The 121,896-nt window shown below is 44.0% G+C and overlaps 5 protein-coding genes and 4 long non-coding RNA genes across 22 annotated transcripts in view; 6 read left to right on the forward strand and 3 right to left on the reverse strand.

Moving 5' to 3' along the window:
* The window catches only part of PIK3R5 (phosphoinositide-3-kinase regulatory subunit 5), a 54,563-nt gene extending 48,739 nt beyond the window's left edge, over positions 1-5,824 (forward strand). For all 4 annotated transcript variants that reach the window (XM_080993683.1, XM_080993686.1, XM_080993684.1 and 1 more), the window contains exons 15-19: positions 171-247; positions 530-623; positions 3,087-3,169; positions 3,314-3,426; positions 5,059-5,824. In XM_080993683.1, coding sequence (XP_080849809.1) covers positions 171-247; positions 530-623; positions 3,087-3,169; positions 3,314-3,426; positions 5,059-5,206 — 515 coding nt within the window. In that variant the 3' untranslated portion in view covers positions 5,207-5,824. The remainder of the gene's footprint in view (positions 1-170; positions 248-529; positions 624-3,086; positions 3,170-3,313; positions 3,427-5,058) is intronic.
* Positions 5,825-13,101: 7,277 nt separating this feature from the next.
* Positions 13,102-58,233, forward strand: PIK3R6 (phosphoinositide-3-kinase regulatory subunit 6). The gene is made up of 22 exons (XM_080995443.1): positions 13,102-13,781; positions 25,715-25,790; positions 26,635-26,811; positions 27,631-27,760; positions 28,589-28,672; positions 29,250-29,341; positions 30,131-30,199; positions 31,389-31,521; positions 32,395-32,464; positions 32,578-32,761; positions 34,463-34,610; positions 35,990-36,082; positions 36,860-37,319; positions 38,569-38,668; positions 38,783-38,905; positions 39,583-39,693; positions 39,829-39,919; positions 40,314-40,384; positions 41,375-41,465; positions 43,056-43,126; positions 52,151-52,263; positions 55,825-58,233. The coding sequence occupies exons 4-22, from the start codon at positions 27,748-27,750 to the stop codon at positions 55,979-55,981; spliced, it is 2,274 nt and encodes a 757-aa protein (XP_080851569.1). The 5' UTR covers positions 13,102-13,781; positions 25,715-25,790; positions 26,635-26,811; positions 27,631-27,747; the 3' UTR covers positions 55,982-58,233.
* LOC308471462 lies at positions 27,981-30,227 on the reverse strand. The gene is made up of 3 exons (XR_013982975.1): positions 30,090-30,227; positions 29,730-29,818; positions 27,981-29,434 (listed from the first exon to the last, which is right to left on the reverse strand). It is a non-coding gene; the product is annotated as an uncharacterized lncRNA (long non-coding RNA).
* Positions 44,632-52,143, reverse strand: LOC308471463. The gene is made up of 2 exons (XR_013982976.1): positions 51,951-52,143; positions 44,632-45,148 (listed from the first exon to the last, which is right to left on the reverse strand). It is a non-coding gene; the product is annotated as an uncharacterized lncRNA (long non-coding RNA).
* A 594-nt stretch (positions 58,234-58,827) lies between the features above and the next one.
* Positions 58,828-71,237, forward strand: MFSD6L (major facilitator superfamily domain containing 6 like). 8 transcript variants are annotated; one of them, XM_080995447.1, is made up of 3 exons: positions 61,265-61,331; positions 61,927-62,012; positions 64,116-68,961. In XM_080995447.1, exon 3 carries the CDS (start codon positions 64,150-64,152, stop codon positions 66,094-66,096), a length of 1,947 nt encoding a protein of 648 aa, XP_080851573.1. In that variant the 5' UTR covers positions 61,265-61,331; positions 61,927-62,012; positions 64,116-64,149; the 3' UTR covers positions 66,097-68,961. The 8 variants fall into 8 exon arrangements, with proteins under 8 accessions (XP_080851575.1, XP_080851570.1, XP_080851573.1 ...); XM_080995448.1 differs by lacking the exon at positions 61,265-61,331 and adding an exon at positions 61,448-61,521; XM_080995446.1 differs by lacking the exon at positions 61,265-61,331 and adding an exon at positions 62,411-62,432 and having other exon boundaries at positions 61,826-61,969.
* Positions 71,238-74,899: 3,662 nt separating this feature from the next.
* LOC308471461 (bMERB domain-containing protein 1-like) lies at positions 74,900-100,366 on the forward strand. 3 transcript variants are annotated; one of them, XM_080995454.1, is made up of 7 exons: positions 74,915-74,985; positions 75,057-75,265; positions 79,886-80,006; positions 91,967-92,040; positions 94,048-94,162; positions 94,972-95,045; positions 96,212-100,366. In XM_080995454.1, exons 2-7 carry the CDS (start codon positions 75,187-75,189, stop codon positions 96,328-96,330), a joined length of 582 nt encoding a protein of 193 aa, XP_080851580.1. In that variant the 5' UTR covers positions 74,915-74,985; positions 75,057-75,186; the 3' UTR covers positions 96,331-100,366. The 3 variants fall into 3 exon arrangements, with proteins under 3 accessions (XP_080851581.1, XP_080851579.1, XP_080851580.1); XM_080995455.1 differs by lacking the exon at positions 75,057-75,265 and having other exon boundaries at positions 74,900-74,985; XM_080995453.1 differs by having other exon boundaries at positions 74,910-75,265.
* A 1,192-nt stretch (positions 100,367-101,558) lies between these two features.
* On the forward strand, positions 101,559-102,479 carry LOC308470821. The gene is made up of 2 exons (XR_013982669.1): positions 101,559-101,710; positions 102,228-102,479. It is a non-coding gene; the product is annotated as an uncharacterized lncRNA (long non-coding RNA).
* Positions 102,040-111,952, reverse strand: LOC308470820. 2 transcript variants are annotated; one of them, XR_013982667.1, is made up of 5 exons: positions 111,512-111,952; positions 111,071-111,178; positions 108,884-108,954; positions 107,350-107,534; positions 102,040-106,731 (listed from the first exon to the last, which is right to left on the reverse strand). It is a non-coding gene; the product is annotated as an uncharacterized lncRNA (long non-coding RNA). The 2 variants fall into 2 exon arrangements; XR_013982668.1 differs by having other exon boundaries at positions 111,071-111,952.
* Positions 111,953-112,011: 59 nt separating this feature from the next.
* On the forward strand, positions 112,012-120,155 carry CCDC42 (coiled-coil domain containing 42). The gene is made up of 7 exons (XM_080994016.1): positions 112,012-112,228; positions 113,748-113,853; positions 114,287-114,391; positions 115,402-115,599; positions 116,770-116,991; positions 118,281-118,439; positions 119,858-120,155. The coding sequence occupies exons 1-7, from the start codon at positions 112,152-112,154 to the stop codon at positions 119,948-119,950; spliced, it is 960 nt and encodes a 319-aa protein (XP_080850142.1). The 5' UTR covers positions 112,012-112,151; the 3' UTR covers positions 119,951-120,155.
* Positions 120,156-121,896: the final 1,741 nt, after the last annotated feature.

Genomic DNA, 121,896 nt, shown 5'->3' on the forward strand with positions numbered 1-121,896 from the left:
CGAGCCTGGGACATGCAGCCTGCCTTAAGAGGCAATGCTGATGACTGGGGCAGCTTTTCAGTTTTTTGATTTGCGCATCTTTTGGTTCTGTTGTGAAGAGACTCTGCACTACATAGCCCTTGTCTGTAACAAGATACTACCTCCTCTCTTTCCCCCTTTTTTTGGTGCAGGTCCAGGTTGCAAGCGGCTGGGCATAGATGGAGATAGAGAAGCAATCCCACTAACACTACAGATCGCCTACAGCAAGGTAATTCAGAGGTAGCTGCTGCTTCTTGCTCCTATTGCTGATGTTTGCCTCTAATATTCAAGCCTAGTCCTTTAGCTGGGCTGGAAAGGAGAGGACCAGCAGCAGAGAGGCAAAATACAGGGAATGAAGAGGCCACATGTAAGTGAAATACTTGCACTCTGGAAGCACTTTTGGAGAATGTTTTAATTAGATGGGGCTGGGGCTGTGAGCAGCAGTTGCCCCCCCTTTCTTGCATGCTTCCACAGACTAGAGAATAACTGGGGTGCTGTGTGATCCCTCCAGAGAGCAGTCAGTGGACGGAGCCGCTGGAATGACATTCAGAAAGTCTGCACGACCATCAATCTCAGCAAGACCTGTAAGAAACAAGAAGAGCTTGGTGAGTCTTTATGCTAGGGTGAACATGACTTTTTGCTACCTTCTCCCAGCACTTAGGTGGAGAATGGGCCAGGTGATTTAGAGAAGCCCTGTGCAACCTGCATCCTGATGTAGATGAGCATGCTCTTCTCAGTGTGTGTGTGTGTGTGTGTGTGTGTGTGAGAGAGAGAGAGAGAGAGAGAGAGAGAGAGAGTTGTGTGCAAGCTGTTTTGTCATGTGTGTGTATTTATATATAAATATATATATATGCTGTCGTCTTGTTCTGATGGTTCCTTGTTTTGCTGAAGCATATTGAAGAGAAGCTGCAGACATGCACATTTAGAATGGAGTTATGCCAATTCTGCCAGGCAAGGAAAATGCTACTGCACACAAAATCCACACAATCTGGCTCTGTTGCATGTGTAGTTAGCCCCTTGGGGATTTCAAAACCTCTTACAGATAGTGGGACAGTTGGCATAGGAATGTAGGCCAGACCCCAAACCTCCACCCACCTGGATGACTACTTCTGCCTGTTGCATTTCTGTTGACCAAATGCTGCAACTTCCTTTTTCATCTCTCCCCTTTTGCTTTTTAAAAACAGCTTGACAGCTAGCTTCAGAACTAATCTGCCAGAGTCATGCAGTAATACACTTGGCCACAAGGTGCCACAAACTTTCTGGCTTATGCTGCAAGGACTCTGGCTCACCTTTTGCATGAAACTCATGGTTGACTCTGGTCCAGCTCTTTTAAAGAAATTCTGTTTTTAGCCCACTAAAGCAACTGGCTTTCGATTCGAAATACTTTTAATTGCTTGCATAGACTGAGTGGGGTTTTCTCACTGAAATACATTTTTAGGAACCATCTAGCACAACATCGGACATGGGTGGCGCTGTGGGTTAAACCACAGAGCCTAGGACTTGTCGATCAGAAGGTCGGCGGTTCGATTCCCTGTGATGGGGTGAGCTCCCGTTGCTCAGTCCCTGCTCCTGCCAACCTAGCAGTTCGGAAGCACGTCAAAGTGCAAGTAGATAAACAGGTACCACTCCAGTGGGGAAGGTAAACGGCGTTTCCGTGTGCTGCTCTGGTTCGCCAGAAGCGGCTTAGTCATGCTGGCCACATGACCCGGAAGCTGTACGCCGGCTCCCTCAGCCAATAAAGCAAGATGAGCACCGTAACCCCAGAGTCGGTCACGACTGGACCTAATGGTCCAGGGGTCCCTTTACCTTTACCTAGCACAACATCGCAGATTGGTTCATGGATTTTGTAAGGTGTGAAATGGGGAGGCACTGCAGAAAAGTGCGGGGAAGTGTCTGCTGCATGCAGCCTTGCCCCCAAATTATGTGCCAGGGAAAGGGATTGAGGTTAAGATAACTAACACAATGGTATTTGATACTATGGTGGTGGTGGTGGTGGAGGAGGAGGAGGAGGAGGGATGGAAGATGAAAGTGTGATGAGTTTTGGAGTCAAGGGAATGAGGAGAGGGGTGTATCGAGGTGCTGCAGAAACTGTAGCCTCTGGACTGCACCTTTCATAGACTTCTTCCTGAAGCTTCAGAACTTTTGCAGAGCAGCCCTGCTGTCCATAAAATGTAACTGTGTGTGGCTTCTTTTATAACCAGCTCTTAAGGGTCCCTCCAGACTGGTGCTTTTTTGAGGGTGCATTCTGCAATGTGTCACTAGTGCAGTAATAGTGCATTAATGGCAGGTTGATGCTGGACCATCCACACATCATTCAACTCTACTAGTTGTTATTTCCCAGTGTTACTGCATCACAGTGTTCAAAACTCCCATTTTGTGACAAGAAATTTCATTAGCACAATGAAATTTCTGAGCTCTGGGCACACTACCATGCCTGAGATTTCAGATTAAAACTGCAGAGTGGAAGGAAAGGAGGACCTTTTTCTACCTCCCCATTTCCAGCTACTCTCTGAAGACTGGAGAAGAGACCATCTTAAGAATATTAGGGGGGTGGGCGGGCAGGGGAAGGACTAGACCATGTGAAAAATGAACATAATATTTTAGCTGCAGTTCATTCATTTTCAGCTTTGTATTCTTGTTATACAAAAGACATTCCATTGTTGTGCCCATAACCTAGGTTTAGGGTGCCATTTAGCTCTTAGCTTTCATATCTCAGTTTCTCACACTGCTGCATTATTGACGTCTGGAGGGGCACTCTTGTACAAAGTGCAACAAAAGTGAGACATCACCCACCTCCAGGACATGTGTGGTATGAAAAGTGGCAGGCTTTCAGTAGGTAGCTATGGAACATGCACAGGTTGGAAGCATGTCTGCTCTGAAACCTTTGCAGGCACAGGGAGTATTGAAAGCAGGATCGTGTATAACCATCCTGATACAATCAGAACACAAATAATCATGAATGCACAATAAAAAGGATGTCTGGAGGGACCATAATTGCCTCTACCGTGACGAAGGTGTTGTTCTCAAAGTTCCATATACTAGTATAGCTCCTTTCCTGTTTCTTCCAGATTCAAAAACCGAATGCTTAACTCTCACTGCAACAGAGGTAATCAAGAGGCAGAGTTCCAAGTCCAAGAAGAGTTTCAATCAGGTAGCCTGACCTGTGGGTCTTAACCCTTTGTGGATTTATTTTCATCTCATGGTGTTGTTGGGTGGGCAAGAATGCTTTTAGCCTTGGTGAATGTCCCTTCTGCTGCAACCACCACCAATAATTTGACTGATTTTTCTTCTGCAGCAAATCAGTGTGTCTCAGATGAAAGTGGACAAGGTCCAGATTATTGGGGTGAACTGTTCCTTTGCTGTGTGCCTAGACCAGGATGAGAAGAAGATTCTGCAGAGTGTCACCAGGTAGGGAAAACATGGGGGGATGGGACATTTCCCCGTAGTTGTAATTGGGCTCTGTGATGGGGGTGGGTGGATAGGGAAACTGCATTTCCCTCCTTGGTCCATCCTGATTTAAAGGTAAGCCACTCTAGTTCCAAAGCCTCGGGACCAAAGATGGATGCTGGACCTTCACATTAGGGTATATCTAATTTAAGAATTAAACCTAAAGATACTTGGGGTTCTAGGTCTGGCAGCAGCCTGGTGTTCTGAAGTGTTGCCTCCACCAGCTCCTACCTGCATGTCACCTGAGCTCTGCTGGCTCCACCCTTGGCTAGGTCTGATGAAAAGGGTAAAAGGTAAAGGTACCCCTGGCCGTTAGGTCCAGTCGCGGACGACTCTGGGGTTGCGTGTTCATCTAGCTCTATAGGCTGAGGGAGCCAGCATTTGTCCAAAGACAGCTTCCGGATTATGTGGCCAGCATGACTAAGCCACTTCTGCCGAACCAGAGCAGTGCACGGAAACGCCATTTACCTTCCCACCTGAGCAGTACCTATTTATCTACTTGCACTTTGACGTGCTTTCGAACTGCTAGGTGGGCAGGAGCTGGCACCGAACAACGGGAGCTCACCCCATCGTGGGGATTCGAACCGCCGACCTTCTGATCGGCAAGCCCTAGGCTTTGTGGTTTAGACCACAGCACCACCTGTGTCCTTGCGGTGAAAAGGGTTTTGGAGCAAATTCTTCATTCCCACCAAGTTCCAGCAGATCCTGTAAGAAGGTTTAGTTAGTTTTGGGAACATATTCTCTAATCCTCAGCTGCTTAGATTGTTCAGGGTGACCCAAGTAGCCCTTTACGGTCATTTGGTTTGGGGGCAGCCTGTCAGTCGTCTCTCTCTAGATTAAGTCCATTAAAAAGTATGTAGTGTTGAATATTCTTTGTGGATGCCTTAAGCTTGGTCTGCTTTATCCAACAGTGACCCTTCACTCCTGATTATGCAGCTTAGTCCACAATTGAAAACTTTCTCACAGGAGACCTCTGCAGTGATCTTCAGAATCCAAGCTGGGTGCCATTCACTTTGTGTACTTGAGCAGGCCAAAAATATGGGTTGCAGTGGGGATCAGGACTTCTGATCTAGGATAAAATCCATCCAGATATACTCCTTGTGTATGGTGAAGCTGTGGCTTCTGAGTCTAAGTTTTCCAAGCAGAGTCCACCTCACTGCATAGTCAATCTAGAGGCACAGTGGTACCTCGGGTTACATACGCTTCAGGTTACAGACGCTTCAGGTTACAGACTCCACTAACCCAGAAATAGTACCTCGGGTTAAGAACTTTGCTTCAGGATGAGAACAGAAATCGTGCTCCGGCAGCAGCAGGAGGCCCCATTAGCTAAAGTGGTGCTTCAGGTTAAGAACAGTTTCAGGTTAAGAACAGACCTCGAGAACAAATTAAGTACTTAACCTGAGGTACCACTGTACAGGAGCCAAGGAAAAATGGCCCTATGTATTTCTGCTAGGCAGCTGAACCTGTACGCCCACCTATTGACGGAACAATGTGTTGCAACTTTGCTCAGAGTTAATAATGCACTTAAATGTGTCTGTGTCTCCTCAATAAATCAACTTCTGCTTCAATCTTAATATCCTGCTGTATTCACAGGTGTGAAGTCTCTGCATGCTACAAGCCCAAGATCAGTGAGCCCTGCATTGAGGAGAACCCCTGTTCACTTCTCCCTACCCAGAATTCCTCTGACTTCTGCTCTCTTCTCTGCTTACCCATTGCCACCTTCAGTGGGGCACTGCCCTAGGGAGTCCGAAAGGATGGAGTGAGTGAACTGCTTCCAGCTCCCAGTGCTGATCAAAGGTGCTACCAGGCATCCAATGGAGATGGACCTCCACTGAAAGAGGAAAACCCATGGCATGCGTCTTCCTGCCCATGCTGGATAGCTTGGCTTCAGCAGAAGCAGGGCATGGTAGTCCTCCCAGAACTGGGAAACAAGCACTTGACACCCCTGGAATATGAAAGGGTTTGGTGTCTTTTAGGGGAAAGAATATCTACCATCTGTGGTTTCCCCAGGAGTGCAGGAGAGACAGAGAGAGAGAGAGAGAGAGAGAGAGAGAGAGAGAGAGAGAGAGAGAGAGATTGCAGATGACATGGCATGAATGTGATGGGGGCACATCTGAAATACAGAGAAGTTGGAGGGTTTGACTGGCCAGTTTCTGCTAAACCACTGAAAAACTTCATTGAGAGTGAGAGAATTGCAGCTGTCTGCTCCCCCTTTTAAACAGGGCATTGTTGATGTGACTGGCCCAGGGCGGGGCCTGACAGGCCTATAAGAACTGCTGCTGCGGCTACCACCCAGGGGGACTCCCCTGCTCAGCGCCTGAGGACCCCAGTCCTGCCCAGGGCGGGGCCTGATGGGCCCTATAAAGGACTGCTGCTGCTGGGCAGAGAGGGCTCTGTTTTTTGGGGGGGGGGGTTGTTGTTTTTTTTATCTATGTCATTTTAAACTCTGATATGAATGGTGTATTCTTAGTTTTAGATTTTGATTTCTGTGGAAATTGTTTCCCATTTGGTTGTGTATTTTTTTGATGTGGTTTATTTATTGTTTATGACTTTTGTAATTATGTAAATCTTGTTATGCTGTAAGCCGCCTTGAGCATTGTTTTTTTAACTGTGGAAAGGCGGCATACAAATAAAAAATGATGATGATGATGGTACTTACTGCCCTACAAACGAGTCCATAACAACAGAGGTGGGGTATTTTTTTACAGCTGGAGCTGAATGCAGCTTTTGTGCTCATGCTTTGCTGCCATTCACAAATTGCAGGGATTGCAGTATGTTGCACCTTGGGTTTTTCTTTGTTGAAATTGCCTGATGCTCAGTCTGTTAAGAGGCACCAGGAACTGGAATTTGGAATTTGGTGGCCAGCAGGGGGTGGGCAGTGGCAGGAAGCGAGCAAAATGAATGAACATGCACTGAATGAAACTGAAGGGCAGATTGGAGCAGGGTGTGCTCTCAAATGGAACAGAACGGTTTGATGACAAATGTTAGATGAACCAGAGTGCTTCTCTGTAAAAATAAGATCGGAGAAGAAAACACTAATAGCCATCTATGGTTGTCAGTGGATGCCCTAAGTCTCTGCAGGAGAGCCTTTGAAGCAAAACTGTTCTATTTGCCTAACTTCCTACAGAATTGGATGGCTTTGAGGTGTTCTTGGCCACCAATGCGTTTATTCCAGGCACAGGAAGCCCATGTTCCTCCAGGTGGTGCTGGACTCTACCTGCCACCATCTTCAGCTGGGTATGGCCAATAGTCAAGGATGATGGGAGTTGGGAGTTCAACAACATGCAGATGGGTACTGTTTCCCCATTCCTGGTATCAAGGAATGCAGGGCGTTACATGCTCTTGTGTTGCTCCAGATTTGCGACACCCAGGTGGAATCGTTTCAGGAGGCACAACTGCAGAATTTATGAATGGGTGGTTGCTGTAGCAAAGAGGCAAAGAAGCCTCATAACAGAACTGGAAAAGAACTATCGTGGTTTCTCTTGCTCTGTAGCAGGGATGGTCCTCTAGATGATGATGAACTCCCACCTTCCCTCGTCATTGCCCATGCTGGCTGGGGCTTGATGGGTGCTGGAGTCCAACAATATATGGAGGGCCTCAAGTTCTCCATCCTTGGTATAGAGTGGGACTCCTTTCCCCCCTGAAGATGGAAACAAAATGTTAACCTGAGAAATGTAGGTAGCACTGAGGTCCATTTTAATCGCCTTCTTACTTGAATTAAGCCATTTTTACATGAAAGTTATAATAATAATACATGCTGTTTACTTGCTTGCTTTTGAGAGGAGAATGCAAATAGGTGAAACTGATTGTTGATAGTGGGAGGTGGTGACTAAAGGGGCATTTTGAACTCCCAGTTGCAGGGAGTGTCTGTGTGTGTGTGTTAGTGTCAGCAGAATGTGGAAAGGAAAAATCCAGGTGAACAGGGTCCTCCTACCTTCTCATTCCACTTTTTATTCTTATTGAACACACACACACATTTTGCATGGGTAATAGTTGCATATTCTTTTCTCAGGGAGGGGAACAACCTGGGGTTAGGTGCAATGCAGATCAAGAAATTGCTGGGTGAAGAATTGAGGACAAGGATGTCAAGTCTCAAATTCTTCCCTAGAAAACTTCCAGAAAGGTGCACACACAGAAGCCATGGGATGCCACAAAGTGGTGCTTTTAACAGCTTTTGTATGCCCTGTTTTTTGTTTTTAAAGCACTGATTTTGTTCCTTAAAATGAGCTGTTTGCCCTTGGTTTCAAGTTGCAATCTTAACACCTTACCCTCTCAAGACCACTGCCACATACCTGCCTGTAAAAGCAATTTGTGGCAATAAAGGCAGCGTGATGCACTGTGGTTTTCAGTAGCTGTTTGTAAGAAGCTTTTGGAAGGGAGGGAGGAAGGAAGTGTGTGCATTATAAATGCAAAATTTTCTACTGAAATTGAGTACCTTTTGTCTGTTGGAGCATTTCCTTAATAGATGCAAGAGTTGCTTGCTTTTGTACATAAACCCACTGTGTAAATTTTATATTGTGACCTAATTTTATAAAATATTGTTGAGATATTTTATTGTAAATTTATTTGAAATAAAGCCACATTTTCATAAATCAAGACTACATGTTTTTAAAACAGCTGTGTTGTTTTTAATATGTTTTCTCATTTGCTTCATTCTAATATTCAGGCTGCTTTTTAGCCAAGGGAAAGCTGTTGCATAGTTGAACCACTGGATGGCACCAAAGAATCCTACACAATTAGCATCAGTAAAGCCTTGTCCATAAGCAAAAAAGCGATTATTTGATCCTCCTGCACCTGCTCTGTGTGTCCTCTACGAAGTTCAATACAAAACCAAGGAGTGACGCAGGTTCAAATTCCCACTCAGACATGAATTTCACTGGCTAACCTACCTCACAGGGTTGTTGTGTGAATGAAATGGAAGGGGAACATCATATAGCAGGAGGGATGGGGTATGTCAGGTCTGCCGCTAATTGTTTGACTCCAGCTTCTGTTATTTCTGACCATTGGCCACAGTGGCTGGGGCTGAAGGGAGGCAGAATCGAACAACATTCCTGCTATACACACTGCCTTGATCTGTCTGGAAGAAAGTTGGAAAATAAATACAATAAATAAATATTTATCGGAACAGTACAATGCACATTTCAAAGCAGAAAAGGGCATATGATTGATAACCTATTACACGCAAAGAACAGACCGTGTTTCTTTGTACAAAACTATGATGAATTTTGATCACAACTGCAGAATTGTACAGTGTATATTTGCTTCATCCAGTAATTATAAGAGAGAGCTTATGAATTAAAGTGCTTTCATCAGGTAAGTTTTAAGACTTAATGAAACTAACGGATTGAATTTAGCCATGTTCATTTTTTAGTGAATCTATTGTGAGCAAAACCTCATTGAATGTCACCCATCATGCCACAGAGTCTCCAATAATTGGACAGTGCTATTTGACTTTGTCATGTGAGTTCACTTCCAACCTGAAAGTAGTAGTAGTAGTAGTAGTAGTAGGAAATTGTGCAGAAAGGAGATTGCTCAAAGGTTCAGGGTGAGTAGCATTATCTTACACCAGTTGCAAAGTTATCTCTTACCTTATTTCGACAACTCTAGATGGTTAAAATGCAATTTCAAAAAGCAATAAAGTAGACTGTTCAATAAAACCTGAGGTTAAAAGAACTCCTTTGTATCTCTTGAGCCTAGTCAGCGTACAGTACACTAAAACTAAAATATAATACAAAACCACAAATTTGCAGACTTGGGCACCAAATTGGCTTAGACCCCAGCCAGGACCATCTTGCAGGTACCTGCAGTAACCAGCTGCACTTATTTCCAATAGCTTCACTTCATGTGTTTAAGGTTGTTTTTTCCAAACATATGAAAAAACAATCTGTAGTAATCTAAATTGCTTCTGGCACTCATGTTTTCCTGTGCCCGAGCTATCATTATATGTCCCTCTTTTCTCCCCCGGCATGCAAAAAAAGTTGCTTGTTTAATGCTTAAAAAATCCTCCCTGCTCTTAGCATTCTCAAATGAAGAGTGAAAATTAAAATCCAGAGTCCTTTTGTGTGTTTGTGGGCATGCAAACATCATCCAAACTATCCCCTGCTGGGCACATAGTGAATTCCTTTTTAAAGACTACACCTTTCACCCAGGAAACCCTTTAAGTCTGAAGCTGTTGCCTCGTGAGGAACCTTGCAGCTATTGAAAAGAAATGTTCACGTATTATTTGGTCGTTGGGGGAAGCTTTGGCCTTATATGGGGGTCAAAAGTTTCATTTGTGAACTATTGGCTGTCAACAGGAATTCAGATGAGAAACTTCTGAGATGGTTGTTGACAATTCAGGATTTTCACTTTCTTACATTAAGGGAAGCGATAATGTCATTGCGTTTGTCACATTTATCACATCCCTATCCAGCTGATGAGTAAAATTAGCTTGTTTTGATCTGATTGCACCCTCATCTGACCACTGGTATGTTGTACAGATTGTGCTGATTTTTGTACTTGCCTTTATGATTTGCACCACTGGGTGCCTTATTGTACTCTTTTAACTGTACAACTTAAGTGTTTCAGCCTTTTAATCACTGCTAAACCTTAGGATGGTGGTTAAAGTAAAAGGCTATAGCCTATACTCCTCCAGAGCATACAGTATACATTTGCTGCCCCTGCTGCTTTATATATAATATATATATATATAATTTTTATTAATTTTCCAATATAAAATTATACAAAACAAAACCTCCAATTTATCACCAACATCCTCTTTTTGGACTTCCATCAGCATGTCTGATAATTCTCCGTTTTACTCACTACTTCCACATTTCTCAGTTTAATATTGCACTATATTAATATCTTATTTTACCTTTTTTTTTAAACAATATTTCTACTATACATTCTCACAGAACTTCCTGAAACCCCTGCTGCTTTTTAAACTCACATGAGTTTAAAAATAAAGTTTGTCATGAGATCACCTTTAAGAGAAATGAAGTCAATGATTTGGATCAGCAAAATGGTGAGGGAATGGTTAAGACACTGTTAAAGGTAAAGGTAAAGGGACCCCTGACCATTAGGTCCAGTCGTGACCAACTCTGGGGTTGCGGCGCTCATCTCGCTTTATTGGCCGAGGGAGCCAGCGTACAGCTTCCGGGTCATGTGGCCAGCATGACTAAGCCGCTTCTGGCGAACCAGAGCAGCGCATGGAAACGCCATTTACCGGTACCTTCCCGCCGGAGTGGTACCTATTTATCTACTTGCACTTTGACGTGCTTTTGAACTGCTAAGTTGGCCGGAGCAGGGACTGAGCAACGGGAGCTCACCCCGTCACGGGGATTCGAACCGCTGACCTTCTGATCAGCAAGTCCTAACCCACAGCGCCATCCGCAAGACACTGTTACCCCACTATTATTAACCTAATCCAATTCTCTCCTCACCCTGCTCCCCAAAATCTAATAAACGAATATACTCAACATTTCATCTAGTTTCCTGCTTAAGGATGGGTTGTGTGCAGTGTGGAGGCAACAGATGTGAGACAGCCAGCAAGCAGTTGGTCTCCCTGCCTTCTGCCCTACCAGCTCCATGGACACCTGCCACCACTGGATGATAATTTTCTGCAGAAATGGGAGTGAGATTGTGTAGTGTGTGTGCCCACCCATGTAGTGAAATTCATTGTCCTCATCTGTATGAATTATTTCTTGCCTTTTAAACCAGTCTTCAATGATCTGCTGGATATTTATTTCTTTAAAGCATTCCCCCCCCCCCCATACCCTTCAGCCAAAGCAGAAACACTGAGGTCCAGGGCTGAGGGCCTTCTGGTGGTTCCCTCACTGCAAGAAGCCAAGTTACAGGGAACCAGGCAGAGGGCCTTCTCGGTAGTGGCACCTGCCCTGTGGAACGCCCTCCCACCAGATGTCAAAGAGAACAACAACTACCAGACTTTTAGAAGACGTCTGAAGACAGCCCTGTTTAGGGAAGCTTTTAATGTTTGATGCATTACTGTATTTTAATATTTTGGTGGAAGCCACCCAGAGTGGCTGGGGAAGCCCAGCCAAATGGGTGGGGTATAAATAAATTAATAATAATAATAATTAATAATAATAATAATTATAATTTATTAAGCCCTCTCCCAGATCAGCTTATAAATGTCTGATGATCTGCCCTGAGGTTTCCAGCGCAAAAGGCACAGCACAAAAGGAAAAGGGATTGGGAAGGAGGAAGGGGAATAAATCAAGCTCCCTGCATGAGTTCTTAGTTGCAGAGTTTGTTTAACTTTTAGAAATCAGATACTGCAAGTACTCTCTTGAAAGGCTTCCTGCTTTGCATCTGCAGGAAAGTGCCTCTGGTAAACATTTAAACCCATGGGGGTTCAGATCTTCCCATATAAGGATCCTGTTGTCCTGCACTTTTGCCATGTGCTTGCAACATACTCTGTTAAATCAGGATGATTCTGTGATAGACCCCTGAACATATGATCTGGAATAAGGCTGCACATCTAAGAAGAGATGACCCTGAAGCCTCACTTGGACCTGAGCCTGGAGTGAACTGAGCCTCTGAGGAGCTGAGGAGCAGCTGTGCACAAAGGTCCTTGAGAGGGAGGTTGGATCACTAAACCCAGGCTTCATACACACTATACTTTCAAAGCCTATTCAAAGGGCATTCTTTCTCAAAGAATTGTGGGCACTGTCATTTACCCCTCAATTCCCCAAAACCCTTATCACACCAATTATTGGGAAGAGGGGGGTGTTTTCTAATGTGCTTTAAAGGTACTGTGTGTTCGCAGTCTCAAAGATGGTGGAATTTGGAAACTGGAGCAGCTTCAGAGGTTGGAGAATCATTCTCTACTCCATGATCATGACCTTTGTTGAATGTCTTTGTTGAATGTTATTACATTTTAAAAAATCCCACTCCTCTTCAAAACAGTTCAGATGCCCCTCTTCAGAACAGAGTACTCTGTTCCCCTTTTAGATTCACAACAACCTTGTGAGGTAGGTGAGGCTGAGAGGTGCCCTATGTCCCTACTACACCCTACGCCTACTACACTTGCGTTCTTCAACCTTGAGTCGCCAAGTGTTGTTGGACTACAACTCCCATCATGCCCAGCCAGCTTAGCCAATGGGAATTGTAGTCCGAAACTTTCTGGTAGGGTGCCAACTTGAATAAAATATTGGGGTGCAGGTAAGCCCTGCCCCACATAATTGATCACATGACGTGGCACACACACACACCCCATTTGAATGACAAGGCCGATTAACTTGGGGGGCAGCCCCCTCAAATATTTTATTGGGAACCAAAGGGATCTAGGTTCCTAGCAGTTGGCTCCTATGCTCTGGGAACCTTAGCTGAAAGAACACTGCAACTCCCCTGCCCAAGTTTATTGTATGAATTGTCCATTGAGTGGTGGGCTTTTAGAATGAAGATTTGTTGCACACTGCCCATCTTTGGTTTCTAGCTTGAGTTGCTCGGAAGTGGTGTCAAAACAGAACTTTGGGGTTCAGCTGTGCGCCCCACAAAACAAGGATGTGCGTCTGTGGTTGTTGGTTAGTACATACAACTTCTTCTGTCTTTCTTTTTTAAAAAGTTTTTTTTTAAGTTTACCATTTCAGAAGGAGGAAACTGATGAACAGGAAACACGCAGAAATGCTGAAAGGGGGCCTGGGAACGAGTGATTGAGTGGGGCCGCCATGCGCTGTGCCCACAAGATCGAGATCTTTTTCTGCTGCCAAGAGATCTTGGGAGGCCGGCTCAGCTGCTCCCGCTGCCGGGAAGCCCTCGGAGCGGGGCAGCACCTGCCCGCTTTCCTCGTAGCAACCTTGTTTGTGTCCGTCTCTTTATTTAGCCCAGGCCTCTTCCTGTTGGAGGTGCCAGGGCAGAGGTGCCCAGCGCAGCCACCTCTCCTCGGACAGAGGCACCCACGCGCACATCTCCCGGACTGGGCAGGGCGCAGCGCGCCGGGCGAGTGAGTCAGGCGCTCCTTAGTGTAGCTGTTGGCAGCGGCTGCATCCGCCGCCGCCGTCCCCACTTGACTTCTGGAGCTGGAGAGGTGGCGGCGAAGGCCAGTGAAAGGTTGCAGCTCTGCGATTCCTCGGCGCCGAGAAAAAAACCAAGCAGCAGACGCCGCGGAGGCGATCGGCGCGGTCGCCTTGCGGTTGGGCGAGAAAAGGAAGCTTCTTTTTCGTCCTATAGTAGGACGCGCCGTCGAGTTTTGCTGCGCGCTCTGCTGAGCGAGCGAGCGCCCGGCGACTTCCTGAGCAGCCCGAGCCAAGGCGGCGAGCGGCGAGGAACCAGACGCCGCTAGACCTCCGGAAAGGAGCGAGCGGGCTCCGGAGGTAAGCTGAGCTTGTCTTGAGACGGCGGTTGCCGCTACTACCACCGGCACCTCTGCGCTTCGGCTTTCGATTCCTGTCTCTTTTCGGGTTTGTTTTCTTTTGATGTGCCTTAAGGAGATCTTTGAGCAATACGAGCCGAAAAGGAAAGAGGTCCCGGGACTTAAATAGCGTTCTTTGAAGGTTTGCAAGGAGATGTTGGCGGAACGTTTTAGGAAACGTGGCTTTCAAAAACGCGCCCTCCAAGAAGCCCTGCTCTAGAGTCCGGGATCGGGGCAACCCTTTCCAAAATCTTTCCGGAGAGGGCCCTTGCGAAATTGCAGGAAAAGACCCTGGTGGCGTATGGGGCTAGCAAGGGACAAATTAGTACATACTGTATTATGATGAGCAAGGAGAGGTGTGTGTGTGTGTGTGTGTGTGTGTGTGTGTGAGAGAGAGAGAGAGAGAGAGAGAGAGAGAGAGAGTTCTATTTCTGCCAAGCAACAACTTAGGAAGGAAGCTACTCCAACAGGATATCGATGCTTCCTTTTCCTAAGTCAATTTCATTTGCAAGGGAGATGGTGATTATTCTGGGAAGGGTGGGCCGAAGAAGTGCATCCGTGCAGAATGGATCCCATCAAAACAACTGCAGAGGAAGCGTTTAAGCCCAGATGCTATTCAACAGGTGTTCCCAAAAAGTTTCAGTGTGTCGACGCAGAGAGTCGTCTGGCCCCCTTCTGGCTCCCAAGGGCAAGGAAGAGCTGTTTATTCTCTTGATCTGCCCTCTTATATTGCTGGTAAAGACTTTACAGGCTTCGTCGTGGGAGAGGCACAATCTGGAAGAGAGGCGTGGGGAAGTTCGCAGATGCCTTTTGGGAACAAGCACTCCTCAAATACTTGCGCAAACTCTGTCTTGTGTTACAAGGAGGTTTTTTCCCCCTCTAAGCACATTTTGTTGGAATGTTGCCCTCTTGCAGCCATGCCCAGATTGGCAGCTGCTTGTCCTCCTGGCTCAGTGCTATTTATAATATATTATGGGCCTGTTTGCAAATGCACATCCATCACTTGGTTGGGCAGCCCTTTATTCTTTGCAGGTGAATGTGTGAATAGAGTCCTTCCAACAGCCTGGTGTTGGAAGCGGTATAACAAAAATCTGTCTCTGGTACTTGATCTGTGATGGCTGATTCACATGTGCATATTTAAGGCACACCCACACAATCCTGGGAACTGTAGTTTGTTAAGGGTGCTAGCAATTGTAGCTCTGTGAGGGGTAAGCTACAGTTCCCAGGGTTCTGTGGTAGGAAACCATGTACATTAAATGTGCTTGATGTGGTTGTGATTATCGTTGGCTCCACAGCCTTCCACATGATCTAGAGCAGGGGTGCCCAAACTTTTTTCAAAGAGGGCCAGATTTGAAGAAGAGAACGTGCGTGTGGGACAGCCCTGGTTGTTGAGCTTTTTTTACAATCTTAGAATCTTGCCCCAAACTTGTTGAGGTTTTTAGGATTGAAGCTTTTAGGCTTGAAGTTGCTGAGCTTTTTTAAAAGGATTTTACCCCAGGACACGGGTGGCGCTGTAGGTTAAACCACAGAGCCTAGGACTTGCCGATCAGAAGGTCGGCGGTTCGAATCCCCACAACAGGGTGAGCTCCTGTTGCTTGGTCCCTGCTCCTGCCAACCTAGCAGTTCAAAAGCACATCAAAGTGCAAGTAGATAAATAGGTACTGCTCCGGCGGGAAGGTAAACAGCATTTCCGTGCGCTGCTCTGGTTTGCCAGAAGTGGCTTAGTCATGCTGGCCACATGACCCGGAAGCTGTACGCCGGCTCCCTCGGCCAATAAAGCGAGATGAGCACCGCAACCCCAGAGTCGGTTATGACTGGACCTAATAGTCAGGGGTCCCTTTACCTTTACCTTACCCCAGGACATATACTGCCACGGGGGCCAGATTAAATTGACCGACGGGCCGGATTAGGCCCCCAAAACAGACTTTGGACATGCCTGATCTAGAGGAAGGGCAGTAGTGCAGGATAAATGGGAGTATCCTAAAGCCCTTTCTGTTAGGATCCGATTCAGCGCATGAGAGCAGCCAGGCTCCAAGATGTACTGATGTACAAGGTATGCTTTCCACACGGATAATTTCAGTGCAGAAAGGGCTCTGGGAGACCAACACATGATATCTAGCAACTGCAGGTTCCTTACACAGGACAACGGGACTGAACGAGAGCTGTCTATAGCATGTGGTGAGAGATGGAGTGTGTGGCTTGGCTCCTTTATCATATTTTTTCATGTGCTGTCTCACTTAGTGTCTGCTTTTTCGATGAACAAATTTGGCAACAAGTGTAGGAATTTCCCGCCCCCGCCCCACCTCACCCCCAGGTTGTTTTTCTGAAACCACCGGTGGAAATGGGAGGGGAGATGCTGAAGTTTAACAGGCTGTTGCTTCCTGAGGGCCATTTTCTTTTTCCAAAAAGTAATTAAATATGACGTGCTGGAGGAACTCTCCAAAGAATCATTAACATCCAGGAACTGGTCTGCACATCCTCCTTCGGCTATAAGAAAGAGTCCTTGAAAAGCCTGTTTTGCAGACAGAGAGCTGGCCTTACATCTCTTTGAAAGTTCCACGAAGAAGGAAATTTCTTAAAATGCCAGTGCTTCTAGTATTAGAACTTGCTGCTCCCTTGATGCCTCCTCACCCACCTGGCAATGGATCTGCTGCTTCCTGCCAGCTCCCAGTGGGACCTCTTTCATCTCTTATTTAAAGGTTCATAGGTTCCGGCTGACAGTCAGCTGCAGATTGAGCAGCTTCAGGGCCCAATAGGCTGTTTACTGGTTCTGTTCAGATACTGCCTCACTCCCTGCCACCCCCCACCCCCGCACCCCACCCTAGCTTCACAGCATGTCTTATGTCACTCTAGTTTGCCTGCTTAGCACAAGAAAGCGAGGGAGGAACTGGCAGCAGACTGACACTAGCTTTTGGCAGTCCTACAATGAACCATTGTGCTTCAAATGTGGCATGTGGTCCTAAGGCAGGGCCCTGCATTGGGGGAAAGATTCCTGCATTGCAGGGGGTTGGACTAAATTACCCTCGTGGTCCCTTCCAACTATATGATTCTATTATCTATTATGATGTCCTCCATATGCTTTGGACTGCAGCTCTCTCGCCATCCCTGACCAAACTGGCTGATGGGAGTTGTAGTCCACCACCCCTGGAGGAGGAGACCTAGGGCAGGGTTTCCCAGACTTGGATGCAGTGCTGTCTTTAGCATATGTGCCGCAGGGGTGCAAAGATCCACCCAGTGCCCCCAAAATTAGCCCCCAAATTAACTTTTATTATGCTTATGTCAGCCACCACGCTTACGTCTTATCTCTTGTTTATGAAAGAAGGGAGCGAAAAGAAACAAACCTTTTTATTTGCTCATTTATTTACAATATACTTATACTTAAGTATACAGCACCACACGTAATATAATATTTTGATGTAAGAGTTAATTTTGAGTGCACGGTGCCGTTGTGAATGACAAGCGCTGTCATTGAGTCTGACAAAGCGCTGCCATTGTGAATGACAATCACCACCGCTGGTGGACCGGGTTCACGTCTCCGCTCCTCCACATGCAGCTGCTGGGTGACCTTGGGCTAGTCACACTTCACTGAAGTCTCTCAGCCCCACTCACATCACAGAGTGTTTGTTGTAGGGGAGGAAGGGAAAGAAGAATGTTAGCGGCTTTGAGACTCCTTTGGGTAGTGATAAAGCGGGATATCAAATCCAAACTCTTCTTCTTCTTCTCTTCTTCGTTGGCTCCTGGCATGGAAATTGGCTTTGGGCTACAAGAAACAGATAGCACAAGCATGTAAGACTTGTCCTTATTAATGTAATCACAGGAAAGAGAAAGCACAAGGCAGAATTAGTAGTGTACTGATTTTGCTTCTTTTCCTACAGCCAGGAATTATGCTTTGTTCTGGTTTCCTAATAAATCTTATGTCAGCCGTTATAACCCGTTCTGCCACTGGATTTTGAACCATATAAGGTTCACCTCCTCTGGTATTTTAGATTACTGTTACATGTACTATTGTTGCAGGGAACTGGGTCCTGGGAACAAGGGAAAATTACCTGAGAAACAAACTCCCTTACAGCCTGGAGGGTTTTAATGTTGCTAGTTGGGCGGCTTTCATCGTGATTAGAGTGAGCTTTTAGATAAAAGTATTTTTTTGTATCCAGTTACAGATGTACTTTGGAACTTTTGATCTTGTACAGCCAGAGTGTACCTTTTTAAAAGATTGGTTAAAGAACAACAACTCTCCTTTTGCCTCTTGTTTGTAACAGTTGTTGTGTTGGATATACTTTGATATTATAAAATATGTGTATGTCGCAACAATGAAACAGGGACTGGCGACACTTGTCTCCTGATGCATTTAGCACCATCTGCAAGAGTTCATCCAATTGCAGAGTCCCTTAGCTGAGCATTGTAAAATCAGTTAAGTTTAACCCAAATTTATTTTTAAAAATGTAGTCTTCAAAAATGAAATAAAAGCAACTCAATACATTACATTGGATGTGGGGAGCACTATTTCTGACATTAAACATCTCTTGTGCACATAAATATGCGCAGATCTAGTTTATGTGCACTGGGTAAGTTAGGTTTCCTAAACACGTGTTCCCAGACATATTAATGTCTAAAGATACACAAAAACCACAGTAACACTTGTGGCACATTGACAAATTCATTATCACACGAGCATTCACATAGTGCGATCCATTCAATCAGATGAAATGTCCTAGGTTACTGCTGTGTGTGTGCGTTACCCACTTGGGGTTGTAAACAGCGAGGTCAGAGAGAAATGAACTGCATAAAATACAGAGACAGCAATAATTACATAATTAACAGTGGTAATTCACAAAACACATGTTGATAACGTAGACATTAGGCCATTGGTAAGCCAATTAACATATGTAGTATAATAAAAATCCAATTCAATCCACAAGTGATAGCACTGACCCTCTTGATGATGTCACATTACGGTCTTTCTTTAAAGTTCCTTTGTTCAAGTACAGCCACTTACAGACTGTCCTGAGAGTCTGAGGGGTCCTCCCCCCCCCCCCCGCTGATTTTTTGAATATTACCATTTGTCAGTTGCTTATGATGTTCACGCATTGCAAGAGGGCTGCCGGAAACTCAGTGCTTACCGTACGTTTCTTTCAGCAGCTGTAATGGGTAGTGCTGTTCTAAGATGGTGAGTAAAGAGCCGATCCCCTCCTTAGTTCAGAGATGGGAAACCTGTGGCTCTTCAGATGTTGTAGGAGCACACTTCCCATCATCCCTGACCATGGGCCATGCTGAATGAGGTTCAGCCACCCCTCAACATCATCCCTGCCACTGAAGTTCATTCTGGTTTGGCAATATAGCCATTTAACTATTGATTGATTGATTTTTTTAAACCCCTCTAACCATCACAGTAAGTGGTAAGAAATATGAACTCGAAATGTACCTTTCATGAATTCCAAATGCACCAAAGAGCTCTATGGGCAGTGATGACTTGCATAACTGTCGCTGAGCAGAGCCATCTGAATGTATTACCATAGAAATGTTAAGATGGCAATTAGAATGTATTAAAAGAAGAGTAGTTTAGATGGTTCCTATTGGTCTTTAGGCAGTCTACAGAGAGTGTCCTGAAGTGGCCTAACAGAAGAACATTGCACTTGCGAGGAGCAACTGAAATGCACTGGCGTAAATTGCAAAATTGTACCATCACCTGTTGCTTATTCATCCACATAAAAATCAGCTAAGTTTTACAAATGACCATTGAAATGAGCTAGAAATGAGCTGGGATCTGGCACCCTCATCCACAGGCCTCAGAATAAAGCTTTTTCAAGAGACTTGCCATTCCGAATGACAGTGAGGGGGTGCCTTGAGAAGATTGCAGTATTCCTGAGGAATTGCCTACAAAATTTGCTGCCTGCTGCATCAACTGAATTCCCAAATGACCATCAAAATGCTGGGAGACTGCTTGGATCTTTCAAAATAGCCTGCAGGTTTTGCTGCCCGCCATGCCCATGAGCTGAGCTGCTGAATACACTGAAATGGCTGGGAGAGTCTCAGCAACGCTTTGCATTGAATGTCAGGAACCCCAGTGGGTGTTGCAGATGCACATAGGCAGCCCCACCCATGCCCAAGACTTTCCTGTCACTGTTTTGGTACTACTTAGAATACCTTATTCAAACAGATCGTACAACAAGCCTGTGAGGCAGGCTGCATAGTTGCCTATTAGAAATATCAGTAGCTCTCCAAGGAGTCACCTTCAGAATGAGAATAGGAACCCCACTGCCACCCAGTAAAGCATGGGTAGGCAAACTAAGGCCCAGGGTCCGGATCCAGCCCAATCACCTTCTAAATCTGGCCCGCAGACGGTCTGGGAATCAGCGTGTTTTTAGATAAGAAGAATGTGTCCTTTTATTTAAAATGCAACTCTGGGTTATTTGTGGGGCCTGCCTGGTGTTTTTACATGAGTATCCTGTGTCCTTTTATTTAAAGTACATCTCTGGGTTATTTGTGGGGCATAGGAATTTGTTCATTCCCCCCCCCAAAAAAAAATATAGTCTGGCCCCACACAAGGTCTGAGGGACAGTGGACCGGCCCCCTGCTGAAAAAGTTTGCTGACCCATGCTAAAGGGATGCCTACTTTCATTTCTCTCTCTCAGTCAATCTTTAATAATTAGTTTGAACCTCCAGAATTTTGTGCTATTCTGGTCCAGACATAGATAAAAATGCTTCACCATGGAGTGTGAAGCCACATCTGCTCATTGCATGTGCAAACTGCAATAATAATGAGTGAACATAAGAAACATGAGAATGCCCCCCCATGTATTTTCTGCATCTGTTTCTGGAGGCAGGATAACATAATTGAAGCCACACATTTGCACTTTCCTAGAACCTCATCTTTCCAACACACATTACATTAAGATACACATTCTAACAGAAAATGCACATTTCTGCACTGAATATTGGAACAAACCATGAGCCGCTCCCTCAGGACAAAGGAAATTTTGCAAGTATACATCAGCACAGCAAAGGTTGCTAAAAGTTCCTGGCTGCACAGTGAAGGCCTACATGGTGCTGGTAATATAGTCATAGCAAGCCATTCTGTGGCCAGCCTGTCTTGGTTTCATGGATGATAGAGACCACATCCTCTTCCACACCGGGATATATGTCATGACAGGTTAGTTGACAAAGGCTAAGCTCCCACAATTATCTGTCAAAACAATTATCACTTTATTTGGGGGCAACTGTCGCAGAGTTTCCTACACTGTCTTCATGACTCTATATCATAATGTATTCCGTTGGGCACTTGGAAGGACATGTATTTGCCTGGATTTATTCTGAAGTTGTAATTCTGGCCTTCCTCACAGGGTTGTTGTGAAGCCTATTCAAACAACGTATGCCAAGCAGCATCAAAATGGTGGTGTGGAGAGTGGAGTTGTATGCACCTTTGGGTTGGATATGTCTTTTGTGTGCACGGCGATGTTCCTGACATTTCATATCAGTCGCTGGCCAGCCTCCCATAGCCACCTCAATGCATTTCTACAATCAGCCCCAATCCAGTTCATCAGCAGTAAAACCTGCTAGCGATGTAGCAGGATCCAACCTTTCAACAATAGCATCTCTATGGTCTTTTAAGAAAACCAGTTGATTAGCACAGCAAGACAGCAAAGCCTTCAGACAATTTAGCAGGGACAAAGGTATCTCAGTACAAAGATACAACAGTAACTTTCTGTCATATGGAATGGCAGGGGGCTTTATTATGAGGGCTGCAGCTCTAGGTACAAGCATGAAATCCAGAGCAAATGTTGTGCTAGCAGAAGCTGGTTGTACAACAGAAAGTATCAGGGCTACAGAGATCTGTTGAGCAACCAGCCATGAGAACCAGGCTGGATTCATGCGCCTTTTCTTGCACAAGCCATTTCACTAGCGTAGCTAGTACAGTGCTAAGGGAGTTCAACTTAGCATTACATTGGATTCCTCCCTGTGTGTGTGCATGCACAGATGCACAGACATATCCGTCTAAAGGATATTCCTTATTGGAGGCAATCAGCTATAATATGGTCATAGGTAGAAGCAAAAAGGGAATTGTTAAGTTTGCTTATTCATTAACACTCCCACCCCATTCATACGTTGATTATGGAACGACAGGCCCCTAGAGCTGTCTCCCCTCATTCCAAATTAAAACACAATCCAGAGATTTCTGATTTCCCAATCCCTCCTATTCATTTTTAAATGACAAATTTTACAGGACCAAGTTTCTTTTTCTCAGAATGTTTGGAAGATAGTTTGAACTTAGGTATCTCTCATTTTTTTTTGCCCTCCCATAATCTATTTCTGTGAAATATGCTGAGCTTTAGGGAAAGAGCTGGGAATCAGTTCCTGTTGCCTTATGCTTTCATGAGCACACATCCTATTTTTGTTTTGTTGAAGTTCTTTATTCTTCTATTATTATTAGGAATAAATATGCCTAACTTAGGGGTTTGTTTAACCGTAGTGAAGCTCTACATTTCCCTCCACCCCTTTGTTTTGTAATGAATGTGTACTGTAGCAGATAGGCTTGTCACCCGATGCTTATTTCAAGGAATGGTCCCTTACTTATGAGCCTTGTTTGTTTGTGAGATGCACCTTAACTGCAAAAAGCAACTTCAGTCTCATCTTACAAAGACAGTATATTCCAATGAAGTTCTGTTCTGACCCACAAAATGGATCACTTTCCTACGGTCTCACAATGCGTTCCTTATCTTTGAATTCTTCAGGTGGCAAAGTTCAGGTGCAGACTGTGGCAAATAGAAATGTCTGCTTTTCAGTGGGCTGTTCTTCCTTTAAAAGAATTGTGCGAGAGCTAATTGTGGCTGAAATTGTCAGCTAGCTGTGTGCTATGCTGATGTATTCATGCCACTAAAATGGCTTCTCTGTGCCTCCTGAAAAGAATGGCTTGAGCCCTTTTCTTTTTACTCTGACAGTGGTGCATCACAGATGTTTGTCTCGAAAAAGCAGGTCAATTGTAGTAAGTAGTGTAATGGGCAGGGCTGGATTAAGACATGCTGAGGCCATAAGCAAAGTGGAGTTGAAGAAACCCCACAGCATTACCCCAAAATGTGTATTATTCTAAGCGAAAGAACAATGAAAACATAAATAAGAAGCTTTTATATTTGCATATATTCCCGTACGTGGGCAAGCATACAACTGACAATCTAATAGAAACATATATCTTGCAATAAGACAATTTGTATATGAAATACCTTTACATTAAAATACATTGTGATTTCTTAGCGTATATAAAAACTATATTGTAGTTCATGCTGCACAGATTTATAAACAAAGGGCAACAAATAATTGTGTGGCCGTTAAGTACATTTTTGTCATACCCGAATGATAAAATCTGCTTTAGAGTCTACATCCCATTTCATTTATTTTTGATCAGTTATGTAAAACTTTAAATTGGTGTATTTAGAGGCCCCCCCCCCCCCCCAGATCTGAGGCCCTAAACTGTAGTTTACTTAACTTGTGTAGAAATCTGGCACTGGGGATGAAGAACCTGATTATTGTTGGACTGCTGTTCCCATCAGCTCTAGCCAACCAAATGGTTGGGGAAGCTGGGTGTTGCAGTCCAACATCTAGAGGCCCACAGGGACTTCTATAACATTCTTCATTATCAGAGGTACATAGGTATGTGTATATATATATATATATATATATATATATGTAAAGGGACCCCTGACCATTAGGTCCAGTCGTGGCCGACTCTGGGGTTGCAGCGCACATCTTGCTTTACTGGCCGAGGGAGCCGGCGTACAGTTTCCGGGTCATGTGGCCAGCATGACTAAGCCGCTTCTGGCGAACCAGAGCAGCGCATGGAAATGCCGTTTACCTTCCCGCCGGAGCGGTACCTATTTATCTACCTGCACTTTGACGTGCTTCCGAACTGCTAGGTTGGCAGGAGCAGGGACCGAGCAATAGGAGTTCACCCCGTCACGGGGATTCGAACCGCCAGCCTTCTGATTGGCAAGTCCTAGACTCTGCGGTTTAACCCACAGTGCCACCCACATCATATATATATATATATATATATATATATATATCCCAAAATGTAGTATTTTCTATGAACTGAATGGCTTAGCTAAGAATAGGGTCCTATATGGCTTCCCTCACAACACATATAGTTCCCACTGAATGCTGGGAAATGCTCTCCTCATTGCTTCATTGCTTGCTCTTTGACAGCACTATTCAGGCCTGATGGAGAATATGAAAAATCTGAGGCAGGTTAGCGTGACTCTTTGTTGTGACAGCATGAGAGCCTTGTGGGTTGGGGTTCTTGTAAGCTCAGCCATCACTGTAGGGAAGGTGTGAAGAGGAAGCTAGGCTGTCTGTAATCACTTCTGCCTGAACGGGGTCTTAAAAATAGAACAGCGGAAATGGCAAAGTGGCATAGGCCCCTTGGGGCTGCTTCTATGAATGACTGTGTCACTCTACAGTAATGACTGATGCTGACCATCTCTGATGAGAGGCAAAGCTTCAGGCTAGTAGGTGTTGACAGTACAAATAGGGGAGAACTGCTTTGAACATACATCAATGGTCAAAAGTGATCAGCCCATTCTGCAAACAGGTTTTATTTTTCAAACCTATTCAGTATTATGCACAAGTAGTCCCGTAATAATTTTAATGCACTGAATTCCTAAATGGAATCGGATAATTGAATGGAAAATGGGGGTGGGCAGGCTGTGGATTAGTGGACATGAAATGATTAACATGGAAAAAGTCCCAGGTTCAATCCCTTGTGTGGAAATACTCCTGTCTGAAACCCTGGAGGGCCACTTTCAGTTAGTATTGACCGTACTGGGCTTGATGGATCCATGGTTTGTCTGATATAATTCCAAAAGAATACTATTTTCTATTGGTTCAGAAATTCCAATTTAACAACTTGGTGTTGCTTGTATAATTGCAGGTGGGGTTAAAGGGTTTAATTATCTGGTGGAGCACTTCAAAGAGCTGTTTTTCTAAATCTGGATAAGAAAAGTTTGGGTTTGTGAGTGAGTTGTGATGCAACTTTATCTCCTGGTGGGCAGCTTTTTGGTGGCATGTTACCCCAACAGCCTATCTATGTCTTCATACATCTGATGAAGATCCATCTAATGTCACAATAAATCTGTTAGTCTTTGAGGTGACCCAAGACACTCTGTTAAAGGGACACGGGTGGCGCTGTGGGTTAAACCACAAAGCCTAGGACTTGCTGATCAGAAGGTCGGCGGTTTGAATCCCTGCCACAGGGTAAGCTCCCGTTGCTCGGTCCCTGCTCCTGCCAACCTAGCAGTTCAAAAGCACGTCAAAGTGAAAGTAGATAAATAGGTACTGCTCCGACGGGAAGGTAAACGGCGTTTCCGTGCGCTGCTCTGGTTCGCCAGAAGCAGCTTAGTCATGCTGGCCACATGACCCGGAAGCTGTATGCCGGCTCCCTTGGCCAATAAAGCGAGATGAGCGCCGCAACCCCAGAGTTGGTCACAACTGGACCTAATGGTCAGGGGTCCCTTTAAGACACTCTGTTGTTTTTGCTGCAACAGACTAACATGAGCAACCACTCTAGAACAAGAGGAGCCAAAGTGGTGAGACCTCCAAATGTTGTTGGACTCCAGTTCCCATCAGCTCCAGACAGAGTGGCCAATAGTCAGGGATAATGGATGTGGGCTGTTGTCTATCATCATATGGAGAGCATCACATCATCCCCATGCTCTAGAAGTTGTTACTCCTATGCTTGTTCCTGAAGTGAGTCATTCCTATGTGTACTTGGATGCAAGAGGGGGCAGGGGCTAGCATAACAACTACTGGTGTGACTCTACTCATGTTTCAAAGGCTGCAAAGATTACACTTCTGGTTCTGCTACTGAGGAGGAGAAACTAATGTCGCGTCTCTGGTTTTGCTCCTCAGGTTCCCTTTGAAGTGAGTCCTGGAGCACAACTGCTGGAATATCTGCAGGGCAGCCTAGCCCATGTGCTCAGAGAAGGTGAGCATCATTTACTGCAGGGATAGACAAACTTCCAGCTTTTTGGAGCTAGTCTGTTGTTATTTTTTTACTAGAATCCCACAACGTACTAACTTGAGCCAGGAGCAAAGGACAAAAAGATTAGAATTTCAAAAAGCAGGGTGCCTCTGAGCACATTCTAGTTAGTTAGCTAGTTCCAGGACCAAAATGAGCTCACAGTTCTTTTGTGGGGGGTGGGGGAGCCCATTCCTGGTTTACTCAACCTTTCATAATTTCAGCAGTCTTAATTTAAGAGGGGAAAGAAGGCACCTTTTTGCTGCTGCCATTGTTAAATAATTGGGAGTCAGAAATCTTTGCCAGTCTACTGCAGATGACCCAGACACCCCAGTCAACTGTCTACCCACCTCAAAATAGTGCTGTGCAATGACCAAGCAATAAAGGCATTTTATTATCTCGGCTTTGCAGTAAACAGCATGGGCCAGTGGTCCTGGGATATCACCAGGAATCTCGGCAGAATATACAGGGGAGCTGGAACACAGAGGAAACGGAAGGCAGGTGAACCAATAACATTGTGCCAGCCCACCTGAGCAGGATGCCTGTGGCTGCTGCTGAAGAATGTGTTATAACTGGCAGAGAGTACAATCAGAGAAAAGAGTTTCCTTTTAAGCCTTAGGAAATCACTTTGAAGAGAATAATGTTATCAGGGCAACTGTAAATACTAACAGAACTGTCCTCGTTCCCCTGGCTTTATCTGCAGCAAGTGAAACAAACGTGGTCATAGGCGATGGGGAACTATGGACAAAGAGGAGCCCACACATTCCTTTTTCTGATTTTTTTTCCCTCTCTCTCTCTCAAATATTTGCAGGTATTGGCTGGTACTGGTGAGGCAGGTAAAGCAAGTTTGTCTTGGGCGTGTTCCCACTTGACGGAGATTGGCAGCTTCCAAAGAAATCCGACAGCATCCCAGCAGGAGAGCCTGGGTGTGGTTGTAGAAATTGCTGTCTTGCCGCTGCCTGATGCCAAGGACATTGTAGTATTCTGGGTAAGTGGACCTTCTTTATTTCTAGCAGAGTCATTGACATTCTGACCAAGCCCTTGTCCTGGGCATGTTTCCTGATGCTAATCATCTAGAAATTGATTTCCTATGTTGCCTTGGGGGGTGGGGGTGAAGATGAGATATAAATGTTACAAATATGTTGATCTGAGGATATATGTCCTTCTGGAAAGAGTTTGGCCAACTTCCTTAACAACCACACATGCCCTTCATCCAGCATGCACAATACCAGTAATTTATGGCAGTGGTTTCTCCAAGTTCTATGCCAGTACTGGGGAACCTGTGACATGCCAGATGTTGTTGACTACAACTCCCATCAGCCCCAGCTAAGATAGGTAATGGTCAGGGCTGATGGGAGTTGTAGTCAAACAAAAAATCTTGAGGGCCACAGCTTCCCCACCCATACTCTGTGCCATTGTGAATTATAACACTCATCTTCTAGATCCCTTTTCCCCACACCATCCAGTGGGGGCATGCTATAGTGTAGCTTGTTGCTTCTTGAACAAGAGGTGCACACTGAATGTTGGAACTACAGTGTGAAAACCACACTGTCTCCTTCCCTCTTTTTTCATGGAGCCTTGTGCACCTTGCACCAACAAATTTTGGGGTAAAATAAGCTTAGTGTGAAATAAGTGGGGCGTAATCTACAAAAGTGGATACAATAGCAAAACGCATTAAGGTGCCATAAGTCTCTTTTTTGTTTTTGCCGCAACAAACTAACATGGCTACTTATCATTTCAGTGTCAGGTCCCTGGTATTAAACAGGGATTTCAAGCACACTCAACCGCCATCTTGTTTTTTTTGCAGAAGTGCTAGAGGATACTAGGTCATGCTCAGTGAAACTGGACCCTCTGGCCACCCAGTTCTCCCAGAAGTGCTGGAAAAGATAACCTCACGACCACCTGCTGTGACTTCCACCCAACCATGGATAACCCAGGTTACTGTTGTTATTGTTATGATCATTAGTCTCATCTTCAGAGAAGCATCTCAAAGTGCCGTATCGGCTTCTGCTTGCTCTCTGAGCATGAGGTGTTTAGGTGAAAAGAGTGGATTGTCTCCAGTTCCCCCACTGCACAGTTGAGAGAAAGAGATAAATAAAATTTGGAGGGGCAGCTATGTTAGTCTGATTCAGCAAACACACAAAAAGAGGCTCTTGATTGCTTTAAGTTGCACAGATTTATTGTAGTATGAGCCCATTTCATTAGATGGAATGTTAGACCTAGTAGGAACTTCAGTAGCTCATGGGTAAGGCAAGCTGTATTATTTATTATTCCAACAGGCAGACATAGACCTGATTAGCTTGTGCAGCCCTACCATTGCCAGAATCCCACCTTCAGTAGGAGTATAACAACAATTACACCCCCCCCTTCATCAGTTGTGTAAGCATTTACTGAGAGGTAATGGATGGGAATTATATATTATGGAAGCAAGGTTTTTCACTGGTAATAACCAAAGGCAATGCCTATCTACACTCTCTTGTTTGGGAGAGTTAACATCAAAGCTGTTATAATACCAGTGATAACTGGTTGTATACAAGGAGGCAGGGGTGCGTGCACCTTTCGATCCATGAAAAGCTCATCCCTTATCTGCTGGCCATTATTCCTGTGCTACTTTATCATGTATTTGCTCAAAAAGGAGCTTGCAGCATTGATGGCAAACCACTAGCATTACCCTTTTGTTGGTAGGATTTGGTTTGTTAAGTACAAATAACAAGAAGACACTGAGTTATCTTGTTCTTCACACCCTGTTTTTCTCCTTTGTCAAGAGGTTGAGTCCGACTTCCTCCGAAGTGTGCATGCCCTCCTTCGTGAACTTGATGGCCACCACCCAGCCTTCCAGAGCGAGAGAGGTAAGAGCCAGTGACCCGTGTGCCCCAGCTCATCACTGAGCACTGAAGAGTTTTGCAGTGTGTCTGAGAACACCTCTCCCACAGCTAGAGAGAGCAAAAGGAAATGACTTTTTATGTTTGGCCAGCTGTGTTGGCATTTCCTGGGTTTTCTGGTCTTGTTGAGATACCTACCCATATGGATGCATATGACTGGGTGTGGGTACCTGGTTGATTCCAGACAAAATAATGTCACCAGTAAAACTCTTCCTTACTGGCAACAATTGTAGAGAGAAGGAGCCATAGCTTGGTGATAAAGAATATGTTTTCCAAGTACAAACTGCTGTAACCTGCCCTGGGACCTTAGGGCAAGTAAGAAATCAAATGAATGACCTAATAAATAATTAAATAAAATAATATGTGGAAACCTTGAGGGAAGAGCTGTTTTTGTTTATGGTTCGGTTCTGTCCGCTCCTCTTCTTCTATAAGTGCAACTCACTTTCCTTCTTTGCAATATTCTGCTCTTGTCTCTTGCTGATTCCTGACCCAGTGAAACATTGATAGTTGTTTTAACTTTGGTTCTCTTCCCACCTTCTTCCAGGGATGCTGAGATGGACTTTGCACAAGAAGATTGACAGGAATCCCAGCAATGGAGCCCTCTTGATCAAAATTCTGGTGAAAGAACTGGAAAGGGTAAGAATGTCCACAGAAGGAAGCAATGGGCTGGGAGTTGTCTTCACAGTCCACATGTAGCCTTTCTCATGAATACGAATCTATGGTTTATTGCTGTGGAAAAATGTGATTAAATTAATATACTGCTCTTCAAATTGAAGACACTTCCAAACATCAGATCCTCTATCAAGGCTCATTGGCTCAGTCATAAATTCAGGGTAGCCAATGCAGCCTGCTTCTGACATCACTCACAATCTCTCTAGTGTTTGTAGGGAACCAGCTGCCCCGGTGTTCCTTATTGTTTATCCTGCACCTTCCTGCCACTTCTGGTCCTTCTTACTCTCTCATTAGAAGCCATTCTTCCTGCAGAAAAACTGATCTTTAGGTTGGCTGAAGATAGTATACTTACAGAGCATTGGGAGGTCCATGATGTGTATGCTCATTCCACTATTTTTTACCCTAAGCAGATGTTGCAGGATTTTGTAGTGTTCCAAAAACCTGCAAAATGCACATGACCAAAGATGTCACAGCTGCTTCAAGCTTTCCTCCTAGGCTTTATATTCATAGATTCCCCCCTCCCCCTCAAATCTCTCCTAAGCATGTCAAGGGTAAGTCTTTAACTGAACGCACAGTCCAGCTGAGGTCTGGCTGGTACCATGGCAATGTTCCACCTAGAGTTGTCTCTGCTATCAAATGCTCTGTTGTTCTAGCTGCCAGCCCTCCTCCCTCATGTGTTTTGTGACAGCAGAGGATCCAAAATCAGCCTCACATTGTTGGAAAATCTTCAGCGTAACCGTTTGCTTTCTCTAGGCAGAAAGATGCAACTATCGGCAGTACATCATCCCTTTGCTTCACACGCTGATGTATACATTGATAAAGGTGAGAACTATAAATTCATGCGGCTGTGATAGCACAGGAATTCCATGCTGGGAGTTGATGTGAGGTGTCAGCTTGCACTATGGCCAACAGCTCTTAGGTTTCCATGGATACCACTCGAGATTCTATTTTGAATTCTAGGGATGTGTGAAATGTGCAAGAGAGGGTGCCTCTAAGCATGTGCAGCGTGTTTTTCCCTCCCTGCTGGGAAGACACAGACACTTTGATACTTCTGGGGCTTAGGAGCAGAGTGTTTAAGCGAAAATGGTCTGACTTCTAGTTAGATTTGAGCCCTAGCACCTCTCCCCTGTAGGAATGGGTAAGCACTGGATATTGTCAGAGTGTCAGACAACAGTCTGAAATGCATTTATGGATGGCCACGTTTTCTTGTGCTGCTCCATTCATAGTTTAAAAAGAAGTGACTCATTAAAATCAATGGTAAGAGGGGGAAAACGCGACTCAACAACATCTCTGTGGTGGAATGCAGGTGATTAATGGTCTGTTTATAACCAGAGGTTCTCCAACTTTACCATATGCTGTCTGCATGCATAAAAGATGCATAATTCATGTGAATTGTGAAGCACATACATTAGCAGTGATGCTGTCCCTGCTTGCAGACACCTTGGGAGAATTACATTTGCTCCCTGTGGAAAAATGGTGAAATACTAGCATAAAATCAGCTTAGCGAAAATTCTGGAGCAGAAAACACCCACAGTTTTATTGAAAATGGAAGTCTGTAATAAGGAAATAGCGACAGTGAAAGACATTTTTATTTGAAGAAATGTTTAGTAGCTGTGGGCGTCTCAGGATAGCTGCATTTTCATACCCTGGAGAGTAAAACGACAGGGAAACATATGGTTATCTTAGACTTAGACACTGCTTTCTCCCCCCTCCCGCCTCCTTGTAATCATTCAAGATTCCCTGAGGTCACCAAATAAAGCAAATAAAGTAACAGAAGCATTTATTCTTGTACAGCTACTCTGCAAAAGGAAACATATGAATCTTGATGAACCATCTTCTCAGTATAGTTGGAGTTCTCAGTCCAGATTCCACCAAACAGCAGATGCGAATAGGCCTGATTCCACTGATACCAGGGGTGAATTGGGCTGGTGATTGTCAGCCAATGCTACAGGGTACTTCTCATATTTAAATAATTTTTACACCGAAGTTTGTTCTCCCATTGCTGCTCCAGGCACCTTGCATCCCTGATGATTTGTATGAGAGAGTGTACGATTTCTGCAAGAAGTTACTAACTCTGCCCAAACCGTACTGCACCATTGGCCTGGATTATGCTCGGCAGCTAAAACTGGAACGGACAATACCAGGTGTGCAATATTCCACACTCTTTTTGCTTTCTTTTGGTTGGTTTGTTGAGGACCATTGGGGAGGTGGGGGGAAATTGGTCAAGCAGAAGAAAAGCACTCATAATTGGGGTGGCAGGATGTGTTCATCCATCTGTCAGTTGGGTCCTGCTGCTGGTTCATTTCAGCAGGAAACCAATCAAAGTGGGATGCTCTTATCATGGTTCACACTTTCCTTGACACTGATAAGCTAACACTGGGCCAGAAACATTGCTTAGATTCCCCTGTTAGTGTGCTACCAAAACAGCTGTTCTTTCTGAAAGGCAACCTGCATTTCTTTTAACACACATTGCTTGAAGGCTGTGTTAAAACGCCCTGGCATGCTTCTTTGTGAAAAGGCTTATGTTCAGATACTGCAACCAACTTATTAATGAACAACTTTAATTGCTCAATAATGGATGACTACAGCTCACTTATCAGGTACCTACTTCATGAAGTAGAATGCTCCAAAGCTTTTTCGTAGCCAGGAGCCCATAGCAAAAAGCCACTTCAAATGTTCCAAATTTCCAGTTACTTTTGTAACACTTCCATGCAGGAAATTATATTATATTATATGTAGACTATTGCAAGAGATCTATTCATTGCATGTAAAAACTTTGGAAACTGCAGACAGAAGAAAAAGAAGCATTTGCCTTTCCACCTTTCTGTTGGGACTTCCTTGAAGATTTCTCTCCCCCCCCCCCCCCATTCATGCAGTTTGTAGTCTCACTTTTGGACTTGATTCCATTTCAAACCAATGTTATGACATCATTATCAATGGTGTGGTTAGTTATACCAAAACCAAACCACTGACCTTTAAACTTTGACTGATATTTAGATGCTTATTTTATTCATTAGGAGCATTATACCAAAGAATGGTTTCTGCAGAGCAAAGTCTCAAGAACGACTCATTCCCCTATCAGGAAAAGTAAGTATAGGGCCTCTCACCTGTCTTAAAGTGACATATTTATCACACACACACAAAATAAATCTGCACTAATGTGTGGCTGTCTCTATATATGTTAACTCTTCATTCCCCAGGGTTTTCATGTTTGTAGATCCAGAACTGCTGTCTGAAGCTGTATGCCGGGCACTCATTGATGAAATCAAGGCTGCTCAGATGTCCCAGTGTATGAAGTCCTGCATGCTCTGTGTGATAGAACGTGCCTTCCAAACGGTGCTGAAGGAACACGGTCACGTTAAGAACGTGCACAGCATTCTTCAGGTACCGTAAAGATTTCATTGAAATAAATGAAATTCCATAAGCAGAAATACCAGACATTCCCAGTCACTTGCCTCCCATCTGGAGGGCTGCCATTATACAGTTACTCCATAGACTATTATTCTCATACTGGGGATGGATGTGTGAGCAAAAGTTACTCAGTGTTGCTTCAGATGAAAACTGTAGAAGGTAGAGATTTAAACAAAACAACTTGTTGGCTTAAGAACACCACTCCATCCAGTACACTCTGGCATATATAGACAAAAAACAAACGGATCACCTTTCCCCCACTGTGTAAAAGGGTACGTTAACTGACGGAAAGAAAGCAAACGAATCTTATGGTAAGTGGCTGATTCTTGGGGTTTTGTTAGTCTTCTTGCAAAGTTATATGTCCAGACAGAGACTTTGTTAATGCTGAGCCACAGACCTGATTAGTTCCACCACCACCAAGACAGCCATCTCTAGAATTTCTAAAGTTACCTGGGAGTATGGCCAATTGAACTCATGGAAACATATAAAAAATAGGTTCCAAATTGTATAGAATGTTTCAAGTTTTTAATGAATGTTTCAGGCTCTGCATCCCCTCTGGCAACTGTCATGTTCTTGGTGACTTTGTCCATTAATAAGTGTTCCCAAAGCCTTTGAATTTGAACCCTAGCCTTGACAAATACACCAAACTTGACAGATACACCAAACATTTTCACTGATTGTAATTATTGCTCTTGCTGCTCCTGAGGAATGTAAAAATATTTTCTCATGTATTGTAGACTATCAGTCCTTTGGAAAACAGTATTTCAAGTACTTGGAGACTTAAGGGTATTTTGTTTTAGTTATGTTATTAATTTTGTTTAAGATATTTTCCCAAATTTTCCTCCACTAGAGGATATGACCACCACATGCAGGCAGATGTACCAGTTCCTTGACATCCTCTCCAACATTTATTTGAAGCTGTTTGACTATCTTTTGCTCCTTGACTGGGACTTTGTGCCAATGAGAAAGTACTTAGAGGCTGCAGTCCATCCATTTATGTTGGAGAAAGCCCCATTGAACTCATTGGGACTTATGTCTAAGTAGACACATAGAGGGATTGTTCTATGCAAGTCAGTTCTCTTGCCTTTGGCGCTTATTGCCTTCCTTGAGCCAGAAATAAAACACTTATCCCAAATTGAATTGTCTGTTGGCATTTTAACAAGATTTGTTGGACTACAGATGGGGGAGAAGGGAAGCTTAGGAAACAGAAGGAAGGAAATTACTCCCAAAGTCTTAAAAGGTCAACTTTTAATAAGAAATATTAGAAGCAAACAAAGTTTTAAGAATACTTTTAAGAAACCTGCTAGCTGTGCTGTCAGGTGCTGCATGTTTACCTATTTCCCCATGTGTTCATACATGTCAATGTGTCAATGACAAAATTGTTTTTGAGTTAGGAAGAGCTGAGTATTGTGAGTACCATACATGCGTAGTGTAATTTGCTATAAAGAAAAAAACCTTGAATAGGTGTTTGCAGTCTGTGAACTTCATTCCAGCCAGGACTCCCCCCCCCCCCCGAAAAATAGGTGCTAGTACTCACCATGAAGTTGTTACAGTAAGTGCCCAGCTTTTTAACAACAACAAAAAAAGGTGTTGGTACTGCGTACCCTTGAGTACCCCTTGAAAAAGAAAGCACTGATTCCAGCAATGATTCATTACTCCTTCCCCCTGTGGCAGGCAAAGCCCTTAGATGTGACTGAGCACTATTTTCAGCAAGTGATGGCTGCCATTGAACATGCAGGAAGAGACATGAGTGCAGAATACAATCAATATGTTGAAGAATTGGGGAAAATCTACAGCACATTGCTGAGCACTTCAGAGAAAGGTAAGTGTGGCCCTACGAGGCTGGGATGTGAAAAAGGACCCCAGTCCCTGCACTTCATCTGGAAATGAGCCCTGAGACTTTATTGTAGTTGCTTTTGTGGGCACTTCCCACAGCACCCACAACAGTGTGAAAGGCAAAATCATTGATTTAGGTACTGAAAGGATGGAAACTGATTTATGCAGCCAAAGGGGATTGTGTCTTGTAGCTCTGTGCTTTGTTCAGGATCACCCCCATGCAGTCCTCGGTACTAAAAAAGACCAACTTCACAGTGATTTCTGAGGAGAAGGAAATTTGTGTGTCTGTTCAGTAAGCGTGACCCTGTACTGGTCAGAGACAAGAAGGCTAAATGGGCAAAAGTGCCAAGTATAATTTGGGGGTCTGCTCAATGGTAAGAGGTGATATTACTGGTCACCCCAAATCAGCGAAGAGGGATATCATAAGCTTATTTATTATTGCATGTCTATGCCACCTTTCCTCCAAGGAGCTCAAGGTGGTACATTGTTCTCCCCTCCCCATTTTTCCTCACAACCACCCTGTGAGGTAGGTTAAGGTAAGAGAGAATGATTGGCCGAAGGTCGCCCAGTGAGCTTCATGGCTGAAGAGGGGTTTGAACCCTGGTCTCTCAACTCCTAGTCCAACACTCTAACCATTACACATTGCATGTGAAACATCATCGTTCACCTACATTGATGTCATTTGACACTTTTAAATGTTAGTTATCACCCAGCAGGCAACTACACTAAATAAAGCTTACATCTTTTCCCCACGACGTGAAATATAATGGATAAATGTGTATTTCTGGCAATCACAAGGCTTTTTCTGACTACAGTGGTACCTCGGGTTACATACGCTTCAGGTTACATATGCTTCAGGTTACAGACTCTGCTAACCCAGAAATAGTACCTTGGGTTAAGAACTTTGCTTCAGGATGATAACAGAAATCGTGCTGTGGCGGCACGGCGGCAGCTGGAGGCCCCATTAGCTAAAGTGAGCTAAAGTCAGGTTAAGAACAGCTTCAGGTTAAGAACGGACCTCCAGAACGAATTAAGTACTTAACCCGAGGTACCACTGTATCTGGAATTGGTGCTGTTCATTGCCCTGAAGAAACTGCTGTTTTGCCATGTATCAGCCTCTGGCTAGCTGCTTCACATTTTTCTACATTAGCTTAGTTATAAGAAGGCTCTTCATCAGCTAATGCAGGGCAAATGAGCCACAGTTTTGTTTTGTTTTTTTAAAAAGCCCATGGACTTCCACTTTCCCTTTACCGTATGTTTCCCTCGACCTCTAGTGTAGTTCCTAGTCTCTGCTTTTACTCGTCTGGCCTTCACTTTACTCCTTGAAATTGAAAGATTAACAAAAAAATTCTCTCTGTCCTACAGATGTGGAGAAGACAGCAGTAGAAAAAAGTTCAGGCATCCCTTTACCCAACCCTAACATCAGCTTCCACTTGTGGAGAGATGAAGACCAGCTTTGTGAGTGTCTGTTCTCATGGCCTGTATCTCACTTGGAAGCAGCTGTTGTTATCCTTTTTCACTCTGTGAGAGGGCAAGCAGGGCGGAGTCACTCCAGGGATGCAGTGTCCCTGTGGTCATTGCAAGCAATATGTCTTTGGCCCCTTCTGGTTTCCTTTTGGCTACCATTTATCCTTTGAGGTGTAGTTTGCTGCAGACAGTTCTTTTGGGGGGCAAATGGCAGTGAGGAGGGGCTGCTTCTCAGAAGAAAACCTGCATGAGGCCCTGATCCAGAGTAGAAGCATAGGGGCCCTATGCTCACAGGGCCCCTGTGATTTCCCCCCCTTTCTTTCAAAATAAAATTGACCAGTTTAAGCATGTCTCTTTAAAAATGTACTGCACATAACATGTGCTTATCCTTGCCATGCCTACTTTCTTTAAAATAAAGAAAGATAAGATAAATATCTTTCAACATGGGGGAAATATTCACCTGTATTCTGAAGTTGTAGAATCCCAGGAGGGAGGTAACATGTTTTTCCTCCTGAACATTTTGATTGGCTCTAACCATCTCAGGGGAAAGGATGGGAACCAATAAGGTAGTGTTTTCGTGTCAGGAGGCAGCCTACATTATATTAAAACATGTTGCGTATGTGCACATAGACTGAAGTAGTCTGGCCTATGAATGTGGGCAAGAAACTTTACTTTTGTAGTGTTGGGACAATGCCACACTGTGCCATGTGAAGATTCAAGAATTATGATGGCCTCCTAGGTATTTCACAAACCATCTCTTCATTTTAGGGAAGGAGTTGGTGCTATTCCTCCGTTCACCAAGTCAATCCTGTGAACAGGATTCCCTGAGTCCAGAACTGGATATCTTTGAGTTTCAGGATATGGGGCCAGACTTTGACTGCTGTGAGCAGACACGTTTCTCTGTGCTCTCCAACGACAGCGGGATTGAGCGAGACCTGCCCAATCTGGGCGATGAAAATCAGTCTTCTTACACTCCTGAGGCTGAGCACTCTCGGCTCCAGAGGAAAGGTTGCATGAAGAAGAAGGGGTCTCCTCTGGACAGCCTCGCTTTCCTACAGAGCGGCTCTAATGGGCAAGGAGCAAAGCCTGCTGGGAAGCTACATCGGAAATCTGGGGGTAGCGTCATGGAGCCGGTGGCTCAGCTGAAACGGCTGCACACAGCTCGTGTCTTGGTACTGGGTGATGACAGAATTCTGGGGCGCCTAGCCCAGGCCTATTACTCCCTGAGGTAAATGACTGTCACAATGACTTTGAGAAGAGGGAGAGTTTTGCTGTGTTTGGGACAGAGTTGCTGTTTCTGTGTGGTGGAGTTGCAGTATCTCCTTCTAGGCCAGGGGGGTCCAACTTCTCATACCAAGTGGGCCGCAAGAATACTTTGACATGGAACCCATGGGCCACACACTGCCCATACCCTCCAACATTTCTCTGAAGAAAATAGGGACATCCTATTCCATAATAATAATTTATACCCCACCCATCTGACTGGGTTTCCCCAGCCACTCTGGGTTGCTTCCAATATATATATATTGTGTGTACACACACACACACACACACACACACACACACACACACCAAAACATTAAATATGAAGAAAACTTCCCTATACAAGGCTGCCTTCAGATGGCTCAGGGGTTGGATAAATCCATACCCTCCAAGATTTTTCTGATTAAAATAGGGACATCCTAAGGAAACACTGGACATCCCAAGATCAAACCAGAAACTGGGGCAGCTTCTGTAAAACCTGGGTGCCTTCTGTAAAACCGGGACTGTCCCTGGAAAATAGGGACACTTGGAGGGTCTGACATTGCCTTGTCGTGTGTGTGTGTGTGTGTGTGTGTGTGTGTGGTGTGTGGTGGAAGCAAGCCCAAAATTTGATGCTGCCCTCCCCGCAGCCCTCACACTGCCTTCCCAAAGTGAGGCACCAGGCTTTGGGAAGGAGGCATGAAGCTCTGGCAGGGTCTTAGAGCGCTCCCACCTCCTTCCCAAGCACTAACTAGGCTTTGGGGAGGAGGCTGGAGGAAGGGTGGTGCAAGGGCTGGGCCTGCGGGGGTGTCAAATATTGCCAAGGGCTTCCAAAAAGGTATTGAGGGCCACATTATGCCCTGGGGCCATGTGTTGGACCACCCTGTTCTAGGCACTGCTGATGTGAAAGCATGGTCATGATTAGAACAAGGTGTTAGTATGAAAATGGCAAGGGCACAGGCAGGTCTCTTTAGGGTGCTCAGCATGACTTAATGGGAAGTTTTATGCTAGGCTAGGGGCAGCGGGGGGAGGGGGAGGAACATACCAAGGAGTTCCATGGGAAATAGTGGGAACCATATTCTTCCTGGCTAGAGAATGAAATGGATTCCTCCCCCTACATACCATTATTTGTGGCTATCAGAATACTATGTGCACAGGTCCACCTGTGTCCTCTCCACCACAAGAGATGAGATACTGGGATGACATAAGAACAATTTTCCCTTCCTCATTTCCAGGAAGCGGGAGAGCAGACGTGCCTTTCTTACACCAAGGCTAAAAGTGCAATTTTACTATGTGCCTGTTGTGGAGGAACAACCCACATCTTCCCCCACCGAGGTGAGCAGCTCAGGGCCATGCAGAGGACGACAGAGCTAAATTGTGGCCATCCTCTTCCTACCATGTTCTTATGCTCTTTGTGCTGGTGAGCTTATTCTTCTACTTCTCTTCCAGGAAGGTGCTCTGCCTGACCAGACAGAGCCTTGTGAGTTGGCTGCTTACCTTGGAAGAGCTGATCCATGGTACGAGAGCAACATTAACACCCTCTGTCACATGATTCCGAAGCTGGCCACCATGGTAGGAGAGGAGCCCTTCCTTCTGCTTGTATTCCTTAGAACAGGGATAGGAACCCAAGGACTCCAACTCCCATCAGCCCCAGCCAGCAGGAGCAAATGGTCAGGGACGGTGGGAGTTGTAGTCCAGCAACATTTGCAGGCCCACAAGTTCCCCACCTCTGCCTTAGAAACAACAATGGGAATTTTTGGAATGTTCTTCAGAGGGCAGAAGGAACTGTCACTGAGGCTGGTGCTCAGTCAGAGGCAAGGGCCAAGTACTTCCAGATCTTACGTATACCTGGGCCAAGGGTAACCCTGAGGCTCCCACCAGCCCTCAGCCAGGATGGTGAATCATCAGGAAATATACGCATTATAGTCCAACAGTTGGAGAACACCGTGTGGGCAACCCCTGATCTAGACTTACATCCATTAGCATGCTTGCTGGTGAAAGGCTAGTTCTTCCTCTCCAACTCATAATAGAGGTAGAATAGAATGGCCCAAATTTTTTTTTTAAAAAAAATTAGTATTTCACTTTCTTGGCTCTAGTGTTGTAGATACAACATGAGTTGTGTGTATCATCCCTTGGCTGCCTAATTCACCAAGCAGGTGAAATATCAGGAATGATCAGGAAGCTAACAGAAATAGCAGGTAACTTGGCAGTTGGTTTGGACTGATGCAGTCGTCTTTGATCCCACACAGCCCTCTTCTCCAAGCAAATCTACAGTCTCTGAGCTGTTCATCCTTGACGTGATTGCGTACTATGTGCGTCTGGGCTTGCAGCCAGTCTTCTTCCAGGTGTATGCAGTGAAGGTCAGTGCTCTCTTCTTGTTCTTTGAGCATTGTGAAGTTTACCACCAGGCTGTACAAAAATTATATTCATGACACTTGTAACAGTTCACCCACTTGGAAGGAACCATGCTTTGAGAGCCTCTTTCTGCCTTTCAGGTTTTCTTCAGTAATACAGATTTAGAGCCTGTTGAGGACATTTTCTTGATTGAACTGAGTCTAATGCTTGAAGACTTCAACCCTTCCAGAGGTCTGTATCTCATTCCAGGGCTCCCTAGATATCGCAGAGCTCCTTTCAGAGCTCCCTGATCTCTCCAGCTGGGGAAGTGTTCGCTGGTCTTCAGCCAGGCTGTGTCTCAAGAAAATAAAAAGTTAAGAAAGGAGGCAGAAGGGTAACTGGTCATTGGGGAAAAACACCAAGTTGTGTGTTCTTCTGTGATGCCATGAGTTGCAGAACTCATTGGCTCTTATTTTTCCTGTCACTTTTATTCACATACTATTCCCACTCCAGCTGTACTTATAGGTCCTTATAAGGGAAAGTATGCCCCAATATTCATCCTCTCCCCTCCCCCTGTAAACTTAAATGGGAAGATAGCTGTGTCAGTATCCCAGCTAATTGAAATCTGTGGCTGTTTCTTTTGCAGACACTCTACCAACGAAAAAGAAGCTAGCAGTAGAGGTTCCTGGTGCAGATCTTACACTCATGTATAAGAAGGTGAGAACATTTATAAATACCGTATTTTTCGCCCCATAAGGCGCACCGGCCCATAGGACGCACCTAGTTTTTTGGGGGGAGAAATAAAGAAAAAAAATCCCCCCCCCCAGGCACGGGGCTGGGGCGGGAAGCTGTCCCCCGAGCTTGTGGGGCTGGCGGCGGGGAGAAGCAGGCTCCTCCCCGCCGCCAGCCTTCAAACCAGGTCAGGGGACAGCGGGAAAGGCGCGCTGCGCCTCTCCCGCTGTCCCCCAAGCTTGCAGGGCTGGCAGCGGGGAGGAGCAAGCTTCTCCCTGCTGCCAGCCTCCAAACCAGGTCGGGGGACAGCGGGATGGCGGCGTTCCTCCTCGCCGCTCTCCCCCGAGCTTGTGGGGCTGGCGGTGGGGCTCTCCTGAAGCCTGGAGAGCGAGAGGGGTCGGTGCGCACCGACCCCTCTCGCTCTCCAGGCTTCAGCGAAAGCCTGCATTCGCCCCATAGGACGCACACACATTTCCCCTTCAGTTTTGGAGGGGAAAAAGTGCGTCCTATAGGGCGAAAAATACGATAGTAGGCAAGAAGGGACAGGTACAAAGTCCTGGCAATCATCATGGCATTCTAGGCAAAATATTTCACCCACATTAATTATTTGAGGCTATGAATGCTGAAAGAACCTGTAATTTGTTTTCATTGATGGTCCAGAAAATATGGATAGACTTCTAGAGAGAGAATTAATCTGTCCTGGCTTTTCTTCCTGCATATTTCATGCTTACCCAGAATGATAGGCTTCTTAGTTGCTGGATGGATGGGGCTAGTTCTCCACTGTTCTCTGTGCTGATTGCCCGACACATGAAAGGCATAGGACAATGGTCTACTAGAGTAAAAAGAAAAAAAGAGCACTGTTACAAAATATAGAAACAGCAATGGTTATACTGTATGGTTGAAATAATAACCCATTGTTTCCAATAAGGATTGATGCATTTTTTTCACTGGGAAACAATGGTGATTTCTGTCTAGGTTTTACTGAGTAACCGTGAGAAGGAGGAGACACTTTCACTGCGATCCACAGGCCTGGTTATTAAAGCCATTCCCTCAAATGAGACTGAAGGTAAAGGCATTGTATAGGTGGGGACAGCACACACTGGTTTTCTGGGGTTCCACTTTTCTGGATTCCTAGCTGGATTCCTGGGCGAGAGCTGGAGTTCTGCAGATGACATGCACTCTTGTTCCAAAGTGAAGGAGCAGTCTAAACTTGCTTCATGGTAGGTATACATTCTTTTTGCCAACTTGCTGCTGTCACAAAAAAATGGGGAGCGGTTAAGATGTCCACTTCATTTCTGAAGAGAGGGACAGCTCAGAGTTAATCTAATGTATATTTTAGAAAGCTGTTTGTTCACTATGCATTTGGACTCTTCTTACAATATTGTAACCAAAGTATGCATGATGGATCCTGAGATCAAACAGCAGGTTTTTGTCTATGTTTTGAAACAGTTGGATACCATTTTGCACCAAGATGGTGGGCTGAAACTTTCAAAACTCTACTGATATTTTGATTTCTTAGAATTCCTTAGCAACTCTAGGTATGAGGCTGCTAGTAATCAAATAAGAGAAACAAACAAGACCCACAGAATGCCAGCAAATTGGTTTGGGAGAGACACATTTAAGCAATCACATGGTGTCTGTCCCCCCCCCCAAAGAACCCAGCAGTTGTTTTCTTATGCTAAAAAATGTTCTGTGAAATGAGTGCCTTAAGATGTTGCAGATACCCTATCAGTCAGTGTTCTGCACAACTCCTTCTGCTTCAAATTGATGAAACTTGTTCCCCCCACCCCAGGCTCAGTCCTCAAAATGTTATGTAGGACAAACAATTAGTGAGGTTTCCAAAATTGTGTGACACCTACTTTTATGCATGCCTGTTTTTTCGTAGACACCCTGTTCCTGTGAGGGAGCAATCAGCTGCTAAATTACGGTTTTAAAAAAGAAATGATAAATGAATGGTGGGACTTGTGTTGGTTATCATCTGTGATGCTACATGCACCACCCAATAGGTGCCAATGAAACTCATACAACCACCTTCCATGTAGCAATGGAGGAGCTAAGCTGGGGAACAAATACACACATTTTCCCCAGCAATTTTGAACCTCAGGGAAATGTTTGTATCCCTTCAATATATCCTTCAAAGTCCTTCTTTAAGAAACACTTGGATCTTCCACAACAGGCATAGGCAAACTTGGCCCTCCAGATGTTTTGAGACAACAATTCCCATCATCCCTGACCACTGGTCCTGTTAGCTAGGGATGATGGGAGTTGTAGTCCCAAAACATGTGGAGGGCTGAGTTTGCCTATGCCTGTTGCACAAAAACAGAGTATGTTCATTGTAGCTGTATGTTCATTGTGTAGCCCCCCCACCCTGCTCCCACAGCCCCCCGTATATCTTAAAAGGTCCTAGGAAGGGAGGAGGAGGAGGAACTATAAAGTCTGAGTGAACTTCTCCATGCTGTTTCTCAGGGTAGGAGAAACAGTGTTCTGACTGTGTTCCAGAGCTCTCTTCTACTGCTGCATAGAACGATGTTAGTCATGGAGGAAATTTGGGCCAGTGCTAAACATGGCAGGGGATCATGCAAATGCTTCAGTCGAGGCAAAAAGAAGGGGGAAAGTCATGACTGATTCATCCATCTTTCTTCATTGTACTCTGCAGATCTGGTGTGCTTGAATGTGAATACTACTGAAGTTGTAAAAGTATCCAACCTCTCAGGACGATCATATTCTGTAAGTGACACTCTGATTCTTCAGAATTAGGAACCTAGTGGTGCTGCTTAGTATCTACAGGGGGGAAATGTAGGATTTTCCACCTATTCTACAATACAAAGTAGGAGAGAATAATAAAAAATGTTACCCTCAATGGAACTTTATGAATCCACCTAGTGTATAAGTTAAGTTTGCTCCAAATTTTTTCTGAAGCAAAAATCAGCAACCCTAGACCCATTAATGAATAATCATCATAGTTGAACATAAAAATTACAACCTCCTTTCCTCATTCTTCTGTTGACCATGTCTGCTGAGTCTCCATCGGCTTCTTTATTAACTACATCTTGCTAAAATCTCAAATTCCAACCAAAAAGACCCAGGTGTATGTTTTTTTTGGGACGGAAACTTTCACACACAGCAGTTCTATGTCACTATGTCAGGTGCCAAAGCCACTCTGATACTTGAATCAGGATCCCTTCAAACTGTTTACTTAGGTTATGGAACCTTGTGCTTTCCCAGTGAGGAATGCAAATCCTGCTTTCCCAGAAAAGAATGTTACATGAGTCCTTTGGGTTAGAAAGCAATCAGGCTTGCAAGGGTATGTGTGCACTTGGAATGGAAACTGTTAAGCTTCTTTGATGAGCCCCTTAGTAAATTGACTGCCTGATGCTGACCTACATCTCAGATCACAGGATATGTGCAACACAAAGTGGCTTTGCCACAGGACAAACAGCTCAACAAGCATTTCATAATTTCAATTGCATAGTCAGCCTTGGTGTGATGCTGTTGCACAGATATTTTCTTCCTCTTTTCATCGTGGCACTATTCTTCCAATATGTAGCTCTTTACAATTTCACATGGCTAAAATTGAAATGACAAAGAAATATCCATTGCCTTTCCAGAAGGATATATAAGTCACTAGGTTTGTAATCCAAAATGTTAGATTCTAAATTACATTTATTCCTCAAAGATTAATTTTATGCTGCACCTGTGAAAAAAAGGAAAAAGGGGTTCCATTTCAGGCTTATACATCGCATACGCTTGCTTTTCACTTCAGATTTCTCCCCCATTTAACCATCAATAATTCCTACTGAGCTGAAGATTTTTGAATAAAACAAACTTATATGCACAGTTGGAACAGCATTTCCATTGCAATTAGTATCAGTATCTGAAGTGAGAAATGAATTATCAATGATTTCTCCATTGCATAATTTATCAAATAGGCTGATTACACCAGCAGGGAATATTTAAGTTTCCACTCTTGTCAATGTCGGAACCAAGCCACTATCTTGTAACCACTCACTTTGCAGGTTTCTAAATGTTTATTGGCAATACATAATTATTTTTTTCATTGGTGAACCTAAGAGCAACAGTAAAATGCTCAACAGTCATGATTATAAACAGATTTTACCAAAATAATCTGTCACAGTACAGAGCTTGTGTAGTGAATTGCTTTGTGGAACCTGACACGGAAAATAAATGGCATTGCATTTTGGTTTGTTGAACGTGGTAATTAATGTTTTGTAAAAAAAATGCTTAGCTAAACTTGTAGAAGGACTGATATCAGTAATGCAACCTGAGGACTTCAGAAGACTTATGGGTTGTATCTAACAAAGTTGTCCTGTTGTGCAAGGACCTGTGCAGTAGAACTTCCTCTCCCTGTGCCCCCTGCCCAAAAATCTGCTCTGGAATGTTGGGGTAACCTCCAGAACAGATCTGGGTGGGGTGCAGGGGGCTCCAGGAGAGAAAAGAAAAGTAAGACCCACTGTGCAGCCAGAGCTCCTTGCGCTAATGGGATGACTTCATTGGATACAACTGCATGTTTTTTCCACCAAGTAGCAAATAGGAGCTTTGAGAGAGTGGTGGGAAAGAGCACAGGGATAAGGGTTAACCCATCCTTCCCTAGTGCCACGGCCCCACTCCAGTCTGCTCCCCTTGAGGCTGACATTGCTATTAAAGGCAGGAAATCCTATTCACAGATCTTCTGAATCATGTCTGGATGTGCCCTGAGAGACAGCTTTCTAGAGCAGGATTTGTTCTGTGCTTACTGTTGTAAATAAAAATATGCCCTTTTCCCTTATGGGGTATCCAAGAGCCCATATAGAGTCCTTACATAGGTTCCCTATTGGTAGGAGAAAATAACAGAGGCCAACCAGAGAATATTGAGAAGCAAAGCAGCTAGTAAGCTTGATCTTTATTGATCTGTTGCAACAGGGTACTCCCCTCACACGCAGGAGAGGAAGAGGACCCAGAACAATGGCCTGCAAGGCCTTATAAAGACTTTTGAAATTCCCATTCTCTAGATCAGGACCACCCCCAGAAACATTATGCATACATCACAGAAGGGGTGTAACCTAAGACCACCCCTCAGATACATCCCCCTACATCACAGAAATTTAAATATTGTTTTTCTCCTGTTGTTGTTTATCTCCTGTCTAGCAGGTTACTTGATTGGATTTCCTGGGGAGCCTGGCCATTCTTTTGTAGTGGTAAAATACTTATTTCCTGGGCCAGGTCACAGGCTCACACCTTATTCAAACAGACATATCCTTGAGACAGGATTTGTGAGGAAAGAGACAATGGGGAGGCTTTTCCAGGATTTGGTCAGTTTAGGAATCAAAATGGTTCCAGATTGGTCTTCCTGTGTTGATCTATGTACGTGTGGTTATGAACGTTGCCATATATCTAAAACCATAAAATTCCTATCACATTATTCCCCCCTTTGGGGCTAGAATTTTTCTTAAAAATTTTTGCCCCACAAATAATAACATCGTATGTTGTAAATGGATGCCTTTGTATGAATATATCATATAAAAATAACACATGTTGCGTTTTGCTACTAAATTACTTGTGGCATTCTAACACTTTGGGAGAGACCATTTACTCAATAGTGTTCTATGCTTTACACCTAGCAGGAAGGTCCACTAATGACTGAAAAATGCAGTTGGTGTTTTGTCCTTCGCCATTTTTGTGTGTTCTCAGGTGTCAAGCTAGCTCTTCTGTGGTCTCACACCGGCATAGTGCTACAGCAACACATCCTGTCTGTTGAATCCCCTCAGGGCTTTCATTTAACCATGTTGCCTGGCATTCACCATAGCTGGCACAGGTTTGGGCATCTCGTGAGGGAGATGCCTTGGCCTTGGCCTTTCTATGGGATTTTATTATAGGCTGTGGTCTTGCACTCATGGGAAGTTGCTCACTTGCACTTAAAGGACCAAAAAGCTAATTGCAGCCTGGATACACTTGCCCAATTCAAACTGAGTCCAATTTGAATTTATCTTGCCCCATGGTTCTCAACTTTTCAAACCAATCTGTTAAAAGAAAACCATTCTTAAAAGGGCACTTTGTCCAAATAAGTCAATTTAACTCTATAAGGGATCATTCCTGCTAAACCAAAGCATATGCACCTTCATGTACCTGGTGTTTTATGGATCCAGAAGCTTGTCCTTGGCAAAACGAGGTTTAACACATTTTAAAATGGATAGGGAAAGTTGGCAGAGTGCCAGGTGGAACAATGAAATGTGGTTATAAATTGAGCTAAACATTGGACTACACAATAGTGTGAGCTATTAGAAAGTATAAAATGCATGAGAATTCTCCATTGGTGTGTAAGCAATAAGACATAAAACATAAAAACAATTACAGACAAAAATAGCCCCCCCCCCCCTGTGGAAATAACACACTGTCAGACACATTTCAACATTCCTACGTAATAACACATAATACAAAAAAAAAAAAAAAAAACTAATTAAATATCAGTTGCATATCTTGACACAATTGTGATCTTTTACGTATGTATCTTTTGAATCCTGGAGCACAGAGGCTTGAGTTTCAAAAGTGAGAAAATGTCCTTGCAATTCAAGTCCTCCCCCCTTTGTCAGCCCCACTCCCCCATCAGTCTATATCCTTTGAAAGAGATAGCTGTGGGCACTTTGAAAACTCTGGTGTTGCAGGTCTTGTGATGGCGAAGAACTGAGTTGAGGGGTTGTTGCTGCTTTTCATCATTGCACATCTGTAGAAGTGATATCCTGTAAGGGGCAGGGTTTTTGGGGAGACTTAAAAACACAGTTAGACAAGGAAGGGGCAAAAGGCAAAAAGGATGTCCTCCAGTTCCCATGGGAAGCTGCAAATAATAACAATCTTAGTGTATTAAACATTTTATTCATTATCACATTTCCATATAATTACTGTTATTATCTGCTAAGTTTGTTTGCTTTCCTTCACTTAATAAAAAATTACTCCACATGTAGAGAAAGAGAACTGTAAAAAATACAAGAAAGGTTAAAAATTAAAAAGAAAGCAAAAAATTAGATTACCAGTTAGATGAAAACGGACTTGACACAAAGACATCAGATTAAGAAAAGAACCATTATTAAATAGTACAAAGATATTATCAAAACCACACAGATTACTACTGGACTAAAAAAAAAAGGGAAAACAATGGGGAAAACTTAAAATTCACCATGTGCTATCCAATAAAAGAACTTCATGAAACTGACTTTCAACATGTGATGAACATGTCCCCAAAGTAAAACACACACACACAAAATGACCTATAAGGAACCAAAAATAAATAAATGCTAAGGCACACAATTAATAAGAAACTTGAAGTAACCTGAAGTAATCTGTTTTGGCATTCTAACATCCCAAATGATGTGACAACATCAGCTGTAATGTTAATAGTGGAATACTGGGAAATGAGTTAATACCAAGAAAAAATGAATGGCAATTTAAAGTTGTGCAAGTACCTTGCACTAGCCAAAATGACAGAATTAAGAAATGCTCAGGCAAAAAGGTAAACAAATACCATTCCACAAACAATGTTTGGTTGTGCTTCGATTAATTTCATATATATAATGGAAGAACTGATAAAACGAACTTAATAAAGGAAAACAGATTATTTGTAACCTAAAAAAAATGTCAAAGCCACAAAGAGATAGAGGGAAGTCACTACTATAGCAGGGATTCAGACTTCTTTTGCTGAACAGAAAGAAAGTGACTGTTTGGCTTTAAGGGAAGAAAGACAAAAAGAAAAACAAATGCAATTACTTTTTATAGAGTATTTAAATCACTGTTTGCATCCCCTCATTATCATTTGTGCTGTGGGAGAAAAGAAAGGACACTCTGTTAAAAGGGAAAATTATTTCATGTGAGAGGTCTGTCAGGAAATGCTGTTCCTAAAATGCATAGGCATATACACACACACACCAAAAAAAAAAACTTATAAAATTTAAATCCCATGGGGGGGGGGGGAGAAACTACTCAAGAGAGGAACTCACAGTGGGAGTGCTTTGATATTTACCTGTGAAAAGAATTTGGCATGTCCAGTACTTAACTCTTTTGTCTTAAGTAGCCCCTGGAGCAAAACACATTAAGGGCGATTTCCCTCAATGGTTCCAAGTTTTACATAAGGAAATTTGTATAGGTTTCACGCTCTCCAAACCTTCTCTCTCCCCCCCTCCTTTCTCTCGCTCTCTCTTTTTTGTAAGCTGATCTAGCCTCTGTGCATGTGCAGAGTTCATGTCTCAGCAAACCTTTTATACCATTGAAAATGTTGCATCTTTTGGCTCAATTAGAATAAGGAAGGGAAAGGTAAGGAGTAGATTTTAAAAATAGGGTTAGATTTTAAAACAAACAAAAAAAGAGAAACTCAGCAATTTAAGTATTCACCAAAGCTAACAATTTCAGCCCAAGCAAAAGGGACTGCTTCCTTTATGTACAGGAAAGGGCTATCATTATTGGTCATTTTATCTGGTCATTCGCGGAACAATCAACCGCTCTCTTATTTATGAGTAAAAATGGCCAGAGAGTTAGAATTCATAGGATTTTTTTTTTTAACATTCTCAGTCATTTCAGCCTTACCATTTGCAGACAAATTTTACTGCCCTTTATTTACAGGATTGGTCAAGGCTAATTCTACTTGATTATTCATTTGTATGTGCTTAAACTTTGAGTAGACTTTTAAGTCTGATTTTTGTAAATAATAGACAAAACGATAAACACTGTAATCACTTAAATGCCTGATATCACCAGTTCTGCTTCAAACATCATGGCTTCACCTCACACCTTTTAAAAAACAAAGAGCAAATCTGGGCTGAATTTCAACACATCACCTCACCAGAATTTAAGAATTACCCTCCAATGCTTGCAGACACATGGCCTTCCACACAGCCACAAATTGGGAGAGTTGAAAGGGACCCTGGGGTCATCTAGTCCAACCCTAAAATACAGGGTTCATAGCAAGATTTGTACTACCAGAAACACACACATACTTATGTACACAGACACAACTGGGGAAGAGATCACAAGCCATGCGCCTATCACAAACCATGCGCCTATCATGTACTAAGGAAGAGGAAAATAAAAGTACCCAACTTTATACAGAACCCTTTTAGCAGATCTTGAAGCTAGTTTGAGTGAGAGTTTACTTCCTTAGACTAGAGAGTGAAAGTTCCTAGATAAATTATCTTTAAAGACTGAAGTGAACATTTTTCCTAAGATAGGGAGAGGATCTCTTATAAAGCATAGTTAAAACAGCCATAGATTTGATTTAAAAGGAATACAAAAGTGACAATTTTTCCTGAACTTGCAGAGGAATAGTAAGCCTAATCTATGCCCCCCCTTTGCAGTTTCCTTTAAAGGAAGCTTACTCGGGAGTAAATTTACCTGGCACAGAATAAGAAGGAGAAGGGAAAAAAAACCTGAAAGAGACAGAATGAAACAGGGGGGGGGGGGGCATTTTCTAAGAAAAGAGGCCAGGAAGTCTTATAGAGACTGATATCAGGAGCCTTACAATAACTCTTCTGTCCAACCAAATCAAAGTTAAAACTGGACTCAGATATTTTTCTTAGAAGGAAGACCATACTTTCATAGGCATATGCTTAATGAAGTACATACAAGGAGGAAGACTCTTTTGAGCCTCTCTCAAATAACAAACATTTGCACACTTCATTCTCATTTTTGTCTTGTTTAAGATTGATAAGGCCCAACATGGCTTTCTTAGATTTAGAATTTGGAGCAAGCTTGCATTTTTATTTCAGATGGCACATTTAAGATAAGCAGCTGCTGGATGTGTTACCTAAGTACAATTTAAACACAGGAAAAACGTTTCTTAAAGTCCAGGCGGGAAGTAAGCACCAACTGGGCTTCTTTCCCATCAGGAGTTTGTGGGTTCATTTCTTTTGATTGAGGTGCACCCATTTTAAGAATTTTAATAGCGCTAGCTTTTACTTTTATACTGCAGTCGGGGTTTTATCCCCACTTTTCAGGAAACACAATAAATAACCCACAGTACACTCAATTTGGACAACTCCGAGAATTAGTACTGTGACACACCGCCGTTCGTCTGGCCTGACTTACTAGGCTGGTACAGCTGTTGGCCTTTCCTGGCTACTAAGCTAACAGTGCGGTCAGCGATCTCAAACCTCCCCCCTTTGGTCATTACTCAGCCAGGGAGCCCACAGCAACCTCCTGCCTCTTACAATCTAACCTGAGAGTTCCCTACTGGACGCTTGCGTAGCGCAGTGCCAGATTGGGACTCAGAAATGACAAAGAAGGAAAGGAATCAGGTGCCCTTGCTTTCTCTGCTCACAGGTCATCTCTAACAAAGATCGCCATGGCAGAGGTGCGGCTGCACCTGGGAGTTATAGTTTTTCAGTACAGAAGAAAAAGCACGACCTTTTTCTGGGCAAAACTCCGAAGGAATAGGTCGGCATATAGACTGTAGAAGGGAAATGAAAGAAGTCACACACAACTTTTGCCTGGGCATACTCCGAAGGGCTAGGGCTGGTGTTGAGAACGAGGGGACAGAAAGGAGAAGGCAATTTTTAGATGAGGAAAAAAGTAGAAATTTTAGATTTGAAGGGAAAAGGAAGAATTAAAGAATTTTGGTTGCTGTGGTTTAGAGACCCCAACCCACTACCCGTGTTTCCTACTTAATACTCACTTCCGCATGCGCTGTTCCTGGTGATCCCACGATGTCTTGACTGGTTGTTTAAGGCCGGCCTGATCAAGCGTTGCTTCCTCTGGTTAGCCCCGCTGAAACTCCAGTTATTTCCAGACCCTGGGACCGATGGAAGACTGGTTATTCCTCCTGGCAAACTGCCTGGTGCGCGCTGGATAACCAGTCCTTCCTCGCTTCCAGAATCCGGGTAACCAAAAGTCCCTTCGTGCGTGGTCGCCATCTGTTGTAAATAAAAATATGCCCTTTTCCCTTATGGGGTATCCAAGAGCCCATATAGAGTCCTTACATAGGTTCCCTATTGGTAGGAGAAAATAACAGAGGCCAACCAGAGAATATTGAGAAGCAAAGCAGCTAGTAAGCTTGATCTTTATTGATCTGTTGCAACAGGGTACTCCCCTCACACGCAGGAGAGGAAGAGGACCCAGAACAATGGCCTGCAAGGCCTTATAAAGACTTTTGAAATTCCCATTCTCTAGATCAGGACCACCCCCAGAAACATTATGCATACATCACAGAAGGGGTGTAACCTAAGACCACCCCTCAGATACATCCCCCTACATCACAGAAATTTAAATATTGTTTTTCTCCTGTTGTTGTTTATCTCCTGTCTAGCAGGTTACTTGATTGGATTTCCTGGGGAGCCTGGCCATTCTTTTGTAGTGGTAAAATACTTATTTCCTGGGCCAGGTCACAGGCTCACACCTTATTCAAACAGACATATCCTTGAGACAGGATTTGTGAGGAAAGAGACAATGGGGAGGCTTTTCCAGGATTTGGTCAGTTTAGGAATCAAAATGGTTCCAGATTGGTCTTCCTGTGTTGATCTATGTACGTGTGGTTATGAACGTTGCCATATATCTAAAACCATAAAATTCCTATCACATTACCCACCCTTTGCACAATTCTATTGCCGGTTTTTGTTTTCTGTTGCTAAGGTAGAAACTTGAGATTCATGCCACAGAAAACAAAAAAACTTGCTAATCCAGTAACACCATGTATTACATCACTTGTTTGCATTTGGCCTTGACTAAAAAAAGCACTCTAACCGCTAAGCAGAGCATTTTGTTGCATTTTTTTTCCAGTTAGTGACAAACACTATTCGAACACGCAACATCAAAATCAGAAGCACAGAACAAAGGACCTTCACTGTGTGCCTAGATAAGGACTCTAGGAGACTCTACAAGAATGTGACCAGGTAGGGCTCTCCAATAAACTGTATATTATTAACTTTTCACCCAGGTGTCCCTTCCCCATTCCTCAAAGTCAGTTCTTGAACATGGTGTGGGTGCTACTAATAAACACTGTCAACTCAAGAACTGCCTCCAGGGAAACTGAAATGGATCAGAAGCAGTGGAGGACTTTGGTCTTTCAGATTTCAGCAGTTTTATGCTGCTTTATTTGTCATGGTCTGACATTGGGATATGCAACTTAAATCACTCTGAGGGCCACATGTATCTTGTTACTAACTCATGGTGGCTAGATGTAACTTACTGGGTGACAAATCAAGGCTTTAGTCCTTTGCGGTATTTTAAAACTCTGTTGGTTTTTGCGCATACATCACTGTAAAATTTAGATGTTTGGGGAAGATATTTTATCTCAGTAGTGGGGAAACTTTGGGGCCTGAGGACCAGAGCTTTATTTCCCTGCACCCCATGCATCAACTTTGACAGGTGAATGGGGCCACCCACCTGCTGATGATCTGATGCCATGATGACATTAGGTGCCTGATAGATGGGCATGGTGATAGTCTTGCTCACTGTCAAAGTTGTCTGGAGGGTGGTGGTCTCCTTCCTCAGCATGTTCCCTAGAGGGAAAGTAGCACCCAGCAGGATTGACCTTCCTACTCACCAGCTGATGAGTGCAGAGAAAGCACTGGTGAAGCAGCAGTCAGCAGGATTGAACCCCACTGCTCACCCATCACCTAGTGATGTCAGCTGTCTAACAAGTGAGTGAGATTTAGAGAAAATGGCCTCATGGGCCAGAAGTCCCCTAACCCTTTTCTCTCTGGACTGCAGGATTCAGCACTGAAGAGTTCTCGTTTTACACCACACTCCTTGTCACAGCCTAAATTTGCCAAACAAAGCTATTATAGCATTTTTTGCCACCTTAAAGTTACTGGGTGATATTCAACTAACATATTCCATTAGAGCAAGGATTTACACTTGTGCAATTGAATGACCCCACCACCACCTCCTGTGTGTGCCCTGCAGGTTGGGGGTGCCCCTATAATAGATTTAGGGGATGTGCAGGAAGGTGGGAGTTCCATTGTGCAAGCAGAAATCATTACGCTGATGGGATGTGTTAGCTGCACACCACCCATGTTATTCTTCTCAGACTAATCAGCCTCAGTGATTGTCAATGATAATGTCAATTATTGGTGTGCATTCAAAATATATGCAAAGGGACTTCCAGGGTGGCGCCATCGGTAATGGCGGATTCCCTCTGATCTGGAGGGACTAGCTCCACGGGAAACAGGTCTTTTCCGCTACGGCAAAGTGGGGACCCATTCAAAAATCACAGGCGGATGAAGCCTGTGACCATGGGACTCGGCGGGCACCTTTAGCGCCCCCCCAACCCGCAAGGGAACCCACTAACGGGCTCCGGAGCGAAGAGGGGGAAGTGGCGCGGTGCTGAGAGTCAACTGCTTCTTCCGTGGAGTGAAGCCGCACAGCCGTTGCCGGAGAGCGCTGCCTTTTTCCTGGGACAATTTGGCTTTTAAAACAATCACCCGTGAGTACTTAAATTTTGGACAATTGGACTCTAAATAAGGATTTGTGAGCTGAAAGGAAAATTGGACTTAAAAAGTTTACTTTAATTTGGCACTGAAACGGGAAGGTCTAAACAGGAAGTCAGCCTTCCCTTTCTTTGTAGATAGATTAAAGCAAAGACATGGCAAACTAGAGTTCTGAAAATCGCTTGTAAAGGATTAGCTTTCACCATTTTAAATTGTTGAACCCCCTTCGGAAGCAGGAGAAGAGGGGGGATTTTTTTTCCAGACTGTTTAAACCTGCAGAAGTGAGTGTAAAACAAAGTAACTTTCCACCGTCTTGATCCTGGAGCGGGGTGTCAGGACTGACGTTTTTTGAAGCTCATTGACCAGAGACAAACGTTTTTGACAGATAGCTAAAAGAAGAGAAACATAGTGACTCCATTGTTCCCCTTCGCATTTTAAAGGAACAAATATTGACAAAATATCTGAAAAAGGAAACTTTGTTGTTAGATCTGTCTTTAAAAGAAAAGAACAAACAGAAGCTCTTCCCCTAGAGGGAGCCTGTGAAACTGTAACCAATTTTGAATCGGGGAGCTTACAGCTGTCACAGATTACGATCGTGGGAATAGACTTTTGACCTTGCAGGACAATGTATTCAGAAGCTCTGTTGTGTGCTTTCTGTAAAACAAGTGCCCTACTGGAACAGCTACATGAGAAGACGGATTTTATGACTGATGCGATCAGAAATTTTGGACAGGTAGTGGGAAATTATATAGAGCCCACCCAGGAATCAGATCAGGAGTGTGCCCTGACAGAACAGATGAGGGAAGAGGATGTTTCTGAATCTTGGGCGCCAGAGATGGAGGGAGCTGTGGCCCAGCAGGAACATGAATTCTTGGATTTGACAAATGAACTTGGAAAAAGCCAGATTTGGAAAGATAAAGTTTGGTTTGGTTTGGAAATGGGGGGTTTGGACTTTTCAAGTCTGGCAATGGGCCGTGAGATGTTTGGGGTTGTGGGGGCTCTTAATTTTGGAGGGACTTTGAAACATGTTCTTAAATACCTCATGGAGCTTAGTCTGGACTATGGAAAAGGGGCTGATTTGTTGAGATGGGTCAAAAGCATTGTCAAGCTGGAGTTCCCAAGAGTGAAAGGAGCAGGAGATAAAGGAAAATACAGCTATAAATATGAAGAAGAGCTGCGGAAGGGACATGGAAGGGACTTAAGGGCCTCAGACATAAGATTGCCAGGTTAATGCGCTAGATTGATGAGATAGAAAGGACTGACAAAACCCGGGACCAGGAGGAAGAGACGCTGGATGAAGATTGGATTGTTTTTTTGTTATTTTTTCTTATTAGGATTGTTTTATAAAATTGATGAATGTTAGAAAAATGTTGGAATGAAATTATTTGGCTTTAGCAAAAATGTTTAAAGAATTATGTAAGAATATTATGGTTATGAGAAATTGGTAAAAATAAGATTTAAGTTTTAAGCTTTCAGGTTTTTATAGTAAGATAAGATTAAAATAGATTAAGGTAAAGTAATGACAGAATATTATGAAATATGGAAAGGATTTGCTGCAACAATTAATAACCAGGATACAAAAAAAGGGAGGAGGGGGAGGTCAAAGAAAGAAGGTAATGACAGTTAAGGATTTGAGAATATTGGATTTGTTTTTAAATGTTTGTGGTATATTTTTGTTTTTTGAGCGTGTTGTGCTATTTTTTGATTTTGATTTCTATTAATCTGTATTGTTTGACTGTGGTTTGTTTTTTCTTTGTTTTTTCTCTCTCCTTTTCTTCTTTGTTTTCTTTTGTAATTCAAAAATTTTCAATAAATATCATTAAATATATATATATATATATATATATATATATGCAAAGGGTTTGCAAATTATGTGCACCTCATTGCCTGAGGTTCAAATACCCACAAACAAGTTTTCCAGATAAAAGAATTTCATATCAGAATTGAGTGAACACCAGATGAGATTCTGACCAATAGCTTGTGTATTTAGCTAATGGAACAACATCTTTTGTTTTCTTGCAGTATTGAAGTTTTCCCATGCCTAGAACCCAGCTACTGCTTACAAAAGACAAGAACCAGACGGTCTAGCCTTGAGGAAGAGGAAGATGTGGGACTGGCCAAATACTTACCTAAATCTTTATTGCTACCCATCAACACTTTTGCAGGCATTGTTCAGTGAAAAAGCTGATAGCCACAGCTATTTCATCTTTTACTGCGTCTGAGTAGGGAATATCTAGTGATTGTGTTCCTACGGTGAAGCAGTCCGTGGAAGAAAGGAAAAAGCAAGGAGAACAACAAGGAGGACAAGCAAGGAGACCAGAACAACAGCTCAAGTCTGCAGCAGGAGATGAATCCCAGCCAAGTACAGAGAAGCTGTGTCCTTCTATAATAGTAGCAGATAAAACTGTGGCAGGGGGCATGTACAAAACAAAACAGAGTATGAGAGTTTCAGACTTCAGTGCCATGCTTTCCTTATATTCATCTTCCATTGGGCAAGGAGAGAATAGTTTTGTTTCACCAGGACACAACAAATGAAATGGTGGTAATTAATGCTAAATATACTTTCCTTTGAACCCTAGTTGTGATCACAGCTCTGCTTAGTCAGGTGTTGCTGGACTGTGGTATAGATATGGTTATTCTGTAGAACTACCACAGACAGGTAAACAACTGTTCTGAATTTAGGGATTTGGATTGAATGAAACAGTATGCAATTTTTGTTGCTGTTAGCAGAATCTTGGGATAAAGGGTATACATGCTACCCATCAAGGGAATTGAGGGGGGGGAATACTAGTGGCTATAGAGATGTTTGAACAGGCACATATGTGGTGGTGACTGTGTGGAATAGCACAAAATATGTACCATAGGCAGGGCAAAATGTTATGCAGACAGAGGTCAAGCGTTTTCCCATGAGAACTGGGCTCCTGCTATCTTGCAGAGTGCTTTAGCCATGAAGTGAAGCATGGGTAATAAACCTCCAGCACTGGTGGCATGGAGGAAGGACTTTGTGGTGGTGTTGTACAGGTGCGCAAGAAGGTTAGTGGGCCTTGCTGTGGCAGAGTCAGGTCAACGCTACTTCCTGCCTTCAGTATTTTTATTTATTTATTAATTAAAATATTTATATTTTGTCATTTGGTCCCTCCCCAGTTCACAATAAAATTGCAGCTAAATACAATATAAATAGTAAAATGGAAATGGAGACCTAAAAACCAGGTGTTAAAACATGCAAAAGGAGGGGACACAAATTGATAAACTTGCTGTACTCCAAGGTGTCATGAAACTTGGCTTGCTGCTACGGTTTACTCTTTTACATCATGCTCTTCTAGGCATTTGGACTTTTCAGCAAGAGTGTTGCTAGGTTCTTTAAAAGTGTGGGGCAGAGGCCCATAGAAACAAATTTGCATAGCACAGATAAGCACAGATTTATGATATAAATATCACAGAAGGCAAGCCAATTCATTTCCCTTCCAAATCATCCAGATAAATTCTTCAGTTAATTTGCACCCCACCCCCAGATCACCCCAAATTAGCTCCTCTTCCATTCATTTACCCCCCAATTAATCTCTCAACAGATCTTGTAGAAATCATGTCAATTCCCCTTTACTTACCATCATTTATTACTCCCATGCCCTGGGCAAGATTAAGAGGTCCTAAACCTCTATTCAAAATAAAAGCTAAACCGTAAAATAAAATGTTATTTTCTGAAATGACACAAAGCATGTCATGTGCAGCACAAGACAGGACCTTTGCATTGTTTTGATTTACATTATTAGGACGCCCCCTGGTGTAGGTGGGGATAAGTAATAAAAAGAACACACAGTGTAATTTTGCTTGAATTCATTACCCACCCAGAAACTCAGAGCACATAGGACAAGATTTGGGGTCTATGCTCTGTGAGTTCACCTCTAGCAGCGCCCCTGATTCTTGGCCTAAACAACAGTATGTTTCTACTTCAGTTGCTTCATGTCTGAATGTAAGGCTTTTAAAGTAATTGATAAAAAAATGCCGTAAGGTTTATTGCAAAGGGAGAAGGCACTAAAAGTAGACATATGCTAGAATGTGGAAAGAAGGATAAATTTCCTAGAGGGAAAAATAATAAAAATGTAGGTCAAATAGCAGCTGATGGAACCACATGTAGCAGTGATACTCCCGTGAGTTGTTAAGGACAGTGACTTTAAACAAGCAAGAAAAGATTTCAAAATGTTTGCAGTCTTAAGCATTTTTTCAATTGGTTCTCTTAAGTATGGTGCTGTGGCTACATGTTTACAAACCAGAAGGTTATATGATGGATTGCTTTGAATTTTGTAATGGAGATATCTGTATTAACTAAGAATGTATATTATGTAAATTAATTATAAATTATTTGTACAGATGTAATACACTTTGTATATTCAAAAGTGGAATCCTTTAATTTCATTAAATAACTTCCAAGGATGTTTGATGTCATGTGTTCATTTGACAGTTGGCAGCAGAGGTAAGATATCCTGTGGAGGTTAGTTATATCAACATGATCTTTGTGTCCCCTGTTCAATTGCACATTCTGATTCCATTGGAAGACTGTATGGTGTGGAGAACCTTTGGTCAGTGGCCAGGGATGATGGGAGTTTTAGTCCAACAACATCTGGAGGCCCAAAGGTCCCCACAGATGCTGTTTTCTACAGTGGCACTTCATTTGTGCGATAAGCTGTACAATATGCACCTCTGTATTGTAAGTGCAACAGCCTCAGTTCCAATAAATCATCTAATGTTAGGAAAACCCATTGCTTCCAGTAGAAAGTTGGACGGGGATGTTGTAGTTCTGGAGATGATATTCCAAAAAAAGCGGGGGACACCCCAACCCAAGTGGGACATTATATATGATTGCTTCCAGAGTATAGAAGAATGATTTCAATTGAAAGCTTTTAAAGCATTCAGTCATAGCAACACTGCAAAGGTACAAAGGGGTTGGGTGGTTTCTTTATATCTTTTAATGATGTTTTATGCTCAACCCAAAGTCTCTTGTAATCCTGATACAGTGTTCTGCTTTCCTTTTTACCTATTGGCAGGCTACAACAATATGGCTTTGCAAACAGTAACATCTGAAGAGCTAAATAGTTCCGTGTCTGGTTGGATCTGAACTGCTTTCAGCTCCCACATCAATTAAATTTGAAATACATCTGTGAGTATCTGATGCCACGCTGTTGAAGCAGGGCAAATATTTATTTAGTCAAAGAGCATCAAAATTGAATAGATTTATCTTTTAAGATTATTTCTTGTAGCTTTACACCCCAGTCCTAACAATAGTTGTTCAAAAGTCAGCATTAGTTTTAATGGAGTTATTGCCTCCAAGTACCGTAAATATGCTTGTGACTGCAGTGTACTGTATTTTTCACCCTATAGGACGCACTTTTTCCCCTCCAAAAATGAAGGGGAAATGTGTGTGCGTCCTATGGGGTGAAAGCAGGCTTTCACTGAAGCCTGGAGAGCGAGAGGGGTCAGTGTGCACCGACCCCTCTCGCTCTCCAGGCTTCAGGAGAGCCCCATCGCCAGCCTCACAAGCTTGGGGGACAGCGGGGAGGCAGAACGCCGCCATCCCGCTGTCCCCCGACCTGGTTTGGAGGCTGGCAGCAGGGAGAAGCGTGCTTCTCCCTGCCGCCAGCCCCGCAAGCTCGGGGGACAGCGGGGAGGCGCAGCGCGCCATCCCGCTGTCTCCCGACGTGGTTTAGAGGCTGGTGGCGGGCTTCCCCCTCCCCCAGCCCCGCAAGCTGCCAGAGCGATGCTGAAGCTGCGCGATGCCGAAGATCCCAGAGCGATGCCGAAGATGCCAAATATTCCACATAAGTGAGATATTAAAATAAGCTAGGTACATTGAAACTTTATACTATTCCTTTACTTTTACCTACTGTTCCAGAGAAGTCCATTTGTGTATCACTTTACTTTCATGTGTTTCATCAAGGACTACTTAAATACCAAGTAGATTGAACTGGAAACTAAATAAAACCTAGTTAAAGACAAACCACCTGTACAATTCTTTACCAGTAAATAATTAATTCGTCTCTGAAAAAGAATACCTCTCATTACAGGGAAGACAACTTGTAGACAGCAGAACCAGAGACTCTGAAAATACATTTTAAATGTCTCTTATATGAGAGAAAATTCAGTTGTCTTGGTGGTTTTCATCAGCATAATGACAACAAATAACATGGTAGTAAGTATCAGTGTCAATGGAACTCGACTTGGGGATCCAGCATGGATCTTTCCTGGAAAAGATTTCCATTGCAAAGGAGATGACATAGATTTCTTTATCAAAGCTAAGAAGAGTCGTATAATTATGCAGTGTAAGTAATACAGCCACATGGTATTTATAGGATTTTAATTTTTTAATTTTTGGCCAGTTGTAGTAACAGGTACTAAAAACAAATGCTACTTGTGTTTAGTTTGTGGATAAATCCCCAAGTTATTTGGGCTCTAGGAACTTTTATCCTGGGATTACAAGAACCATTTTGATAGAAAGGCCTATGTTCCCTTAGTAGCTGATCCTAAATCTGGCTTTTAAAAGATTTGTCCCAAGCACCACCATTTGCTGCAGCTATATCAATGAAGCAAGAGGCAAAACCACAAAAAGACTTAAGTCCCTTGAATTCATGGTGAGCTGAAGAGAAAGAAAACAATCAGGATTAAACACAGCTTCGTTTTGCATCCCAGCAAAACTATCTGAAATGCTGTTTCACCCACAATTCTCTGGCCCGCAGGAATATGGGTTCCAGTGACGCAGATCCTACATTTGGGTGTCCCCATCTTTTGAAAGAGGGTGAAGAGACTGTCTTTTCTGTGAGACCTTTTATTTTTCTCAATGTTTTAAAACCCCTGTGACCTTCCCCACTGTTATTTTCCCTGCCTCCGTCGTTTTATGTACTGTTCATTTTAATTGGGTTAATTATTTGATTGACTCTAGTGTGGGGTTGTTGTTTTTTGGCTTTTTAATTTTAGCTCCTTGGGGAACATGGTGTGCTGAAGGGTGGGGTGGGGGGATATAAATAACATGAAACAGAGTATCGGAATAAGGGACAAAACATGAGAAGAAAAACCTAGTCTAACAGGTATGGCTAGAAGTAGAAACCGAGGAGTGGGAGAGTCCAGAGGGACTGCTCCAAGGGTCCTTTTATATATCCAATTATATATCTATAATATATGTGTGTGTGTGTATAAAATTATATATAAATATATATAATAAGTCCTATTATATATCCAATGACTTGGGAGTAAGTCCCACTGAAGTGAATGGGGCTCACTTCTCAGAAGACATATGATGGACCTGCACCACAGCGCCAGAACAGCTTGGAAATGTCAATGTGCGAACCGCACAGGATAAGAATTCACCCTCATCATCATCATCATCTCCAAGGCCACCCGCCGTTTCCTAGCAACCGCTTGCCCCACCCCCCTGAGGCACCCCCGCCGAGCCCACTTTCGCCCTCGAGAAGGAGATCGAGAGCAGCGAGCGAAGCCGGGAGGGGCTCCTCGGGAGTTCTCCGAAGGGCCAAGGCCAGCAGGTGAAGAGAAGGGCGGGGCTTGAGCAGCTCGCTCGCGCTCTCTCTCGCGGCGGACAGGTGCGCCGCGGCGCATGCGCCGCGAGAGTGCTTTCCCGCTGACAGCAGGCCGAGGCCGCTGTCCTCGTGGAACAACGGAAGAAGCGGCGTCTCGCCTTCCCCCGCCCCCGCGCCCCCCACGCCCTCCTCTCAGGTACGGGAGGCTCCGCGCGCGCATTGTAAGAGGCAGTTCGGCACGAGAGGGGCGGGCGCTGGCGGCGGTTGCCATGGCAACCCGCGCGAGGAGCGGGGTGGGAGGCTGGGGAAGTTCCCCAGGCCCCACTTGCTAGGGGGAGGAGTGGGCGGGGTGTCTGCCTGGGTTGGCGCGGGGCAGTTTACGCTCCACTGAACCGAGGCGGGGGGAAATGAGTGGCTGCGGGGGGCCAAGCGGAGCGTTACCCACAGGGACTGACAGGGGCTTGTTTTTAAGTAGTCGCCCGTGTGGGTGGCAGGTGAGGGGATGGAGGGCCGCCACCTCAGGAACTGTTCCGACGTTCTCGGTGTGGAAAAGCGAGGGAGGGATCCAGGGCCTTGCTGACAGGCAGCCATGCTTTTGCAGGCAAACATGTACCGATTCCATCGCTTTTAATGGACAGTCGAGTAACAACCAGCGGCGTAGCGTGGGTTGTCAGCACCCGGGGCAAGGCAAGTAATTTGCGCCCCCTAACCCGGGGCAAGGCAAGTAATTTGCGCCCCCTAACCCCTAATCTGCCGCCGCTGCCAGCTTCTTCTTGCTGCTGCCTGGGCTGGTCTGGTGTGGTTCTCTCCCGCGCTCAGCGCTGCGCTGGGCGGCCGCTGCACTGTCCCTCCCCCAGATAGTCCCTCGCTCTCTCTCCGCACCGCACGCCTGGCACCCACCCCCTCCACAGTGGGCGGCGACCCAGCGGCTCGGATCGGATTCGCACAGCCAGCACTGCAGTGAGAGAGAGTGAGTGAGCCAGGTAGGGGCAGAGAGCTGCGAGTGCGAGCGCGCCCCCCCCAGATGTTGCGCCTGGTGCGGCCGGCCCCCCCTGCACCCCCCACGCTACGCCACTGGTAACAACAACAGGTCGCTGAAAACTAATGGTCAGCAGCAGAGCATGTTTTTGCCTGTTTATTTTGCACAGCCGCTTCAGTTCGCAGAGCGGTCGTGCCAAGTGAAATGACACACAGTGCATCATGCTTCTACAAAACACCTTCGCTTTTCTCTTTAAAGGCTAGTTAAAAATCCTGGATTTCATTCTGCTCTGTTGCACAGCAGTGCTGCTGGTCTTTGACATTTTCCCATAGACCTGAAGTATAAAGCGAAAACGATGCCACCCCACCTGGACTCATTCTGAAATAACACAGAGACTAGTAGCAATCTGGTAGCAACCCAAAGCAAATGTTTCCTGCTCCTTGAAATACTACACCACACACACCCTTACATAGAGACCTATTTTATGTGTCTGGCATTCAGTCAGTTCCTTTTGCTAACTATAATAACTTGGTGCTGTTCACTGCCCAGTGAACCTGGGAATCCTCACAAAATTCACTGTAGCAGACTATCAGTGATTTTATGAAGATGAGCTTCAGCAATGCCCTGCTATATACTTTGAGAACTCTTATTTTAAGAGTCTTTCTGGTTGTTTTATTTCATAACGCAATGTAAATGCACACATTTCCTCACTTGTTGAACTTTATTCAAGGAAACACAGCTATTGTAATGATATAGCATTTTCCCAGCCCTCGACCTGCAAAATTTTGTCTCTAGAAAAGGTATGATTCATCCCTTATTTGCATATTCATTTTTATGGGATAGAACAGGAAGTTTGTTCCACAAGTCATAGAACCGAAGACATCACTCTCTCTCCATTATTTTTTATTTAAAATCTGCTTTATGGTAGGCTTGCTAGACCTTTTGTGAATTTTAAAAAGGTTTGGGCTGCAATTTTGCATGTGAGTTGTTTAAATCCCATTGGATTTTTCTTTTTTTAAAAGTTAATAAATTACAAGACCCTTTTAAAAGTCCTTTCATTATGTAGGAAAGGAGTGTCATGCAACTGGCACTGGATAGGGCTTAGTATGAAGGTAGAGCTTTTAAAAATGCTTTTCATAGTAATCTCTAAAGGCTCTAACAGCACACACATAAACATCCCAAGGTTTGATCTGAATACACATGAGGCTACCAGTTTGCTGAAGCTAAGCAGGTTTTGGTCTGGCCAGTGCCTGTATAGCTGGTTGCCTGGGAACCAAATGCCTTGGGTGCCATGATAGAAGAAAAGTGGAGTATCAGTGTAAGAAATTATTCAAAAATAAGAAGAAAAAAACTTTACTCAGAAACGAATCCCACTGAGTTAAATGGGTAAACATAGTAAACATGCATAAGATTGCAATCTAATATCTGTTCTGGCTAGTAAAGAAGGATTTGTACAAGTCAGGTTGATTTTGCTTTTTTCATGAACTCCTAAAAGCTGCACCTGATATGGAATGTTTATATGGCTGTAACCAAGCACAGTAACTATTCTTGTAGGGCTTGCTTGTTTGTTTGTTTGTTTGTTTGTTTGTTTGTTTGTTTGAAAATTTGTAACTGCACTTCTGATTTGATTACCAATACAACTTTTTGCTGTGCTAGAAAAAGAATTTTTTTGTTTTCATTTTCTTACAATGTTCTCATGCTGACAACAAGACTTCAAGGTGGCTGACAATAAGTGAAAATGTTCCTTGTTGGCATTTCTAATTTGTTATTCGATATTGACAAGCCTTTTTTCCCCTTTTATTAATTTGCAGGACAAAATTGGGAGCCAAGCCTGCACCTGAAGCCATGAATACAAACAACCAGTGGGATGTGAACAAAGCACTAACTCTTGCTAGCCTCTTCCATTTTCTTTATGGTGCAGGAAATGCCTGTGCAATTCCGTTTTTAACTCTGTACTTTCGGCAGCTTGGACTGACTGCACCATTAGTAGGCATTATAATAGGATTAAAGCACTTAGTCACTTCTCTTTGGGCTCCACTGTGCTCCTATTTAGCAAAAACTCACAATAAGAGAAAAGTTCTCATCAGCGGATCACTGCTGTGCTCAGTTGGAGCAAGTTTGCTTCTGACTCTTGTCCCACCACCGAGCAAGGACATTGTCTATAGGTATTGTAATGTGAGCCAGCATCCAAATAAATTACTGACAGCAAACCAGGTGTCTGATGTAAATGTGAACAGTCCAAGTGCAATGAATGTTAACCCTGCCTCTGATGACAAAACACTATCTACTGAATCATTTGGAATAATCTCTAAGGACTTGATTACTACTGGAAAGCCAATAGTAACAAATGCACCATTCAAAATTTATTCCACTATTAATATCCCTTCTGTGATCAACAGTGGTGTCAATGATGGTGATACAAGTTCCCAGCAATTCACTGATGTTCCGTATGGTGTGATATCTGGTACTTCTGGGAAAGAAGTTTCCCCAGGAGAACAAACGTTGGAGACACTGACTGTAAACAGGCCTGTGAAGACAACTAGTAGCCCACCTGCTGATATGAATATTGAAGAAAAAATTGTGGAAAATGACTCTTCAGAAAGAAATGCTAACTTCTCATTTTACGCAGCCCCTGTACCTCTTAAAAAGACACAATATATATTCAAAAACTTGTCAGGTCGCTGGGAAAGAGCACAGGATATGAGTTCTTGGTTACTACAAGGTACTGACTTCTTGGACAGTGAACACCAGGCCTTTCTTATGGTGCTAGGTGCTGTTGTTCTTTGGGAGCTCCTGGCTGCACCTCTTGGATGGATGGTTGAGGACAGCCTCTATGAGTACCTTGATTTTGTTGATGCAGCAGACAAATATGGAAATCTTTGGATTTGGAGTTACTTAGGAGCATCTATGGGTGTCTGTGGTGTAGCAATATTTGTGGATCAGCTGAGTTGCTTCTTGAGCACGAATATCCCACGTTTTGCAGTTCATTTTTATGGCTATGCCATGTTTCTAACTTTAACGTTGGCTGTCAGTGTCTTCTTTCCCATTCATGTGTCCAAAAAAAGTGAACATGTAAACAAAACAGTCAAAGCTTTAAACCTGATTGGGAGTGACGGCAGAACCATCCTGTGTGCAGTAACCGTCTTCCTCACGGGTGCCATTGGGTCAACTGTGCAGAATTTTCTTTTCTGGCAAATGCAAGACCAAGGCAGCAGTGAATTATACATGGGTCTCTCAGTAGCCATTGGACTGATTGCCGAAATCCTGCTCTACATCTTCAAAAGCAAGTTACTAAGGACTCTCTCAGCTGGTGGCACAGTTGCCTTGAGTTTAAGCTGCCTTGCAGCACAGCTGCTCTACTATTCCTTCCTATGGAACACCTGGTCTGTGCTGCCAATCCAGATCTTCTGTGCCTTCAGCAACGGTGCCTTGTGGTGGGCTGTGAACATGCTGGCAGATGACATTGCCACTCCTGGCACAGAAAGGTCTCTCCACCTTGTCCTACAGGGCCTCTCTTGTGGCTGTGGAGCCAGTCTGGGAAGTTTTGCAGGAGGGTTTGTTGTGAACAGCTTTGGCCTAGCAGTGCTCTATCGGGCATGTTCCATTACTTTAATACTCTGGTTAATCTTGTTCTTGATTGTCCAGTCCAAGTTGCCACGTCAAAAAAGAATTAATTACTCCCGACTCCTAGCTGCAGATTCTAGTGATATGAGTGACTCTGATGATGATGATAAGGAAAGGGACTGGCTGGTGAAAGCTATGAAAGACGAGAACTTCACTAGGAATTGGTAAAAGTCTTGCATTTCATCGGTCTGTCAGGCAAAGAACAGACTTTGGAGGAATAGGGTGATGCTATTAGAAATGATGCACATGGAATCTGTAAGAAGCCATTCTACTAGCAGTGGGATTTTATGATGTACATATTTATAAAGAAAGCAATTATAAAGATTTTATAAAGATTTTATTTTCCTAAGATTAATTTATTGCAAAAACTTGTAGCATTTTATTTGCTTTTCTAAGATTTAAGTTTTCATGATTCAAGGAAATGGGACTTTGACTAGTTTCTGCTGAAATTAATAGTTTTTCAGCTTCAATAGTGACAAAAATTGGTTATCTTTAGAGACCCAGATGGCCATATAGGAGGTTGTAATTCATAGCAATTTAATCTTTTTTTCACTACTAGTTAATTCCTAGTAGATAACATGCTGTCTCTTCTTTCAATTTTGTCCTCAATTGGGCACAAACTGCTGTAGAAACAAATATGCTGATTCTTTATTTTTATGGACCCAACATCTTTTTGGAAACTAGCACTTTAAATAAGTGGGCCTCGATTCTGGAATAAAATTGTCTAGTGGCTATGTAGATTTTATTGCTGGCAAAGTATGTGGCTTACTTTGGTCAGTATTATTCTGAAAGAAAATATTCTTTCAGAATATCTCTCATCTCCTGACTGGGAACTTCCATACAGTAAAAACATTTCTTTTTAAACATCTCACATCTGTGATGTGAATATAAAATCTACATTGGTTAGAATGCACATGCAGTTCACAAATCTCTTGTCTACTTTCTATCCTGCAATAATAGCATATGTGGAAATACTGAGTTGTACAAGTTAACTCCAGGCCCCTTAACATTAGCCCCAATGGATGAGGAAGCAAAGTTTCTAGGATGTCAGGTTTTGCCCCTCTTAGGTGATGGATATTAAGAAACATTTTTTAGTACTCATAGGGCTTTGCTTAAACACTGTGAGAAGAATTCAGTGTCAAGCTCTTATAATTGTTCCATCAGCATAAGCATTTCTGCTTGGCAGATGGAACAATCCTCCCTCTCCTAAGTCCTCCCCAGAGCCAATGAGGGGCCGGCACAGAGGGAGAAGAGGGAGGGAAATAGCCATTGTGCTAGCAGGACTCATTGCGTTGGCTCATTCTAGCGCAACAGTTTAGTTGAATCCAGCCCTCAGCCATAATCTAGTTTGACTGATTCAGTTTACTCAGGCAAGGGAACAAGTTAACCAATGCAGAGGGCTACAAACCCCACGTTTGCCTGAGAGAATATACACTTTCAGCTTCATATGTGTGTGTTGGAGAAGAGCTATATCTTTATTTCATAGGGGAATCATGATTCAGAAGGATGTTAGAAGCATAATGGGAAGTTGGAAGGTGGCCTTTCAAGTGCCACTACAGAAAAATCCACCTTTTACTTTAAATTGTCACACATTTCAAGCTATTGGAAAATTTCCTTTCATTTCTCCAGTGCAAACTGTGTTGCTGCTAACAAGTTGCCTTTGAGAGAGGAAGCTTGAATAGGATGTTTTACTGTTCTGCAGTAGCTTGTCCTCATGCTACAGCCTTGATCCAAATCATCTTTCTATAGGTTTTAATAGCCATGGAGAGGGCAATCTACAGGCAAAGGTTTTATGCCCAAATTTTCCCCTTCCACAGCTAATAGCAACTTCATGAAGCAGGAACATTAAACTGGTGAATCACCACACGAGCAAAGGGTGTCCCTTGCCCAGCTGCTTTTTGAAAAGAAAAAAGATGTTGGGAGTTCAAGTCATGAAACTCCCATAGTCTAAATTGTCTGAATTTATCAAGTCGCTTTTCATGTGTTTTGCATGAATGCTAGGCATGTTGCTCTGAATGTTGTTGCCCTTTGGCTAAGAAAATAGTATTGACCACACCCTATGTTTACATATTGGTAGTTATGGGTATGGAAAAGTGTGTGGTGTTGTAAGTAAATACCAACTTGTATCAAGAATTAACAATATAAACTATCCTTACAGAGAACTTTATTTAATAAGTATTTGATGTAGTTTTAATTTTCCCTAGCAAGTTTTCACTTCAGCAGAGCCTGATAGGCAGAACAGTATTACGAAAATATGGTGCTTTGAGAAGCAAGTTTTACCATTCATCAGTAAGAAGATTTGTTACTCATTCTAGATTGCATATTTAACAGCTCGCTCTGGTGCGAATCTGTTTTTGTGACCCAGTGTCTTCTGGTAAAATTGCTCAGTGAAATGTTTTGTCCTAGTGCCACAATGCCAAGCCAGTGCAAACAAGGACATGGTTTGAGGTGAAAGCCCTGATTGCTCTCTGCGAAAAGTTTTGCCTTTCTCAGCTGTGTCCCAGAATGCTGCTGGTTTGCTTTGTCCATAGAACTCAGTGGAAGCCATTGAAAACGAAATCTGTCCCTGTCCATATAGACCAATCCTTCATTGGCATAACTCTAGCCCAGGTTCTCTTTCTCGGATTGATAAAAATAGAACCCAGTAGCTTGGTTGTAAGTATATGATGACATTTGGCATTACTTTGGGAGTGGGTTAATATATATGAGGATATTTATGTATATATATATATTGTACAAATTTTACAAACTGATTAATATTCAAGAAGTTAATGAATAAGATAAGCAAAAATAACCATACCTATATCTAATGAGCTGAATGTTTTTTCATAAAAGTGTCAAATAGATGTTCTCATAAAATACTATAATTATTCAAATTTTCATAAATATATTCCATAAGAAAATATTGTTATATTAATACTGCAGCTACTAAAGGATTACAAAGAGATCCTATAAATGCAAATCTGACTGGGTCTTCTTATATTATAAAAAGCCATGTTTTCTGTATTTCCCCAAATAAAAAGCTTTGATTGATTTCATCTCATACTTTGTTATTCCAGTAAAGGACAGACTGACACAATTTTTCAATAAACATGTAATCATGTTGTCTGCTTTCCTTCCTACTGATTATATTTGTCAGTTTTCCCACATAAGCTGTGTGTGAGGATATTTTATGGGAATATGACATCTACACACAGTATTCTTTAATGTGCATGAGTTTGATCCTGAATTGTTACATGCAGCTGTAGAAATAATTTCAAAATCCATTTTTAGATGTCAGTGTTATGTTAGCAAGTGATGACTGGCAGTATTAATGTTAATTACATAGCTTTAGTAATGAGTAGCATTAAAGACCAACTTTTAAGCATCTCAGTGCATTAATGCGCTTAAGTAACAAAAATCCTAGAGAATGATCCAGTCGCAACTGAGCATTTTAAGACCTATTGAATTACTTTTTAAAGATAATGATGTAATCATATGCACATTTTCCTGCAAGTAAGCCTCACAGTACTCAGTGAGACGTCTTGAGCACACATGCCTAGATAGAAGAATTGCACTGCACAGCACATGTTTAACTCTTCTGTGAAGCCAGCAGGACATAAAAAGCTAAAGTTTGGCTGGGTTGTGCCGCTAGCTTTCAGGGAAAGCAGAATTTTACCACATGATAAGAGCAACAAACATTCTGACCTAACCCAGCCATAAAGTTTAACATGCTGTGGGGTGCTTTACTATTCCATCTTGATGATTAGCCAGTCAGCAGTCAAACCATAAGTCTCTGGCTTTTCCTCAATGCCTTGGAAATACGTAGAACCATGTCTTCTAGAGCTTGTTCCAAGATATGTTTTCAGGGCAGCAAACATGCTTTCAAAGCAGTGCCCTCTTATGTAAAACATTAAGGCTATCTTTACTGTAAACCCACCCATTTTTCTTCTTCCACATGGAGATTTCTTCACCCACCTTCTAATATGTTATAGTATCAATGTGCTACCTGATCTTGTTTATTTATTCTGCTCTTATGCATTGATCACAGGAGTCTAGCTCAGTTTTGTTTTAATCTTGGTATCCCATAATTATTTTAGTTAGGTTTGCAAGTAAAGAAACATTTTTAATTGCCATCTCTTCAAACTGCCTGGTATCTGGAAACTAAGCTGTGTGTGTTTGGTTTTCATTTCAAATTGCAACCTCTGTTGAATGTTTTTAGAGTTCAGGTCAAATAACATATAATATGGTGTGCTGATTGCATCACCTTCTACCAAGACATGCTTTTATCTTTGTAACCATAGAAATTGCCTTCTGTAACACCTCTCAGTGTTTGCCTTCTCCCGAAACCTTTTCCAAGCACTAGGTGGTGGTTGTAACTTGATAAGGCTGAATGTGTTGTTTAGAAGACTTGCAATTATTTCTACTGGATGTGATTTCTTGCAGGAATTCAAATTTTCTGTGACTTGCATAGAGTCTCACAGATTGCCTCAGTGTCATGTCTCCAAAGAGATGCATTGACAGGAGTATAAGCTGAGAGAAATTTTCGATTTCTGTGTATTTGTTATGTATAACTTATTCCAGGTTCTTCAAAAGATTCAGCATAATTGGCAAACATTCTCACAAAAGACATTCAGTGAGGAATTTACAGTCAGGTTTGAGATCTGGTATGTTTAAGGCATAAAAATTCATGTTTTATAATTCCTTGCAAGAAAAGGGAAAAGTTGACAGCTATGCTTTAAGTAGCGTTTACTTAGCTTTTAGAAAATTGGTCTCATTTTGCCCTTTTCGGTCAGATAGCTAAAAGCAGCTAGTTACAGGTCTGCCGTAGTCAAAACAAAATAAAAAAATTCCTTCCAGTAGCACCTTAGAGATCAACTACCGGTAAGTTTGTCATTGGTATGAGCTTTCATGTGCATGCACAAAATTTTGTTTTAAAAGCAGCTGTGTAATTTCTTCATCTCTCTTCCCCCCCCCCCCCCAATCAATACATCATGAGGCAATTCAAAAACTGAATCTCTTTGATGGAACATGTGTTGATCTTCTATTCAAGTAACTTCATTTATTTTGCTACTATATTATAATACTGCTCTTCATTTTTCCAGTATGTAAAATGCCTGTTGTGATGAGAACCACTGGAATTGAATTTTGTCTTGGCTATTCATGAGGAACTATTACTACTTGATAATGCAACGATTAGGAATTCGACTTTCTTTTATAGATCGTTGGGGTTCCTTATATGTTTCCTGATAAACTGAAGGCATTGATATATTTTTTCTGCTAAAATGAGATATGAATAAATATTGATTGATACGGAAGTCAAAGGCAAATATTTACCTGGTTGGTATGAGAAATATGATGTCAAGTGCATAATAGAAATTGACTTGTGAATTGAACTTTCTTATTTGCTTCTACCAGTTCCGCCCAGCACCTTTTGTTTGATACTGACAGCATACTCAGTAAGGCAAGGTGATTTACAGACTCAAACTCAGGCCTAGCTCTCACAAATATTATGAGTTTAAATTCCCATACTTGTAAATTGCCTGGAATAAATCTCTAAAAGTCGCTATACATTCCTTCATTTTTGCTCTTGGTTATATTCATTCCAGGAAAGGGGACTGCCTCTTTAGCCTTCAAATATCTTCTTAATTTAACTGTTGCTCCGTGCTCTTTCCATGCAAAGTTGAGCAGTCCAAACAAATCTGAGATGACACACACTGAGATCTCCATGTGATGCTTCATTTAGTGAGATGAGTCATTTTCATTGGCTGAGCCTCCTAGCTTTTATGTATGTAATTAAGATGCAATAATAAGCTTGCAGGTGTTTCTACTTTAACAGGAAACAGCCAATATGTTTCTCTATGGAGTTTGGCATATCTTCCTACTGTCTGACAAGTAGTCTGCATTTGCACCAAAAAATGATACAGCATCTGAGGACACTGTGCTCAGGAGGAAGATGTTCAAAAGGCTAGCTCATGAAAACATGAAGTCAAATATTTTTAAATCCACTACCCATAGGCCAGAAAGTGGCATTTCTCCTCAGTATGGTCAGCTGTGTTTGGTTTTTAAAACTAAATAGCTGGATTTATAGGGAGGATATTGTTTCAACATTTATTTAGAAACAGACTGATTTGATGCCTCTTTACAATTTGCTGCCTCTCTGCAACTAGAGCATCCAGACCTATCCTGGCCTACACTACCTTTTGCGTAGGAATCTAAATGCATGTCAGCATTTCTGTTTACTTGAGGGGCCTATGTTAATGTGCATTGGTGTGCCTTGTCACCAGAATGGCACCAAGCCCTCTGGAAAGATTTAAAGTTGCTGTGCTGCATTTGAACTCTGCTCTTAGTTAACTCTGAGTGTCACTCAAAAGCTCGTTGTCTCAGTAATCTCTGAGCCTTCTTATCCCATGACTTCTAACTTTACTTAGGGGCCTTTGATTTGGGACAAGCATTTTGAGGTTGAAAATGTCTACACCTCTATCCATATGCTTGAACCACATCATCATCACCATCATCATCATTTATTATTTATAACCTACCCATCTGGCTGGGTTTCCCCAGCCACATGAAAGTCAAGACTTTGTAGCAGCGGTTCGGTTACCTGGCAGAACCTCCTGTGGAACTGGTGGAAAGGTGGACCCAAGAGGGTGGAATTTCAACCAGCAGTGCCTAAGGCAGCCCAGTGTCAAAGTGAACACACATACACATTCAAACGAGCTCTCAAGGCCCCTTGAATGAGTGGTTGTAACAAGAAAGAAAGCACAGTGTGTACGCTAATAGTTGACATACTACGCTGTATCTTTAATTCAGGATACTGTATGTTCAAGTCTAGGTAGGCAGCAGGCTGGAACATGTAGTCTAGACAGCCTACTATCAACAAGAAAGACAATAGACACTCCCTCTCCTACTCCAATCTGTCTGCAAAGCAACTTCAGAAAGCCACACAACTGAGTAACCAAGACATTTCAGGTAGTGGAAATGCTGGGCTTCCCGGAGGATTCCGTTGTGCCATTGTGGGATACAGGAAGCTGGACAAAATAGATATTTGATCTGATTAAGTGAGGCTCTTACATTCTAATGACTAAATACTTTTGAGGCATTAAATAAAGGAACTTGCAGGGCTTTGGTGAAAAGCAGAAATCCGTAATAGCTCTCAATCAATGTAAATAGCTCTTCACTTGCATATTTTATAGCAGGTGAGTCATTACAAGTTGCAATCAAAGGAAGTACTGTACAAATAAAAGAGGAAGATGAAACTTGACTATTCGTTGTTTCCATCAATGTCGCATTAGAAGAAAGCCAAAGGGAAGAGAGATTTAAGCCAGTTGCTGTGGTAGCTGGAAGTAGGGCAACAGACACAAGAAGGCTGATGGTTTTGGGTAGGAGGCCAGGTGTGGTGACGACAAAAGCCTCACCTATTGAATTCCTACTTATTATGCAGCTAATAAAGCTGCAGGAGGAACCTGGCCTGAAGAAAGCAACCCAAAGGCAAAGGTGCATTCATTTTGGAGACTGAGCTTATAGAAGTGTTGTCAGAGGAAGAGAGAATTCTTGCTACCTTCTTCCTCGGTGAGATGCTGAAGAGATGAATAGAGGGTATAAAAAACACAAATGAGTTGGTAACTTATCTGATACTTTGCTCCATGGTATCTAGGGGAAGGTTTTGAACACAGCCAAACTGCAACTTAGATCAGGGGTCTGTTTGAAAAGTGCCAATCAGCTGAGTTTACTCAGAAGCATAAGAAGGCACCTGCAGGATCAGACCAAAGACCTGACTAGTCCAGTATCTTATTCTCACACTGGCCAGATGCCTATGAGAAGCCCGTAAGAGGCAATGTCACTCTCACACTCAAGATTCCCAGCCATGGGCATATATAGCCTTTTCCTCCACAAATTTGGGTTGTTTTATTGCTTCATCTGTGAGAGTTTTTAGAAATGTTGGTGTAGGATTTATGATTTTAATTGTATTTTACTGGTTGATTATTTAATGTTTGCAAACTATTCTGGAATTTATTTACAAGAAGGTCAGTTTAGAAGCTCCATAGCTAAATGAAACATTTGCGTCTTAACTGCCTTGATTTTAAATAACCACTTCTAAAGCCCTGTACTCAAAGTGCCTGTTGAATGGTTTGCTTATTAATGTCCTCATTGTGGGATGTGAAACACAGAGCAGTCAAATACAACATTTCTAGAGTGGACATAAAAGGGGGTGTCTGGACCAGCCAGTTGGAACTTGCTGTTTCCTCCTGGGCTGGGACAGACTTCCTCTATATGTGACCAGAGATGGGCGTGACCTCACCTATGCAGGCAAGAAAACAGCACAGGGGATGCAGACATCTCTCTCTCTGACTCCATTCCTCAAAGAAGCAACATCATCTTAGCCTGAGATGCTCTCTTGGCTTGCAGCCAAGAGAGGACAAAGGAGCTATCTCCTTATGGGATAGATTCCAGGTGTATATATTTTGTAGCTTATGTCTGCCTTCTGGGATCCATCTGTGAACAGAATGTGTGTGAATAAACTTTTTTATACTTTTATACAAGACTGTCTAATCTTTTAAGAGGGAATAAAGGGGAATTACCAGAAAACTTATTTTAGAGGCTTAAACGATCCTGGCAAAGATGTTATCTGCTGTACAAGTTAGAAAGGAGAATGTTACTCTGCTAAATTATAGAACTAGTGTTAACTAGTTGGGAAGGATATAATTCAACAATATATCCTCTCCTGCCTCCCTGAACATTCCCACACTCATAACATTGGGCTTAATTTCATTCATTTGCTTTAAAAAGTAGTACCCTTCTCTCCTCCTGAAAAAAAGTCCTCAGTGCTGACCAATGTACGTTTTCCCACTGACACAACATTCATCTCACCCCTTTTAAAGCCATCTAAGTTGGTGCCTATCACAACATCTTGTGTTTTGCTGATGAGTAGTTTGCACTTATTTCCACCAGAGGGCGGCTCTTGGTGTCATAACAGAGCCACATCTAGTCTCCTGCAGCCTCTGATTCTATTTCATCTTTCGGCAGCTGTGCTAAAGCATCTCGGTGTGGAACTAGCAGGCAGCAGCTGCTGGGCAGGTACCAGGCTTGGCTGTATTCTGTGCTCCTTTGATTTTGTTTCTCTCTCTATTTAATCATTCCTTTTCCAGAGGATGGGCTCTGACTTCCCTGCAATGTGTGCTCTTTAGAAGTCCTTCTCCCTAAGAAATTATGCTCATCTAGACAAACAAAGAAAAAAAGATTAGAGGGGGAAAAACATCCCACAAGCGAGAGGCAAGGATGGAGAAAGAAACCAAGGCATCCACCCAGTACGGATCCCTGGAGTCAACCAAGTGGAAAGCAGCAGATGCAGGCAAAGGTGAGATTAGTTTGCACACCTGGGGCACAGCAGCGAAGTACCAAATCCCTCCCTGTTACTCACTGCACCCCCTGAAATGGGGCTTAAATCCTTGCAGATCTGCATGATGTGTGTGTATGTGTGCCAGTATAACATTTGCCTGCTGGGTGTCTGCTATTTTCTGTCTTCCTTGAAAGTTTCGCAGCAGTGGAGGTGGAGGTGGATGTCTTGTTCAAATCCCACCCCCTAAAAACCCCACTCCTGGTGATGTTATTATTGTTATTATATAGATATATGAATGAGACCCCACCTGTCTGTCTCACTGGCAGTGGAAACGGAGTACGTTTGCATTGAGTAGTGGCAGGCAGCAGGGAAAACATGAGTAGAGAAACCTGGCCGAGGACCAGACACTCTACTCTCTGTTCATTCACAAAAAGAGCCTCTGGCGTGGATGGAGTTTGACTGCTGGGCACACTCTGGTAGCTGGGGGGATGCCTCAGTGCATGTGTGGGCATTACAGAACTGGCCAAAATGAGAAATGCACATGATTTGGGGTTTCCAGGAAAGGCCACGTCCCCAAGGGTGAAGCTGAGGGGCATTGAGGTTAATTGATGGCTTTTAGCAATACCCCATGAAGGCACCAGGTAAGGATTTACTCCTTCTCTACTCAGCTATATACCATCCGTGTCAGTTCCCAATTTTTGTGAATGGGCATAACCGGGCAAGCGACAGGCAGGAAGGAGTTAATGCCAAAACTTCCCATTCAAGAATTCAGCTATCTCCTTCTGTTGCTTAGAGAAGCAGCCGCACCTTACCAGTACAAATGCCTTTATCAGATCCTCGGTACAGTGTAGACTAGTGGCTAAAGCAGCATGCAGGACAAGGATGTTGCAGTTCCTTCCCCTTCATCCGCTGCTGGTGGGTGGGTGTTTATTATGTATATATATGATACACAGAAGCATATTGGCATCAGGAGCGTCTGGAGCACATTTGACCTGCTGCCCAAACCAAGTCTGCCTGTTTCAGCCAGGTTGCATGGCAAAGAAGACCCTGTTGCTTGAAACAGTGGGTCTGGGCACTTGGCTGAGTTAGGTGGGTCACCTAGTGCAAAACCAGTTCAATTCCCCAGGCAGATGAGGCAAATTATGCAAGGTGGCTCAGCTCAGGTCTGGAAGTAGCATGCCAGCTTGGGCTCCTATGGTACTTCCCACACAAGCTGAGAGTACATCGTGTGGATGGGTGTGCTTTCTCTCAGTCCCCAAAGCCTTCAGCTGGCTCCAACCAACAGCTACTCCCCCTGGAGGCTAGAGACAGCATGGGGTTGGCAGCCAGTGGTTTAATCACTCCCACCACAGCAGGTGAAGTTAATAGCTCAGTTCCGGACAAGAATACAGTGGTTACAGATGCTTCAGGTTACAGACTTGGCTAACCCGGAAGTAGTACCTCGGGTTAAGAACTTTGCTTCAGGATGAGAACAGAAATTGCATGGTGGCAGCAGCAGCAGCGGGAGGCCCCACTAAAGTGGTGCTTCAGGTTAAGAACAGTTTCAGGTTAAGAACAGACCTCCAGAATTAAGAATTAAGTTCTTAACCCGAGGTACCACTGTATAGCATTTTGTTTGTGAGTTCTCTTAGCATAAACTATGGGATTTTCTGCTATAGCTTTTAGGGTGGACTAGTAGTGCAATGGGAGAGGGGGTGCATTTTGTGTGTGTATGTGTCTCATCTGCCTTGAAGTAAAGGGCCTTTCATCTGTGTTAAGTTTCCGTAGCACCTAATGCAGTTCTTAGCATCTTATACGACTCAGCCTAAAGGGTTAGGGGCCATCATCAACAGATTTGCTGGAGATGGCTGTGGTGCTAGGCTCCTAGCCAGCATCTGCTTCCTCCAAAGTCACAGGAGGCAGATGTTTAAACTTCCATCTTCTTCATTCATTCTTTCTTCCCAGGTAATGATCACAGCATTGTTTAGCTCATAGGTTTTCAACCTTTTTGATTCCACGGCTGCCTTGACCCAACTACATTCTTCCTGTGGCACCCCTGTGGGGCTCAGAAGCCCAGTTATGTCACCCCTTGCCTGCAGAGCTGGCAGCCTCTCACCCTTTTTCAAACACCCTCCCTTGTGGAGTGTTTCCTCAGCCTGCTTTCTTCTCCCCTCTCCTTGGGAGTGCTCTGGGCAGCCGCCATCCCTGGTCTCTTAGCTGCCCCCTCTGACCCAAAGAGAGGTGCCTCCTCCCACTGCTCCACAGGGGCCTGGGAAGCACCCCCTGGCCAGCCCCAGAGACACCAGCTTGTAGCCAGGGCTGCTGCAACAAGCAGCTGTGCAAGCCTTTGGGAGGCAGAGATGCAAGAGGGTATCAGGGGAGGGAAGAAAAGCCAGAGGCTGGCTTTTTCCTCTGACTTGACTCACTGGCACAGGCCAGTGTTGGGAGGTCATTTGGCTCCAGTAATGATGTATTGATCTCATCACTTGGCTCTGCTAGTGCATGCCAAGGAAGCTGGAGATGGCTTTTATACACTTTGTATAAAGATAATGCAGCTGCATGTCTGTCCCTAAATCCAAAGGAATAATATTCTTCAGGAATGACTGGTCCAGTTAGTGCAAAATACAGAGCACGAGAGATGATGTTGGGGTTCAGACTTGATTGCATGCCAACTAATTCTGCCTATTTGTGTGTGTGAGGGAGGAGCAATTTTGCAGGAGACTTTCACTGCAGGTAGATGCTCCATTCATTCCGGTAGATGCGTGTTTTTTCCCATTTTATTTTAAACGTTTATTTCCATTCATCCAAACCCATTCCAGGGTGGTTTGTAGGAATATCCATAGCAGTGCTGGCACATGGTGGGGGGAAAGGACAGAAGTACAGGAAGCTGCCTTAAACCACATCAGACCATTGGTCCATCTTTAGCTCAGTTTTGCCAACACTGACTGGCAGTGGTTTTCCAGGTTTTCTGACAGGGGCCTTTCCCAGACCTACTTAGAGATGACCGAGATGGAACCTGGACCTTCCACATGCAAGTCAGGTCCACAGTCCTTCCCCAGAAAGCAGAGGGTACAAGACTCAGCAATAGAAACTTTTTTCATATTGTAAACTGCCCTGTGATCCTCAGGTGAAGGATGGTAAAGAAATTCAACAACAAGAACAACTATTCAACTCTGAAATGAGGCTACTTCCTAACATCTGTGAGGGTGGGAAGAGAATGTGCTTCAAGGCTGCCCTTGGCTCAGTAGGGGTGGTAAAGATTCATTATGTATTTGAGATCACATGCACTTCAAATGCAGGAAGTGCCCTAATCCAATCAGGATGAATTCTGAGCCTGGCATTATGCAAAGAGCCAGGCTTTATGTTTGTTAATGGCTCCTCTTATGGTTGAAAACAACAACCTCAAAGCAGTTTACAAGAAGGTAAAACAAGAAAATCAAGAAAAAAACTCACAACTTTGAAACAATGAAGGTTCCTAGGACTTTTGCAGTCCATTTCTGTGTCTGCAAGAAATGTACGCAGGGGTTGCATGTTTGCTGCAGCAATGTATTATTTTAACCAAAACTGTACACAGCAATATTTTGTTACTGTAGTAAATAACTATTTTTCATCCCTTGTTCCAAGTATCACAACTGCTGAGTCTGTTCTTATTTGGGGAGCAGTTGTTTGAATGTCATGAGCACCTACTGGACGGTGCCTGTGACATGCAGGATAACAGGAGCCACTTAACTGTTCACCCTGCCCACTTGTGCCTATTGAAGGACCTGTGGAGTCCCCCCCCATAAAGTCTTTGCTTGAGTTCTTTGCTTGATGTAGGTGAGAGAGCAACTTTTCCACCAAGAGAACCTCTCTCCTTCCAGAGTCAAAATAGCAGGCCAGTCCTAACTGCTACTCCCTGGTGGGTCTTCTCTAGAGCACAAGCTTTTGTTCTTTGGACCTTTGACACAATAATAATAGCGCAGTGCTGTTCCCCCTACGCGGAAAGGAAAAGGCATGCACAGATAATTCAGTCTCCATCAATGCTGGTTTTGTTTCAGAGATTCCACAAGGGATTATAATAAAAAAGCTAAGATGAGCACATTCCCTGTAATCTTAGTATAAGAGTGCAGGCTCTGAAATTGCTGGCAGACTCTTGACAACTATGTCAAGAAGATATGAGGGGAAATGTGCTTCTCTAGAGGTATAAAGAGAGAAATGAGCCCCCCAGGCATTGCTGTGAAAGAAATATGTCTGCCTCAGGGGAGTTTGGAAGAAGGAGCTGAGGAGCAGCTGCCATCTATGGAACTAATTCTCTGCAGTCCCCCCTCCATTTCTTCAGTGATATTTTCATGCCATTTTATCAGCTCCTCTTAGATCCTGTTGAAGGCAATGATATGAGACTGAACCGTGGCTCTCCAGAGGTTGTTGGACCACAACTCCCATCATGCCTCATCCTAGGCTGTGCTGGCTGAGGCTGATGGGAGTCGGAGTCCAACAGTGTTGGGGAGGGGCACAGGTCCCGCATAGGCCGTATAAGGCAGCCTGACAGAAATCAGAACTTCTTCGCCATGTTGCCATAAATTAGAAGAGATTCCAGTCTAATCACTGATGACATTGCTTGCTTTCCTGTCCACCCCCATCCCATCTGCTAACTGAGTTCCTTTTCCCTTTTGCCCTCAGAGGATGAGATAGTGTCCATGGCCGACTCCACAACGACCATTGATGACATCGAAGGGGAGCTCTTTAAAATTGAGAGGATCCGGGAAGTTCTGGTGCGGAGGGAGTCGGAGCTCAGATACATGTGAGTTGGGAAACTAGAGAGCAGGATGCCCGTGGGAGGGCGCTCAGCAAGGTGCAAAGTCTCCGTGGGCACGATCCTTTCTCTTTCCACCACCTATAAGGAGGCAAGAGGCAGCTGGTCCGAGGTGCTCCTCTTCATCTCTCCCTCTCTCTGTCTAGATCTGCTCAGTTTCCCTCTCCCTGCTTTGAGCTCACAATTTAGTCTCTCTCGTTTTCTAATGGCCCTGGAGTCTGATGATGCTCTCTTTGAAAGGATGTAGATTTAACTCAATGAGAAGAGTCCACAAGAGTATCAGACCTCTCTTTCAGCCTGCCTGGGTGGGCGGGATCCCATGTTTTCTCAGGCTGCATATGCCAACTTTAGGAAAGGTCAAATAGCCAGTCTGGCCCTCTGCATCATGGAACATCACCCCCCTCCCTGAAGCGTGCAAGGGTTTCTCAGCAGACAGCTGATTGGGAAGCGGCTCATGGGAGCGTGGGTGTTTTGAAAAGAGCTGCTGTATAGGGTGCCCAATGCTGCCGACTAAGTTCTGTGGATAGTGAAAATATGAGGTGGGCTGCCACCAGCCTCTTCACCTAAACCTCTTCACCAAGCCTACATGTGCAGAAGTTGTGCACATGTACATGCTGTACGCAGAATCTGCACAGCAACCACGTCACAATTTCTCCATGTTTGAACCAATGGAAAGGGACTACTGCGTGACCATGAAAACATTTCCTGGACTAATCGTTCTGGTGTCACAGGACACTGTTATCTCGCTGAGGCAAAACCAGGTCAGGGGAGAGCTATGGATTAAAAATTCAGGAGCTCCTCCTGACTATTCATAGATGCACCAAGAGTGGGGACCTTGTGTTTATTCAGACATTGTTGGACTGCAACTCCCATCAGCCCCAGCCAGCACAGTATAGTTATCTCCCCCCTCTGTCTCTCTCAGATATATATATATATATATATATATATATATCCCCCCACTGAATTGGGTTGGGAGGTAAAGGGTGTAGCACACTGTTCCTGAACATAGAAGTTTGGTTTTACTGTCACAGCCAATAGTCATTGACACTGTATATGGTCCAAAGGCTCAAGGGGCCACCACCTTGAAGGTCTGATCAGTGCCTGGACAGGAGGCAGCCTGGGAACCTCATGTATGCTGCCTTGGGTTCCATTATGGCAGGATGCTGTTGTAAGGAAAATAAACAATAAGTGCCTAATCGATTGAAAAGCCACCCAAGCTAGCAACCGGTGACACATCTTATGGTACAATTTTTCTTCTCAGTCCTGAGCCTACCACAGCCCCTGCCCCTGCCATGTCAATGAGAATGAGATATAGCATCGCACTATTTAGAAAATGCAAAAAGAAACTCATCTTCTCTTTGATGACTTCCAGCATCTGGTACTGCAGAGACTGACTGTAGCTAGCCTAATCTGTGCCAGCCCTTCTGCAGCTAAGAATGACTCAGCTAAGCAAAGCTTCTGCGATCCAGCTGTACTCATCCCAATGCCATAGGGATTGGTCCTCATCAGAGGCTGGGCTGCTGTTAGGAACCTATGTATCCCTCGGGGCATCCATGGATCTTTGGATGTACCTTGAACGCAGGGTTGGCTAACCTGTGGCCCTCCAGATGTTGTGGGACTCCAGTTCCCATCAGCCCCACCCACCATACTCAATTGTCAGGAAAGGGTGGGAGGTGTGGTCTGGCAATGCCTGGAGGACGTGGCTGCTTTAGTAGAACTGTGCATCCTCCTAAGAAACCCCCTTGACAAATGCATCTCATTTTTACGTGATGCATCCTGGCATATATTTCAGACTCAGCCAAAGGGAAGTGCCGTAAGGACCCCAGGGATGCATCCATTGTCCTTTATGCAGCATTATCCTGGAACACAGGAAACTGCCTGAGCCAGATCATTGGTCCCTTTTGCTCAGGGACTGGCAGTGGCTATCCAGAGTTTCAGGCAAAGGTCTTTTCTGGTTTGACTTGGAGACGCTGGGGATTGAACCGAGGACCTCCTGTATGCAAAGCAGATGCTCTACCACTTCTTCTGGTTCCTGTCCAACAGAAAGCATATTCTTGGTGCTGCAATGAACCCCAAACAGGGGCTGTTAGAGAAGAAGCACCCCCAAATATGTCTGCATTGCAGGTTTGGCAGCCCTGGGCTTTCAAGGAATAGCACTGCCAGACTTCTGTGGCCTGTATACACATAGAGAGAGATCTAAAACTGAAGTCAGAGGTGAGTCATCATTCATCAACATTAGCCTAAACCTGACTGCGATGTCAACACTGTGCCTCTCTCCTAGGGGTGGAAAGCCTTCCCATTTGCCGTGTTACAGCATGGCCTTCTCCTTCTTGAGTCAGCATGCAAGCTGACTTTTTCAAGGCAGCGGAAGGAGGGAGAAATTTCTATAGCTCTGATTTCCATGCTACAGCAGCCTTTGTTTGTTTTCTCCAATCTCTGAATCACTCCGTGGAAGAAGCAGCCTAGCTGCAGGTGTCAATATCCACCCTACAGCACACAAGGCAGGTTTGCCAAGGACATGCTCTGCATAGACTGTGGGTTCCACAGAGCAGGGCTAATTTTTGCCTCTGAAAGATATCAACAGGGACAGGAATTTGCAAGGGCCTTTTCCTAGATCCAGATTTATTTTCAGCTGTCCACCCCCAAATTGGCTTAGCCCTTAAACCAAAGATAGGGACCTGTGACCTTCTATACACTGTTGGACTACAGCTTCCATCAGCCCCAGCCAGCATGGCCAATGGTCAGGGATGGTGATGTTGTAGTCCAGAATCATCTGCAGGGCACCAGGTTGCCCTAGAAGTCCTATTTATATATACACCAGTCTTCCATAGAGATGAAAAGTATATAGATGAAAACAGCAGCAACAGCAGCAACAAAATCCAACTATCTAAGCTAGCCAGGCATAGAAGAACATCAACCAGAAGTGAACCAGAAGAAACCGGTCTTGCAGTCACTATGAAAAGAGAGCAAAAAGGTGGCTTACTGTTGTAGCTTACTGTAAAAACAGCACACAACAGAGCTTTCTGGCAGGACCACAGCAGGCAAGTGGGCTCCAGAGATGGTCTTTGGAGCATGATGTTCCTACACCAAGGGTAGCCTGAACAGGACCCAGAAGTGATTTGACAATCCTTGCAACTGGCCTGACACATAGTGGGTTGGAAATGATTGTGCCTTCCAACACCTGTCAGAAGGACTGCACTTAGGCTGAAACTTCTGTAGCATCTTCAAGGGCAGCTCTATTTAGTGTGCATTGCCATAATCAAGCATGGAAGTTACAGAACTGTGAATCAATATAGAAAAAGGAATCATAGAATCATAGAGTTGGAAGAGACCACAAGGGCCATTGAGTCCAACCCCCTGCCAAGCAGGAAACACCATCAGAGCACTCCTGACATATGGTTGTCAAGCCTCTGCTTAAAGACCTCCAAAGAAGGAGACTCCACCACACTCCTTGGCAGCAAATTCCACTGTCGAACAGCTCTTACTGTCAGGAAGTTCTTCCTAATGTTTAGGTGGAATCTTCTTTCTTGTAGTTTGGATCCATTGCTCCGTGTCCGCTTCTCTGGAGCAGCAGAAAACAACCTTTCTCCCCCCTCTAGAGACATCCTTTTATATATTTGAACATGGCTATCATATCACCCCTTAACCTCCTCTTCTCCAGGCTAAACATGCCCAGCTCCCTTAGCCATTCCTCATAAGGCATCGTTTCCAGGCCTTTGACCATTTTGGTTGCCCTCCTCTGGACACGTTCCAGTTTGTCAGTGTCCTTCTTGAAGTGTGGTGCCCAGAACTGGACACAGTACTCCAGGTGAGGTCTGACCAGAGCAGAATACAGTAGCACTATTACTTCCCTTGATCTAGATGCTATACTCCTATTGATGCAGCCCAGAATTGCATTGGCTTTTTTAGCTGCCGTGTCACACTGTTGGCTCATGTCAAGTTTGTGGTCAACCAAGACTCCTAGATCCTTTTCACATGTACTGCTCTCAAGCCAGGTGTCACCCATCTTGTATTTGTGCCTCTCATTTTTTTTGCCCAAGTGCAATACTTTACATTTCTCCCTGTTAAAATTCATCTTGTTTGTTTTTGCCCAGTTCTCTAATCTGTCAAGGTCGTTTTGAAGTGTGATCCTGTCCTCTGAGGTGTTAGCCACCCCTCCCAGTTTGGTGTCATCTGCAAATTTGATCAGGATGCCCTTGAGTCCATCATCCAAGTCGTTGATAAAGATGTTGAATAAGACCGGGCCCAAGACAGAACCCTGTGGCACCCCACTAGTCACTCTTCTCCAGGATGAAGGGGAACCATTGATGAGCACCCTTTGGGTTCGGTCAGTCAGCCAGTTACAAATCCACTGAGTGGTAGCATAGTCAAGACCGCATTTTACCAGCTTCTTTACAAGAATATCACGGGGCACCTTGTCAAATGCCTTCCTGAAATCAAGGTAGGCTACATCCACTGCGTTCCCTTCATCTACCAGGGTTGTAATTCTGTCAAAAAACGAGATCAGGTTAGTCTGACATGACTTATTTTTCAGAAATACACGCTGACTATTGGTGATCACAGCATTCCTTTCTAGGTGCTCACAGACTGTTTGCTTAATGATCTGCTCCAGAATCTTCCCTGGTATTGATGTCAGACTGACTGGGCGGTAATTATTTGGGTCCTCTCTTTTCCCCTTTTTGAAAATAGGGACAACATTTGCCCTCCTCCAGTCTGCCGGGACTTCACAGTTCTCCCCATTAGCTGAAAGTGGGGGAAAAGGTCTCCTGGCAACCTGCCTTTTGAAAAGCAGTGCCAGGTCAATGAGTATACCCAGGGCAGCCATCCCCAACTGGTGCCCTCCAGGTGGACTACAACTCCCATCAGCTCCAGCAGCATGGGACGATGTGAGTTATAGTCCAAGACATCTGGAAGGCCATTAGGGTTGGGAAAGGCTTAACCTGAACAGAGAAGGTGGTAGAAACACCATCAATGACAGTTTTGGTACTCCCTTCCAAACAAATATAAGGGCTGCTCTCTGCCCACTTCAGAGCTGTTATAGACTTAGCCCAAAGTCTTCACCAAATGTTGCTGCTACTGCTGCTGTGATGCAGACTTGCTGGCTGCTAATTGCCTTTTTCTCCCAAGTACCACTGATTATCTAATGAATTCTCCCACGCAGCCACCCACACTGGTGACTCTTGATATGACCTCCATGCAATTCTCTCTTCTAGCCCAGGCACCCCCTTCAAAGTGGTCTAGCCTTGTCCTCCTACTTAAGGGGGGGGGGAACGTACATCAATAGATCCTTGTCTCCTTCAGTGTGAGCTTTGCCCAAGGCCAAAAGCTCTTTTTATTCATATTCGTCTACAAGAAGCAGGACTCTTGGAACAGTATAACTGAGCGGCAGTGTTGTGGGACTAAACTTTCTTTTCTCAGGTGGCTATGTCCCCTGGCTAGTTGCTCAAATGGTAGCATATCTTGCAGAGGAAGGTGTGTGTGTGTGTGTGTGTGTGTGTGTGTGTGTGTGTGTTCCTTTGCTTCAAGGAGCTGTAGCATAAGCATAAATAAAAGTAGAGTATTGAAGTGGGGTCTAATTTGGAGCCTGGATATGCTTCATGGGTTGCCATATCCAGGACTGTGAGTCAGATTTGAGAAGCCAACGCCTGCATTATATTTTGGAGAATTCTTATTTTATAGTGGAGCCTTTGTAACACTGAGGCTCCTAAGATAGTGGGTTCTCTGGTATGTGTTTCTTTCACAATTTTTATCCAGAAACACAGGAAGCTGCCCTATACTGAGTGACATCCATATTTTCTGCACTAACAGTGGCTCTTGAGTTTTAGATAGGGGATATTCCCAACCTTACCTGGAAATTCCAGCGGCTACACCTGGAAGCCTTCTGCATGCAAAGCAGATGTTCTACCACTGAGCTAAGGTGCCTTCTCACCCTGCCAGATCTGTTTTCTGTGAAACAGAAGCACAAATGTTCCTGACACTTTATTTTGATATGACTGGCAAAAGGCAGAAACATGTGAACAGCAAAAAGACATCATAAGCCTGTGAAAGTGACTTGGAAACTACAACTAACACAGAATGCAGCTGCCAGATTGCTGACTGGGGGTACAGAAGATAATTAGACTTGCTGCTTCCACTACAGCAGCTTAAGAGGTAGGTAGCTAGCTGACTGATTAGGCAATATGTGAAATAGTCTTTTAGTTAGCAAGGAAATTGGTTTAAGTTAAGAATATTTCTTCAAGTGATGCTAAAAAGACCTTTCCCACCCAGAAAGCATCACTTGTGAGAGAAGTTTATGCAGCAGAGTGTATTTTTAAATGGTGTCCAATCTTGCCAATTTAGGTTTTACTTTCAAACTACAGATGGTAGGTAGTACAAAACCTAATTTAAGTGTGAACAGGGCCTTATAGTTTTTCAGTGATGAGTTGCAGTGCCTGAAAGAGCTACAAACAGATTCCATGCTCAGTTCTTCTAAGGTAGAGGGGCCCAATTTTTTCCCAAAGAGGGCCAAATTTTACCCCAGAGTTGTTGAGCTTTTTTTTACAATTCAACTTGTTGAGCTTTTTTAAGGATTTGACCCCAATAAATAAACTGCCACAGAGACCAGATTAGGCCCCCAAAACAGACTTTGGATATGCCTGTTCTAACAGAACCACGGATAGCTCCCTCTGTCTGCTTACTGTGCCCCCCCCCCCAGGCCTCCACATAAAATAACAAACCTTATCCCTCTATTAGTTCATTACATATGCAAAAACAAGAGTTCTGACATCAGCAGCAAAATAGATTTTCCTCATGCTGTAGAAGAAGAGTAGCAGTTGCTGTGCTTTGAAAGAGCAATTCTTTGGGTTTGTGTCGGTGGTTTAGCTGCCTCATCCAATGCCCTGCTGAGTTCTGCAGGCAGCTTGGCATCAAGAAAGTGGAAAAGCTCTTCTCCCTCTTTCATGATACTAGAACACAGGTGCATCTGATAAAGCTAAACATTGGAAGAGTCATAATAGACAAAAGACAGTACTTCTTCTCACAGTGTATTATTAAACTATGAAATCCAGTACCACAAAAAGAAGAGGAGGAGTTTGGATTTGATATCCTGCTTTATCACTACCCGAAGGAGTCTCAAAGCAGCTAACATTCTCCTTTCCCTTCCTCCCTGACAACGAACACTCTGTGAGGTGAGTGGGACTGAGAGACTAGCCCAAGGTCACCCAGCAGCTGCATGTGGAGGAGCGGAGACGCGAACCCGGTTCACCAGATTACGAGTCCACTGCTCTTAACCACTACACCACACTGGGATTACTACCAACTCTGGGACAGTGTTAAGAGATGATCCACCAAATTCACTGAGGATAAGGCTATCTCTGGCTCTTGCCACAAGGGCTATGCTCTGCCTCCACAGACAGAGGTAGTATACTTATGAATACCCGGTGCTAGAAACTACAGGAGGTGAAGAGTGCTGTTGTGCCAAGATCCTGCTTGCAGGCTTCTCATAGGGATCTGGTTGGCCACTATGAGAACAGGATGCTGGACTAGATTGGCCACTGGCCTGCTTTAGTGGGGCTCTTTAAGTAAAAAGTGGAGGAACAGCCTGTCCATTTCTGGCCTTTCGTGTTTGTTTGTTTGTTTGTTTGTTTGTTTGTTTGTTTTTTAACTTTTCATTTTCTCACTCATTAGAATCTTAGAATTGTAGAATTAGAAGGGATTCCAAGGGCCTTCTAGTCTACAATAAAAGCTCAACTTTTAGGAAGTAAAAACTGTGGAATTGGTTTTCTGGAGCAGATACTAAAACCTGAATGCAATCACCATGGAATTTGCAGCAGGGAAAGATCCACGATATAAGATGATAGACATTTGTTACCTTGACATAACAGTTTGCTTTGCAAGCATTTTCCCAGAAATCCATACAGCAGGCTGTAGGCACTTTGCACTGACTTCTCAATACTTTCAGAATAGCCAGCATTTTAGTTAAACTCTGAGCCAACAATACATCCATGACAGTGATGATGTCAACTGCAAGGGAGCAGGAACTCTAGATCAGGGGTCAGCAAACTTTTTCAGCAGGGGCCCAGTCCATTGTCCCTCAGACCTTGTGGGGGGCCAGACTATATTTTGAAGAAAAAAATGAACGAATTCCTATGCCCCACATATAACCCAAGATGCATTTTAAATAAAAGCACACATTCTACTCATGTAAAAACACAGTGATTCCCGGACTGTCCATGGGCCGGATTTAGAAGGCAATTGGGCCGGATCTGGCCCCTGGGCCTTGGTTTGCCTACCCATGTTCTAATGCATTAAGCCAAGGAGGACTATCCTGTATTCTCAGGTCTCAAGAGCAAAAAGAGAGATATAACAAAATGTGGAAATGTCTGTTGCTTAAAACCTACTGTGCATTCAGATGCATGTTTACTCAGAGGCAAGCCCCACTACATTCAGTGGGGCTTACTTCCAAAAAAGCATGCATAGGATTGTGATCTTACCAACTCTCCCTAATCTCACCCCCCCCATCCCCAATTTCTTTACATGTGGAATTGTAGGTTATCAATTTACTATGATTCAAACTGGTCGGTCCTTCCGGGGTTAGGAGAAATTGTATTGGAGGTTGGACCTAGACCACAGGTTGTCCGTTGGCCATACCTGCATTCTGCTATTCTTAATGGGATACGGTTCATAATGTGGAATTTGGTGCTCCTGGAGATTTCCTGCTATACAGAAGTATGCCTCTAGCCCTCGTGTCTGCAGGGAAGGGGGAATTATTATAACGAGAGTAGCTGCTACAAAGGGTTTAGGAATCAAATGGTACCTAGGTGGGGCCTTCACTCATCATTTAGGACCATTTTTCTTTTCACTTATTAAAGACAGGCTGAGCAAGGCTGTGTGGATTAATTAGCACATCAAAAGACCTCTGTGAAAAATGGAAAACTCAAGAAAAAAGAGAGATTGCCAGGATGGTTACATAATGTAATGCAATTAGATGCACTGTTCTGATGAATGTAACCCATGTAAATTATGAACATAATTCTTTTGCTGCGGGGATGTGCTATAGGAGGTAAAATTACACAGACATACACAAAAGGTAGCCAACCCAAATTCGCTGATGGATAATACAACAATCTCTATTGTGGCACTGTAAAGCAATTAGATAATAAAATTTCATTAATTTTAGCCAGCTTTCTTTTGTTGTCAGATAAAATGTATTTGTTTAAGCCAAGGGGTCTCAATAAAGCATTACAGAATTACTGTACTTAGTAATTCACATTCAATTTAAAAATAAGGCATGAAATGGGAGTAAAATACCAATGTTGTTGTTGTTTTTTTAAAAAAGAATCCCAGTTCTTAAATTGTATCTATCTCCTTGCAATGCAGTTGAACAGCTCTTAATTTCTGCTTTACTGTGCATGGCTCTTTGAGTCACTGCAGACAAAATCTATCTGCTCATATTGGAGCACCCACAATACGATAGTACTGCACAGCAAAGTTTATTATATATTTGTTTATTTCAGTACAATCATATCCCACCTTTCTTCTTTCAAGCATCTCAAGATGACATACTCAAAGTGGTTCCCAGAAGATCTCCCATCCAGAAAATGACCAGACACAGACCTGCTTAGCAGCAGCAATGGTGACTGCATCACATGCCCCTAGACCATGCCCTGGACTAAGGGGAACTAGATCAATGAGACATAGTTGACATGGTATACTAGGACTACCTATAGGAGTTGCTGCTATATTGTTTCTGGGACTTTTCCTTGTGTTGTTGTTGTTGTTGTTGTTATACCCCACCCATCTGACTGGGTTGCCCCAGCCACTCTGGGTGGCTTTCAACAAATATAAAAGCATAATAAAACACTAAACATTTAAAACTTCCCTATACAGGGCTGCCTTCAGATGTCTTCTAAAAGTCAGATAATTGTTTATTTCTTTGACATCTCATGGGAGGGTGTACCACAGGGCGGTTGCCACTACTGAGAAGGCCCCCTGCCTGGTTTCCTGTAACTTCACTTCTCACAGTGAGGAAACCACCAGAAGGCCCTTGGAGGAGGACCTCAGTGTCTGGGCTGAGCAATGGAGATGGAGACGCTTCTTCAGGGCTGAGACCATTTAGGGCTTTAAAGGTCAGCACCATATGTTCCAAGTACACAGCCATTAAATCTTCTCCATTTTCCATGGCTTGCTAGCCATAGATGGCATCAAGCATCACTGCAAGCTAGCGAGCATGGATCAATATAGATAACTTTTGCTCCCAGCAGCCCCAAGTTAAATCTAGCTAGGAATTCGATTTCTAACCCTTAATGATTCTAAGAGTGATTTGGCACCCAAGGCTACAGATAATTTGCAAACCACAGGTGCAGTTTCTTCTGACTATCACTAAGTTGTCCTTAGAAAGGTGAATTAGTATCTCACTGCCACCTAATTCTTGAACTCTGTTTTCCTTCCTCTGTCTCAGTCCTGTCCAAGTTATGATTCCTGTATGTGTGCGCTTGTGCTTCCTGAAAAAGAGCATTCCAGGTTATCAGATTATCTTAGAAGAAGCCCTCCACCCAAAGATGCTTCTTGTAATCCTAAAAGCATCACATTATAAAACCAAAGTGCCGTCTAAACTGGAGGAGAATGGAGAGAAGAAACAGCTGGCATGTGGGGAGGAAACCTGAATAATGTCTTCTGTATAAAATTATTTCTTGGCTTTGAATGGGTATCAACACATTTGGCTGTATTCTCATAGGGTTTCACCGGTGACCAAGATAAATTATAGGGTTGCGTATTTAGAGAACAGTATCCTCTGGAATTATTCAGCTTGTGACTGAGTCATTAGAGGAGCAACATTGATTCAAATCCATTTGCTGGGATGCAGATCTATAGTTTATTATTTCTGTCGCACTCCTCAGTGTACAGATTTCTCCTCTTATTCATGAAGACAGATTAGGCTGAAAGTTAGTGACTTGCCTGAAGGGCATCTACAGCTAAGTCAGTTTCATGGCTGAGAGAAGATTGTAGACTTGATCATCTTTGTTCAAAGCTCTCATAGCAGGCTGCCTTTGATTTTTTGCAATAGGTTCTGTGTTCCTGGGAATATCTCTCCCACTTGGTCCCTGCCATTGGTTCATGATACCTTGCTACAATGTTGGAGCTTGATCTCCCTCGTTACTGTAATCTACTATAAGCCCAAATGCCTATTCAGAAGAAAGGGCAAACCCATACAAGCTGTTCATTTGCACAATATTTGGTCATTATTCCACACATTCTAGTGCAATTTTCTGGTCGTGTTTCATTGTCACAAGGGTGAAGAAGTGCTTTAATCTACTTTAAATGTGTGAACACAAGTTCAGGTATGCGATGTAATAATACTGACAAATCTGGAGGTGTCCAGAGGTATCCTGCGATGTCCAAATATCCAAGACAATCCCAGAGGCTTTGGAAGCAGCCTGATTCAGTCTGTGACATTGCATTGGACACCCACCTTAGAAGAGCCCCAGTTCTCTTCAAATCTTCCTGATTTGTCTCGGGATTCAAGGGTTTGTCTGAAGCAAATGTTCACGCCCCTAGTGTAAGCCCTCCTTCCAAGACGAATTGTCTTCTACAGCTCCTTAAATGATCCCTTGTTGCATTCTGCATGTAGAAACACATGCTGCTTCACTTACCTGTCTCATGTAGCAATTTACTAATTTGGAAGAAAGGTTGTGGAGCAGCTAGAGAGTTTTAAAGTGTAAAATGCAGGTGATGGATTAGAAAGTGGAAAACGATAAACAAGAAATATTCCACATATAATCTGTTGCAAGGTGGTATCAAAGGCCCCAAGCGACTGGTTTCAGCCAAATGTGTCCAACCCAGCTTGGAGTTCTTCCCAGCAGCATGCTGAAAGGTAAATGATTAGGATTTGCAGCAAGGGATGCTCAAGTGACTTGTCTCTGTGGTCTCTTGTGGACAAGGGATTGAGGCTCCCTCCCTTGTCTTTTCAGGATGGATGACATCCAGCTTTGTAAGGAAATCACCAGATTGAAAAAGGAGTTGCAGAAGCTGATTGCAGTGCCAGGTAAGGCCCAAACCCATGGCAACTCTCCCAGGGAGTGAGTTTTCTTAGCACCTTGTTTTTCCATAAAGCTTTGTTGGTGCCATCCGCATGTATTGAGGTATGAGGAGCTTGTGACCTCCAGCTATTGCACAAATACAACTCCCATCACCCCTGTCCACTGGCCATGTTGGATGGGGCTGATGGGAGTTGGAGTCCAATAACATCTGGAGGGTTGTGGATTCCCCACCCCTACCCTATTCACCAGTGGGGTTTGCCATTTACAGGATCACTTGGCCTCCAATGCACTAAGCTAGGAGAGGATGTTGCAAAGGAATGTGAATTAAACAGGCCAATGCAAAGTTATCGTAAGACTTTTCTTGTCTCAGAGATGCTTGGCTCGCTTTGGAATCTGAATTTTTAAATGTTAAGCAAGGCAGGAGGAGAACCCAGGCATCTCAGAACAGGTGAAACCTACTAAAGCTGTATAAAACCCATTCTGCCACAACTACCACGGGGGAAAATAAAAATAGTTTTATAAATAGGTACTGCTCATAGCATTGTCTGTCACACCCAGTCCCAGTTAAGGGGTGCCATCATTAAGAAGGGAATAAAGGTTAGAAAAAATCGAGAAGAACCTTCATGAAAAGGTTGGGAGGAGGAAAGAGCCTGTGGGGAGGAACAAAGATTTACAACCATCCATAGGAGGTCATAGTGGAAACCACCACTATGTTTGGTTGGAGATGTTTAGACAGAGGGCTGCAAGTTGGGCCTGAAAGTCATTGTCTGGAATCCTTGTATCCTGAACCACAGCCCAAATGTTTAAATACGGTAAAGTTTCTCAAGTCCAAGGTGCATCCTCCTTTCCTTCATGGTGCAGCTTGATCAGTACCAACTCACTCTCTGTTTGTACAACAGTGCCCTACAACATGGGTCTTCATCCTCCAGGTCTTGTCCACTGCCTAGCACTGAGACTTTCAGCCCTGCCACTCTGCTTCTCCTGCCCCTCAACCACTTCCACCTCCACCAGGAAGCCAAGTTGTCCTTATGGAGGGGCTACTCAAATGCTGCCTATCCATTGCCGGAGAACAGTTGGGTGCATACTTTATATTTATCTATTATCTATGTATTTTAAAGTGTGTGGATGGGTTTTTGGAAGACATGTGCATGAATTTGTTCTATGTGTGGAGATCAGTGCATGCTGATCAATGCACGGTTTTCACAGTCAGGCTCTATTCCAAGGTCATGAGTATCATGATGATCAGTAGTTTCTTATCTGACGTAGTCCTCGTCCTCCTTCACAGCCATTGTAACATAACAACATTGTTGTCTTCTGCCTCTTCTGCCCTTGAGGACTTCTTGGATCATTCTTTGTCCAGCTTCTCCCCTTTGACCTTATCATCTTGGGTGACCCTAATGGGAGTATGAGACTCCTGATGGCTTCGCTCACAAGGAACATAGGAAAGTGCAAGGCCATTCACCACAACAAGGTGATGATCCTGCGAGTGAGATCTGGCCTGCGAGCGCTCCAATTGGAGAATAGCCTCTACCAAAGGCATCATGGACTTTGAAGAAGCATGGACTTGAGAAGATAGGGAGAAACGAACTCCAACTCTACAATTCTATGATTCTATGAATCAGTTAATTACGGAGCAGTCTAAAGTCAAGGAAGAGTGGAGAGGCCGATCCACTGTCACATTTTGACCTCTACAAGCTTCAGAATTTGTCTTTCCTTTTTGCTAGTTCAGCTACAGGTTGATGTACCTCCACTGAGCTTTTGATTCAGCAACACGAGAAACACATTAACATTGTGTATAAGATGCTCAGGAAAAAACAAAATCAAAAAGGTATTTGCCTGGCATTGAAAGGATGGTAAGGTAAGTGCCAGGAAAACCTTTGTGGGGAAAGTGTTCCACCACTAGGATGCCACTACTGAGAGGGCTCTGTGTCAGGCAGAGGACACCCACATATCTCTCGTGCAATTCCTCTGTCATTAACCTATTGCTTTGTGGGTTTCCCCCTATTTTGCAGAAAATAAAAAATCTAAAGAAGACAAGCAGCAGGAGGAGGAGCTAGTGCAGCAGATTCACAAACTTGTGGAGACTCGAGATTTCCTGGTGGATGATGTGGAGTTTGAAAGGCTCAGGTACACATGGATACCAACAGCTGTGCCAGCTTCCTGGCTCCAGCTCAGTGTTGGCATGAACCTAGTGCTGTTCATATATGTTTTCCACCTTTCATCCAAGGAGCCCAGATCAGCATACCCAGGGGTTATCCCATTTTATCCCCACAACAACACTGTGAAGTAGGTGAGACTGAGTGAAGGTAGCTGGCCGGGAGTCACCTCGAGTATTTGAAGCCAATTTTATCCACTAGACTCTTTGGTTGGGGTATGCAGGCAGACTTTGCTTCTGTTGCCTCCTCAGTCCCACACAGGGCAATTGTAAATGTGTGTGCTGTTAAATTCATTGTTGCATATTGTTTTGTTTTTTTAAGGGACTTTTCCAAAGGTAAGGTGAGGAGATGGGCTTACTCTACATCACTCACCAAAAACTCAAATCATTGTCTCCAGGGAAGATCAACCTTTTTGATCCGTAGATTTATACCATTGCTTCCGGGCAGTATTGCAATACTGGAGTCTAGGCAGATTTTAAAATGTTTTTTTTTAATAAAGGACAAGAAACAAAGGCTTGGGGTACTGGTACAAGCAGGGGAAAGGAGCTGTGCATGTCAGTGAAGCACCACTCTTTCTGAAAGCAAATATTCCCTGGAGCCAAGAAAGAACAAAAAAGCAGCCTTGTCCTTCACAGAGATCTGAAGAACAATAATTCAGGATACCTTGACTCTAACCTATCTGGATTATAGCCATACCTTCACACACACCAAGCAATGGTTGCTTATTGCTGGGATGCAAATCTCATCCACAGAGTAGTAACCAATTTCCTCCTTCCACAGAGAACGAGAAGAAGACAAAGAAATGGCAGAGTTTTTGAAGACCAGGATTTCCAAAACCTGCCTTCCGAAAACAAGTAGGTACTTGGGAGTGAGCAGCCTCCCTTTCCACTGCTGTGTGTATGTAGGAACAGTGTTGTGTTTCCTCCATGCTATATCTCGATCTCTGTCATCTTTTTCTATATCTCTATTGCACCAAGAAAAGTTGAAGTCTGTAACCTGTGTAAATGATGCAAATTTGCATAATTTAGATTAGGTGTTATGATTCTGCACTGTTTGCTCTTTTGCATTCATAGATCTGGGTTTTGCTATCTTGCATGGCTGAATCCATTGCATACATGCTGCTCCGGAAGGGAAGCCATTTGTGTGAAGAGGTTCCCGTGCAGTCTGGAAAATGTCCATCAGCCAGATGGACACACACATACATACACACACACACACGCACACGCACCCTGCCCAAAAGGAGGAGGAGACGTTGTTTGCAACTAGAAAACAGCTGGCCTGTGTGGGAAGCAGCTGCTTATATGATTTGTGCATATTATTTGTATTTCTTACTTCATAATCAAAAAGATCCTGAATTATCTACTTTTTAAAAAATGAGTGGCCCAATATTTTTACTAGTATATCTTATTAAAGTCCAGTGTAAATGTGACAAGTTTATGTTTGCAAATATGCACACACAGATACTTATCAGCGCTGGCAGCTGTTCCCACTGAGTGTAGTTTGGAGTGGAGGGTTGGTGCCTTTGTGATTTGCTGCTGCCACCCAATATACAAATATACACATGACTTGGTTACAATGGTGGCTGGCACTCATTGGAACTAGCAAGGCAGAAGGCAGGGAGGTCAACAGTAGGTGGAGCCAGAGCCAATGGCAACGCGAGTCAACAAATTCTAGTTTTGTCTCCACTCTCCTCCCTGCCAAGTTCTAGAAGGGCAACACTGAGAATAAGGAAGATTAAGCTTACAGCCAGTGTCACGCCCTGGACTGGCTGTAAGGAAGCAGACAGGTGGAGGTCTGGTTGAGGGCAGACAGAGGTTGGTGGGGCAGTGCCCCATTTGCCCATATGAACAATCCTCCACTGGTTGGTTATGGGCCAGCTTTAAAGCTCACACCTTCCTTCCCTATGAGTTGTGTGGATCCCAGATGCAGACACCTGCTTACCTCAGGCAGATTGGTGGCTATCATAGGGCCTGAGCATGAGCCACTGTTCCCATAGCAGTGACTGTTTGTTCCTTCACAGCTCCAGTAAAAGAAAAGAGGATGACTTCAAGAGGACAGCAAACCTCTACACCATATGTAACAAAGACAGGCCTCACTCTTCTGAAGGAATGCTGCGGCTTCACCTGCTCGGTCATGTAGGCTGGGGCTGTTGTCCATATTGCCCACCCCACCCACCCCAAAACACAAAATACATTCATGGGCAAGCCCTGCCCTCCCACACCCTGGTCAACTGGATCCATTCAACTCATAGCAGAGTCACAAGCTTGAGGAGCAGGGACAAGGGATTCTTTTGCAGATGACATGGACCTTGCAAGCACATGTGGAAACTGCTGGGGGCCCAAAGGCAGGGCCGGCATCCACCCACCTGCCGACCAAAACCAACCCACACAATCAGGGTGGGCATCACAAGCAGAGAGCCAGTATGTGTGCTGCCAAATGGGAGGGCCAAACCACAGACAAAGATTTCAGCCTGCTGCCTTTTTCCTACCCTTTAACAGGGCAGACGGGGGGGAGGGAAACAGGAGCCCCCAGCCTGGATACTATTTGCAGTCTGGCTACAGGGTGGTGAACCAGAGAAGGTTTCAGGCAGCAAAATATTGTTGCCAAGTGCACACAAACAGATGCACACAAGCACACACATGCAGACACAAACAATATGGAAGGACCGAGCCCTTCTGATAGTTTAAAAGCAAGAAGAATCAGCAGAACTAATACAACACTCTCTGCCACCCCCCACCCCCCGTCTCTCTCACACACAACCCCGGCCTCTCAGTAATGTGGATGTTGCTCTTCTTCATTCCTTCTCTGATTAGCAGGTTACATCGAAACCGCCATGAAGTTACCTAGCAACTGTGGGGCACTGAGCCTTTCACCGTATCATCTCTGCGGCCGCTTCCATGTGCAGAATGACGGCAATCTGTTTAAGTTTATTCTTAAATTACCGCCCAGCAGCAGTCTCATTCAGAGCGATCATCAGCTCTTCATTCTTCATTCTGTTCAGCGCAAAGACGGGTGGCTAATTAAATGCTGCTTCAAACGGTGTGTGAAAATGGGTGTAAGGAGTATGTGCAGAGGAGAGACTACCACGTGTGAATGCACACATGTCTGTTTTGCTGTCAGCTACACCTTCTGGGAAAATAGGTGCTTGCATGGTCTTCACATAGGATGGTGTGCAGAGATATAGACATGCATACTTCCCCCATCCCTATAAGGGAAAAGACACATATTAAGCAGCCCAGAGAGTCCCAGAAATAATGGATTCCTAAACCATCCCTAGCAGGACATCCAGTGTCCTCCTTTAAATGGTTTCTACAGCAGCCCCTACTGTATATTCCCAATATTTTTTTTGAAAAAATAAAAATAATGAGGAAGCCATCCATAAAAATATACTTTATATCAGTTTGCTACAACTGAACCTTCACCCACTGCTTCTTGTCGTTTCCCTTAGTTGCAAACTTGCACTCTTCCTCTATTTTATGGCAGCCATTTATATATTTGAAAAGTGCTCTTGTGCCCTCTGCTTCTTGCCTTGAACTCTGCAGCCCTTCCTCTTGAGATGCCTCATTCTACCGCCAATTGGTCAAACTGGAGCACTTTCACACTTCAAATCTATGGGGTGGGATGTAGCTCACTGGTAGAATATCTGCTTACTATGCAGAAGGTCTCAGCTTCAATTCCTCCAGGCAGGGCTAGGAGAGACTCCTTGACCGAAGCCCTAGAGAGCCACTGCTGGTCAATGTAGATACTAATGAGCTAAGTGGACCAAGAGTCTGACTTGCTATAAAGCAACATCCTATGTACCTAAACAGTCTGCCCAGAGCATTCTCTTCTCCAGATCACTTTCCCACAGGTCTCCAGGAAATTGCCAAGGCATCCCTGAGAGTTTCAGCCTTCCTCTCTACTGATCATGCTTCTGGCACCAAGGCAAGTGGTGAGCACTTCTGTCAGGGGCAGAAAAAGCCAAAAGCTTGGTCTTCCAAGCTGTCATCTTTATGACACCGAATGCCACTTGTGTTAGAGGGACCAGGCCATGAATTGGAATTGAGGAGGTATGTGTGGCTGTCAAATTGAAGTGAAGCCCAGCTGCAGAATCTCTGTGCATTCATGTCTATGTTTGAAGTGCTGCAGCTAGACAAAGAAGCACAGGGACCTCTGCTGTAGCATTATGTCCTCCTTTGATTTCCTATTTCCCACCTTGGCAGAATAGCTTCTGGGGGGTATCCGGGATTGTTTCTCACATGCTTGGAGTTAGGGTGGCCATACTTGAGGTGGACCTACTTTTTGAAGGCCTATCAGAGGGCAGCCCTCTATTTGAAAGCATCCTCTATATCTGGTGTGGGGGAACCTTCACCTCTCCAGAATCTGCTGACCTACAACTCCCATCAGCCCCAACCAGCATGACCAATGACCAGAGATGATGAGAGCTGCAGTTCAGCAACATCTAGAAGGCTGTCTGGTCCAAGTCAGGTTTGAAGATAAAGAACTCCAAGAACAAGAAATGCCTGGGCAGCAAAATGGGCACAGGTCATCTCGCCACAATCTTCCCTGCTATGGTGAGATGTATTGTATTTCTATTTAAATTACAGTAATTATTTCTAAGCTTTCACCTATACATATAAATTATCATATGCACATTTTATGCAAATCTGTGTTCTCTTTTCTCCTTTTTGATGATGCATTTTGTGACGCTTAAATGGCCACCCTATCTGGCAAAGGTTAAGAGATCAAACCCCAAAGGTCAGAGGTCAAGGCTGGGAGGGAAGTGGGTGTCACATGAGCTCGGCAAGCAATGGCTAATGGGTGTAGTACGCACCCTTTTGTAAACACTACTTTCTTCACAAAATGAATTCAAGCTCAGAGGGCTAATGTGGATCAAAGGCTCAGATCAGAAACCTGTGCTAATGGCTTTGTGCTCCAGCTAGGAAGGAAAATGAAAATCGCAGCTGCAAGAAGTGAATAGCATAGTGTCCAAATGAGATGAATTGGAAGTGATTAGGATGAGATGAGGGGAGAAGAAGAAAGACTGTTCTGAATGGCTAAGGCACACAGGATACTAGCTTCATCAGGGATGGCCACACATGGGCACGTATCAGTTGTATGTGCCTGCCTGTCTTATATATACACTTATTCTAAGTCCTGGCAGAACGCTTTCAGAGAAGGCTTGTCCAGAACCTTGATTTGGCTGTGGCTTTGCCACAAACCATAGACTCATAGAACTGTAGAGTTGGAAGGGACCCAAGGATCATATAGTCCAACCCCTTGCAATGCAGGAACCTATTTAGTGAATCCTCCAGAATAGACAGAACGCACCCCTTTCCCCATCTCACAAAGGAAAAGACACAAATGCCTTGAGTTTCTCTGACCCCATAAATTTGAATACATCCGCAGTGCTGAGTTGCAGGGTTTTTTTGATTGGCATCTTTTCAAATGCGCACCTTGTACTGTTTTATCTTTTGTGCAGCGACATGCAGCTTTGAATTAATTGAGGCCTGGGGGTAAGAATGGGGAAATGGAAGGTGCGGGTTTCATCCCTGAACTCACCTAGCTTAAGGACATCGTATTTGGTTGTTCTCCAAATGGCTATGTATGAGTGGGAAAAGTAAGGCTCCCCAATTGTGAGAACAGGAATTTCTGAGGTATGCTCATTCATAGTATCAGTTAATTTTGAAAGATGGGCACACACCTACTTTAAAGAAAGAGGGGAAGCCTTACAAAACAGAATTTGCAGTGCCAGGAAGCACAAAGAGCAGTGCAGTAGTTCTACACTAGCAAAGCCCTTCATAGGAATGTATTTCCCAGTGGAATCGTACACTGCAGCCCACTTTCACACACATCTGGCTCACATCTAGGTTGATAGATAGATAGATAGATAGATAGATAGATAGATAGATAAACTTTATTCACATTAGCCAATGACCATAGCAACATAAAACAAGCAATATATACAATTAAAAAGACAACAATGGGTAAAAAGGGCATTCAAATGACCAAGATAGTGGCCCTTAATCTCACTGCACTCTCGATAAACCATTATCACATCTAGGTTTATAATGAGATGCTGTACCAGCTTCTGGGACCTGTTTCTATCAAGTTGCACTGCTGTCAGCTCCCTTTGACGGAGGCCCAATTTAAGAACCTCATTAAAAGCTACGAGTTGCACTTGCCTGTCTGCATGGAGGTGTCTGGAATCATTAACTTCTCCTTACTTCTTTGTGAAACCCATTTGCTAATGGTGAAATAAGCTTCTTGTTCATGGGTCCCTTTTTATTATAGCAGAGGCTATAATGGCTTTTCCATGGCTACATCCAAGGGTTTCGCTAGCTAGCGGATGGGCCCAAAACCTGGTTCTTTTGCCCCAAACCCTGGGTCTCTTTCCCATTCCTCTGATGGATCTCTCTCTTTGTGCGTATGAATATGCAAATTTATGTAAATTTGTTGCATAGCCATATGCCCTGAGTCCTTTAAAGAAGCTACCACTGCTGTAACATTGAACAGCTCTGCACCATGTGGTCAGTTGCTCCTGTCTTTCCTAGGCAGTAATTTGCTTCCAGCATAGTAATTAGAACTGAGGGCAGAGAGGGAAGAAGCCACATGGTGCTCAGCTTCTGAGTGTGGCAGGCAGGCCATGAATGATGCCACAGGGAAGCAGTTCCCCTCCTGCTGCTATAACACACAGAAAGCCCCATAACATGCTGTGTTTCTGTGTGCAGTCAGGACACTCTGCAAATATGGTGGCCATTGTGAACACAGACAAGGGAAGAAGTGTGGAATGTGCAGGGGGGGGGAGAGCCCATCCTAAGCTCCAAGATATTCTGATGGTTCATCAGGGAGAGGTTAAGAGATTTGACCCCACCCTTAGCCTTGTCTCTACAAGAACTGCTACAGGCTTGAGTTTGCGTAAGGGGTGCTGAACCAAGCCACCCTCAGGCTGTCAAGATGGCAGGCATCAGAGAGCTGCTTGATGGGAAATCACTGAAAACACCTTTGAGCTTACCGTCTCCATGAACCTAATGGGCAAGCGTGGTTCTTTCCATCAGATGAGGGTAAGTCAAGTTTGATATGTGGGGAACCACTTTTGTTCAGTGGATGTAAGTGAAACAGCACCATGATCCCCATCCCTGCTCCCCATTCCCATCACCACTCACTAGACACCTAAAATAAAATAATCTGCAAAACAATAAAATCTCCCACACATCCCCAGATATACCTGCATATCCCTTAAAAGACAAGAGGTTAGAAAATATTACTTTCAGATACCTTCCAGTTAATTTGATCTATTATTGTGTATAATTGTTCTATCAGTTAATAGCAGACACAATCATTTCTTCCCTTTCCTCCTCCTAGACAGAAATGATTTCATCTATGTTGTTGTTTGACATCTCCCATCACCCTTCTTCATTGAACATGCTAACGGTAGTTGTAGTTCAGCAACACCTGAAAAGTCAATGTTCCTAACTTATGTGGTAGAGCCTAGAAAAGTTAGTCTGGCTTTAAAGGCCTCTGTGTGCTTTAGGTCTAGGTCAGGGGTCTGCAACCCGTGGCTCCGGAGCCACATGTGGCTCTTTTACACCTTTGCCGCGGCTCCGGGGCGGATACTAGCGAGGGAAGGAGGCGCATTGTGCGCCCCGACACTCCCCACTGTGGCGGGTGCTGTACTGGCTGTGACGTTAGTCACGCACCGTCCCGACGTCACCTTCCCGCCCGCCCGCCCGCTACATTGTAAGGGGCATGTACGCTGGTCACTGCATTGAAAGGGGGCATGTACGCTGGTCACTGTTATGAAGGGGAGTGAAGAACACACACACACACACAGACACACACACACACACACACACACACACACAAAGGTAACTTGTTAATTTAACGTTTATTTCTATGAGGAGGAGTAATTCTGAGGGGTCAAACAAAGAAATAATAAAAAAGTGACAAAAAAGTTATTTTTATAATGACGAGTTTTGCGGCTCCCAGTTTTTTTTTCTTCGGAAACGGGTCCAAGTGGCTCTTTTTGTCTTAAAGGTTGCAGACCCCTGGTCTAGGTGAAGCAAGTTGCTCACTTGCAGCTATCCGTGGTCCTGAAACTTCTGGCCTGCCTTGCTGCTTTCTCTATGGGGATTCCTTATCAAACCACAGCACAACAGCCTTCAGCAATCTGCCATGTGTAGCTCCAGCTGCCAGAAAATATATATTAATTTCCATTCCATGACTCCACAAGCTAATATAACAACAAAAGGTTTTGGAATTAGTGTCGACATGTTCCTGATGTAGTCAATAAATCACATTTCAAAATATTGCAATTTGTGAGGCCTTCTGTAAGTGTGAGGCAAACTGTGGGTGTATTTTAGCTTCCACCCACACTCCGTCTTTCTCTGACATATTTTTTTTAGCAATCTATTCAAACTGCAGATTTTGAAGGGTGCCCAGGCAAAGTTACTCCCAGGCTATTGTCACCATGGTGTCAGGACTAAGATATTATTTTGCTTACCCATGATGGTGCATCCAAGATTCTTTTATCATTATAGAAGGGATGTGATTTCACAAGGGATCCATTGCTGCCACCCCTTTTAGAAGGATGAAAAGCTGGACAACTGCATTGCAGAACTTTGACATTTTCAGACAAAAAGTGAAATGTCAAAATGATCTTCCCACGTATGCTTACGTTTAAATGACACACAGAGATGGAGAGTGAATGCAGGAAAACGCTTCACATTGCATTGAGTAAGGCTGAACTTCTAAGCTCCATCCAGCATCTTATTATTTTAGAATTCTCATCGCAATAAGATTTTGGACGTGTGTGAAGAATTAGAATTACCAACCTAATAAGAAAATTTTGTTTATGTATATGGAAAATGTATATCCTGCTTTCTCTATTAAAAAAACCACACCACAGCAGTTTATGTAATAATCCTTAAAATGCAGAACAATAAATCTACCATAGTTAGAGATGTAAGGTTTTCTGCAGGGCCTAGATTCTGGCGTATGTAGACTGCAACATAAAATGCAACCTGAAATAATAACAGGGGGGAAACGACTTCACAGCATTTAAAGCCATTCATGTGCACACAGCCTTAGACTGCAACCCTGTGCACATGTACTTTGGAGAAAACCTAATTAAACACACTGGGACTTACTTTGGAGTAAAGATGCACACAGTCAGGTTGCATGTTGCATGAAGGAATAGGTTGGTCATAAGATCAGTGAGCTGGATCAGATTCAGTAGTCAAATATTCCCTTCTCAGTTCATCGAAATTCCCATAACAAATAATTTACTACACCATCCACATGAAGTGCTTCTTTGTGAACTCAGTCTTGCAAGGAAATGGGATTTGGGGGCTGTTGGTGCCAAAGGCGGCTGGTGCCAAAGTCTCTTGAGGGAAGTGATGGCAGGAAGGATCAGCTTAATCAATCAAGAGACCTGTGAATCTGTGTGAGAATGTGCAGCCTCATAAGCAATGATGACACTGCAGCTATCACCCTCCATAAGCTCAAACTTGCAAACCCTCTTGTCTAAAGCAGCCTCGCAGATGAGTCACCACAAGTCACTGGGTGCCTGTCAATGTCAGTGGGCAGACAGCATCACTATCACTGCTGTGGCTATTAATGGGGTCCTATTTTAGCTCTTTGTAGAAGAAACACAACCCAGGTAAGCTGATACGCTTTATTAAACCAACTTGTTTGTTTAAGGCTGAACTGAGATTTGGTGTGGGTGGGTGTTCAATGCTCTGAACTATGCTACTGTAGCAAAGCACTACCTGGTACAAAACAGTGACTGCTATTTCATAGATCAGGTGTGTACACTGTCCTGACAGTCCACATATTCCCAGGACTTTAGCCTGTTCTGGTCTCCTGCCGTCACCCCAAGGATCATAAGTATGAAATATATCTCATGAGAAAATATATCTCATTTTGGAGGGGCAGAAGAAGGAGCACAGGAAGCTGATTTACCCCATATCAGCCCTGGTTTATCTATCTTAGTATGGTCTACAGCAGCCTTCCTTGAACGCTTCCACCAAGATGTCTCCAAGTGCCAAGGTTGCAGATGTAGTGGCATACATTTCCCTGCAGATGCCGGCTTGCTTGAGGAATTCTGTGAGTCATTCCAGACCCTGCACCAGAGAATCATAGAACTGTAGGGTTGGTTGGACCTCAAGGGTCATCTCATCCAATCCTCTCCAATGCAGGAATCAAAGCTAAATCATACTGCTGGTGATAGGAGCTACTCTGAGGAGATGTTGCCCAGCAATGACTCTGCAGCCGGGCCTAAGGTAATCAGTTTGTTTAACTCTACCGCAGGCTCCCGATGAGGAGTTTTTCATGGTTTTGAGACTGCTTCTGCTCCTATTCAGTGGCCTCCTCCATCACCTCCTCCAGAAAATGGAAGTCCATCTTCTGCCATCAGATTTGGCAAGCCAATGTGGTCTCTGCTCACTTTGCCTAAGTAGATCAAGGCCATTAAATGTGTCCTCCAGATGTTCTGATCTACAACAACTGCCTTCCAAGACTGGGACTGATGAAGGTCTGGGAGAAGGCTGGTTTACACCAGTTCTATTCTGAGCTTCTCCCCCCACACACTGCACAAGCAGCCAGCACACTGCCTGTACCCAAACCATTTTTTAACCAAAAGAAAAAAACATGAAGGAGGGAAGAGAAAATAAGAATTAAGAGAGAAGGAGACAAGAAGGAAGAAAAAAATAACAAAGACACTGCACAAAACATGTCTAGCTGCATGTTTGAAGATGCCCTGGTTTATGTTGACTGGCAGGAATCTTTCCCAGCCCTACCTAAAGATACCAGGGACAGACACTGAGAGCTTCTGTCATTGCACAATGGCCCTTCCCTGAGCTAAGGCCCTTCCAAATGCTTCCAGGGATTTGCAGGCAGGCCAGATGCAGAGGTTAGGTGAACAATTCCACAATGAGCCAGAGTAACAGTGGTAGCAGTCTTTATACCCCTGCTGCTGAATCTGTTTTCCAAACAAAAATGAACTATTACCTTCCCTCTTTTTCTTTGAATGCACTCTCCATGAGCCACTGACAACCCAATCTGTACCTATACCTGAGCGAAACCCATTGACTATAACAGAGATAAACTGATTTACACCAACAAGACCCTAGCCCCCTGCACCTGCTCCGAAGCAATTCTTCAGGAAAGTGGCTTTCCATTAGCTGACGCAGTGGCTTGTCCCAGGCTCTTTTAAGTCCAGTTGATAAGTGGCACCATCAGAAGGGATACAAAGGGGCGAGCGCTGCTGTTAATGTCAGTGTCGTTACAAAGGATGTTCAGCAGCAAGAATATAGTGCTGCCAGCAACTCTGCTATCTGCCACTGGAAGGAGTCCGAATGAGAACGAAGCAGGGGTAATTGTGCTCCTAAAAGCCACAAGTCTTGCAGTGTTGTGCAAAAAGCTTAAGTGCTTTATCAGAAGAAAGCAAATCACAAATGCAAACTCCTGAATATTCAGGTCCCCCCACCATACTGTAGCAGCATAACAGGCATCAGTGGGTGCTCCCCTTTCATTCCTCTGTTCTTCTGATGTTGTGAGCTGAGTTGTGCTTTAATTAAAGCAATACAGGAATGTTTACCAGGAATTTTATTCTTGGCAGCAGTTTCCTCCTCTACAGCTGTGTCTTGCATATTCCTAACTCTCTGGAGAAAGGGCTATATTTCAGAATCTACATCCAGGGCAAATTCTACACTGTGTGTACACAAGAAGCTCAAAAAGGTCCCAGGTTCAATCCTCCCAGCATCTCCAGCTAGGGCTTGGAATGTCCCCTGCCTCAAATCTTGGAGGGCTGCTGCCAGTCAGTGTATGCAATACTAAACTAGATGGACCAGGGTTCTGACTTGGTAGAAGGCAGCTTTTTTGTATTCCATGCTCTTAAGATGGGGCAGAGGAGGGGAGGGATAGGATTTAACAAAGAGAGAAGAGGAAGGATGAATTGGCACATTTCTGAAGATTCCAACTAGCAGCTGGCAATCATTCATAGTTTTCAGACTCACAATTGCTGTATGGATTTGGGGGGGGGGGAGTGCCAGGGAGTGCCGGTGTTTAAAAAGACTTGGGAAATCAAAGACATGCAGGCCACTGCTGTGGCAAGTTCCAGTCCAGTCTCCCCAAAGACTCAGTGAGGTTTCTCTATAAAACCTGCACTGATTAAAAACAGGCGTAGCTATCTTTCCTGCATTTACCTAGCTGGAACTCTGTGGTCGCCAGTTGATTAAGCATATAGTATACAGCAGAGTTAGCCAACATGGTACCCTTCAGATGTTCTTGGACTCTAAATCCCATCCGTCCCAGTCAGCATAGCCAATGGGCAAGAATGGTGGAAGCTGAAGTCCACCAACAGATTCCTCATCCTTGGGTTTGTCCTTCCTAGCAAAAGCATGAGAAACAGCATTTTCTGCCCCTGTCCTTGACTTCAGGAATCTTGAGTTGGAGAATAATTCCAGGCTCAGTGTGTATGGATGGTCAGGGCCTTGATACTGTGGGTCCAAACTCCAAGACAGAAGAAACCCATCTTCAACATGACATGTTATCTCAGAACTGTTGGAAAGAGAGAGAAATCAGACACTGTTTCTGATGTTTGTTTCTGAAATGACAAGTGTGGGAACTTCTTAGCAACTCACTCCACCTTTCTCTCCCTCCCAGTTCTATTCTGTTTGGCATCCATTCCAAAGAAAGGCCCTTTCTCTTTCCTTCTTGACATTCTAGTATAAGAGGATCGTTCTCTATTCCTTCATACACACCTTCTCCTGGCTGCTGCTCCCACAATAGCTGAGTTAGACTTATACAGAGCTCAAAAATAGCAAATTTCAAGAGTAAGACCTTGAAACAGCCTCTTGCCAACAACACAGCTACAACAACAACAACCCTACTCAGTATTTATTGAGCAATAAATAAATAAATCTTACAAATATATTCCAGCCAAGGCAAGGATGCCTTGCAACAGCCCCACCATGTGGCATTTTGCAGGTGGAACACAACTGAGGGAGAATTCGTCTTTACCTTGGTATGTTTTTAATCTCTAGTGTAGAAAGAACCATGCTAGGGATGAACTGAGTGGTCTCCAGCCAGAGCCTGCTTGCATGAATATGTTATAAGACCTAATTGTCTACCTATGAAAATTCAGCCTCTTGAGTTTAATCTGTTTCTTTCACCTACTTTGAATGAACCGCCAGACAATGCCCCAAATGGAAAGGAAGGTGTAATGTCAGGGGTGGGAAACCTGTGGCCTCCTAGATGTGGTTGGGTTCCAAATCCCATCAGCCTCATCTAGCATCACCAATAGCCAAAGAATGATGGAAGTTGCCATGTTGGCTACCCATGACGTACAGAATGGTTGCAATCTGCAAAAAAAAAAAATCATCCTCTTTATGGAATGGAAATGCTCTTCTAAACTGGTAGTATGGTGGTGATCTCAATAATAAACTTAGTTCAACTGCTCTATTGCTATCCACAGCCTTTTTCTTCCCTACTTTTGTGTGTTCCCAGATTTGTGTCTTATATAATTATGGTAGGAACAAGGGGAGCTATTGTTTGTATTTGTTTTTGTGACATGTACGGTACTTCAGTTCCCTGCTTTATCTGTTTGAGTTAATATAAGATTCAGAATTATTATTAATAAAAATAGTAAACCCCACCTAGGTTACAGGGAATTTCAAAGGCATCATTTATAACTGTACAAAATTGTATGGAATATAACATGGAGGAAAGGAAAAAAATATAAGCCTGCAGGGGTGAAACATTTTGGCTGAAACCCAGGAGAATGTTTTGGTAGGACTGCACACTTGGTAAGTTGAAGGAGACAGGAGTCAAATGCCTTGGTATTCTCACCACTATTATTATTTTATTGAATTTTAATCTCTAGCAAAGGTCACAGAATCCAGCTTTTTGCCTCTCACCAGTTTGTTTGATCATAGATGCGAAAAGCCATTAAGGTTCAGTAATTAATCACAGATGGAGAAATTTGAAGCAAAAGCTGCACATGACAATGGGAGACTGTTTCAGATTTTAAGCAGTGCTCAAATTCAGAGGCTACCCTCTTCTGGTTTCAAATGGCCCTCTTAGTTACTGTCTTGTTAGAGTGTTGGAGGGTGTGATTAGCTAAAACTGGGGTGGGGACTCAGCTGGTGAGGCTTATGCATTTTGTTCCCTACATAATGGGAGCATTGCTTTTAAGTGCAAAATGTGTGCACAGGTTGGAGATGAGCCGTCCCCAAACTCACCTCCTAGCAGCCCTCTCCCAGGTATGTGAGCTGGCTTCTGACATCAGAGGCCAGTTTTGGGGTGGGAGATGGCAATGAATTGTTGGGAGTTATGTTGCAGGGAGATTCAACTCTCCTTACCCATTGCAACCTTAAAATTAGGCCCTTGCTCTCACTTAGTAGCAACAGGACAGACAGTTTAAACAAATTGGTCTGCCACTGTGATGATTGCAACAACTCAGAATGCACAATATGACACACAATACCTCCCAAACAAACAATTCCACTGAGTTACTGAAGTGCTTCTATTGCAACATTTAACTGCAGCATTCTTCCCCCAGTTTTCTCCTCCTGACATTCTGAACTTTTAGCTCACAACAGGCTGAAAACTGTCAAATGGGACAGTTCTCTGTGCAGAGTTCCAATCTTTCATTTGTAGTCAACACCGATTAACCTGGAATCCTGAGACTAGAAAAAGCACACCTACTTACACACAGGTCTCTCAATTGATTCATGTACAATCAATTAAAAATAAGGCAGTTCCTTCCCACAGGCTTGCAACCTAAAAGATATGACACAAAAGAAAAATGGGATGGGGAGGATGCTGTTGTTATTGTTGTTATACCCCACCCATATGACTAGGTTGCCCCAGCCACTCTGGGCGGCTTCCAACATATATAAAAACATAATAAAACATGAAACATGAAAAAACTCCCCTATACAGGGCTGCCTTCAGATGTCTTCTAAAGTCTGTATAGTTACTTATCTTCTTGGCTCAGGGGTCACATAACTCCATGCCCTCCAACATTCCTCTGAAGAAAATAGGGATGTCCTAAGGAAAAGCGGGACATTCCAGGATCAAGCAAGAAACTGGGACTGCTTCTGTAAATTCAGGACAGTCGCTGGAAACTAGGGACACTTGGAGGGCCTGCTATTATGATTCAGCACAAACATTTCTGCGTGACAAAACGATCTCCCCTCTGCAATGTTGTGGCAGGACAACACTTAGGAGGGATAAAGATGAGACTAACTGAGAACTGCAGGATGCGTATGTGGGTGATGGAGGGGAGGTTAATTCAAGAGCCGTAGAGGACTAGGTTTAAGAAAAGGGTTGTAGACAAGCAAGCCAACCCACAGTGTCTGTTCCCTACCATGGCATCCTCCACACTAAGGCCAGTACAGGAAACTCTCACTGCCCTTTGAAGTCACCCATGGCCTGGAGAGGGACATTCTGCTCACCCCAAGGCAAACTGTCTGGCTGACTTTCTCTTCACACAGAGAACTGGGCAGACAGAAGAATGAAGGAAGAGACAAAAGGCCCCATCAGAAAGACATGACTCAGAAATGGCATTTTCTCTATTCTAATAAGCGATGTTGTGTCAGAGAGGTAATTTATTCATGGGGTGCTGATGCAGTTGCCATGGAGAACCTAAGAAAAAGAAGCTGAGCTTTTAAAGCACACACTGTATCCAAGAGCCGAGCGCTCAGTCAGGGAGAAGATGTAAAGACACTGGGAGAGAAGGGTGAAGCACAAGACAATTCAAGCTAACCCGCTGTGGCTTCCACTTCATCGTGAGGTAATGCTCCAAAACTTTTCCATCACTGACTTCAGGAGAATTCAGGCTCAGCCCCAGTGTAAAGGCATTTGCTGCAGCCCACGTGAAAACACAAGGACAGTATGACTAGATCAGCCCTGGGGAATACTTATTATGATTATTTATTTTATTTGGAGTTCACTCTTTGGTCTAAAAGGCTCCCAGAGTGGCTTAATGTAAAGGTAAAGGGACCCCTGACTATTAGGTCCAGTCATGACTGACTCTGGGGTTGCGGCGCTCATCTCGCTTTATTGGCTGAGGGAGCCGGCATACAGCTTCCAGGTCATGTGGCCAGCATGACTAAGCAGCTTCTGGCAAACCAGAGCAGCGCATGGAAATGCCCTTTACCTTCCCGCTGGAGTGGTACCTATTTATCTACTTGCACTTTGGCATGCTTTTGAACTGCTAGGTTTGCAGGAGCAGGGACTGAGCAACAAGAGCTCACCCCGTCGCGGGGATTCGAACCGCTGACCTTCTGATCGGCAAGTCCTAGGCTCTGTGGTTTAACATGCAGTTAATTGAAACAGGTCACTGCCTACAGGCTTACAATGGTTGGGGGGGGGGAATGACACACAAGGGGGAAAGGACAGGGAGAGAAGAGGAAAATAAAAATCAAACTCAGGCACCAATTCTTAAACAGCTGTTCTTAAAATGACCAGCTGGCACAGTTCAGGGTTAGGAGGTGCCTGACGGAGTTTGGTTTTCAACAAAGCTGATGAATGAGCCCTGCTTCTAATCTCTTGCTATGGTAGCCTGATGGAATGGCTGACCCCACATGACAGCTGAGGGGAGATGAGATCTGATGGAGCTGGCCTACCACACACAGCAGAGCTGATGGAATGATCAAGACTTCCACCACAGACAGTGCCCAATCCACAATGGGTTGGGGTGAAGGATGCCGATACTACACTGGGCTGGCGTAATAACATTTGCTCAGCCAAATCTTGGGCACTCTCGTGCTGTTCATGCTTCCAGTGAGGGAAGGGCACATTTCTGTGGTGACAAGATCCCAGGATTTGCTGAAAAGCACCCACACAATGTTGATGGTTAGCTGGCATTTCTGCAGCATGATCAGCCACACACCTCAAGGAAGTCGGCGTAGGAGCCTTGCAGATGCATTCCACTCTCCAGGAAACCTTTTGGAGCTTCAGGGCTTGACGGAGCTTGTCCCAGTCTCAAATATTTTTGCACCTGAAGAGACCAGTTAAAGTTTCACTACTTCAAAGTTGCCACCATGGTAATCACTCTTGCTTATCTGCACAAAAGCCCAGACTTGTATGTAGTATCATCCTATCAATCTGGTTGTCACCATCAAAGTTTTCATTTTTGCCATAGCAACTGTGAGACAATAGGGTGGACGGAACTGAACACAACAACCTTGAACAGGGGTAACCATCCTCTTTGGGCCAGTGGGCACATTTTGAACTTTGAGAATATATTTTGCGTAGTATAATGAATTTGCATGAAGTTTTCACTAATATATGCATTCCTGTACACACTTTATACCAATGTTTGCATACACACCCCGCCCCATCGCTCAGCTGGAGAACTGCATTACAAAATTTGGAGATGCGTGAATTTTAAAGGCTGTTTGTGTTTCGGTTCACATATTGTTTCAGAAAGTGAGGATAGGATAAAGTGAATCTAATTTCTTTTCAGCTCTAATCAGAACTCGTGCTGTGCCACAATGTTGTTTCAAAGAGCATTATGTGTGTTTTGATTCCTTAATGCTCTCCTCCATCTAGCAGAAAAGGTTAATTTGACCATTTTTCTAAATGACAACTCCTTCCTGTTATCCTGACCACTCTGAAACCACTGGCCGCTAAAAGGATATGCTTGCTACTTCACACAATCTCCCTGGCCAGTTCAGTCCTTCTCCAAGAGGGAATGATGGATTGTGGCATTTACTGGTACCCTTCACACGAGAAGAGAACGATAGCTTCACATAGGACCCTACATCATTCCCAGTGCAGAACAGCCCTGTGGTTGCTAAGCAACCCTTCTGCATCTTCTGGAAGGTTCTGTGGCCCCAACTGTAACAGACTCTCTTTGCCTGATTCCTCCCAAGGCATTAGGAGAGGTGGAAAGGGGTGTCTCTAGCTCTGCGTAGAGTGTTGGGTTTAAAAGGGCTAGGGGTGCATTGCCTAGCCAGTGAGCAGGCATCATGACCACCATGGATGAAGAGGATCTGAGCGAGTATTTCCGCATACAGTATGGACAGAAGTTGCTGAAACTTCTGATGTGAGTTAAATGCCACATCTCTTCCAGCAAGAACCTTCCTCTGGGCTCCTCTCTATTCTACCTTTTACTCTCCATGGTCTTCTTCTTTGCTCTCCCATGTTTTTGGTATCTTCTTCTTTCTTACCCCTTCTAGGTTCTCCTGCTTCACCCCCCCCCACACACACTTTTAATAAAAGGGTCCAAGGTCTTACCAGCTTCCTGGTTCCAGCAACAGCTGGCCAGGTGCATCTGGAAAGTCTAAATCAGGGACTGGACTGAGGAAGAATGGTGGGGGCTGCCTCAGTCCTCTTGAACCTTCCCAAGAACAGGAGGACAGTATAGATTTAGAACAGTGGTTTGCAGAAGGCCATAGTTTAGAGGCTGCAGAGGGGCAAAGCTGGGAAATATTGGGAGAAGAACAGCAGGAAGAAGAAGCACTGGGGGAGAGAAAGCTGACAGTCTCAGTGTCTTTGGAAAGCATTCCTGAGCCACCCTCTCCCAGGACTAGGACTAGGCAAGCATTGCGAGTAGTAGAACAGAAAGCTCAGATCAGCTGGCACAGGGATAACATAGGAGTGACAGAGGGGGTTGGAATTTATTCAGAGCAACACCATTATTTAATAAAGACTGCATTCATTTGTGTCTCTCTGTAAATACTGAATAAATTACGTGCTAAGAACTCTTCTTGTTTGTCTGTTTTTTGGCTGCCACCAGGGGAGGGATCGGATTCCCTGAAGCCTACCCAAACTAGACATGAAGGTAACAGCCCCCTATACTGGAAAATTGAATGAGGAGGATTTTAACTTCACCTCCAGTGCTATGGTCCTGATTGTAACATCCATCTGCTGCCATTAACTTTTTTTAAAAAAATGTAGGAGATCCTGAACATAAATCTCTATGTCACATGTAGTTTGATCCTTTGGATCCTTTGATGAGGGACTTTGTAAAGCACTTTTTGTATTTTCAAATATATAGCATCTACTGGATTATCACTATTTATACACTTGTTGGCATGCTCAAATAATCCTAATTCTAATTGTTGCAGGATACTTCCCTGGATGGTGCTGTACCCCTGTTCCCAAGTGGTTCGGCAACTAACCAGACCACCCAGTACTAAAACAAGCATAGCTTCCTCTCTTCTTGGCTCCATGATTAGCTGTTCACTTTTCCTTTCCAACATCCTTCTTCGTCTGTCTCATGTTCCATTCACTGCTTTCATTTCCCTTTCTTCCACTATTGCCACTAAAGTTTCGTTTCCTTCCTCCAAACCCCTTTCTCTTGCTGGGTATCTAAATTGAATCCAAGCCCCATTTTCTTGTTGCTCCTTGTAGACCTTGTAGTTTGGAGCCCTTGTCTGTTTTCTGACTGAAACTCATCTCTGGGCTTGATCCAGGCACTTTTGCACAAACAGGATATTCTATCATTCTGCCCCTTCATCCTAAGGTGTGTGAGCTGCACAAAACCTACCTAGCTCACAGGTCCTATGACTTAGAAATATATCTGCACTCTTCATGGGAAAATTCTTTTTCTCTTTTATTAGGAAATTCCCAGTATCTGAGGAGGAGTCCCCATCTCCCTCCATTCGGCTCCTGGAGAAGAAAAAAGAAGCCAAATTGGTGCACCAGGCCATGGAGGCACAAAAGGAGGTGAGGAGACGCCCTGCTTTACTGCGTCTGTATCCCTGATGACCAGCTCTACCTTCATTTGTCACCAGCCACTTCAAAACCACAGAACTACATGGCTTATTGGCAGCAAATTGCACATGTTTTCCCTATTTGCTATCAAAACACCTTCTGATCCACCTGGCCAGGATGCTAATTTCTTTGACGTTTTGGGCTCTCTGTAACTTGAGAGAAAAGAAGGAGGCAACACAGTCTTCCGACTCCTAACAGAACAAGAAGACTACTGCAGCCTTCCCTGACCAGGTGTCCTCCAAATATTTTGAATTTTAGCTTCCATCAGCATCAGAATGGTTAATAGGGACTAGTGTGAGCTGTAGTCCAAAATATCTCAAAGGCACCAGTCTGATCTACTGGAGTCAGATGTCCTACTGGTCTCTTCCCTCTGTGAACCTTTCAGGCATTCAAGACAAGGATGGAAGCCCTGAACAATCGTTGGGAGGAACTTGGTTCTAAGGAGATTCAGTTGAAAGCATATATTCGGAAATTCGAGCAATTCATACAGGTATTTGCTTCTTGCAATTCTCTGGCTCTTACATTATAAGACCTCCACCCTATTTAAGCACAGCACAGGCCTGATTGTGATATGCCTGGAGCTACGCATATGTACACAGGCTAGTTGCTCTTCACCCAATAGTAGAATCGTAGAATTGTAGAGCTTGAAGGGACCACGAGAGTCATCTGGTCCAACTTCCTGCAGTGCAGGAATCTTTTGCCTAATGTAGGACTCAAACCCATGACCCTGAGATTAAGAGTCTCATGCCCAACCGATTGAGCTATCCTAGCTGAAACTATCCCAGTTTAACTTAGGTGGAGTGATAGGGGGCATAACCTGGGCAAGGACACAAAATATACAAGATTCATTTAATGCAATCACCAGGTATTTAAATCACATCGTGTTTTATTTTCAACATTGAATTAGTGAGCTTGTCTTCCAAATGTAGAGGACAGTCTAGATATCAGCTTGTGGAAGGTTACCAGAGACTCAATAAATGCAGCAGGCTATGCAAAGTGCCATAGCTGAGGCTTCTGCAGGCTAACCCAAGCAAACCATATTCAGGCATTGACTACTGCTAGCAGTGGAGAAGATCAAGCCACATTGGCTCCATCAGCCAGCTGAATTTTTGCACACCAGATGCTGAGTAGACTCAGTTTGAATGCCAAGAATTTCAGTAGTGGTACTTTTAAAGCAGTACCTCCATTTCCTAGCTCAATTCAATGCTGGTTCAGATGGAGACATGGTGTCGGGAGAGATCATAGCTCAGTGGTAGAGCACACGGTTTGTGTGCATAAGGTCTCATGTTCAATCGCAGCCTTGGTCAAAGAAATGGCTAGTTATAGCACTGCCTCTGCCTCCAGAACAGTACTAGCAGGCATTACTGGGCTAGATGGGCAAATATCCTGACAGGGTACAGGGCAACTTCCTATGCACTTCTGACAGCCTTATAGACTCTGCATCTTGTCTTGATTCCTTTTCAATGGTATGTGGGGTGGGGTCCAACATGGGGCCATTAGGAGAATGACCAGAAACGGATCAGAGCCCTGAAGAAAGCCAACAAGGAGCGGGAACTAAAGAAGCAGCGAGTGAAAGAGCTGGCCAAGGCCAAGATAGAGATGGCAGCTCTGAAGCAGCAGCACCAGAAGCTCTACAACAAGCTACAGCAATACTCCATCTTCAACAAGTACCTGGAGAAAGTGGTTGAGGTCTCCGAGGTACGTATGGCTGCTAAGATGGGAGACATATTCTGAGGGTGGAGCTCAAGAGCAGATGTCCAGTTCTTTGGTCTGTAGCCTGTGTGCAGAACCAAAGAAGCAGGCAGGGGGACAAAGGACCAACACTTGAGGTGGGGAGTGGGAGAAACCTCAGTTACCTTATTGTGATTCTGTCTGTGCCACCAGAAATATGCAGATCAGAATTAAGTAAAGGTAAAGGTACCCCTGACATTAGGTCCAGTAGTGGACGACTCTGGGGTTGTGGTGCTCATCTCACTCTATAGGCCGAGGAGCCAGCGTTTGTCCACAGACAGCTTCCAGGTCATGTGGCCAGCATGACTAAGCCCCTTCTGGCAAACCAGAGCAGCTCACGGAAACGCCGTTTACCTTCCCGCCGGAGTGGTACCTATTTATCTACTTGCACTTTGACTTGCTTTCAAATTGCTAGGTTGGCAGGAACAGGGACTGAGCAACGGGAGCTCACCCCCTCGCGGGGATTCGAACCGCTGACCTTCTGGTCGGTAAGCCCTAGGCTCTGTGGTTTAGCCAGTGCTTTTTTCTTTTTTTGAAAAAAAAGTTTATGGTAATTCTCATTTTCCTACTCATATTAAAATACTGCCCCTCAATGAGGCCAAACTTAGATTCACAAAATGTTTAGAGGTATGTGTACCCCTGCATCCCCCCAGAAAAAAAGCACTGGGTTTAGCACTGGCTCTACAGTTCATGCTAGAATCTAGAATCATGTTCTAGAATCTGAAGTTTCTACAGTTGATGCTAAACTAAGTTTTAGAATCTGAAGTTTAGAACAACTGGATCATTGGTGCAACTGCTATTCAAGCATCTACACAGTTTCATGAACAATGGTGGTGACTTTGTATCATGAGCATTTGTCCCCCTATTTGCTGCCTTTAAGCTGTAGTTCTGCACAGTGCAGTACAGCCGTGGTCAAATACCCACTGTACAATAATAGCTGGCTTCCTAAGCCAATATATTGGCTGGCTGCGCTATGGTGTCTGTGGCCAGGCACCCATCTGTTCCTGCATGTCCAAGGATCTGTCATGGGGAGGAGACGATGTGATCCTTGAGGGGCTACTATTTGGAATTGACTATTGGCTAAGGGAAGATCGGTATCTCAGGGTTCAGGACAGTAATGCAAGGCATTCCCTGTAGTTTGAGGAGATCCGGGAGGTCATCGGTCGCTACAAGACCCTCGTAGGAATGCACCGGGACCTTGTGCAGTCGGCACAGGAGGGGATGGAGATGATTGAGCAAGCTAAAGTCCGCCTGGCGCGCTACAAGGAGGAAAAAGATGATGAGATGCTGCAGCACAACAATGAGCTAGCCCGCCTACAGCTGCGTTTCGACCATGCCCGCAGCGATGTCATCGTCTGGGTAAGGAGTAGGGATGGGGAAATGTCTTCCTTTGCATGGAGGGCTTTGACATGGTAATACGATGGCAAGCCTGAAACCAGTCTGGATGGATCAGAATCTTTGTCTCTTCCTGAACTATCTGCATATCCTAACAGGCTTACTCTCATCCCAGACCTCGGTGTAATCATAACTTAAAATCCGCTGCCATGAACCCATACTCTGGACTAGCTGCAGACAAACCCTGGCTCAGTGAACACTTAAGCCAGAGAGGATGGCAAGAATGGTCAGCAATCCACTGGGCATCACTGGGAGCCATTTACCTGTTTGGCAGTGGGCAGGGCATTTTGGCTAGCACATGGCACTGTATCACTCGAAATCAGGGATAGGGAATCTGAGGCCTGGAGCCAAAATCTGCTCACAGAGCTACAGTTCTCTGAGTGGTTTAATAGTCAGTCCCTTTTCCTGGGGAACTTTGGGGACTGTGAGTGGAATAAGGGTCTCCAAACAACTCTCAGCAACAATAACAAACTGCAGTTCCCTTGATTCTTTTGGAAAGCCATGATTGCTTAAAGTGGCATGATACTGCTTTCAAAACATAGCGCAAATGGGGCTGGAGTATTCAGAGAATCATAGCATTGGAAGGGACCCTGAGGATCATCTAGTCCAAACCCCACCTCACCCCTGAACGCAGGAATATGCAGCAGTCCCTTACCAGGATCGAACCTGCAAACTTGGCAACATCAACACCACACTCTAACCAGCTGAGCTATTAGGGAGTCTCAGGAGCCATTCCAGACCACCATATGTGTTCTTTATCAGGAAGAAATGACAGAAGGAGGGAGCTACTTCATTTTTAAACCTCATTAGTGGTAGCCAGAGAACGTTTACCACCATCTTTGGCAATGGTGAATATCTTACAGTTTAGGGAGGGAAAAGAAAGATGCTGGGCTTGTGTTTGAACGACTAACTACAGCAGGACAAGGCAGGATGATGCCATGAACCCTAACTGGGGCTGCCCATTTCTGCCTAGTAACAAACTTCTTAGCATTTGAACCAACATTCCATGGGGGGGAGGCAGACAGGCAGACAATAACACAGAACATTTTGCTGAAAGGGCTTTGTATGCGACAGATCAGATTGCACAATGGAAATGCAAAACATAAGAGAGGCATCTTAGGCTGGTTGCTAGGCAAGTTGTGTTGAGCCCATCTCCCCCAAATGAAGTTCGGGGCACTTTTAACATGGAAAGTAGCAGCATACTAGTCACGTCCATCGAAACCTCATTTTCGATGCCTCTGCCTTCTCCGCAGGAGTCACGTTGGGCCCATATCCAGAATACGGCTGCGAAGAAAACATTGATGCTGGGTACCATCAAGATGGCCACTTTGAATCTCTTCCAGAGTGTAGCCAAGCAGATGAAGGAGGCTTTAATGGTGCCCGTGGAGGACACACACAAGCAGCTGGATATGGTACACGTGTCCTGAGTTCTCCACCTCTCCTCTCCAGGGTCTGGCAGTGCTTTTAAGTCTATACCCGAAGGTCTCAGGGCGGTTCACAGAACAAAATCAAAATACAAAACCACAAAATACACATGGGGTTGAGTGCCCTGAGGGCACTCTTGCGTTTCTGCCCCCTGAGATGGTTGCTTGTGAGTGGGCCATTTCTGTTTGCAAGCTGAGCATAAAGTCTTCAGTCCTTCATTGTTTGAGGCCCATCAAGCCATGTTGTGACAAGGAGATACAATTGGGAGGGCTTATATCTGGTTCATCCAGAATGTATCTGGAAATGAAACACAGTAAGCTGGAAACAGTGGTGAATTGATGGCTCTTGTGCTATAGCATGTTCTCTCTCCAGTGTAGTTTGGACATTGCTGCCCCCCACCAGCCCCATAGTCCATAGTTCTAGCAAGAGTTCTATCCTCCAGACCAGCAGCCCCGATTTAATCCCAAAGTAGCTTTCTTCTCCTTTAAAAGAAGAGGAAGTAAAATCGGTTAAGGTTCAGTGGGCGAAGGACATTAGGTACAATATACAGATGACAGAATGGGAAAATTTATGGAGAAATGAACTGAAATTTATGGCTTGCTTTACTATAAAGGAAAACTTTATGAAGATGCTATACAGATGGTACATCACACCCAGCAAATTGGCTAAAATGTACAAAACCAACTCAAATTTATGCTGGGGGTGTAGCGAACTAGAGGGAACAATGTACTATATGTGGTGGGGTTGTAAAAAAATAAAGAGCTTTTGGGAACTTAAATACAATAAACTAAAAAAATTGTTCAAAATAACGTTTATCAAAAAACTTGAAGCCTTCCTCTTAGGCATTATGGCATCAGGCATTTTGAGAGAGAAAAAGAGGATTTTTATGTACACAACAACTGCAGTGAGAATGCTGATAGCCAAGGGACGGAAAGGAGATAAAATTCCAACAAAAGAAGAGTGGCAGGTTAAACTGTTTGAATATATGGAATTAGCAAATATGACAGAGAAGATCAGGTATCCATCGACCCAAAAGTTCAAAAAGGAATGTGAGATTTATAGACAATATTTAAAAGAACATTGTCCCCACATTAAAACTTTAGATTTAATACAGGTTGAGTTTATTGAAAAATAGAGGCAAGTAATAAGGAAACAAAGAACCCACACTAGGGAGGGCAAAAGTTGGTGGCTGAAATATTTTTGTGTTTCCATGTTGTATTGTTCTTTTTTCTTTTTATTTGTGAGTTATGTTTTGTGGTTTTTGTGTGTGTCGTTTATAAACTAATAAAGACTGAAATAATAAAAATTAATAAAAATCCCAAAGTAGCTCTCAGTTCCAGCCTATGCTGTTGTGATGGCTCCCCTCTGCTTGTATTAATCGGATGTTCATCCTCTTTGTTCTCAGATCCAGCAGTTTATCCAGGACCTGTCTGACATCTGGTCAGAGGTGAAGAAGAAAGAACAAAACAGATCGCTAACAGGAATGAACAAGGAGTGACCCAGGAGGCATCAGAAAAAGAGTATAATGTGCCCCACTTCTCTTCTCTCAGAGAACCCCCTCAGCTGTGCTTTGGTTGTCCTTTGGAACGGAAGATGCCCCATGACTGCATTTTAATCAATATCCTTCCCACCTTTTACTTTCCCTTCACTGGAAACAAAACATAGTCTTTATGGTATATAAAGAGAATGTTTTAGTTAGTGGAGCCTTGGCTTCTCATCTTCCCTTGTTTCCACGTGGATAAAATGAGTCCTGTGCCACAGACCCACCGTTGGCAGCCTGTTGATGAGCTGTTTGGAACTGGGTGGCCTGCCAAACATGTGCTCTTTGCAGGAAGTATTCTACAATCCCAATGCATCTGTGGTGGATTTATACTGACCTGCCCACACATCACTCCTCTTGATGAGTTGATTTTTGCCAAAGCTATTGCCTTACTGGCGTCAGGGTTTGAACAGATGCACAATAGCACAAGGAGCGCAAGACCAGCCCCTGCCCTCCAAATATTTGCACAGGGTTTCAGCAGGAAGTCACAGGACACACACTGATTGGAAGCAAAGCAGGATGCCCACCCCGAAACCTTGAAGGTGGGATCGTGCAAAAGTGCCCCACCCTGATACTACCATATGCACAAATTGTCATCATGAATGCACGGCACCAATGAAAGGAGATGAACTAGGCAGGCAGCACTCCCAGGAGAGAAACATGAGGGCCCCCGGTAAGCGCCGGCCCCCCGGTGTGGCGCCCAGTGTGCCCTGCCCCCCACCCCCCCTAGCCACTCCTCTGGACACTAGCCAACGAAGCCCAACCTCCTAAACATGATTAGTCTTGAAGGCTGAATTATGCTTGCCCTGGTATGTTCGTTTTGAGAGGAGGGGGCTACATTCCAAAATTAAGATAGAGTGGTACCTCGGGTTAAGTACTTAATTCGTTCCGGAGGTCCGTTCTTAACCTGAAACTGTTCTTAACCTGAAGCACCACTTTAGCTAGTGGGGCCTCCTGCTGCCACCGCGCCGCCAGAGCACGATTTCTGTTCTCATCCTGAAGCAAAGTTCTTAACCTGAAGCACTATTTCTGGGTTAGCGGAATCTGTAACCTGAAGCGTATGTAACCCGAGGTACCACTGTATGAGAATTTAAGGGCGCCAGGCTAGGTAAGTTCACCCAGATGTTCCAAAGGCCTGAAGAATCTCTGTCTCTTCTGGAGGCAGAAGGAATGCCAAGCAGTTGCTTAAGTAAGGTGCTTGTATTACATCTACTGTAGATATGAACTTCACGAATAAACTCCTTGGCCAGCAGCAATGGAGAAGAAAATGATCGCTGGAGCCAGGAGCTCTTTATAGCGCTGGGGTGGCAGTCGATCGTCCCTGGGAAGCAGAGCTACTGCGGCTTGCTGAGGAGCGCTCTGAGTACAGCTCTCTGTGCTGCAACAGGCAGCTGATTGTTGCACAGGAACAGACAGCCAAGCGCAGAGCTGCCACGCTCGCCTCCCTGTCGCTAGAATAACAATTAGCATTCCGCACTCGGGAGTCTTCCATTCAGCAAAGAGCGCGACGGTGATTAGAGCGAGAGCAGCGCAGATCCCGGAAGCGCATCCCGTCCATTCAGCAGGCGGCAGCAAAGGAGCTGAGCCTCAGACAGCAGCCATTGCCGAGAGTGCCCCGGTGCTGGCGTCATCGCTTGGCTCTGCAGTGCAGTCAGGTGGAGCTGATGACGCAAATGCAACCGGGATGAGTTGGGAGCGGGGGAAATGTCTCGTCTTGGGAGGCCACGATGACTCATCCTGCCAGGGGGCTGAGGTGCCCCCACACACTTTGCGGCATGTTTAGGGAGTGCGGCGGGGGGGCGGGACCCAGTGGGTTCTGACCCTGGAACCCGAAGGAAGGAACTGAAAGAAGAAAGGGGACCTCGGAGAAAAATGGATTAATACCTCCCACTCCTACGGAGTTC

Source organism: Podarcis pityusensis, assembly GCF_964106645.2.
Source record: "Podarcis pityusensis genome assembly, chromosome: 2".
Lineage (NCBI taxonomy): Eukaryota > Metazoa > Chordata > Lepidosauria > Squamata > Lacertidae > Podarcis > Podarcis pityusensis.

Coding starts and splice junctions, on each gene's coding strand:
- CCDC42 (XM_080994016.1), top strand. CDS start 112,152: ATGACCACCATGGATGAAGAGGATCTGAGCGAGTATTTCCGCATACAG. Junction 112,229..113,747: donor AAGTTGCTGAAACTTCTGAT/GTGAGTTAAATG, acceptor CTCTTTTATTAG/GAAATTCCCAGTATCTGAGG. Junction 118,440..119,857: donor CACACAAGCAGCTGGATATG/GTACACGTGTCC, acceptor CTTTGTTCTCAG/ATCCAGCAGTTTATCCAGGA.
- MFSD6L (XM_080995444.1), top strand. CDS start 61,060: ATGGGGCTCACTTCTCAGAAGACATATGATGGACCTGCACCACAGCGC. Junction 61,332..64,115: donor CGAAGGGCCAAGGCCAGCAG/GTGAAGAGAAGG, acceptor ATTAATTTGCAG/GACAAAATTGGGAGCCAAGC.
- LOC308471461 (XM_080995453.1), top strand. CDS start 75,187: ATGGAGAAAGAAACCAAGGCATCCACCCAGTACGGATCCCTGGAGTCA. Junction 80,007..91,966: donor GAGTCGGAGCTCAGATACAT/GTGAGTTGGGAA, acceptor TTGTCTTTTCAG/GATGGATGACATCCAGCTTT. Junction 92,041..94,047: donor GAAGCTGATTGCAGTGCCAG/GTAAGGCCCAAA, acceptor CCTATTTTGCAG/AAAATAAAAAATCTAAAGAA.
- PIK3R6 (XM_080995443.1), top strand. Junction 32,762..34,462: donor ACGTGCACAGCATTCTTCAG/GTACCGTAAAGA, acceptor CCCCTGTGGCAG/GCAAAGCCCTTAGATGTGAC. Junction 40,385..41,374: donor TTACACTCATGTATAAGAAG/GTGAGAACATTT, acceptor ATTTCTGTCTAG/GTTTTACTGAGTAACCGTGA.